General features: G+C 37.1%; 2 protein-coding genes across 8 annotated transcripts; both read left to right on the top strand.

Annotated features, from left to right (window-relative positions):
• Positions 1–8,319: 8,319 nt before the first annotated feature.
• Positions 8,320–57,321, top strand: TSGA10 (testis specific 10). Of its 4 annotated transcripts, none has more exons than XM_083362963.1 (20): positions 8,320–8,538; positions 12,423–12,539; positions 15,377–15,592; positions 16,614–16,679; positions 19,748–19,921; positions 20,652–20,807; positions 22,152–22,325; positions 22,450–22,527; positions 26,415–26,566; positions 27,014–27,129; positions 29,910–30,064; positions 34,010–34,065; positions 37,652–37,820; positions 39,948–40,046; positions 43,514–43,699; positions 44,777–44,986; positions 47,262–47,464; positions 47,919–48,023; positions 56,142–56,276; positions 57,030–57,321. In XM_083362963.1, the coding sequence occupies exons 1-20, from the start codon at positions 8,482–8,484 to the stop codon at positions 57,052–57,054; spliced, it is 2,649 nt and encodes an 882-aa protein (XP_083219089.1). In that variant the 5' UTR covers positions 8,320–8,481; the 3' UTR covers positions 57,055–57,321. The 4 variants fall into 4 exon arrangements, with proteins under 4 accessions (XP_083219089.1, XP_083219092.1, XP_083219091.1 ...); XM_083362964.1 differs by having other exon boundaries at positions 8,433–8,716; XM_083362966.1 differs by lacking the exon at positions 44,777–44,986.
• A 2,066-nt stretch (positions 57,322–59,387) lies between these two features.
• CRACDL (CRACD like) lies at positions 59,388–108,506 on the top strand. Of its 4 annotated transcripts, none has more exons than XM_083361540.1 (12): positions 59,388–59,460; positions 69,276–69,454; positions 82,088–82,169; positions 83,070–83,238; positions 89,646–89,781; positions 90,694–90,855; positions 91,792–91,860; positions 93,041–93,268; positions 96,482–98,048; positions 101,514–101,698; positions 105,465–105,612; positions 107,036–108,506. In XM_083361540.1, the coding sequence occupies exons 3-12, from the start codon at positions 82,103–82,105 to the stop codon at positions 107,173–107,175; spliced, it is 2,871 nt and encodes a 956-aa protein (XP_083217666.1). In that variant the 5' UTR covers positions 59,388–59,460; positions 69,276–69,454; positions 82,088–82,102; the 3' UTR covers positions 107,176–108,506. The 4 variants fall into 4 exon arrangements, with proteins under 4 accessions (XP_083217666.1, XP_083217667.1, XP_083217668.1 ...); XM_083361541.1 differs by having other exon boundaries at positions 96,479–98,048; positions 101,547–101,698; XM_083361542.1 differs by having other exon boundaries at positions 96,479–98,048; positions 105,526–105,612.
• Positions 108,507–109,329: the final 823 nt, after the last annotated feature.

Below are 109,329 nucleotides of genomic sequence, written 5' to 3'. Positions count from 1 at the left end.
TTTATCAGGGGACTTCCGCCGGGGGATAAAATTAGAAAGTAGAAATTTCCTCTTTCTCTCCATCCTAAAATGGTTTGAACTGGGGTTGTAATTGCAGAAACTTGCTTTCTCTTTTTAAATTGATTACAATACATACATTGCAAAAAAAAGTTTTATAAGTTTAAAAGTAATTTCTCATTTTAATTCTATTACAAAACAAGACACCAAGCTGGCAGGAATAGCCAACACCCCAGAAGATCCAGAAAGATCTCGCAGATTTGAACACTGGGTCCTATCTCAAAAAATAAAATTCAATGGAGAGAAAAGGATTTACACGTTGGCAAGAAAAAACAAATTTACAGATACAGAATAGGTGAAACCTAGCTCAATAGCACTAACTGTGAGAGGCATATTGGAGTCTAGTCTAGTGAAAAGAAGGACTAGGGGGTGACGTGATAGCAGTGTTCCAATATTTGAGGGGCTGCCACAAAAAGGAGGGGGTCAAACTATTCTCCAAAGCAGGGGTCCCCAACCCCCGTCTGTGGACCGGTACCAGGCTGCAGCATGCCAGCAACCAGTCCGCACAAACAAGCAAAGCCCCATCCACGGGATGCAGGCAGTACACAAAACCACATACTCTCCAGTCCATGGAAAAACCTCTCTCTACAGAACCAGTCCCTGGTGCCCAAAAGGTTGAGGATCTCTGCAGCAGAGCACCAGGAGGCAAGGCAATCGATACAAATCAAGCAAGAAAAGAACCAACCTAGAACTAAGGAGAAATTTCCTGACAGAACAATTAACCAGCGGAATGGCTTGCCATCAGAAGTTGTGGATGCTCCATCACTGGAGGTTTTTAAGGAAAGATTGGACAGTCATTTGTTTGAAATGGTAGGGTCTACTTGAGCAGGGGGTTGGACTAGAAGATCCCTTCCAACTCTTTTATTCTTAAGTTCTGTAAGTGCACAGTTTAAGGAATCTGCAATTATGGTGTAACACTTTCAACATAATGATAGGCATATGATAGGTATATTGAAGAAATAAAATATGAATAACCCCTCAAGATCTCGACGAGGAAAGAGCAATTAAGGAAATTATATTCTTAGATGACAGCCGTTTGTGGTACATTTTGCAAAATAATGTACAGATCTAGAATCATACAGTATATTCAGTCAGAGGTACTTCTAATGTTTGTGATATTGTAACACAGAATATGCTCAGGCAACGCCATGAAGAAATCCTATCCCATATAGAAAGCATTAGTTCCAATTATTCATAAATGGTAGATGTAAAGATTCTACTTTAACATACATTTAACAAAATCATTAAACATAACATGAATATTGAAACTAGTGAATTGCTACACTGGAATTGGCCTTGAACTTTATTTTGTTTTTTTTCCTAATTTACAGTTAGATTATTATAAAATTCATGTTTTGGCAGAACCATTTTAATAAATATCAGACATCAGTTACTGCCAAGCAATCACTTTTTTAACTATGGTCTGAGAACCCACAACATTGTTACAACAATCTTCTGAATTAATGCTTTCATTCCATCTAGTAGCTTTCTCCCTCTAGTTTGGAAAAAGTCAGTTATAGGCACAAGCTTGATTTCCTCTGTGTGTTGAAATAAATGTACTTGCATCATTCTTTATTATAGATACCAGACTGTTACTTTTACTGCAACACTTGCCGATTATATAATTTCAGTGAAACTGCTAAAATTGATCTAAATTATCCTGAAATACAAAGTCAATGAGGATGTTCTTCAGTAAGGCTGTTATATATACCCTATATAGGAAAAAATGTATATATCAGAATAATTAAAAAGTCTTTTCTTTTAAAATAAAAATAATTCTACTCCAATTATCATCCGGCATAATTTATTTTCTGAGAACATTTATGTATTATGATATATAAACTGTCTTTTTTACAACAGGCCGCACTACACCAATAGTAGAATTTTTTTCGTACTTGTTTACTGAGATTAGTGAACTGGAAAATGTTCCTGTGCTAACAATTATGGATTACCAATATCAGAACAAGTCTTGGGTTTGTATACCTGTCTTCCCTGACACAATCACAAAGAAATTGGAAGATTCTGGCTTCTGGTTTTGCGCAGTTGCTCAGCAGCCAAGGGGGGCACCATACCCTATGGCCGATTTCTGCCCGCTAGGGGACACTAAATGGGCCTGAAGTCCCCCATAGAAGCGATAAGGAGGGAAGTCCCGCCAAGTGCGGAGAGATGGCAGTCCAGGAAAAGCCCTCTAGAAACTAGCAGAAGAAAGGATAGCTTTTCTGAGTCTAGCTACAAGCAGCCAAAGCCAAAAGCACTATTTTAAGCTGACTGTAAACAACTTGCTTGGAACTAGGTAAGAACAGTGATTTTCTCTCTTCTACTTGATACGGTAATTGATTTCTTGGAAGAAAAAAAACAAACCCCAAGAAGCAAAAAGCATCCGAAAGTGAGAAGGAGGGGGATCTTTGCCTCACCCTCTGACAGATGGAAGCGACGAATTAAACCTTTAAGTGGGGACAGAAATATACTGAAATGAAATGAATATAAGACCTAAATCTGGATAAGTTTGAAATTGGTGGAATGTATTAAGATTTCTTTTGTAAATCATGAAAATAGAAAAAAATAATTGTTTATTTTGAAAACTGAAAAACAAACTAGTGCTGACATCTAGCAGTGGATGAAAATATAGTAGTTGCTTCAATACAAGAACTGGCAAAGCTCAGGAAAAGATAATTTGTTTTGGGGTGACCTTCAATGTCTTAATAACAGAAAATAGCTGTGACAAAAGAAAACACCTTGGACTACCTACAAAGAGAAGAACCATAAACTTTATTGGGGGAAAAAGACCTTTCTGGATTACAAATACTTATTCAATTGTGACTTTAAAGCTGTCTGCAGAGAAAGGAAAACTCTTGATTTTTGGCTATTATGGAAAACCAGAGATCTGCAGAAAGAATACACCAAGAAAAAACAAATACTTTCCAGGAGGAGATATGCTATGTTGCAACTAATTCAAACAACAATGATCTCAAACCACAAGGAAATTAAAAATAACTTTGAAAATATAAATGAATGCATCTCTGATTTAAGTTTACAACAAAAAACTCTCAGAAAATAAAAATAGAGAATGAGCAGATAAAACCGATAACTGATAACCAGAGAAGAGAGATTTAAAGATGGAACCTAACAACAGAAGGAAGTATGACTCAACCCAGGTGGAAATAAACTCACAGAAAATAATGGACATGGAAAAGACAACTTATCGTTTAAGATCACAAAATAAGTCTGAGGACAAGAAAAAAGATTTGACAAAATGGATTAGAGAGCTACCAGGAAAACTATGAGAACTTAAAAGAGACAAAAAATGATGAAGAGAAATTAAGAGAGAAAGAAAGGAAAAAATTTTCAATGAATATGAAGAGGTGAAACCTTCCTATAAAAACATCTCACCAGATTTGTCTTTTGTACCTACAGCAACATCCACAAGACTCTGGGAAGACTCTGATTCAGAGAAACATATTGTCAGGAAAGATGTCTGGCAAAATAAAAAGGTGAAAGTGAGAATGATGAAATTAGATGATGGAATCTATCAGAGGGAATATTTGAAAATTAAACATCTGTTTGAATATAGTTAAAGAAATAGAAAGATTTGGATATCAATGAATTTTACTTTAAGAGGTATGAGCCTCTCAAGTAATGTAGTATTTTTCCTTTCTTTTTTCCTTTGTGTTTGTTTTTTGACATGAGAAATATAATAATGTTGGAATGGTTTATATAAAGAAAATGTTTTAGATACTTAAGTGAAATTGATCTTGACAAAACTTCAAATGGATAAAAATGCATTGATTAGATCTAAAAGATTAGATAATTGGATTTATTTAAATGTAACAGTTAAAGATTAAATATATGGTTGAATATAGTTAAAAAGAAAAAAAATCTGGATATAAATGTACATTAGTCTAAGAGGGATATGTATTTTATTAGTCTAAGAGGGATATGTATTTTAAGTAGCATACTATCTTATTTCTTATTTTCCTTTTTTATTTTTTTTATTTTTTTAAGATACGAGAAATGTAAAAGTGTTGGGATGGCCTGTATGAGGAAAAAGACAAAGACTTAACCGTAATGAAAATTTTAACTAGTAAGAAAGTTTTGAATATTGTGGGAAAAACAAATTTAAGTAAGAATTTTAAATAGGATCTTTGATAAAGCAATCAAGATGATCAGTTAGAAAAGAAGCGTTATATCAATGTGGTTATTATTTGCACAAATATTAGAAAAATGTCTATATTTGTTATTTATCCAAATAATAAGAATTGTATAAATTCAAGGACGGCAAAACAGAACAGTTTTGGAAAAAGAACATCAAGCAGAGCTATTAGGTGGACTATAGAATTATAGAAACTAATTGATATTGTTTTTTTAATATAAACCCAGACAACACGATGTTTACCAAATATTAAGGTGATTATGTAAAAAAATTAATAAACATATTTTTAAAAAAGAAATTGGAAGATTCTGCTTCAGAATAACTAAATCAATACATTATCAACAAACCAAAATGTCTAATTTCAACTTTGGTTATCTATAACTAAAGAAAATGAAAAAGTATAAGGTTGCACACATGGTAAATTTACTGATGCCTTTTATGTTTAAACATATGTACAGGTATAAATCAGCTGTATAAATCAGAAACATTGGCTTAAGGACAGAAGCAAACATTTGATGATCTGAATTACATAAACAAATGTTGCTAAATGTTGAGCAATGCACATAGCAAGCCGTTCAAGACATTCCACTCACTGAATTTTACCATGTAAAACAATGTATAACTTCATATAATTACAAATTTATCATATAAAATGTTTAATAATCTTTTAACAAACTTAATGTATAACTTAATATAGAATACAAATTAAGGAGTCTGAGTGTTTTTGTCAAGGCACATTGCTAACCATCAAAGGGCATTATTTGAATGGATTTCCTATGAACACTAAGATAAAGGTGAAATGACAGGGAAAATGCAAAAGTTACAAGTACAAAGTTAGTGTCTAACCTACACAAACATAAAATCTCAAGTTAGAGGCAATGAATATGCAATTAGACATGACTGGAAGCCATGTTATGATTACCAAATGGATATAATTTTGAATTTCCATCTCTATAGGAAACAAAATCAGAGATTGTTACATACAGGTGAAACTCGAAAAATTAGAATATCATGCAAGAGTTCATTTATTTCAGTAATGCAACTTAAAAGGGGAAACTAATATATGAGATAGTTCAAGCCGTGATTTGTCATAATTGTGATGATTATGGTGTACAGCTCATGAAAATCCCAAATCCACAATCTCAGAAAATTAGAATATTGTGAAAAGGTGCAATTTTCTAGGCTCAAAGTGTCCCACTCTAATCAGCTAATTAAGCCATAACACCTGCAAAGGGTTCCTGAGCCTTTAAATGGTCTCTCAGTCTGGTTCAGTAGGAATCACAATCATGGGGAAGACTGCTGACCTGACAGTTGTGCAGAAAACCATCACTGACACCCTCCATAAGGAGGAAAAGCCTGAAAAGGTAATTGCAAAAGAAGTTGGATGTTCCCAAAGTGCTGTATCAAAGTACATTAATAGAAAGTTATGTGGAAGGGGAAAGTATGGAAGAAAAAGGTGCACAAGCAGCAGGGATGACCGCAGCCTGGAGAGGACTGTCAGGAAAAGGCCATTCAAAAGTGTTGGGGACTTTCACAAGGAGTGGACTGAGGCTGGAGTCAGTGCATCAAGAGCCACCACACACAAAGGGATCCTGGACATGGACTTCAAATGTCGTATTCCTCTTGTCAAGCCGCTCCTGAAAAACAAACGTCAGAAGTGTCTTACCTGGACTAAAGAAAAACAGACCTGGTCTGCTGCTCAGTGATCCAAAGTCCTCTTTTCTGATGAGAACAACTTTTGCATCTCAATTGGAAACCAAGGACCCAGAGTCTGGAGGAAGAATGGAGAGGCAAACACTGCAAGATGCTTGAAGTCCAGTGTGAAGTTTCCACAGCCTGTGTTGATTTGGGGAGCCATGTCATCTGCTGGTGTTGGTCCACTGTGCTTCATTAAGTCCAGGGTCAACGCAGCAGTCTACCAGGAGATTTTGGAGCACTTCATGCTTCCTTCTGCAGACGAGCTTTATGGGGATGATTTCATTTTCCAGCAGGACATGGCACCTGCCCACATTGCCGAAAGCACCAAAACCTGGTCCAATGACCGTGGGATTACTGTGCTTGATTGGCCAGCAAACTCGCCTGACCTGAACCCCATAATCTATGGGGCATTGCCACGAGAAAGATGAGAGACATGAGACCGAACAATGCAGAAGAGCTAAAGGCCGCTATTGAAGCATCCTGGTCTTTCATAACACCTCAGCAGTGCCACAGGCTGATAGCTTCCATGCCACGCCGCATTGAGGCAGTAATTGCTGCAAAAGGGGCCCAAACCAAGTACTGATTACATATGCATGCTTATACTTTTCAGAGGTCCGATATTGTTCTATGTACACTCCTTGTTTTATTGATTGCATGTAATATTCTAATTTTCTGAGATTGTGAATTTGGGGTTTTCATGAGCTGTATGCCATAATCATCACAATTATGACAAATCACGGCTTGAACTATCTTGCTTTGCACGTAATGAGTCTATCTCATATATTAGTTTCCCCTTTTAAGTTGCATTAGCAGACATGTCAAACACAAGGCCCGGGGGCCGGATCCGGCCCGCAAAGTGGTTTCATGCGGCCCGTGAAGCCATCCTGGAAACACAGAGAACGGCCCCCACTGCCTTGGCCCTGACCCAGAGACCCTCCTTCTGCCAGAGACCCTCAGATCTGTCCCACTCCTGCCCAGGCCCCCATAGGCACCCTTGATGCGAACGATGTAGAGCTGGCCATGCCCACCCAGTAGGCCATACGCACTCTAGCCTCGCCCACCCAGTAGGCCACATCCACCCTGGCCATACCCACCCGGCCCCCTGAGGGCAACTGCAATGCTGATGCGGCCCTCAATGAAATTGAGTTTGACACCCCTGCATTACTGAAATAAATGAACTTTTGCATGATATTCTAATTTTTCGAGTTTCACCTGTAGATGGCATCTTCCTCTCTTTTCACTTATGAGTATTCTTAAAAAGTAGTAGTAGTAATAAGCATTCTAGAACTGCTAGCAAATTCTGCCCTCTTTCATTTCCATATTTTTTTGAATGGATTGATGCCAGTAGCATAGTCCCCAATGAGCTTAAGATTCTTCTAGGTTAGAAGAGCACCTTTGTATTGGCTGATTTGCTAAGCAATCTCCTGGTTACAAATTCTCTCTGCTAAAACTTACAGGGCCTAGCTCCTCCTTCAACCAACTGCTATGGGGGAGTCCTCTAATTCAAAGAAGCACTCCATATTTTTTAGCAAATGGAAGTAAATGTCTTTATTTGGACTATTCCCAAATGTTGCACATGAGCAACAAACGCTCAATATTACCAAGTCATTCCTTTTTCTAGGATGGGTACTTCTATTTCAACACCCTTTGGTTTTTAGACAGGTGTGTACCTATTTATTACCCCTAATCTTTTTTGTGTGTGTACTGTGCAAATTGTCTTTCGGCCACTTTCCTCCTTTCTCAGGCCAACCTACCTCACGTGGTGGTTGTCAGGGCTTTTTTTGTCATAGAACGCACAGAAGGGCGCCTTTTTTCAACGGAATTTGTGGAACTGAAAAAAGAACTAAAAGAACTGGCCCCTGTGATGCACATTGTTGTGTATATGATAATAATAACTGATCTCTGCCGCAGGACCTTCCATCCATCCAAGGCTCTTAACAGTTGACCAGGGAATGCGCATCCAATTGGGCGCTCAATGGAATTTTGGGAATAGACCGCCCGCCCGTTCCCGACGTTGTCGCGACGCGTTTAAAGCACGAGCGGCGGTTGAAGCGGCGGAAGCGCGCCGCGCGTGCGCCCATGAAACGGCGGGGTGGGGTCAAAAGCGGAGCATTACTCGGCCGGCTGAGTGTAACAGGTATCGGAAGGGCAAGGGGCGGGGGGGTTACCAGGAGACGCCGAGGAGCCGAGAGGAGACATTATTGTGGCAAACCGGTAGGGGGCAGCGCGTCCAGGGAAGCAGGTGGCATCCCTAGGAGAAGCCCCGTCGGGGCCGAGGCCACTAGTGCTTGTCTTCTGACCTATCCTCCTTTCTTCCAGCCTGCCTGCCTGCCTGGCGGAGGGGGAGGGGAGAGAGGAGGAACTGGCTGCACCTGCCAAACAGTTACGGGGCGGGCGGGCGCGGAGAATCGCCCCGTTGCCAGTCTGGTTGCTCATTGGCCTGTCTGGCTTGAGAGGGAAAAAGGAGGCGAGGTAGCGGGTAAAACTGAGAAGCGAGTTGAGGAAACCGGGAAGGAGAGAAGGAATGAGAAAAGGCAGGCAGTACACTTTCTGGCGCTCACAATTTAGCTGCCGTCATGACTTCTAGGAAATTCCTTGGGCGCAGGAGGAAAAAACCAGAATTTCTTGCAAAGGTACAGAGAGTGTGTATAGGATAAGGAGGCACCCTTCTGGCATATGTACTTAGCAACTTTGGGGTTAATTCCACAGGATGAGGGAGTCAAGAGACGACTCTTCTGAAATGGGGGTTCAGGTAATTTTATGAAGGTTGAGGGGAGATGTGATCATTCCCAATTTCTGTTAACCCTCCAAGTGAGTACAAATAAACAAAGATTTATTGTCTTTAGAAGTTTATGTATGTGTAAGCTAGTTCTCAGAAGAAAATGTATAGATACAAACACATGGTATGAATATTACATAACTTAATTATCATATCTTTAGGAGAAAATGAAAGGCTGGAAATTCTTGTTTGAAACAAAATATTTCTCCCAATTTGGCCATGTTGCCCGCGTTCTTCCTTGTTGTTGTTTTTTGAAAAAAAAACCCTATCAACAGTCCATTGTTACAGTTCAGGTATAGATTTCTCCTTCTGTTGTGGTATGACCATTCTTTTTCCCACTTCCATGTTTGATAAATCCATGATAGATTCCAAATTCTAGTGATATAGCCAAGAACGTGCACTTTTAAAACACAGCGATTAATTAATCCTTGGCATATATGGGAAATATCTCAGCTTTTTGATATATACAGCCATCCATTTCACCATGGTGATTCTGAGCAGCTGACAACACAACAACAAAAGTAGAATACCAACTGGTCCATTTTTGGTCACTGTTAGATTAATCATTTAAAAGTATGTTTGTTAATATTTCTGAGAGTCCTCATAAGTAGTTAAACTGCGTTTCTTTATGTAGTTCATTTCTATTTATGTTTAAAAAAACCTTAGGAAGATAAGCTTACAGTTTTCCCATGTATCCAATTCACCTTTCCCCAATCCATTGAAGCAGCTGTCACTGTGATACTTCCATAACTATCTTGACTTTATTTAAAATTCTAGAAAGTAGGGAAGGCTGTGGGGCAGAATTGTTGGCTCATGCAACTGAATAACCAAAATATGCAAATTAGTCTTTAGTGGTTGACTGGATTGTTCTGCTGTTTGGTAATTTAATTCCATGGAAATTCATTTTAAATAAGCACAGAAGGGTTTGGATTGCATTTGAAATACTGTCACAGGTTCTTTTATCAAAACCCAAAGTCAGTGGGGTCCCAAAACTAATACAAGCACTCTTGGCTTTTAGGTAACACATACACAATCACACACTGGGTAGTACTCATAGTTTATTCTTACATACTTCCCCAGGTCTACTATTACTCTTTCTACTAGTATAGTCTACTAGTATAGCCTACTACAATTTGTGAGCCCTACTGCTAAAGAATGATAGTTCTGCCTATTAGCCCTAGACTGCTATCAGTGGCTTTAATTCCACTAAGTGACAGAAACCACCTCCCATCTCTCTCTCAGAACAACTCCCATGCACCCACTGCACTCTGCTGCTTTTCTGCTTGTTGCTGGGAAGCTGGGTGGCTACAGAAAGTTCTTAAAGGGCCAGGGCACCATCAGCCCAGCTGCTAGCTAATTTTCAAGCAGCCTGCCCTCTCACAAATAACTTGATATTTCTCTTTAAATATAAAATTTGCTATTATTGATAATGAATATTTTATACTTTGATTTTTTTTATATTTGTATTGAGTTTTTAATTCACATTTAATAGTTCTGTTGAAAGAAAAGTCTTCATCATGGTTCAGTCCAAGCCGGGGATAAACAACATGGCGACTGCTTTAGAAAGAAGGTTGCAGTTTATTGAAGATGAGAGCCAGACAGAAAGATGGCTCTGGCAGAAAAGAGAGTGAGCACATGTAGGGAGTGGGTTTTTATACCCTCTAGAGCCTTTTGTTTGGAGTTGTTTCCTGTTCCTGTGGCATGAACTTTGACCTGAGTCTGAGTGTGCTCTTTTGGTATCTGTGGGTTAATCCTATTATGTCCTGTCTTGGGTGGGGTATGTACATTTTAGGTCTTTGTCTTCTTAATCTTCTAGCTGGGGGCATCCAACCTTCCTGGATTATTTATATCTGCATTTGTACAGAGCTAGTTTCTGCTTGGGGGAGGGAGACTTGGGGCTATTAAGAAAACTGGGTGTGCTTTTCTGCCTCTTTAAGATCCTTTTAGAAAATATATTTTTCTGTCTTTTTAATATTTCCTTCTCTGGTGGGCTGACTTCCCACAGTTCCATTATTTGATCACTTTTAAAGAAGTATCACAGAATAATTATCCTCTTATTCAATGCAATATTAAGTGCACATATTGGAATAAATACGAGTCAAATAAATGTTCATACTTCATATTGGCATTTATGCTAAACCCATTCTGAATAACTTTGGATACTTACTGCTTTTCTAGTTTCATTTGGTTCCTCTGATTAATGCATGTGACTAGTTTTGTGAACCCACCAAAGCCTAATTTGCAGCTCAACTGCTCATTATTTGCAACATTTATCCATTGGTAAAGTTTCAGATGGGTATATAACAAAGTGTCCAAGCTTTGTTTGATTGTTATCAAACCTGTGGCTATTATCCAAGATATTTTTCTGTTAATTGACTAGCTGACACTTCCTGAAAAGTATCATGATGATGTATACTATAATTACTATCTTTGTTTCCCTGATGTTAATTAATTGTTATTTGTATATCTATTATATCTTTAAATTTGATGATAAATTCTCCATCTTTATTTAAATTTTTCCATTTGATTTCAGTAAAATGTTATGCCCATTCCTGCAATAGTAGATCTTGGTTACAGTTACTCATGCTTCACTCACCTCCAGACTGGACTACTGCAATGCACTCCTCATGGGGCTGCCCTTGAAGAATATCCCAAAGCTTGAGCTGCTACAGAATGCAGCAATGTGGGCAGTTATGTGCACTCCTAAAACAGTGCATGTTATACAGTGGTGGGATTCAGCCGGTTTGCACCAGTTTGGCAGAACCGGTAGCTAATTTTTTGTTGCCCAGGTCCAGAATGGACTTCTGGAAGTGGCACCCACACAGAGAACCGGTTGTTCACATATTTGAATCCCACCACTGATGTTATATCTCTACTATGAGAGCTGTATTGGTTGCTAGTGTATTTATTTATTATTTTTATATGCTGCCCATCTCTGAAAAGTGGGCAGCATATATATTAAATAAAGTTTGTTTTTGAGTCCAATTCAAGGTGCTGGTTTTAAACTTTAAAGCCCTTCATGGGATGTGACCAGGCTATCTGAGGGAACATTTCTACTCAGTTACATCAGCCGCCCCATTAGATCTGGCAGAGAATGCATTCTATGGGTATCATCACCTTCAGACTTACATTTGGTGAGTCCCAGAAGATGTACCTTCTCGGCCATGGTGCCCACCTTTTGGAATGTTGTTCTTTTCGAAATTGGATTTTTCTTATTATTTTTTAACTTGCCTCATTTATGTAATGCTTTCTGACTTAAACTAGTAACATTTTGTCTGACTTAAACCAGTAACATTTTCTCAAGATTCCAGATATGTTCCCAAACTTAAAAGGTTTCTCATGATCTATGTCAGTTGTACACAGTATTGTTTCTCCTAGATAATGCTGAACTACATTTCTACAATTCAATAATGCGCCACTACCTTAGACAAAACCAAGTTGAAAAAAAGCTAATCACTGATACTGAATTACTAATTAAAATTTTGACAGACTGCTCCGTTTGAATCCTCCCTTCAGTTTGGTACAGAATAAGTAGTACTTAGGCATGGTTTTTCCAAGAATTTCTGAATCCATTTTAATATAGTCCCTATTGAACCCTGTCAATTTTATTTTCAAGTAAAGTTGAATAAATTAGGCTAAATGTATTTTCATCGCAGTAACAGACAGCTTGCATTTTTTAGTTAAATGTAGCAATAAATACCACAAATTTTGACTGAAGTTATTTTTAATTGTTTATAGAGAACCACAAGAGAAGAGCTTGCATTAAGAGATCCATTTACTGAAAGTGACAGAACTTCAAAATCTGAAGACAGCCTTAGAAGCAAAGACAAAATAATCCAGGAGCTGCTCTTGGAGGTGTTGTCATAAATTTATACTATTTTGTAACAACCATATATATATGGAATAAACTTCCACTGACATCACTTAATTAGATTGCTATAATGTGAGAAAATGCTTTTTTTGTATTCTCCATAGAGACAAAGAGACAAGATCATGGCCTAGGATCAGTGATGACATTTTATCATTATGACTTAGTACCTTTTATACTAATGGTCTCTTACTGTGTGTCACCAGAAGAGTAAGATCACTTACTTATGGACACTATAGAGAGAAGCTAACCACCTAGATGTATCAAGACTGTTTAGCTCTTGTCAGTCTGAATTCAGACCTCATGGCAAAACAAGGTTGATGGTTTATTTAGAAACAGATAAAGATTGTGCTTGTCACTAAGGAAGTAAGTGTCAAACTTGATGTAGGTTGTTGATTTCAAGGTTTCCTATATGCATATGTATAATAGCTACAACAGGGATTTATATTAATATTAGATGATATATCATTTATTGTGTTTGAGTGTTCTTAAGCCTAACAGTATTAGTGGCAGAGAATTAACTCTCCTAATGTGATCTCCTCACTGGAAGACCACGGATAATTTTCAGATATCCTGAAGTTACTAGATGGTTTAGTACAGGGGTGTCAAACTCAATTTCATTGAGGGCCGCATCAGCATTGCGGTTGCCCTCAGGGGGCCAAGTGGGTGTGGCCTGGGTGGGCATGGCCTACTGGGTGGGCGTGGCTAAAGTGCATATGGCCTACTGGGTGGGCGTGGCCAGCTCTACATCATTCGCATCAAGGGTGCCTATGGGGGCCTGGCCAGGAGTGGGACAGATCTGAGGGTCTCTGGCAGAAGGAGGGTCTCTGGGCCGGGGCCAAGGCAGTGGGGGCCGTTCCCTCACTGTTTCCAGGATGGCTTCGCGGGCCGCATGAAACCACTTCGCGGGCCGGATCTGGCCCCCGGGCCTTGTGTTTGACATGTCTGGTTTAGTATGTCATCTGAACTGTAGCCTATGTTCAACTATTTTAATTCTGGAAAGAAGATATCAAATTTGGTATAGATTTAGTAGGACAGAATTTGAAAACTATATTCTCATTTAGATGCCACATTTATAACTAGGATTACCATGCATCTTATAGCATAACCGAACTTAATGATAATAAAACACAGTTTTGAAGTCCTTGGAGAAAAATCAGTGTAAATAAAATGGTTTTCTTGGAGAAAATTTGGTAGAATTTAAATACTTCCTGTTCATTATGTAGGATAAATTTCCATGTTCCTTTACTTTGTGCTAATTAAATTAGATGACCCTGCTTTTTAACATAGTATAGAGATCAAATGTAGCTTAAATCTACAATCATCATCATCCCAGTGTTTTTCCCACAGGTGCAGGATCCACTAGCTTGAACCTTCAGTATCTCTCCAAAGTAGGTTTTCTAAACAGTTTAGTGTATAATGTTGGCAAGAATTTATTACTTAGAGAAATTATTCAAATCTTAACACTAAACCTATTTTCGTTGCTTTTAGTCTGTTAGACTTTGTTGCTTCATAAATGACAGATGACCTACATTATCCCAAAACAAAAACTTTCTACTGCTGAGATCTCCGAGATACCCAAAAGAGGTTCAGAATGTGTCAAAATCAATGATATTGGGTCTTAATTTATAGGATTAAAACCATTCTATCACTAGACATTTGTGAATTATATTCATATTATAAATAATTATCTTTTTTCAGAACAAAGTGGAGAGCACTTTATGGAGATCAGATAGTTTAATCTAAATTTTGATTCCAGAATACAAACAGAAGTAAACTGTGTTCCTTAAAGTGTATCTTTGAACACTTCCATTAATTTACCTATTAACCTAAATGTAATAAATTGCTGTTTAACTTCAGAAAATATAATTCTGACCATAGGCCAATTATAAAAACTCCTTTTTTACTTAGGGCTATATGTGGCAGCTATGCCATAAATCAATATTGTGAAGCTTTTGCCACATTGTGAAGGTTTTCCCATATTAGACTTAACTATGATTTAACTCAAATTGCAAAAACATAGCTATTAGTGATACTAGTGCTATGTAGATTTGTTTTTAAATGCCCCTGTTTTTCTATTCAACCTATCTCATCCCATCTCTGACTTCCTGAACTAAGAACTCGCTTAGTAAATTCTACAGGGAACAAAATTAGAGAATGTAAATTAGCCTAGGCTATTTCATGTACCAGTAGAAAATGGCATGATTTTATTTTCTAGTCTATGTATACAGCATGAACTGAACTCTTCACACTTTATCATCTTCCAGTTTTTGGCTTTAAGTAAGTACTTTGTTCTTTCTCTCATCTCCCGAGAGTGAATAAAAACTACAAGCTGCAGTAAGTCTGTAGTTCCTGCAAAAAGTACCGTATTAGGTTGCAAAATTGCAGTATAATTCCCTCAGTGTAGCTTTAATTGAAAATGTACATGCAGAAAAAAATATGTTGATGTTCAGGCAGCATTCCCTTATATCAGCAACTTGGTTATTTTCCAAATAGTGACATATTTTTTCTTCTTTGTATTTGGAGAGGCTGGAGAGAGTTTTGTTTTAGCAAGAGGGTAAGCTAGTAGCCGAATTATATTTTGTATTCTCTGTGGTTGGTTGGTTAGAGGGAACACTGGTTTGTCCACAGCTTTCCTTGCCTGTTTTCAAAGTTTTGTGTTCAGCAGCAATTAGAATAATCTCATAGCTGATGGCTGACCTAAAATGCTTTATAGAGATCAGTAAGTGGAAATAATGACATGTGCAAGGCCTTACTTCATACAATATATTAATAAATTTGTTTCTGTGATAAAAGAAATATAAAAATTTGTTTGTCTCACCAGATTGAACAACTAAAAACAAAAAATCTTGATTTGGAGAAGCATGTTAGAAAAATACTTAATAGTAAGGAGAAAGTAACAACCCAAGTGGACAATTTGACCAGTGAGAATGAATACCTTTGTAAAGAACTTGCTCATGTAGATAAGATAGCTGAACAACTGGAAAAAGAAAAAGAGTTTGTACTTGATAGTGCTGGCCAGGAACTTTCAGAAGCCAAGGTATTTGATTTATTACATGAAATGTTTTAGATATGCAGTGTAATTACAGTATAACACATGTTGCATTGTTGGTTTTGGGTAATCTTCGGCGTATATCCCTTTATTCAGTGACCATTCAAAGTTATGTCAGTGTTGAAAAAGTCATGTTACAACTGGTTCTCAAGATTCCAGTTGTAGAAATGTTCCTGCATTCACATGATCACGAGCCAGGCACGCCCAGTTCACAATTACAGTGTTGCAACAAGCCACATCACTTGATCCCCATTTGCAGCTTCCCTGCCAGCTTTCCACAAGCCATCAAAGAAGGTTGCAAATTGCTTCATTAAGTTGTTCCCACTACATTTTCTCCTGGGGAGCTCTATACAGATCACAATATCCCAGAAATTTCATATTCCATTTCACTGCCTTTCCAAACACACCCCACTGCCCCACCTGCATTTCATGACTCATATCTGTGCCCCTCACCACCTGCCATCACTACACTTGCCTACACCCCTTGCTGGCCCTGCCATGGCCTCTGCTAACCTACCCAGAACCTGCTCCGCCAACCTACTTGTGGACCCCACCAATCCACCCACATTCAGTATTGCTTGTCTGTGGTATCCCTTACTCCCACCATACTCCTTACCTGATTCCCACTTTTCCTGGGTTACAACAGCAACTGGGATTGCCATTGCTAAGTAATGTGATTGCATGATGTACGTTATTACTACCTTAATTAGTGATGTCAATCCTGGTCGTACGTGCTCTCAAAAACAGTATCTGTATTGTTTTTATTACATTGTAAGATTATTGTATCCATGATTTAAGATATGGATGCATAGTTTTATATAGAGTGATTGCTTTTCAATGAAAGATATGTAAATATGTGATTTCTGCATGGATGAGGGAAGTGAGCCCATTATTTCTATCTTTGCTACATATCTGGTATTTCACTATAGCCCATATTGCTATTTCAGCTTATGGATTAATTGCAATACATTATTGTCATGTAAATAGTTAAATATTTTTTTCTTTCTAGTCTCAGATTAAATGCCAACAAAATACTATTAAAAAATTGGAACATACGGTCAGCATTCTTAAATCTGTAAGTTTTACATATCTTTCTTTTCTAATAAATATTATGTTACTTGTGTTTTAAAACTGATACTTATTTTACTTGACATTTAAATTATTTTATTAAAAAGTTTACGATACTATAAACCTATAAATATTAGACTCATAACCCAAACTCCACAATAACTAATTAAAGAGAATTAAATTACCTCACCAGCATATAGATGAAAACTATAAGTGTAATAGAATAGTAGAAATGCGAAAAGATCAGGTAAAAATACAATAAAAACATTAGAGTACTGAATAAAATAAAAATTGGGGCAAAGAGCTAAAACCAGGATGGTCAGTCTTTTTTTTTTTTTTTGTGTGTGTGTATATATATATATATATATATATATATATATATATATATATATATATGTGTGTGTGTGTGTGTGTGTGTGTGTGTGTGTGTGTGTGTGTGTGTTTTCTGAGGTTTTCGCGGGTGTTCGTATGTGGATCTTTGGTTATTCGGGGTTTTTCCCGCGTAGAACTAAAGGTGTAGGCGCAACGTTTCGACGGAATCCCATCCGTCATCATCAGGCTGGTGGCTTTAGCTTCCTTCTTCTGGGAGAAGCATGTGGCTGTTTGTTCCTCTTTTTTAAACTGCCAGAGGGGGTGTGTTCTGTGGGTGGAGGTGTGCTCTGATTGGGTGGGGGAGTAAGTGTGTTCTGATTGGGTGGGAGTGTGTTTTGAATGGTGGGTGTGTTCTGATTGGGTGGGGGTGTGTTTTGAGTGGATGGGCTGGTCTCAGCTGCCAGCCTTAGACCTGAGCTGGTGAGTTGTGCTGCTTTTGTTCGGCTTCGTGTTTGTGGTGGTGCCATGTTTTTATAGTGGGTGTCAGTTTGCTTATTGTGTGGTTTGGAGGGGTTTAAAGTGGCTGATGTTGTAGCCACCAAGAATGATAGACCCAAACTCATGGTAACACCACATGACATCACCACCACACAACCATTCAAAAAGCAAATCCGAACCCACAATGATAACGAGGCACAACCACAAAACAGAAACCTAAACCGCAATCACATCATCACCCAGCACAAATAAATTCAGTAGCCAAAACACTAATAACAAGAACCAGATGCCTTGCAGATGAAACACATATACAAACAGAACTACACACCCTGACAGACATATTGACAGCAAACAAGTTCCAAAAAAACAAAATCACCAATATGATTCAGCAGGGGACTCCGAAACAGAAAAACATCCAAGAAGAAGAACAGAACAACGGACGAGCCATCTTGCCCTACATAAAAGGAACAACCGACAAAATCAGTAAAGTACTACGCAAACATAACATCAAAACCGCATTTAACACTGACAGAAAGATATCAACCATCCTGAGAAATCCCAAAGACAAAATAGAACTGGAAAACCAGGGCATATACCAAATCCCATGCGCCTCCTGTCCAGCAACATACATCGGACAGACTAACAGAAGAATAGAGGTGCGTGTAGAAGAACATAAGAACTCAGTACAGAAGAAAGATCACACATCTTCACTAGTACAACATATAAACACTACGGGACACAACATCAATTTTGAAGGTACAAAAACAATCGCCAAAATAGAACATCTCAATAGCAGAATAATCAGAGAAGCCATTGAAATAGAAAAACACCCAGACAGTATGAACAAGCGAGACGACACCTCCCGCCTACATGCCATTTGGAAACCAGCATTGATAGAGAAACGAATTTCAGCAAACAAGGATTTAAAAAACCAACAAACAACCCTAAATGCCACCACCCCCAGCAAGACTCATCCACACCCAGAACAAAAACTCTCCCACACAGAAGACAGAACAAGTCAAGCAAAAGTGCCATCACCCAAGCAGAAGAACGCACACACGAACCTGACTGACCCATACCAGAGATACATGGCAGGTCCTCGAACTCGGAGCCAAACCAAAGCTCTGGGGGCCACTACACAGCCCGCTCCTCAGGACACCAAATCACAACACTCAGGATATTACAACACAACAAAAAACCCCACCCATTCAGAACACACCCCACCCAATCAGAAGACAGCCACGCCTCCAACCAATCAGAAGACAACCACGCATCCACCCAATCAGAAGACAGCCACGCCTCCACTCAATCAGAAGACAACCACGCCTCCACCCAGTCGGAGGACACCCCCCACCCAATCAGAAAGCAGCCACGCCTCCACCCAGTCAGAACACAGCCCCACCGGCAGTTGGAAGGAAAGGAATAGCCAGACCACGCTTTGCTCCTGGAAGCAGCAGGAGGAACACTCCGGCCTGATGATGACGGATGGGATTTCGTCGAAACGTCGCCACAACTTTCTGAAGATGAAAGGAACGCGGGAAGAAACCCGAGACACTCTCTCTCTCTCTCTCTCTCTCTCTCTCTCTCTCTCTCTATATATATATATATATATATATATATATATATATATATATATATATATATATATATATATATTTATATATATATACATATATATATATATACATATACATATACATATACATATACATATACATATACATATACATATACATATACATATACATATACATATATATATATATATATATATATATATATATATATATATATATATATTGCTGGAAAAACATGAAAGAATGAGATATGAAAGTAACACAGCATGAGCAAAATACTGGATGATATACATGTTAAGTAGTTTATATAGGTAATAATGTCTCTTCAGAACTTTCAATTTTATGACCATCATGGCTTTTTAGTAAATTTTCCTAGGAAACGAGTAGAGTAGAGTACAATAGAATAGAATAGAATAGAAACTTCATTCTTCAATAAAATAAATAAATTTAGTCGATTCTGTTAAATTTTTAGTTTAAATATTAACATTCATTGTTTCACTATTCAGTGAAATTCATTTTGTTTTCTCTTGTCAGCCTTTCCTTAACAAATTCATACAACTAATAATTTTAAAAAATAGGACAACTTTGGATTAAAAGTAAACAAAATATTTAGATTCTTATGCAGAGAATTTCTGTAAACCTTTAAACATGGAATTTAGTAATTGTGTTTTTCACATGCACATAAAAGGCAGCCTTGGATGTTGAAAAGTCAGACAAAAAGCTCAACAATTTTATAAAAACAATAGAAGAACAGAAAGATTATTATAAATCTGAAGCAGAAAAGTTGAAGAAGATGTATCGAAGTACAAGTCCTAAGCGCACCCCTTCTTGTTCTATTTCAAAGGTTTCCTCCCCAATTCAGGTATATATTTTTATTTTCTAAAATACAGAAAGTATGCATTTAATTTTTATTGCTTAATTATATTGAAGTCATAAGATTTTAAAAAACAGACCTTATTCTCCAATGAATTTATATAATAATGTAAAGTCTTCCAAGCTTGCCTGATTTTTGGCAAACTGAAGGATATATCCATAAAGTTTTCCTGGCAACACTATTGACATGGTTTGTTAATAATGCCTTCTTCTGAGGCATAATTTTTAAATTTACTTCAATTTGTTTTATAACTATGGAATTCTCTGATGGCATAGCCAGATCAGACACTGCTTGCCTTCCAGTTTCCATCCCAATATATACAAAATTTAGCTATCCTACTTACCTAAGTAATAAGAACTTACCTACTCTCTTTAATCATAATTGCCTATATTGCAAGGATAGATTGATAATAGTTTAGCAAGAGAATTATTGTGCTATTGGCAACTGGAAGAAATACACAACATTTGCTCATTTTTCCTTTATGATAAGTAAGAGCTATATATATTTCAAATCATCCATTTAAAACATACTTACGGTAACATAATAACTATGAAACTAATAAAAATGTTCAAATAGTTTGAAATTTGGAATATTGCAAACTAAACTTATGTACAGTTCTCCCTTCCAAAAAAGAAAGAATTTCAAAATGTGAATATAGAATCTTATAATAAATTTAAAATATTTGGCAATGGGCATTTTATCTCCATTAAACATTTAGGGAAGTCACTGTGATAAAGAATATCTGCAAATTTTGATAGAACGTGATGAGTTTAAGACAATGCTAGAAAAATATCAACGTCACATAACAGAACTCCAGGGGAATATCAAAGTTCTCATGGCAGAAAGAGACAAAGCTGTTTGTCTTTATGATCAGGTAATTTTTGGATAAAGCATTTTGATAAAAACAATTTTTGATATATTACAAAGGATTATATAAATTTGAATATATTATAATATAAAATGTCTGCTAAGTATTTAGGATAATCTAAAATAGCCTTATAGGTATTGCCTTCCCCTAAGATAGATAGTATTATAAGTTGGAATTGTCAATAACACTCCCCTACGTTTTGCAGTCCCTGTCTGAAGATATCTCTGTAGCTTTATATTTTAACCAACTTGTTAAACTGTTTTGCTCTTCTGGTCTTTTGATAGTTTGATTTTTTTTTGTACAAAGGAAACAAGTTTTGTAAATTATGTTGTTTCTTTTGGATCTTTTCCTCCATATTTGTCTTATATGAGGATGTATAATACTTCGTGCATTGCTGATAAGGAAATGATTCATAAATTAGGAAAGTAAAAGATGCAGTGAGTGATAAATTCACAGAAGTTATCTTTCTCCTGTGGTCTTATGTAGAAATGCTAATGAGATAAAAATAATATATAAAATATCCCTTGTTTTTATGATAATGGGTTTATTTTATTTAGCAACTTTTTCCACAGTAGCTAGTCAGATTATTTTTTGACAAGACTGTTATTAATACGGTAAGTTAGAAGGGAAAGATCTCCATGAATTTTTATTTATCAACAAGTTATATTAGACTGCCTTTGAATAGAGATGTCATTATTTATTGTAACTGTCATTGATGGACCTATGTTATACCATCATTTATCCTTTGGATTTTGAGTATGAGGAATAAAGCCATTTAGAATTGCTATAAGCAGTTCCTATGCCAAAAGAAAGATAGAGGAATAACTTGCAATATGTACACAGATAGGTAGATGTGTTAAGACTAATGCTTCTTTCCCTGATTTTAGGAAAACCAATTTATATCTTTCTTGTAGCAAACAATAGACCATGCAGTCCCATAGTCTTTAGCTCCTGTAGTTATATTTTATTAAACTTACATTTTTATCTCATATTATAGGTACATATTTTGAATTTATGTGATTTCCTAATGTATATTATACCCAATAAGCAGATTCCCTAAGTTATAAATCCTGGAAGGGAACAGATAATGCTGAAGAACAGAGCTATGGGTACATCTTTCCCTGCATCTCTTAAGCTTGCTAGTCGTTATGGCAGAAGTGGATCTATTACTGTTATTGAAGAAAAAAAAATAATTATCTCTTCAGTCAAATTATGTACAAGTTATGGGGAAGAGTTTTAGTTTTCAGGTCAACCACCAAATGTCTAGGATCAGATCTGTTAATAAGTTAAATATTCAGTATATACTTAGCACAAATAGATACATGCCTAAATATTAATTTTAAACACCAGGCACAGGAGGAAGTAAATCAACAAAGAAAAGAACTTATGAAAATCCCCAAAGCTTCTACAACTGCAGTGACTGTTCAGGCTGTATTGAGACGTGTGGAAACAGAAAGGGATGCAGCCATTTCTGACTTTCGAAGGATGGCCGCTGAACGTGATAGCTTGAGAGAGAGGTTAAAGGTTTGACTTTTTATCCAAGCTCATTTAAGTAGTATATGCATGTTATACCATATTCCCAAAGATTTAATCTACTAAATTAAAGTTTAGGACACTGAAAAATAATTTAATGATTTTTGTTTCATAGATTGCACAAGACACTGCATTGAACGAAAAGGCTCACCTGGAACAGAGAATTGAGGAGCTGGAATTAAATATTCAAAGTGTAAGAAAAATGTTCTTGAAATATATTGATAAATGTTGGCATCAGTAGCTAAAATGTATGAATATAACAACTTGGTAAGATATATTGAAATACCTTTTTGTAGAACTTCATTAATTATGATAAGCAAGGCAAGAGTTTTAAGCCAGTTTGGTCTAATGTTTCAGACACTGGATTAGAAGTGTGTGTGTTGGGGGGGAGGTAGTTCAGATATTGGAAAAGAACCTCTTGGTCTTGGCAGTATATTGATTATATATTTATTCCTAATTCTGCAGCTCACACTATTGAGCATCCTATCAGAAAGGCAATTCCTTTAAGTGAAATTCTGAAGTTCAACAAACCTTCCAGTTTTGTGCCGTAGCACACAGCCAAGGGATTGTGGGGCTCTGCATCCCATGCCAGGGGACTCTAAATGGGTCTAAAGTCGCCCTGGAGAGGTGACAAAGAAGGAGGCCTCCCCCCATGGATCACGGAAAGACAGCAATCAATCCATTTGATCTGGGGGAAGCCCTCCAACCCGACAGGAGAAAGGCTAGCTTCATACTGGTAACTAGCCTAAGCTACCAGCAGGCAAAGTCCAAAAGAATTAACTAGAACAATCGTGAACAGCGTGCTTGGAATTGGGTGAGAATATCAATCTTCTCTCTTCTATTTTGTTACTGATTTCCTGGAAAAGATCCCCAATAAGTAAAAAAAATCCTCCAAAAGTGAGAAGGAAGGGGATCACACTCCCATCCTTCCATAGATGGAAGTGGCGACTGAATTTTTATGGGGGAGAGAAATATATTGAAATGAACTTAATAATACTACAGTCTGGATAAATCTGAAAATTATGAAAACTGTTAAGACTTTACATCTGAAAGAGTATTGATGAAATTACAAGAAAATAACTTTTTGCTTTAAAAAGAATGCCTACTGACATCTAGTGGAGGATTAGAACATAGAACAATAGCTGAATTGACTCAGAAATTGGCAAAAAGCCAAGAAATAACAACTTGTTCCTTTGAACCTCAGTGACTTCTCACCAAATAGGAACAGAGGAAAGAATATATACTGGGCTGTCTACTACAGAATGAAAACTATATTTGTTTTAAAAACTGCTGACCTTCTGGGACTATAAATATTTACTAAGCTGTGATTTCTAAGCTTAAGAATTGTTTGCAGAGAAAGAAAAACCTTGACTTTTGGCTAATATTTTAGGGGGGAATTTACTGGAAAGCTCCTAGGTGGTGAAACATTCTGGACTCTAAATTTGACTGGCTGATAATTGTAAGATCCCTGAATAGAAGAACTATTATAAAATGCTGCTTTTAATGGTGCTTTGGTAATTGGAAACGCATTGGATTATAAAGATAAGAACTATATAAGATTTGGTTGTCTGGACTTTAAGATTGGCTGGTTTGACAAGGCTAATTACAGAGACTATCTGGAGGGGGGAGACAAAATGGATGTTACATGCCTATCAAAAAGTGGCAGGAAACCACACCTAATATCTCCTTCTGAAGGCCCTAGCCTGGAACATCAAAGTTCTGCAGGAGCAATACTTAAAGACAAGGCAAATATTTTCCAGGAGGAAATGCATGCAATGCTGAGACAGATTCAAATGACAATGGTTTCAAATCATGATGAGATTAAAAACAACTTTGACAACATAAAAGAACACATCTTTAACTTAAACTTACAATTAAAAAACTGAGAAAACAATGACAAAGAATGAACAAACAAACCAGATAACAGAGACCCAAAGAAGGAAGCTACAAATGAAGAGAACTATACAAACAAAAGAAGACTTGCAAGATTTTCCCACAACAATGGAAATGGAAAAGATATCTTATTTTTCAGAACTTCAAAATAAACTTGAAGATAGGAAAGAAGATCTAACAAAATGGATTATAGAGCAGCCAGGAGAATTATTAGAGTTTGGGAGACAAAAATCCACATTCTACCTAACTTGTCTTTTCTATCCCCAACAACATTCACAAATATACAGGAAAAATCTCCTGGCAACCTGAATACACTGACTTGGAAAACTACTTTGCAAAAGAAGAAGGCTAGAGTTAGATTCAAGAGATTTGATTCGACCTACTAGATGGTGTACTATATGATTAAACACTTGTTTGAATATGGTTAAAAGAATAGATAAATCATGGGTATAAAGAGGCTCTACAGTAAGAGAGATAAGATATATAATTAGTATATAATATATGAAATATAAAAATATTGGGAAGATGTATGTGAATGAAAAGTTTGGATATTTAAAGGTAATTAACATTGAGAAAATTATGACTGATAAGAATGATTTGAATATAGAGAGGAAACTAAGCTTAAATAACAATCGTGAACAGAGGATATATAGTGACTTAATAAGATGACTTTTATGAATATAATTGAAATATAAACCAATCAGAAAAGGTGTTATATGCTGATGTTACTGTTATTTGTACAAACACAAGAAAAATATTTATATTCAATCTTGTATATATTGAAAATATTAAATATATTTGCTTAATGTTGATAAAAGGAGAATACTATTGGAAGAAGAGAAAATTAAAGTAATATATCATTAATAGATTGATTATGGAATTATAGAAATTAATTATTAATTGTTTTTAAGTATATGAACCCAGACAACACACTGTTTACTAAGCACTAAAGATTGTTATTGTAAAAAATCTATTATATATAATTCACATTGTTCTGTTCTCTGTCGTATTGCCCTTCTCTTTGGGGTGCAGCTTTGATTTCACCTTGCAATTTTGTTTGTAAAAAACTATAGGTGTGGAGTAGTTTTCTCTCCTGCATGTCCTTTATCAGCAGCTATTATTAGTGGAGATAAGCTGGTGTTTTTAACAAGCAGCTATTGACCATCAAGGAAGTCTTTCAGAATTGGGACCTTTTCCTCAGCTTCCATCCTGTGTCCTGAAATCTTTGCCTCCACTCTAGTGAAACATTGGGAGCTGTGTTCAGCAAAACAGCTAACATATTCTTATTTGCAGGCATAGATTATCTTAGTAAATCTATTGCCATTACACACACACGCACGCCCCCTTTTTTTCTGGGAGCAGACAGAATTGTGCTGGAATGACTGAATTGAGGAAAGAAATCCTGCAACTCTTGTCATGGGACCAGCCCAAAAGTCCTCATTCTCTTTTCTGTAGCTTATATATTGCTAATCAAAGCCTCGTCCCTCCACATAAGGGCCTTGGAATAGTTTGTTTGGACTTTACAATGATCTGTCATGTATGAAGAGCCTGCATACTATCAGCCCATTTCCTTCCTTGTCATGGGTTCCTTTCTGAGTATGCCTGTATGTGATTTCAATAGGTTTTACAAAATGATAGCTTGGATAATCATTTGAGTTCTGATAGAAATCCACAATTCATAGCAGATCTTTGGAGTGCTCTTTTTAAACTCTTGGATGTGAAATTCCATCTCTCTAGATACCATCATCTACAACTGATGGAGAAACTGAGGAACAAATGCCAGAACAATACCCTCTGACAGCAGAATACTTGGCCAAATATTCTACCATGGTAGCCTATAGTAATTTAATACAAGGAGCTTTTTCTAAAATAAATATTAGTCCCCTATGTTTATCATAAAAGCATATTCCAATTTTGATGGGAAGACTGCTTTTAGAGGAAATTTACTTTGTTATTCTAGAACAGATATGTCAAACTAGTGACGTCGCACAACGTATCGGAGCTTTTTTCCCATTGCCGGCAATGGGGTGGGCGTGGTTTCCCGGTGATGCATCCAGCCCGCGGGCCGGCAGTTTGACACCCCTGCTCTAGAAAAAGACTTTTTCTTCTATAGAAAATTAGGAATGCCAAATTTGAAGTAATCAGATGAAAGTGAAATAACTGTACTTCTTAATGATTCTTTATCAGCTTGACAATGAACGATTAGAACAATTATCGAAGATAGCACTGTTGAAGGATGCTATTGAGTCTGTAGAAAGGGAGATGAAAATATTGGCAAGAAGGGCAGCAGATTCTGAAAGTGAACTTAATAGACAGAAAGCAACTAATACTTCACTAAGGTAAAGAAAATAGATTGAAACAATCATGTATGTATGTTATTCATTTAATGCAAGGCCTAGATGCAAACAGTTCTTTGTTTAAAAAATTGTCTGATCTAAAAATGTGAAAATATATGTATTTGTTAATTACGTGAGCTCATTTCATACTGTAGTTCTAAATATAGGTGCCTAACTTGAATATTAGACTTCCTTTTTTAGACATTTTGTGGCAATATACACTATCAATTTATAGCACCATCCAGTCGCCACTCTGGTAGCAAAAAGCCTGAATCTATTACTGATACTTTACAACAGCAATGTCCCTAATTATACTGTAAACCACTAAAGTATATTATGTCTGAAACTATTTATTCTGTTGTAAGTGATGATATAGTCATTATCACTAGGTTATTTTTATGGGTACTGCTTATTTGGGTGCAAAAATTAATTTAAATGTCTTATTTTCAGCATACTGAATGAAAAGATAGAACATAACTTTACAGAAGCAGAACGACAACTTTCAAAGAAAAAACATGAATTACAACTTACTCAAGAAAAAATTATGTGTTTGGATGAAAAAATTGGTATGTTTAAATAACATCTAGGCCATGGTGAAAGACTGATGGGAGGTAGAGGTGCCAGATGGAGCTGGCCTTGAATTTAGTTGTGTTGGGCAACTGTCAGCCAATTTCCAATTCTTCTTGGAGATGTTTGATGGCATTGGTTGTTATTATTACTGTTATTAAATGTTGGATTTTATTTATATAGTTTGTTGAGATTTATCATTTTGTTGTAGATGTTATATACTACTTTTTGTTAACTGCTTAGATTTTATTGATGAAAGCACCAGAAAAGTATACATAATTTGCTATTAACATATGTACAATTCAGAAGACTGAACTAATAACGTGCTGATGCTCTTTCCTCATGTCATCTCAAGTCATGTAAAAATGAAATATACTATTTTATTAAAATAATATTAAATACTTGTTTTTTTTCAAATTTCTTTTAATTTGTTTTATAATTTTCCTAGGGCAAAAGGAGACACTTTTCAATAGAACTACTTTTTACAGTAAAAGTGCTGTGATTTTTATTATTTATTTATCTTCCCACATTTTATTCAAAAGTGGTTGCCAAAGCAACATATTTATAATATGTCTTTATTAAAATGTGTTTTCTCACTTAACATTAGTTATTCAAGAACTTCTAAGAATAATGAACAGGTAGGTAGGAATGCAGATATAATTAGTGATGGTGAAATTGCTGACTACAAAAGCAAATTTCAATTGATTTAGATTTAGTCTTATGGTATTTAAAATATAGTTCACAGAATCTCTAGTTAGAATTCTCAGAATGAGAAAGCTGCTTAGGAATTCTGGGATTGTAATGTTATTGAAACTCAAGGATCTAAGTTGAGGAAGGTTGTTTTACTTTTTAACTCTTGATTTTGGAGAAGTTGTATATTGTATGTTTACACTGAATGATCCTCACAGTAGATTCTAAGAAGTGTGTGTATTTGAATAGTAATTTTCATGTAATTTTTATAAAAATATATTTCTTTAATAGTTCTTTCTATGCAGTAATAGCAATATCAATAATTTGCATTTATTTAAGTAGGATATTCCAAGTGTTTTAAACTGCTAGACTAACTTTTTCCATGATTGTTCTGATCTTTGTTGAGCAAAGTCATCTTCTGAGACATTGTCGTCTTTTCTCTGGTTTAGATTTCTGTTCTTCTCTCATTAAACAGCTCTGAAATAATCCTCCAGTCTATTCACTGGTGCCTGGTAGTTTATGAATAATTACCTACAGATTTTCTAGCAGATCCTGCCGAAATCCAGCTCTTGCTGTTTGGACTGCTGGTATTGAAATTCAGCAGCAGCTGTAGTTTGATTAAAATGTGGGTTTTTGTAAAGAAGAAATTGACAATCTCTTACTTTGCTGAAGAAAAGGAAGTATTGTCATCACTATGGCAATAAATTCATGCTTTCTATCATCTTGTTTTGCCATTTGACTAATAATGTCTGTGAGTCTGCTGCCAGTATAGTTCATCTAATGTAGCCTACCAGAAAGCTCTACCAAACTGGCAAACAAGAGTGGTCTCTGCGAGATCCATGCTGGACCATATGTACTTTATAAGTTCTTAAACATTAAGGATATTCAATGTATGTTTCTACCAAATTGTTTTAACTTAGTAACATGTTAATGGCCAATTAGTGACTTAATAGCATCATCCAGTGATATTACAAAGTTTGTCATCATTGGAGACAATCTAGCACAAGAATGGTTAAATAAATCTAGATGATGCTATGAAATGCTAATGGGAACTGACCAGTCTCTGTCAGTTGTTCTTTCTGGATTTGAACATGTAAACAAAATGTTTATTTGCTGCAAGGTGGCTAGTGGGAAAGAATTCACAGGCCTTTTGAGAGCAAATTTACTTGAGAGAAAATCAGAAATATATAGCAGCAGGCAGCTCCTTAGAAAGCCTGAACTTGAACTATATAGATGATAATCAGCATTCTGAATTAGGCTAGAGAACATACTGAATGATGTTTTGGAAACTTCAATGTTTCAGAAACCTCATTTTCCAAATCATGCACGAAATCGGGTCTCCTGCCATTCTCGAGCTGAAGTCTCATTCTTGCAAGACCTGGGGAAAAGAAAAGGTTTCTAAAAAATTGTTAAAATAGGATACCATCTTGCAGAAGTAACATGAGGCCAGCTTGTAAAAGGAGTGTGACATTGCTTGGGGAAAGAACCACGAAGCCAGCTTAAGGAAGGTGTGGCACATGTAGCTGATGGGATACTCAGCTTGAGAACAGCAAGAGTGGCAAAGGCCAGGGGTGTGAGGCTTGAGGCAGCACTTCTCAGTGGCAAAGGCAAGGGCTGAAGTAGAGGTCTGAGGTTAGTGGCAGCTGGCTGAAACTGCTGAAGGTCCCAGGCCTCTACTTCAGCTCCAGCCCCAGTGCTGCCACAGTCTAATGCCACTCTGCAGGGTATCCAAATGGGCATAGAGTTATGCATAGATTGGTAGAGGAGATTGATTGGGAGGGGGGTTTTGTATTGTTCCTGCAGTCATAAATACGAGTGGGCTGCCAAGTGCCTGAATTTTGATTGTGTGATGATGGGGGTGCTGCATTGCTTGTAACTTTGAGCATAGGTTGAAACTCCATTTTTTCCATACAGTTGTAATTTTGAACAGTTGCTGAATGAATGGTCATAAGTTGAGGACAGCCAGTACCACCGAACCATAGCTTCCAAACAAAAAGTTTGGTTTCACACAGAACATTCCTAGGGCAATGGGAAATGTCAAAAAATTCAAAATGGCAACCATTTGATTGAATTCTTTTATTGTGTGCAGAACAACTTTCAAAAGAAAGCCTGGAGCAACAAGGACATATTTGTACTCTTAATGATACAATAACTGAGTTGGAGGCAGAAAAGGATTCTTTACAAGATCTTCTAGAAGATAAAAGAGAAAAAATTCTTACATTTGAAGAAAGCTTGGCCATTAAAGTAAGTTTAAATATGTGAATGCCTCTGTAGTTTTGATTAATACTGCTTTTGTATGTTCGTAGTTTTGTGAATTATTGAGGGAACTTTATTTTTAGAAAAATGTTTTTCAAAGCATACAGGTGAAACTCGAAAAATTAGAATATCATGCAAAAGTTGATTTATTTCAGTAATGCAACTTAAAAGGGGAAACTAATATATGAGATAGACTCATTACATGCAAAGCAAGATAGTTCAAGCCGTGATTTGTCATAACTGTGATGATTATGGCGTACAGCTCATGAAAACCCCAAATCCACAATCTCAGAAAATTAGAATATTACATGCAATCAATAAAACAAGGAGTGTACATAGAACAATATCGGACCTCTGAAAAGTATAAGCATGCATATGTACTCGGTTTGGGCCCCTTTTGTAGCAATTGCTTCCTCAATGCGGTGTGTCATGGGAGCTATCAGCCTGTGGCACTGCTGAGGTGTTATGGAAGACCAGGATGCTTCAATAGCGGCCTTCAGCTCTTCTGCATTGTTCGGTCTCATGTCTCTCTTTCTCTTGGCAATGCCCCATAGATTGTCTATGGGGTTCAGGTCAGGCGAGTTTGCTGGCCAATCAAGCACAGTAATCCCACGATCATTGAACCAGGTTTTGGTGCTTTTGGCAGTGTGGGTAGGTGCCAAGTCCTGCTGGAAAATGAAGTCAGCATCCCCATAAAGCCCGTCTGCGGAAGGAAGCATGAAGTGCTCCAAAATCTCCTGGTAGACGGCTGCATTGACCCTGGACTTAATAAAGCACAGTGGACCAACACCAGCAGATGACATGGCTCACCAAATCAACACAGACTGTGGAAACCTCACACTGGACTTCAAGCATCTTGCAGTGTTTGCCTCTCCATTCTTCCTCCAAACTCTGGGTCCTCCAAATGAGATGCAAAAGTTGCTCTCATCAGAAAAGAGGACTTTGGACCACTGAGCAACAGACCAGGTCTGTGTTTCTTTAGTCCAGGTAAGACGCTTCTGAAGCGGCTTGACAAGAGGAATCCTCTCAAGGCTGTGGTCATCCCTGCTGCTTGTGCAACTTTTTCTTCCACACTTTCCCCTTCCACATAACTTTGTATTAATGTGCTTTGATACAGCACTTGGGGAACATCCAATTTCTTTTGCAATTACCTTTTGAGGCTTTCCCTCCTTATGGAGGGTGTCAATGATGGTTTTCTGCACAACTGTCAGGTCAGCAGTCTTCCGCATGATTGTGATTCCTACTGAACCAGACTGAGAGACCATTTAAAGGTTCAAAAACCCTTTGCAGGTGTTATGGCTTAATTAGCTGATTAGAGTGGGACACTTTGAGCCTAGAATATTGCACCTTTTCACAATATTCTAATTTTCTGAGATTGTGGATTTGGGGTTTTCATGAGCTGTACGCCATAATCATCACAATTATGACAAATCACGGCTTGAACTATCTTGCTTTGCATGTAATGAGTCTATCTCATATATTAGTTTCCCCTTTTAAGTTGCATTACTGAAATAAATGAACTTTTGCACGATATTCTAATTTTTCGAGTTTCACCTGTATATTATCAATAGGTCAATCAAAACAAAACATATAACTCATTTTTTAAACTGTGAGCATTATGTGAACACAGTGATAACGGAAATTGGAACAATTATATTTCAATACGTTGATTTAATATGCATGTTTATGAATTCACATTCTGATTATTGCTGACCTTTAGGATTGTTCAAAAATATATATTTATATGTAAATTATATACACATTTAAAAATTCTCTTAGATTCCAGAAACATTATTATTATTTAGGATGTATTAAAACAGTATAACCTTTCTTAAAACAGCCTTTTTTCTCATTTTTTAAAAATGGCCATTCTTGTGGGCTGTTTTTATGCAACACATATAATATTTGTACTCAGTAAATGTAAAATGAAACTAGTTAGTCATTGTACTATTGGAAAACATTTATCCAAAATATGAAGATTAGTTATAATCTCTGTAGTTGAGAATACTTAAAATCTTTATATAGTACAATTTCAGGATTACAAATTATTCTAAATTTAGGTGTTCTCAGTGACTGCACCAAACAGAACACGGGTTTTGTTCCAGTTATCTGCTGTTTAACAGAAACAAAACCAGAATGTTTTGGCTGTTTAAGGTTTCAGATGAAACAAAATCTGGAGAGATTTTGCAGAGCAAATAGGGCAAGGCCGATGTCATTTCCCTCCCTGTTTTTCTACACATGACCTCTATATTGTCCCTGCACTTCTTAACAAGCAGTAGTTCTCTCTCTCATTCAACAAACATTGATGACCCAGTACTGATACCCAATCTTTCCAGGACTTTTATTCTAGTCACTCTCAGTTGTTATTGATGTCCTGTTCCGTATATCCCACTGATCCACTTGCCCCTTCAATATTCATGGTACATACCTTTTCTTCATCACCTACATCCCTTTAGCTGATACCTTTATACGTTGTCACCTCTCCTGAACTTACATTCATCCAAATCAATTCTATCAGAACAACTGTGTTTCAGTTTGTATCTGAAACATAGCAACACTATTTTACTCTATATATGAGTCAAAAAACCTGAAACACTTGTGCCTCACTTTTGGCATGGAGCATCAGAATCAGCTATTCTGTGGAATGTTCATTTTTGTAATTTTTGTTTAATCAGGAAAATATATTGCTAATTATATGAATTTGGCAAAGTGTAAAGGTATATTGGAATGACCTTAGAAGACAATGGGAAAAGCCACAACCAAGAGAATGGCCAGATAAAAGGCAGCTTAGCTGGCAGAAGGAATATGAACATATGTCTCAGAAGGCTCCCTTCCTAATTTCTTGGGTTTCTAAGGTGAAAGAGGAAAAATGTGCTTTCAGACTTGCAAGTTTCTCTTAATATAATGTTCTAATAAGTATAATTAGCTCATGTGGGTATGCTTCCTGTCTGGATGTTTCTAACTTCAGTATTTTTTTAAAAAAGTACTAAAATTGTTAATATCCGTTAATTTAGCAATATCCAAAATATTTAGGTTTAACAATATCTATGTATTAATTTGTACTATTTAATTGTACTTATGGTATATGTTGTATTTCTACAAAATAATAATAACTGATAATTTCTGCATAAATGACTCCCAAATAACTTTGCTTATGATTTTAATGTTGGTGCTTGAAGTACATATTAGGCTTATCTCATGTGCATATTAAGTTAGACTGTATCTCATCAATAATTATTGGGAATTGTTCTTTGAACCAATTAGATAAACATTGTTCCTTGTGTGAGTCCTTATATGAGTTCTTCCTTGATCCAAACCAATATGCTTTATGGCAATAATCTAACTTAGAATGACTTCAGGTATCAGTCTGCAGTGGTAAAAAATTTTAAAGAACAGGAGAATTGAATTAGAATTTTTTTTCTGTTCAACTTGAACTATTATAAATAGGGGGCTTCAGTATCAAATAAGAGATCCAAGGTTTTGATTTGTTGGGACTACATCAAAAGATGAAAAATTAAAAACTTCTCTGTGATAAGATGTCGATCCAGATTTCCCCTTTCTACATTATTTTTTAAAAGCCTGGATGTGGCAGCTAACTATATGATAAATGTCATGTTTTGCTGGATTGTAAATGACAGTGCTTCTTAAATCTGGTTCAGTTTGAAATAATTTTTTTCCTTTTCTTTTCAAATCAGCTACATATTCCAATTTTTGTCAAACCAATATAGAGAAAAAGCAATAGTTATTATTGGCAGTAAGATATTATTAAGTCCATAATTGTGGAAAAATATGTACTGTGTAAATTTACATGTTATTGCACTCTTAATCTGATAACTTTTATGAAAAAAATGTTTTAATTAAAAGAAACATCTAAGTTTTTGTCTGTTTCATCTCTTTTTACTAACTAAAGAGAAATTTTAATTTATTTTCAAGGAGAAGACAATTTCAGATCTGAAGGGTATTCTTTCTGACATGGAACATTCATCAAAGTAAGATTCAGAATTCTAAATTTAGATTTTTCCACTTCAATATTTGCATTAGCTCAATATATAATGCTAGAATTACTATTTAATAACTTCATTTATTCTGTATTTGTCATCTGTTAATATTTTTTTGATTCCTCAGTATAGAGAGGGATTTGAAGTATCATAATTTTAAAACCCCTTCATGGATTACTGCCTTGTCGTGGCGAAGGGGCTTGCGTAATTCAATGAAGCTATGAGCTATGCCGTGCAGGGCCACCCAAGACGGACAGGTCATAGCAGAGAGTTCTGACAAAATGTGATCCACTGGAGAAGGAAATGGCAACCCACTCCAGTATCTTTGCCATGAAAACCCTATGGACAGTACCAAAAGGCAAAATGATATGACGCTGGAAGATGAGCCCCTCAGGTCGGAAGGCGTCCAATATGCTACTGGGGAAGAGCAGAGGGCTAGTACTAGTAGCGCCAGAAAGAATGAAGTGACTGGGCCAAAGCCGAAAGGACGCTCAGCTGTGGATATGTCTGGTGGTGAAAGGAAAGTCCAATGCTGTAAAGATTTTTTCTCCATAGGAACCTGGAATGTAAGATCCATGAATCAAGGAAAGCTGGACGTGGTCAAACAAGAGATGACAAGACTAAACATTGACATCTTAGGTATCAGCGAACTAAAATGGACAGGAATGGGTGAATTTAATTCAGATGACCATCAGGTATACTACTGCGGGCAAGAATCCCTCAGAAGAAATGGAGTAGCCTTCATAGTCAATAAAAAAATAGGAAAAGCAATACTGGGATACAACCCTCAAAATGACAGAATGATCTCAGTTCAAATCCAAGGCAAACCATTCAATATCACAGTAGTCCAAGTCTATGCCCCAACCACCGGTGCTGAAGAGGATGAAATTGACCGGTTCTATGAAGCCCTACAGCCCTATAGAACTAACACCCAGAAATGATGTCCTTATCATCATGGGGGATTGGAATGCTAAAGTAGGAAGCCAAAAGATAACTGGAATAACAGGCAAGTTTGGCCTTGGAGTACAAAATGAAGCAGGGCACAGGCTGATAGAATTTTGTCAAGAGAATACGATGGTCATAGCAAACACTCTTTTCCAACAACCCAAGAGACGGCTTTACACATGGACATCACCAGATGGTCAACACAGAAATCAGATTGACTATATGCTCTGCAGCCAAAGATGGAGAAGCTCTATACAGTCAGTAAAAACAAGACCAGGAGCTGACTGTGGCTCAGACCATGAGCTTCTTGTTGCAAAGTTTAGGCTTAAATTAAAGAAAGTAGGGAAAAGCGCTAGGCCAGTCAGGTATGAATTAAATCATATCCCTGTTGAATATACAGTAGAGGTGACAAATAGATTTAAGGAATTAGATCTGATAGACAGAGTGCCTGAAGAACTATGGAAAGAGGTTCGCAACATTGTACAAGAGGTAGCAACTAAAACCATCCCAAAGAAAAAGAAATGCAAGAAAGCAAAATGGCTGTCTGAGGAAGCTTTGCAAATGGCTGAGAAAAGGAGGGAAGCGAAAGGAAAGGGAGAAAAAGAAAGATATGCCCAATTAAATGCAGAATTCCAAAGAATAGCTAGAAGAGATAAGAATGCCTTCTTAAATGAACAATGCAAAGAAATAGAAGAAAACAATAGAATAGGGAGGACCAGAGATCTTTTCAAGAAAATTGGAGAGATGAAAGGAACGTTTCATGCAAAAATGGGCATGATAAAGGACCAAAATGGCAGGGACCTAACAGAGGCAGAAGAGATTAAGAAGAGGTGGCAAAATTACACAGAAGAACTATACAAGAATGAGCTTAACGTCCCTGATAATCACAATGAGGTGGTCACTGACCTCGAGCCAGACATCCTAGAATGTGAAGTGAAATGGGCCTTAGAAAAGCTGAGCAACAACAAAGCTAGTGGAGGTGACAGTATTCCAGCTGAGCTATTCAAAATCTTAAAAGACGATGCAGTAAAAGTGCTACACTCAATTTGCCAGCAAATTTGGAAAACTCAACAGTGGCCACAGGATTGGAAAAGATCAGTTTACATTCCAATTCCAAAGAAAGGCAGTGCCAAAGAATGTTCAAACTATCGCACCATTGCACTCATTTCTCATGCTAGTAAAGTTATGCTTAAAATCCTACAAGCTAGACTCCAGCAGTATGTGGATCGAGAACTACCAGAAGTACAGGCAGGATTTCGAAGAGGCAGAGGAACCAGAGATCAAATTGCCAACATACGCTGGATCATGGAGAAAGCTAGAGAGTTCCAGAAAAACATCTACTTCTGCTTCATTGACTATGCTAAAGCCTTTGATTGTGTGGATCATAACAAACTCTGGCAAGTCCTTAAAGAGATGGGCATACCAGACCACCTTATTTGTCTCTTGAGAAATCTATATGCGGGCCAAGAAGCAACAGTGAGAACTGGACACGGAACCACTGATTGGTTCAAAATTGGGAAAGGAGTCCGGCAAGGCTGTATACTGTCGCCTTGCCTATTTAACTTATATGCAGAGCACATCATGAGAAAGGCATGGCTAGATGAATCAAAAGTTGGAATTAAGATTGCCGGGAGAAACATCAACAACCTAAGATATGCAGATGATACCACTCTAATGGCAGAAAGTGAAGAAGAACTAAAGAGCCTCTTGTTGCGGGTGAAGAAGGAGAGTGCAAAACGTGGGTTGAAACTAAACATTAAGAAAACCAAGATCATGGCATCTGGCCCTCTCAATTCCTGGCAAATAGATGGGGAAGAAATGGAGGTAGTGACAGATTTTATTTTCCTGGGCTCCAAGATCACTGCAGATGGGGACTGTAGCCAAGAAATTAAAAGACGCTTGCTCCTTGGGAGGAAAGCCATGGCAAATCTAGACAGCACACTAAAAAGCAGAGACATCACCCTGTCAACAAAAGTGCGGATAGTCAAGGCTATGGTCTTCCCAGTTGCAATGTATGGCAGTGAAAGTTGGACCATAAGAAAGGCTGAGCGCCAAAGAATTGAGGCCTTTGAACTATGGTGCTGGAGAAGACTCCTGCGAGTCCCTTGGACTGCAAGGCGATCAAACCGGTCAGTCCTAGAGGAGATCAACCCTGACTGCTCTTTAGAAGGCCAGATCCTGAAGCTAAAACTCAAATACTTTGGCCACCTAATGAGAAGGAAGGACTCCCTGGAGAAGAGCCTAATGCTGGGAAAGATTGAGGGCAATAAGAAGGGGACGACAGAGAATGAGGTGGTTGGATGGAGTGACTGAAGCAGTAGGCGTGAGCTTAGATGGACTCCAGAAGATGGTAGAGGACAGGAAGGCCTGGAGGAACATTGTCCATAGGGTCGCGATGGGTCGGACATGACTTCGCAACTAACAACAACAACAAATTTTAAAAACTGTAAATAGAAGCCAGTTTTAAACAATTGTTTAAATTAGAGTCTTTCTATTATGGAAGAAGTGTGACATTGTATTCACAGTTGTTATATTCTTATCCACATGGAATTGGCATTATGAAGAGATTTTAAGTCTGTCCTTTTTATTAATATTTTGTGTGAAAATTTTGTGGTTTTTTATTGTTACATAGGCATTCTACTGAAGCATTATGCAAGTATGAACAAGATATTGGCAGACTACACCAAATGTTAGATGATGCTAATAGTGAGCTTAATCAGACTGGCAGAGAGAAAGATATGTTAACTAGGGAAAATACAAAACTAAAGGAACAACTTTGTGCCTTTAAGCAAGAAAATCAGGTAAAAGATCTATTTGTTTATTTGTGTCAGAAGCATCACAATTAAAGTAAGGCATACTATACAACATAAAATGTAAGACATAAAATACAATATTAAAATATATACAAGTTAAACAAAACATGGCCAGAAGCAATATTAATTGTGTTCTGTCTCATTGCCATGAGGTCCTCAAGTGAGATTGATCAGGACAAAAAGGATAGATATGCTTATATGTTGTTATTTGCATGTCACCACAATCACAAAGGGCAGAAGCCATCAGATAGCCCCATTTGTTCAGAGTATCTCTGGATCTTATTGTACCCATGCACAATCTATTCAGTGATTTCCATATTTCCCAGCTTTCATCTGACCCAGATGCCATCTCCTCCATTAGTTCCATCCAGTGTTGATTCTTTGTAGCTTTCCATAGGTCCATTTTGCTTTTAAACTTTTCAGTCTTTTATATAAAATATTAACAGTATATGCTTGCTTTTCCATTACACTCTCTGCCCCATCATCTCTCTCTTTCCATTCAAACCCTATTCAAATCCTACGTTTGTAAATTTACCTTTGTGTAAATCTTTAACTTTGATATTTCTATCAAAGCTATCTATAATTTACTGGTCTTTTATTAGCAGAGTAACAGTTACAATTTTGAAAATCAGTAGTTGGATATATAAACATTAAGAACTTTCTAGCAAACTTTTTTCTGTCTAAATGATTGAAGTATAAATGCATAATTGTACAGATATATTTATGTGAATGAATTCTATCTAAGTTGTTAAACATTTATACATTTAATGACCATTCATAGATACAACAGCCTAGGAAAGTAAAGTACTTCTGGCTGTTGTAAGATATTGACCTCTCCCTCAGTTATGTGATCATAATCTGGGTGCTTAGCAATCTGTTCCCACTTATGACAGTTGTCAAACACCTCATGATCATTTGATCATCACTTGCAATCTTTTCTGCAGAAAAAAGTCAGTAGTAAATCCAGCAGGGAAGTTTGCAAGCTGTTTCCACTATTAAGAGGACTCCCTTTCATCTTGGAACTGGCTGAAAAGACTGCCTGCTGAGTTCTTTTGGTGGGATGGAAAACTGAGCTTTGATCTAAAGATCTGAACTCTATTCCTGCCGTTTATTGAATGTGTCCCTTCCACATATCGAGGACAGCTGACAGATCTTAAATCCTGATTATTTTTTTCAACCAGCCCCTACAGGCAAAAGGGAGCAAGGTTGTTTCTAGTTTTCATTTTAGTTAAGGCATTATTTTGTCAGTATTTCTTTTGGCTTTAATAAGGACATTACAGAGTAATCCTTTACTTCATAGAGTTTCAAAGAATTTTGTATTTTGCCATGAATCAACTTGTGCATTTAAGGAAAAAAAACCAATAATCAGAATGGTTGTTTATGAGCTATACACAGACAAGAAAGGTCTTAGCAGCGTTCTCATAGTGGAATGCACATTGGATTATCTGTTCATTTGTACGGGTTGTCTTCAACTTACAACACTTCATTTGGTGGCCATTCAAAGTTACAACGGCATTGAAAATGTGACTTATGATCATTTTTCAAACAACCATTGCAGCATCCCCATGTAATAAAAATTTGGATGCTTGGCTGCTGACTCATATTATGATGGTTGCAGTGTCCCAGGGTTATGTGATCAGCTTTTGCAACCTTCTCCCAAGCAAAATCAATGGGAAAGCTAGATTCACTTAACAGCCGTGGTATTAATTTAACAAGTGCAGTGGTTCACTTAACAACTGTGGCAAGAAAAGTCATAACAAATTCACTTAACAAATGTTTCACTTAGCACCAGAAATAATTGTGGTTGTAAGTCAAGAACTATCTGTATATGTCTTAGAAAAGTTTCTGCTACTGCAGCCTTCTGTAGGCCCCTCATCTAGGTTGAGGGCTGTGTCCACTATAGCTTTCTCTTATATAAGTCAGACAGCAGCCTAGCTTGATCCTCAACTTTTCTTGAATAAAGAATAACACTACTGAAATACATTTTCTCAATTTTAAAGTAATTCATCTTTTTATATGTAACAATATAACTTATTAATGCTTTTAAATATCAAATCATATTAAACACATGAATAAATTAAACATATGAAATAATGCTTCATATTTGTTTGACAGCTTCTATTTGATAAACTCAATAAATATCAGAATGACCTTGAGGATATGAAGTTGAAAACTGAAGATCTGCAAAGACTGAAGAACTTGCTGAACTCTAAAGTAAATATATACTTTGAAAAGATACAACTATAAAAAGGCTTCTTAGTACAAGGATTCCTGCCACAATATGTGTCTCTTTCTTTGAATGGCCAATGCTTAGAATGGGCATGGGTAATTTGACACCCATCCCCTTTTTTAACTCCAAGACATGCCCAATTGTTGGTAATTATCAAATTATTGATAATTGACTGGACTGAAGAATTTCCTATCAGTTTGAGATGAAAGAACACATGAAAGCCATCCATGTTTCCCTTAAAATGCTAATATAAAGAACAAAATTTTAAAGAGAGATTTGTCAAATGAGAAGGAGCTGTTTTATTCTTCCTCAGTTTCATTCTCACTTGCAGGTGATTTTTCTCTAACTTTTCCTTAAAATATATTACTGGGAAATGACTACTGAAAAACTTTCAAGGAAAAGCTGGCAAGTGCAGGAGGAAATTATAACTGTCTTTTCCTTTTGGCTAAATCTTTCTTTTCTAGAAAACTATATATGAAAATTGCATGTTGTCCAGATCCAGTTTCTTAACTGTAAATACACAGTGGCACAATCTGGACTGAGACGACTGTCCATATAAAAAGGGAAAGCTAATACCACCTCCTATATATACAGGTAATCCTTGAGTTATGAGCGTTCACTTAACGCTCGTTTGAAATTATGCAATAAGCGCCACCTAGTGCTTATGAGCAAGACCCGAAGTTACAAATATTGCAGCACCATGGCAGTCATTTGCCCTTATGAGTGACCGCAGAGGCTCTGCAACATTCACTCTGATTATTTCTTCCCACCCTACCCCGGGTCTCTCTAGGCACTAGGCCTTCAATACTCACCCTGTGAAGTTTGAGATCCTTTGCTTTCTTGGCTGCTCCAGGCCTTTGTTCTCTGCAACAGAGAACTGAAGCCGGGGGTGGTGGTGCTTTTGCGTGCCTCTGGAGGCTGGATCAGGATGTCAGAGGCCTTTTCCAGACCATTGCTGCCCGGACCCGGGGCCAAGGGACGCTTCTGTGGCCTCCAGTGGCCCAATCTGGGAGCCGGAGGCCTTCTCCAGGCCACTGCAGCCACTATCTGAGGCCAGGGAATGCTTCTGTGGCCCTCCAGTGGCCCATTTCCAGGCAACAGCGGCCTAGAGAAGGCCTCTGGCGCCCAGATGGGCCTTCGGAGGTGCACGGAAGCATCCCCTAGCCTCAGATCCGGGCGGAGTGGGAACCACGTCAGAGAGAAGACACATCTTTTCATGGTGAGTCCAGTGCAGCAGGAAGGGAGGGGGAAGCATGAAGTATCTTAGTGGGTCGGGGAAGCATAGGTCTTATCTGATAAATAATTGATCACAATAAGATAAATATTGATTCCATTTTAAAGATCTACCCTGGTAGAGAGCACAATATCTATTTGTCATTGCTTTTATTTGACATATCTTTCTAGATTACTCACTTGTTGCTATTATTTGTAGTATCTGTTCTACCTATGCTTGAAGTTTAAACCCAAATGTTTGTGCTTGTCATAGCTATTTGTACTACAGTTACTATATTTTATGAAATTTTATTTTTAAAGTTTTATTAATAATAACAGCCCAAAAAGGTTTTGATTTGATGCGATTACAGTACAACATTTTTTAAATCCAGTTTTCAAGGCCTATAGAAGGGATACTCTCTTCTTTTATGACATAAACCAAGAATATAAATATATGCATATGCACGTACACATACTCATACAAATACACATACTGGATGTGTACATATGTGTGTGTATATGAATAGAATTTGCAGTGTTCAGATATTAAAAGAATACAATGATTTGTTTGTATAGAAAATCAAATTTGTTATATTAAAAACCAGGGATATAAGTTATCTCAAAGATATAATCCAGTTGTGAAAATAAATTGAAAGTACCTGTAATATTGCCTTTAACATTGTTTATTTTTTACCAATGATATCCATTCAAAATAGGTACAGAACTGAACATTTAAGACATGCAAATGAAAAACAGAAAATAACGTGTTGACAAGAGGCCAGTTACCTGAGTCTGACCCATTTCAGAAAATCTTAATTAACAGCAAAATTTTAGCAACTAATATAAAACTGTTGTTTATATTTTGCCAACAAAAAGTACCTTAATTCTTGTAGCTTCCTAATAATGACCTAGTTGATAGCTTTTTAAATATTCAGTGTTTATTACTGCCAGGGGTTCTATCCTGACTGGCTCAAGGTTGACTCAGCCTTCCATTCTTCTGAGAGGTCAGTAAAATGATGACCCAGATTATTGGGGGCAATATGTAAACCACTTAGAGAGTGCTATGGAGCACTGTGAAGCGATATATAAGTCTACATGCTGTTGTTATTATTGTATGATTAAAAGTTCTGTCTGAATGCAAAAGGTAATTCTGTCAGGCTTTAAAAAATATTTAAAGTCTGTCCATTGAATTTCTGTGATTGTGCTCAGACAATGCATTAGCTTTGACACTGCTGAAATATTGATCCATGATGCTTTAATTGATCCCAATTGGTTATGTGATTACTTAAAATGTTTAAATTTATACTACATATTTTCATGATCAACATTTGCATATGATAAATTGGATCCAGTATTGAGAAAGGAGAAAGCTATTTATCCAAAGATTGATTCCCTCTCCGCTTTCTCTCTGAGCAGTGTGAACTATAGTGCAGGAAAATTGCCTTTGAAAAGAGAGTGCTAGTATGGTATAGGGTCAAAGTATTAAACAAACACTGAGAAGACTCAGGTTCAAGACTATTGCCAACCATGGAAGCTTGCTTGGTGACTTGGAGCCACTCAGTCTCTCAGACTAACCTACTCTCTCTTCTTTGTACTGGAGAAAATTGGAGGACAAAATGCTGTATATGCCACCTTAAACTCCAGGAAGTAAGATAAATAAATAAAAAAACATTTTTATCAGTCACTTTTATTATAAATAGCATGTAACTATGTGATGCATTCAGTTTGCAGGAACCTTTAATCTAAAGCATTTTTAAAAGACATCAGGATTTTGTACATAATAGCAAGCCTACAGATGCACCATTAAATGTTAGTCCTCAACTTATGTCCACAATTGACCTCAGGCTGTATGTTGCTAAGTGAGAAATTTGTTAAGTGAGTTTTGTCCCATTTTATGACTTTTCTTGCCACATTTGTTAAGTGAATCACTGCAATTGTTAAATTAATAACACGGTTGTTAAGTGAATCTGGCTTCTCCATTGACTTTGCTTGTCAGAAGGTTGCAAAAGGTGGTCATCTGACCCTAGGACACAGCAACCGTCATAAATATGAACCAGTTGTCAAGCATCCGAATGTAAATCACATGACCATGGGGAGGCTACAATGGTCATGTCACTTTTTTCAGTGCCATTGTAACTTCAAATGGTCATTAGACGTACTGTTGTAAGTTGAGGACTACCTTTAATAGTTTCAGATAGTAAACTAAGTCTCAAAAATAAAATCAAAATTTGTATTTTAGGAGAAAGAAAACGAAGATCTTATGGAAAACCTCCACATGGTCCGTGACCAGGCAGACAGATGGGAATCAAAGTTGCATCAAATGGAAAAAGATTATAACTCCATCCAGAGGGAACTTCTCAGTGTAGAATCTGAGAACCATAGACTGAAAGAGCAAACAGAATCGCATGAAATAGCAATTGGACAAGTAGGTTTTAAAAGCTTCCTCTTATAATCTGTCTCTGTCTCTGTTTCTCTAGCTCTCTCTCTCATTTTCTTTCAATGGCTAGTTAGTTGTACAGCTCTTAGATTTTTAAAGATGGTCTATGTAACACTTATTCTTTACCTCCCACATGAGTAAAGGGTTAAAGGAATGTTTTCTGATGCTTTGCATTTATGATCAGATTACAGCAGGGACTTTCAAAATGGATGTTTAAGGGAAAGGTATTGACCATTTGCTGTACTTGATTTTAAAACATTCTGGTATTTCTTAAGAAAGTTTAGGATTGGATTATAGGAGTGGAAAGGCATTAATGTTTATCTCTGGTAATTATGTATCACAAGCTTTCAACAGAGCCTGAATCCATCTTTTTAGATAGTAGATACGAGATATTGTAAAGTATTGTCTATGTCTAGTCCGGCTGTTTGAAAATAGTATGCATGTCTTTGTTCATTGAATAATCTTCTTTTTGACTCCAAAACTGAATTTACATTCCCAAAGTAAGATTTTTTAAAATAATTCTTTCTGTATTAATTCTTAGCTTCTATAAAATAAACAATTGTGCTTTATTTTGAATAACATATATCATTTCCATTTAGTTGCTGCATTATGACACAAATTCTTCAGGATTCACATGGTTTTCTATTTTATCAAGAGTTTTGTTTGTAGATGTAACAGTTGCACTGATATTTATACCACATGATACTTTCAATGTGCAATGAACTTCACATGGAATTCTGGATTGGTCTACTAGTGCTATAAAGTCTCTTAACACTCTCTCTCTCTCTCTCTCTCTCTCTCTCTCTCTCTCTCTCTCTCTCGTGTGTGTGTGTGTGTGTGTGTGCGTGTGTGTGTGTGTATGTATACATTTTGGTATAAAATGTTTAGTTTTGTTGATGTATTTTTAGATTCTGCTTTTATTTTTATTGACTGTAGAACATTTCAAAATTAACATAAAACAGAAGCATTTATTTAGATAAACATGCTTATCATTAAGAATTTTTTTCTTGAAGATACTCTTGCTGGTTTATTTATAATATAAATAACTTTTATTTTTTGGGGCAGCATTTAGCATCTGAAAAAGCCTGTAAGTCACAGATTTCTACTTTAGGTAAGTCTCTGGTGAAAATGGAGGAGAAACTTGAGAAAGTCCACCTGGAAAAGGTTTCTATACTCTCAGATTTGACTTCTGCTCGGGAACTGTGCATTAAACTGGACACTAGCAATGAGTTATTAAGTCGGCAACTAAAGAACACAACAAAAGAAGTAGAAAGAGTAGGTATAATATAATTTCGGCTTGATTTATAGAGAGCAAACGTTAAAGCTGAAAACTCATACACATTTTCCTAATGCTTGCATTTAATTCTTCCTGTTCATGGAAAATTCTTTACATGTCAGAATTTTCTCAGAGTCACCTGGACTGGAAATTCTCTATCACAAGAAGTATATTCTCATATCCCTGATTCATAGAATCTGTTAAGGTTAAAGTGGTAACACAAGATTTCTGTAAAATACCATACCTTCAAATGAGAGGGGTGTGTGTATGTATGAGTGAGTGTGTCAATTTTGCTTTGTGGTCCAAGGATTCAGTAGAACACAGCCATATGATTCCAGGAAAATGTACAATTATATCATGCATTTGTTTACATGTATTTCATTCCCACTCTTACATATTCTGAAGCACCTTTTAATCTTAAAATCTGAACTTTGCAGAGCCTTATTTGTTATTTCCTAAATCATAGGCAACATATCTTTTCAGCTACTAGAAAAGAACAACAGCTGTTGCTCTCCTGTCAGTGCTTGGGAGCACACATCTACTTGACCAATGTAGTCTTCTGTTCTAATATCTCTATTTGGGAGCTTGTTTAATTTTTAAACATCAAAGCAGAAGAAAACATTGCCAAATACTACTGTTTTTCATGAACTCTGGTGCCATGATTATTCTGTAGCAAATAATACATTGTATACCATATGGTCTGGATATACATAAAGCTGCTAAGAAAAGGTAAGTACTATCTGTGCTTATCTGAGAAACTGAATCTTGGATGTGGATTTAGCATATTTGTAGACATAGGGATCTCTGCGGGTATAATTCAAAAAAAGCCAAAAAGGCATGTGTGACTGTATGATTGAAGTCCCAACTCTAGAACCTTGTTAATGCTATCTCATTCTACATTGATTCTTGAGAGATACTTAATTTAAACTTGTCTTTTTTCTTTAAAACAATCAAATATTGCCAATCATAATTGAGTTGATGTATATGAATCCATCATTCATTCTTTTAGGCTCTGGGGAACATGAGTGAGAAAATTTGGGGAATGAATGATAATTTTTTAACCATCAAATCATTTTTATTTCTTTGTGCTAAATATTTTTCATATTTTTTCAAAACTCCTGATATATTTTTTAAATACTTGAGCTGAATAAAAGTTATGACTGGTTCATTTCAAAAAGAGAAATACCTGCAAATAAACTTTAGATTAAGCCAAGGCAGGCAATTGTTTTTGTGTACAGTAGGTCGTGGTTAATTTTAAAGGTTTAAGAAGCTCAGAGCACTTCAAGCATGATAATAATGCAATCCTGAAGTCAAATCTGTTGCCATTAAATCTTCTGTGTGAAATTTGGCCTGTCTGTCACTTTGTGCATCTGAGAAAGTGAGTGGTAGATAATGATAGTCTGAAAAAGTACTACCAGTCTTCTGATTTTGACAGCCACTTTAGAAGTTGATATTAAAATCTGGGGGCTATTAAAATGGTTGTGGTATCTCCATGTGGTTCATAGGTAATCCATCTTGATTTAAATATTCTAAATTTATTTACTGGGTTCTGATATATTTTGTATGGGATGGAATGCCCTACAGTATAAGATTCCTCACTAAGGACTAGGATATTGTCCAGCATATAAAAGGAAATTATAGATTATATTCTGCTTGCATAATTTAGTGTGTATGTACACTGGAACTCTGGAGCTTCAGATCATGTCTTATAATAGTATCAAATTGGGAAAAGGCTTAAATCAAAACTTTAAAAGCCTTAACTTTTAAACCATATATCTCCATGTCACGATTTGTGAGGGTTAGTGTACAGTGTCATTGGTTTACAATAGTTGGAAAGGAAACCACTTCCAAACTGGCAAGGCAAATAACTTATCTAAGAACAACCAGAAAACTCCACTTTCAGGGTTCAGTGATGTTACAGTATTATATTTTGTGATGAAATGTCTGCAAGAAAACCACCAAACTCAAAGAATACCAAGAATCCAATAATTGGTTTAGTTTTGGATTAACATCATAAGTAAAACCCATTTATTTTTGCACATTAAGAAAGATTACTATACTATCTTCAGAGAATACCACTGTAAGTTCTAGCAGAGAGAGGGTTACAGTTTTTACATTAAGAAAGAAAAGCTGAAAAGATTGATATCCATAGGTACTGGGGGGTAGGGGGAGGAGAAAGCATGGTATTTTCTTTGCAATTTACAACGTAATCTATCAATTTCTAATATAGTACATATTAAAGAAAATAAGAATGTTCATTATTTTGGCTTTCAGCTTCAGAATGAATGGGAATCATCTCACTCAGAAATAGAACTTCTGAGAAAGCAACTCAACAATGAAAGAATCTCAATTAAAAACTTGGAAACTTTGTTAGCATCCAATCGAGAAAAAGAGTATCAGTCTCAGATGATAAGTCAAGAGAAGGATTCTGAAATACATCTTCTTAAAGAACAACTTACTATGGCTGAAAGCAAAATGTGAGTAACCAGTAGAAATAACACTTAATTATCACAAGAATTGCTGTTATACTTTTTGTTATTTTCATTTTTACCTTCTTTAGGAGACCCTTTATTAGAGTGGAAGATAGTTTATTTAAAAGTTATTTGAAACTAGGGAAACTAAATATTAGGCAAAACAGCATCTATCTCATGGGAATAAAATAGATATTAGAATTTTTAAAACAATTTGTACCTTACTATGAAAACAATTTTGTTCAGTAAAGTTAGAAAATTTTAATATGGGTATTTAATGCCTTTAGACACAGCAAAAATATGAAATTGTTTCTGTTTTCCTTCTGGAAGCTTATCCAACTATTTTTTTTTGTATCAAATATATTGGAAGCTGTTCTTGAAAAACTAATCCTATTCTTTATTTTGTTATATTTGATTAGTTACATCCTTTCAGTTTAAGTGACAACTTTGTCCTTTATAGCGCTATCCAGAGTCGAGATTTTTCACAGATCAAAAACACAATTACTCAACTGGAATCTGAGTTAGATATCACCAAAAGACAGTTGGGCACAGAACGCTTTGAAAGGCAAGTGTGTGACCACATTTTTAATCATTTACATCTGTTATTCCCAGTTTAATAATATACATTTTAACTAATTTAGAAAAATCCAGGGCTAAAGTCATTAAATAATGCTACTAATTTATATCCACTAGAACTAAGACTAAAATTCAGCATTGGAGCATGCTTGTTAGAGAACAAGTACTATTTTTTACAATTTGTATTATTTCATGACTTAGTTGGGAATAGACTTCCATTTGATTGTACCCCACAGATATAAATCAGATTATTTATCAGTTTGAAATAAGTCGGATTTTATTTTATAACTAGCAAGTACTACATTTAAACCTTGTGGGTATTTATAGGTTGTTTTTAATAGAAAAGAGCAAGTATATTTGTAGATTACAGATTTTTTTCATAAAAACCTGAAAATATTGCAGACTTCAAAGAATGATGGCTGAATCATTCCATTGCATATTTCATATTTCATTACAAAATCCAATTATTTATAAAAAGTAACTAAAATGCACCATTCCTAATCTTCCTTCAGTAAGTAATCTGATGAGCGGAATAGCCCAGAATTAACTACCGTATATCTTCAGTTATTGCCCCAATACTTCCAGACTTCAAGGAAATTCAATAAAATTGATCACTTTAACTTGCCTCAAAACGTACCATCCAGGAAAATATTCTAAACACTGCAGATTTAGGGAAATTACTATTTCTGACTAATAGAGCTACTAAAAACACTTTCAAGAGTATATTCAAATAAAAGTCCAAACTTTTATTTGAATTGGTCTGGAAGTATAAAAGTGCTGACTGTGGGTCCATCTTTAGGTATATTTATTATATTTGTGTGATCTCTACTATCTAAAATAGCTTAACTCTCTAACCCACTGTATAATTTCTAAAACAGAATTATGAACCACAAACATAGGACAAGGTATTGAAATAAAGGGTAGAGAGGGGTAATTTGGTTAAATCACTTTTTCTCTTATGCAAATTGTGGAGAAAAATTATTTATTCTGTTGTTATTGGTATGGGGATGAGTTGAGCAAATGCCTACTGCTAGTAAGCAGATTGTCAGGCCTAGCTGACAAAACAATCTAGTCAAAATTCAGTTCTTTATTTGTTAACACTTTATAGACAGAATCTTGCCAAACTAAATCTACACTATCCTAATCTAATGGAAATGCATATACTCTGGAAGTGGATATCCTAAATCTCTTTTCACAATCCAGCTCTGGATTGCATGGTGTCTTGTCTCACACACACACACCCCTGCCCCCAACTTGGAACGTGCTACCTCCTTTCTGGGAACCTATTGCTTTACTGTAGTCCATCATTCTACGCCTTCATAAACACATTCTATCTCTAGATCCATTTTAGGCAGACTAAAAGCATAGACCTATTTGTACATACTGTGTGTGTGTGTGTGTGTGTGTGTGCTGTTGTTTTGAAAAAAGACAAACTACAATCACCTTTTGTTATTTACATATTCTAAATTTAAATTGCTATATTATATTACTGCTTTGTTTTGCTCTTTTAATAGATATACTGTATATCTAATTTATGCTTATTTATTAAAATTATACAATTAGACAGTTTCATCCTACAGGTAATTCTTGATTTACAGCCATTCATTCAAGTGATTGTTAGAAAGTATGATGATGCTGAATGAAGAGAGTTATGACCCCTGATGCAGTACTGCTGTGTCATGTTATCAGTATTTGGACATTTGATAACCTGCTTGCCCTTACAGTTGACCACAGGGCATTGCAATTACCCACTTGCCCATCTCTCCCCCATCTCAGCCCCTCACCTGGCCCACCAGCACTCACAAAACTGCTTTGGCTTTGGAGGCCTTGGCCTGCTTCCTGCCAGTTCTTCCCATGCTATCATGCCAGGGTCCATTTACCTCTGCATTATTCCGAAGCTGCTGATAGACACATCCCACTAATTAGGCTGTCCCACTGCCATCCTCCAAGAGGCTTCATTTTGTGATGGTTCAGAAGGTTTTCTCCAAATCACATGGAGAAGGGGCCTTGCAAAGTATGAGAAGAATGATTGCATTCACTAGCTTTCTAGCCTTCCTACCACAATCTTTCTGAAGGATAGCCACATTTGCTAGCTTTCTGGCTAAAAAGCCAGCAAACATCCTTCTGAAGGCTAATCTTACTTGCTAGCGTTCTCATTCTAAAGGTTAGTTGTGTTTGTTAGTTTTCTAGCCTTCATGAACCATTGCAAGAATAGGGGCCATTTGTAGGATGGTGTGAGTTGGCCTCAATAAGTAGGCCACACCTTGTATTGATTGGACACATCTGGCAGCAGCTACAGAGGTAGGTATTCCTGGATATAGTGCAACAGAGAGAGGGCTTGGCCCACCTGGGTGTGGTGTGGTGGGGAGAAAGCTTGGACTGCAGGTCCCAGGCAGGTTTCTGCACACCAGTAGGCACAGGGCCTCCCAGGGACTTTTCCACCCCCTGTGGCACTCTGCACTTCAGTTAATGACTCTCACAACTGCTTAACTACCACAATAGGGAGAGCCAGGATTATAGTTATTAAGTGAAACAGTCATGTGGGCATCTTGCTCAATGACTACTTTGCTCAGTGACCCAAATTTATTTATTGGGACCAGGTAATTTATTGGGACTTATCACAAAGTTTTATAGGCAGGTTTTCTTTGAATGAAACATAATTGTCCTTAAATGCACTTCCTTCCATGTAAAACTCCCATGATTTAATTTTTAAATACTTTGGGGAGTTTTAAGAATACAGGTAAAACTCAAAAAATTAGAATATCGTGCAAAAGTTCATTTATTTTAGTAATGCAACTTAAAAGGGGGAACTAATATATGAGATAGACTCATTACATGCAAAGCAAGATAGTTCAAGCCGTGATTTGTCATACTTGTGATGATTATGGCGTACAGCTCATGAAAACCCCAAATCCACAATTTCAGAAAATTAGAATATTACATGCAATCAATAAAACAAGGAGTGTACATAGAACAATATCGGACCTCTGAAAAGTATAAGCATGCATATGTACTGAGTACTTGGTTTGGGCCCCTTTTGCAGCAATTACTGCCTCAATGTGGCGTGGCATGGAAGCTATCAGCCTGTGGCACTGCTGAGGTGTTATGGAAGACCAGGATGCTTCAATAGCAGCCTTCAGCTCTTCTGCATTGTTCGGTCTCATGTCTCTCATCTTTCTCTTGGCAATGCCCCATAGATTGTCTATGGGGTTCAGGTCAGGCCAGTTTGCTGGCCAATCAAGCACAGTAATCCCACGGTCATTGAACCAGGTTTTGGTGCTTTTGGCAGTGTGGGTAGGTGCCACGTCCTGCTGGAAAATGAAGTCAGCATCCCCATAAGCTTGTCTGTGGAAGGAAGCATGAAGTGCTCCAGAATCTCCTGGTAGACGGCTGTGTTGACCCTGGACTTAATGAAGCACAGTGGACCAACACCAGCAGATGACATGGCTCCCCAAATCAACACAGGCTGCGGAAACCTCATACTGGACTTCATGCATCTTGCAGTGTGTGCCTCTCCATTCTTCCTCCAGACTCTGGGTCCTTGGTTTCCAAATGAGATGCAAAAGTTGCTCTCATCAGAAAAGAGGACTTTGGACCACTGAGCAACAGACCAGGTCTGTTTTTCTTTAGCCCAGGTAAGACGCTTCTGACGTTATTTGTTGTTCAGGAGCGGCTTGACAAGAGGAATACAACATTTGAAGCCCATGTCCAGGATCCGTCTGTGTGTGGTGGCTCTTGATGCACTGACTCCAGCCTCACTCCACTCCTTGTGAAAGTCCCCAACACTTTTGAATGGCCTTTTCCTGACAATCCTCTCCAGGCTGCGGTCATCCCTGCTGCTTGTGCACCTTTTTCTTCCACACTTTCCCCTTCCACATAACTTTCTATTAATGTGCTTTGATACAGCACTTTGGGAACATCCAACTTCTTTTGCAATTACCTTTTGAGGCTTTCCCTCCTTATGGAGGGTGTCAATGATGGTTTTCTGCACAACTGTCAGGTCAGCAGTCTTCCCCATGATTGTGATTCCTACTGAACCAGAATGAGAGACCATTTAAAGACTCAGGAACCCTTTGCAGGTGTTACGGCTTAATTAGCTGATTTGAGTGGGACAGTTTGAGCCTAGAATATTGCACCTTTTCACAATATTCTAATTTTCTGAGATTGTGGATTTGGGGTTTTCATGAGCTGTACGCCATAATCATCACAATTACGACAAATCACGGCTTGAACTATCTTGCTTTGCATGTAATGAGTCTATCCCATATATTAGTTTCCCCTTTTAAGTTGCATTACTGAAATAAATGAACTTTTGCACGATATTCTAATTTTTCAAGTTTTACCTGTAGGTGATGCAGGAAGCCACTGGAAGGAAAACAGACCCTATTTCAAATGTTTATAGTTCAAACCAAATTCAAAATCATACTGCCAAAATTCAGTGACAAATAACTGAATGCTGGTGGTATGATTTCAAGTTATTTCTTGAGGAGGATTTAGAAAAATTGGGATGATAAGCTTCCAGAAGGCAGTTCCCTTCTTTGCTTCAGATTGAAAGAGAAGAACCTTTAAAATCTATGTTATCAAGTGTTGGTGATTTTGCCACTGAATTTAGTGGCATAGTCTCATGTTGTTGGAACAGATGCTTTGCTGAGAGCTGCATATGATCTGTAGAACATGGATTATTTACCCCAGCCAATACTGAATAAAGATATGAAGCTGTGTACTACATTAAATTTAGCAGTGAGAGAATGGCAGTTTTCTTACTTTGCAATCCATCATTAAATCCTGACTTATTTTGTCTCTTGAAAAAAATAAATGTATCTCTAGATCTGGGCAGAGAGGTCTAGAATCACCTAAATACAATTCCAGTGGGCCAAAGAGGTGAATGTTACCTAATAGAGTAATGAAACAGGAGTTAATGAAAAACATAACTATATGACGTAGATGTATTTCAAAGCTGAGCTTGAGTTTAAACACAGAATGATCAAGAAAAATGTTACCATTGACTGACTCCAGAACAGGTAACTTTAGGCTAGATAATTGACTTAAAATAACAGTTTCCTTTATTCTTAATCTCAAACTCAGATTTTCCAGTGGTATTTACCCTGGCTCTGAATAAAATCCAAATGAAATTTCTTTTCCACCCCATCATTCTGTGTTGGAACGAGAGAGATCAGGTTTTTACCTCCTGTGTGACATCCTTTCAAGTATTTGAAGAGTGTGTTTATATTACCCAGTCATCTTTTCTCATATCCAACTCCTTCAATATTTCTTTGTATTACTGATTTTTTTGTCCTCTGATCATTGTTGTCCTTCTAACTCAATCCATTTTTATTATTTTTTTTGAAGTATACTGTTCAGAAATCATCTTGTGGCAAGATGGGCAACAAATACATTTAATAAATAAATAAATAAAATAGATACTTGAGGTGATGGTCTAACCAGAACAAATGCAGCAATTACTATCTGTAAATTTGGAAATTATATATCTGTTGATGCAGCCTAGAATTCCATGTGCTGTCTTTGCAGCTAACATACTGCTACTTCATTCAGTTTGCAATCAACCACAGATAATCCCCACTTACCAAATATTCATTCAGCAATTGTTCAAAGTTATGATGGTCCTGAAAAAGGAGACTTATGAGAGGTCTTCAGAGTTGAAGCTATTGCAGTGCCCATTGTTCACATGATCACAGTTTAGGCATTTAGACCACTCGGAGGCTCCAACTGGTACAGAATGCAGCCGCGAGATTTGTGTTGGGAGTCTCCCGATACTCCCATGTTACACCTCTGCTCTGCGAGCTGCATTGGCTCCCAGTTGTCTTCCGGGTGAGGTTCAAGGTGCTGGTATTGACCTACAAAGCCCTACATGGCATGGGTCCGGAATACCTTGGGGAGCACCTGCGGCCGGCATCAACTTCCCTCCGCCCAATACGCTCCCACAGAGAGGGTCTCCTCAGGGTGCCTCCGGTCAAAGAATGCCGACTGGTGGCCCCCAGGGGGAGGGCGTTCTCTGTGGGCGCGCCGGATTTATCGAACCATCTTCCGGTTGAGCTCCGGATGGCGCCCGACCTTCACTCCTTCCGGCGTGATCTAAAGACGTATCTTTTTGAACAAGCTGGCCTAGCCTGATGGGAGGGGGTTGGGTTTTTATTACTTTTAAATGCGTTTTAATCTATCTAAGAGTTCTGGGCACTTGTTTAATCTTTTTTTAAATTTTTGTATTCTGTTTTTTAACATGTATTGCCCTGTTCACCGCCCTGAGTCCTTCGGGAGAAGGGCGGTATACAAATATAATTAATTAATTAATTAATTAATTAATTAATTTGGCAACCTGCTCACATTTACAATGGCTGCAGTGTCCCATAGTCATGTGATTACCATTTGCAACCTTCTACAGGCAGCTTCTGACAAGCAAAATAATTGGGGAAGCCAGTAGGAAATTGCAGGTTGTGATCTTATGACATTGAACTTAACAACTCACAATGATTCACTTAATGACTGTAGCCAGAACTGATGTCATAATTTTGTGTAGTCATATATTTTACTACGTGCTGTGTAGCAATGGAGTTGCTAATCCCATTTATGGTTGGTAAGTGAGGTCTACCTGTATTATTCTAAGACTATCTGTGTGATTGCTATGAGCAAGCGAAGTACTCCCTATCCCATTTCTTTCCTTTGTATTTTAGGTTCCTAAGTTCACCCCCTCCTCAAGAAGCTATTGCTAGACCTCACTGTTCAGGGCTTGGTGCTTTTTCATTTCCGATTTAGCATCTTCATAAAGCCAGGTCAGCAGTTTTGGATGAGGTATTATCAGTATGCTGATTATACCCAGCATTTACATATCCCTTTAGGTCATCTGAAAGATGTGGTGGAGTTATGTTCCAGTTCTGGAGGCTGTGGGTGCCTGGACAGGATGCAACAGGCTTCAAAACAACCCTAGCAAGATTAAATGGCTATGGGATTTGGAGGTTTTGAGCCTGTTGCTTGGTTATATTGTATTGGATTGTGGCTTTGTGATTTTTCCCCTGGCTAGTATGGGTTTTATATATTTTTCTGTATGTTCTTATTTTTAATATTGTGAGCTGCTCAAAGCCAGGCCTCCAAGATGGGTGGCCATATAAATCCACTAAATAAATAAATTATGATCTTTTACTTTCCTGATATCAGTTCTGTTTTGGGGGGCTACCACTCTGTAGTCTTCCTTTGTGATCTGGTTCTGTTTTCATTTCTTGCATGTATCTTTTTTATTTCAGTACTTTGTTAAGCTTTTTTTTTAGTCACATTGATTTTTTTTTTTACTTACCTTTTATCTCCTTATTGAAACTGCTTCCAAATGTTCTTTTAACATAGCCTTGTTTCTAATTGTATTTTCAATATAATCTTCCTTAAGAACTTTTGAGCTTCTTTTTCCATTAGCTTCTCCCACCATTGCATGTATTTATCCTTGTACTGAGTAGACTGAAATAAAAGGAGATAAAATCACTGTCAAAAGTGAGACCAAAGTAGAGGAAAGGATGTTTGGCAATAGGCTGTGTTCACCATATAAATGGGCCGGAGACCTGAAGAGACAATAGTTGTAAAAAGGGAAAATAAGATTTTAGCAGTCTCTTTATATGTAAGTGTAAAAATAATAATAAACTTGCTGCTGGGGAGACTAGCAAAAATATTGTATTACTTTCTTCTGGTCTTTGTATGTAACCAGTAAGACAAACACTATACTAATTAGAAGGAAACAATTTAAATAACTCTAGTCGAAATTCCATAGAAAGCTGGAACTTTGGTCTACATTTGAAATAGTCACTGATAGAATTCCAAGTCACTGATAGAATTCCATCTAGTCCAATTCTCTCTGAACTCAAATGTCTGATATTTTGTTTTAAATATTTTTATTGAATCAGTTACTCTTTGACCTTTATGTGTTGTCCTTACTTCAATATCTAGGCACTTACTGTCCAAAATTAGGAAAAAAATTATTTGTGTCCCTTTTAAAAATCAAAAGTTAAAAATATCCCTCTGAGATTTTTAAGAGACACTAGCTGCTGGACTTAGGAAAGTTATGTGCATTAAGTACTCTTATTTAAATATTTTTTTGAAAAAAAATTAGGGAACGTGCAGTCCAAGAACTTCGCCGGCAGAGTCGTACAGCTTCATACCATTTAACTTCTACAATAAGATCAATATCACCTGAACGTTCCCGGCACTGGTCTCCTGAGAGGTCTCTGGATAGATCTTTGGATGGGTAAGAAAATGTCTGTTAAAAATATATCTCCTTTCTCTCACTGTTATTCAGGTAAAGACCTGCTCTTTATCATGTTACAAAGGCATCCTTAAATTAGAAATTTTCTGTTGCTGTTCCACAAAATTGTGCCCAAAATAGCTCATGAAATATCAAGTGTCAAGAACTAAGAGAATTATAATTTTAATTTGTTTTCTTGTGTTCTGAACTGTTTCAGCACATATTTTGGTTAGGTTAACATATCAGTGTCAACCATGGAAAAGCGGGGGGTTGGGGGCTTGGAGCGTTTTCAGACTGACAAAAGTACTGTCCTGCACCAAGCCCCCACCTTTTTGTATGTTAATCATGATGTCAGATATTATGTTGCAATGCTGATTTCATCATTCTAATGCAAGCAGAAGGTTCCTGAAGATGCCGTTGATGTAAACTCATTCAATGATATTTAGATCTCCTCATATCATTCTGTATCTTTTGTTTCCTTTCCTTTTCCTTACCACAAAATTATTGCTTTTGTAAGAGCTTATTTTGGGAGGGACTATCGATTATAGAACTGTATAGATTAAACATGCTTTTGAGATAAGCAATAAAATTTGGCATGTTTTTCCACAGAGACCATAAGTATTACCCAAAACACAATTTGTTGATACCTTTATAATTCAAGAATGAAAAAAGAGATTTATGTTATGTATGTTTGTCTGTGAAAGGATTGGACAATCACCACTGGATAAAATACAAAATTTCTTTCTTCTTTCATAGGGATTCTATTTCAAAGGACTTCTAATTGAAGAAGATATGGAAAAAATTAACATCCGTTATAGAAATACCAATACATGCCAAACCAAACTCAAGATTTATTAAAACAGTTGCTTTAATCCAATTGGTAAAGGATAATGTTCAGAGTGCTTATTAACTGAAGAAGCCTTTTATTTGGGGCATTACAATAAAAGCAATTATTGTTTTATAAAATAATTTTTATTATTAAAAAGATGTTCTGAAATGAAAATTGAACTACACACCATCAAATATATTAAATGAAAAATTTAAACAGCTTCTTATTCTTCATTTATTTGTTGTATCTCAGTTGCACATTTGCTAAATTATTTAACATTTCGAGAAATTGATAGACAAAATCAGTTTTACACAATCATTCAATTCTTGAATTATTTTTTTAAAAAGCTGATGACAAAGTCAGTGGTTTCTATCCCAATTTCTCCTTCTGAGAATGAATAAAGCACAAAGAGTGTGCTGATCTCTGGATACCCACACTGACTCGACTACTCCTGGAGTTTAGGGTATCCAAGGAATAGAGTTTGATAGGCTGTGATGGACGAGAGGGTTGGCAAAACTCATACATATATTTTGGGTAAAGCAAATCCAGTACATCTTCCTCCTATTTTTCCCACAACAATTTTGGACTGAGAGAGACTGACTGGCCCATAGTCACCCAGCTGGCTTTCATGGCTAAGGCAGGACTTGAACTCAGTCTCCCGCTTTTTAGCCTGATGCCTTAACCACTATGTATTTCTATCATAGTGCCATCATTTTCCTATCATTTTCAATAGAATTTCCAAGATTCATTAAAACTTTAGTTTTATTTGCATTGGGGAGATCCACATTACTCATACTTTGACTTATTGAAATCAGTAAAAAATAAGAAATGTCTTAACAAATCATAACTTGAACATGTCCATTGTAAGATGTAGCTACAAAAAATGCCCTAAACTGCATTAACAAAAGTATAATGTAAGATAAGGAAAAGTAATTGTTTATTCTATATTGTTCAGACTACATCTAAAATATTATAAAACTTAGGCAGAACGATTGGCAGCATTAAATATTTAGTCTGGGAACAAGTGTTTTGAGACACATGACAGCTATGAATCTCAGGCGCTATCATATAGAAGACTGGCTTGTTCCAGGAGACAGGACAAGAAAGAATAGGTTTACACTTTACATTACAAGATTATTTATGGTTGGGTATCAAGAAGAATTTTCTCATGATTGTTCAACAATGAAAGATACTCCTCTGGGAGAAAAAGAATTTAGTTGCCATGGAAAAATTAGATGTCTAGCATTAATTTCCTTTAATTTCACAAAACTGGTGAAATTTGGTTAGTTTAACTGATTAGTAAGTTGACATCTTGGGAGTTATCTTTTTAAACAAACAGAATTTTCCTAGAATCAGTAATGGTCTGTGATTTTCGTAGAATAATTCCAGGTTTGCATACCAATATCCTCTAGTTTTATATGACTAATAAGATTTAAATTGGACTAGCCATTTAAATTGGCACTCCTGGCCGTTTTCTAAAACAATCTTGTTATGACTGTTGAATATGATTATTTTGGCTGATTAGGAAGCTGGAGTTAGAGGCTTGAAATACAGCTTTTCCTCTGGAAATGGGTTTCCATGGAAATTTTGTCACTTACTGCATTTATGCCTTCCAACGGGCCTTTGATTTTATTAATACAGCTGGGAAGATGGTGTTCTGGACTATTTTACCCTATGGTTTATTAGAGGAATTAAGGGGTTAGTAAAATTATTCTAAAACCCTACTGTTATTAACCGTTCTCATTTATCTAGAATACACTCCAGTTCTACCTGCATCAATATCACTGCAAACGTGCCCATTATGGCCAGGTTTTCCCCAACCTTCAAAGAATCCTATTCTTTCGCTTAACTGCCAATGAGCCTCACTGAATGTGAGCGGTATATCCGAAGGCTTGTGCCGTGCAGTAATTTACTTTGTGACCGACGACATTAAACTTCGGTGCAGGAAGCGAAACCGGGGGGGGGGCGCATTTTTACAATTCTTTTCCGTAATCAATCCTCGTTTCTTCGGAGACAAACCCTGAGGAATTGAGCAGAGTTTTCTTAGATAATAAGCCAATACAGGACTGCAATGTCAGGCGGACGCTTTCTGGCCAATGCTTTGGCGAGGAAGGTGGCACGAACGGTCTCAGGAGGGAGAGCACCGATTCGAGCGAGTCTCCAGCTCAGGTTCCCTCTGCTCAAGCTGGGAATGCCAATGGGTTGCTTCGTGAATGACCTATGTTCCCTCCTCTCGTCTCCCCTGGCAGCGCCCGGAGTTGCGCTCCGCCTCTTACTTCTCGCTCTCGTCGGTCAAGGTGCCTAGTGGGCCTCTCTTCCGCGCTGGCAATCTCTTGCCTCCACGAGGCCGACGGAAAGGTGAGTGCCGCCGCGGCTGTCGAGCGGCAAGGCTGCCGAAGTTTAGCCAGGGGAAGCGGCCCTCCGGGTTGGGGCGCACCTGGCGGGAATATAGCTTCCCGTCAGAGCGCGCACAGCCAGCAGGCCAGCCTCGCCACCCGGCTGCGCCTTCAAAGCTCTTTGGTTTCCTTGTGCGCCGCCTAATCCGCTGCTTGTTTGCCCTGAAGGAAGTCCCAGGAGGTAAAAAAGTAAGACTTCTGCTGGTGCGTGCAGACTCGCTTGTTGGCAGCGATAAGTAGGAAGCTGTTTCCTCGAGCAAAGGACATTTTGTGGAACAATTACCTGAGAGTGCCCGCTTAATTTCCAGAAGATTAGTGTGGATTCATGAGTTTCAGCCTAACCGAGCAGAATGTCTATGGAGATTCTCAGTCATCCAGGTCATGGTTGTCTCAAAGGTGTTTTTCCCCCCAGAAGGAACTGGACTTTCTTTAAAAGTTCAGTTGCCTCTTGAAAAAGCACCTTTGGAACAACCATGACCTGGATGACTGAGAATCTCCATAGGCTGAAACAACCAAGCAGAATAATAACAGAAAAGAAATCTTGGTTTATTATTTGAACTCCTGGTTCAGGCAGTCTTCAAGAAACTATGGATGGGGTAGTTTTCTTAATGTAAGTGGGAGTTAATCGAGTACTAGCACTGAGATACTTTCTTGTTTTTAGAACCCAAAGCTAGGGCTGTTCCTCAAAGCACAAAGTGTTGTCCGCCCTCCTTGAACCAGCAAAAATGACGGCTGGCCCTGTTGCAGATCCCTAATATGCCATAGGAAATGTGGAACCAGTTCTTTATTGTGTGCAAATTTGCTAAGAGAAAGGATTGGTGGATCAAGTTGGCTTTGCTTCTCTCCCTCCTACCAGATGTCACCAGCCAATGAGAAGACATTCATTCACCCGTTATTCTTCTTAAGGTGGATGAGGGCTGAGTAGGAAGTAGGTTTTAATGGAGATCCCACTGTATTAATCTGCCCCACCATCCATGACTGTCACTAGTTAGGCTGATCCTTCTTTCAAAGTCAGATCTCTGGGCCAGGCATTATCCTGGACATCCTGTAAGTGAGAAGCCAGTTTGAAAGATCTAGATCTTCCTATTCTCCAAACCAGAATGGGCATAGAGGACAGTGCTCAGGGGCAGGAGAGTGTTGTGCCAGCTTGTAGTGGCTAGCAGATCTCTTGCAGCCCCTGATAATTTCTACTATTTGACATTATTTCATAATCCATTTTAAAGCCATTGTGATGGAAACTGGAACAGATAGTCCTCAATTTACGTTCAGTCACTGTGATGCATTTTAAAACCATTGTGGTGGAAATTGGTACAGGCAGTCCATGATTTACAATAGATCACCTAATAGACTCCCCAAAGTTATGTACCCCCAATACTTAAGGCCCATTTTTGAAGTTCTGATGGGTGCACCCTCCCACTCTGCAAATAATGCGACCACATTTTTGGCAATTAGCATCTGGCCCACATGTGCAGCCATTTGCAGCATCCCACAGTCACATGACTGTGATTTATGATGTTTTTGCTGGCTGAAATCCAGTTTTCAGCAAAAATACCTCAAAGCAAACAATGGGTTTGCTTAGTGACTGCAGGGGTCACTTTACAATTGCAGCATTTGTTTAACAATTGCTGCAAAAAAAGGTCATAAAATCGGGTTGGTCATATGACAGTCTTCATTACAACTATCACAACTTACTATTATAATTGGCAGACTCCATTAGGGTCACAAATTGAATACTACCTGTATCATGTTAAGATATAAAAAAGTAAATGCTGCATTCCTTCAAATAAACCTCACTTCTCGAATACTTATTGGGCATGTATTTCCTTGGGAATAGTACAGGAAGTATTTGCCATTGCTACCTTCCATGATGTTTTTCTTTCACGTTCCAATCAAACCTGCAACTTGAGCTATACATCTGCAGACATACAATGGCTATCTTCATTTTTTTATTCATTTCAATATGTGTCCAAATCTTGAAGGTATTTTTCTCAAGACATGTTAGTTACATGATCTGAAGAGATCTATAATTTAGAATTGTCAATTAACTGACATTTTGCAAAGCCAGCTAGAGATGATACAGATCGGTCACATTTTTTAGGATACAAACTGATATAAAGAGGGCCAAATGGAATAACAATCTTAATTCTCCACAAAGATACAAAAAGTACAGACTGGTGTGTCCACATATATCTTGCCAGTGTCTCTGGCAAAGCCTCCAGAAAAGGATGGGATCAAATACAGGCAGTCTGACTTATGACCATTCAGTGACCATTCAAAATTTTGATGGTGTTGAAAAAACAGATTTAAAACTTCAGCCTGAAGTTACAGCCCCATGTGGCCATGTGATCAGAATCATGTAATTTGTAGGAATGGCACAAGCAGTTTGGAGGATGAAACATTCAAAGGATTGTGTGAATGGGATGCCAGCTTGGAGAATGGTGCAAAGCGGCCTCTGAAAAAAGGCCTGCTATTTGCTATGCTGTTGGGCCAGGATGGGCTTGCTAAAGGTTCTAGGGGCACTGTGTCTCTGTGCCACACTGCCCCCCCCCACAACTCACACATGTGCTGCAAAGCAGTCATGTGACATTTTGCTTAACAATCACTTTGCTGAACAAACAAGATTATGGTCCCAATTGTGGTTGTGAGTGCAGGATCACCTGTATATAAAATTTATTTTAGCATTTAATGGGCGTTTTGAAGGCTATATGGTGCCCCCCCCAACTTTTCTGGCATCAAGCACAGGTTTTAGAAGAAAAATTGTCTTCCACAGTGGTGAGGGGAGGGGGATGGTTCATGTGCAACCTAGATCCTGTACATGCACAGATGAAGCTTTGCTCACTCGCACTGCTTATGTGGTCTGGTTCCTAACAGGCCATGAATCGGTACTGGTCTGTGGCCTGAGAATTGGGGGTCCCTATTGTAAGGGACAAATAAATGTCTTGAGACTTGCGAGTCATTAAACATTGCAGCCCTTAACAACAAAAACATGAACTTTAACATGAACCTTGATCTTACTCACTTCAGATTGCAGCATGCTATACAAAACCTGCTATGACCCTCAGATCAAAGGAAGATAGTAACCTAAGCTAGGCAATGAAGTCTTCTGAAAGGACTTAGTTTTTAAATAATTATGTGCCATCAAGTCAGTACTGACTCTTAGTTACCACACAGATATTCTCCATGATGATGAACTGTCCCTTATCTGGCCTTTCAGATCTTCCAACAGTGAGATGGGCAGTTATTCAAATTTGATTAATAAATAAGTAACTAATTAGTGTACTGTAACTGCTGTTGGTTGTCTTCTTCTCTTTCCTTTTACCTTTTCCAGCATTAGAGCTTTCTCCAGGGAACTAGATCTTCACCTAATGTGTCCAAAGTAGGATACTTAATTATTGAGTTCTATTTATTTACTCGGAGAATAAATTGAAATGGAGCAAGTTTAGTGATTTGTTTCAAACTAGAGGTAGTTCTCAGCTTATGACTGGTTGTTTAACAACTGTTCAAAGTTATGATGGCTTGGAAAGGGTGTTTTATCGTCTATAAAGCACTTTCAATCATCCTAACATGTCGTATTGCCCATCCCCAGTTACATCATTGTGATCTGGGTGCTTGGCAACCTGTTTGCACTTACAACTGCAAGCAGCACACAATCATGTGATTGCCATTTGCACGCTTCTCTGCTGGCTTCCCTAAAAAGTCAGTGGAGAAGCTGGCATGGAAGTTGCAAGCTGCTGTTACCTGACAAAAGATTTCCCATCCCTTCCACATATAGGTGGCTACAGAAATGAAGCTTGGATCTTCCTTTCTGCAGCCCAGCACAGGAGTTCCTCTCCCCTCCATATGTGGAAGAGAACAAGTGTGCTGGCTGGAGAAACAAAGCAGGGATTGTGAAGAAGGGAGAGGAGCCCCTGCTCTGGACTGGAGAAACAATGTGGGGATCCTGAAGGTTCAAGTTTCCTCCAATTACATTTGCAATTGGGAGAGTCAGGATTGCTTTCACTGAGCGAAGCGGTCATGTGAGTATCTTGCTTAATGACTCCTTTGATCAATGACCAAAATTCCAGTCCCAGTTGTGGTGGTATGTGTTACTCATAAGTGAAAACATTTCAGAAAGACTTTAACAATCATATTTCCCTCTTTTTGCAGAAAACAAGATTTTTATAAGTTATTGCAAGCTTTTTAGATAACAAGTAGGTTTTTTATTTTAAAAGGTAGCAATCTTGAAAAGTTACCAACAAAGCCACAGTTTAATAGTAGTCCAAAATAAACATCCACATCCAGCTTACAAAACTATTAAAAGTATGTTAATTATTTTATATATACCAGTATTACAGCTTCTTAGTTAGGCTTGATGAATATTGGGTTGAGATAAGACGAGAATGTTGTTGAAGATAAGTGGTTATAATGTTTGAAATATGGCCAGCATTTGCATTTTCAGAACTGAATGGTCAGCGATTGATTCTTTATTCAAATTACTAGTTATCTTATTTGGATATCAATAAGTGACAGACTAACATTAAGCTAATGATCTTATAATATGTAACTTAATTACTGAGTCTTCCTACCACTTCCATTTGTCGCTTTTCTTCTCTTTGTCCCTGATGAGGAATACAAGTAGTCCTTAATTTACAAAAATTCATTTCATGGCCTTTTAAAGTTATAATGGTACTGAAAAAAGTGACTTATGACTGTTTTTCACATTTACACTTGTTGCATTATCCCCATGGTCATGTGATCAAAATTTGGATGCTTAGCAGCTGACTCATGTTTATCACGGTTGCAATGTCACAGGCTATGTTATCATCTTTTGCAACCTTCTGATGAGCAAAGTCAATGGGAAAGCAGACTCACTTAACAACCATGTTACTAACTTAACAAATATAATAAATGAAATAATAAATGAAATGAAATGCAGTGATTCACTTAACAATTGTGGCAAGAAAGGTTGTAAAATGGGACAAAACTCACTTAACAACTGTCTTGCTTAGCAACAGAAATTTTGGGCTCAGTTGTGATCGGTAGTTTGAGGACTACTTGTAGTAGGGAATTCAAAAGTCTTTCTCCCAGGTTGGCTGGTTTAATCAATGTAACCTAGGTACAGATTTTCTTCCTCATATGCCATGCCTCATGTGCCATTTCAGAATGTATTTCATTTGGTCTTGAATAATTGTGGTTGTACAACATACTAACCCATAGTTAACTGAATCATAGTTTATTCAGTTAACTCTGTTTATAAGTTCATGTGATAAATTACCCCAATGCTGGCCAAATTTCAGAATTTATTGATCTCAGTCAACCTAAAGAGGGTTAGTGAGCCTAAGTAAAACATTTTTTTCTTATTTCTGATTATACATTAAAGGTAAAGCTAAAGGTTCCCCCGCACATGTGTGCTAGTCGTTTCCGACTCTAGGGGCCGGTGCTCATCTCCGTTTCAAAGCCGAAGAGCCAGCGCTCGTCTGAGGACGTCTCCGCGGTCATGTGGCTGGCATGACTAGACGCCAAAGGCGCATGGAGCGCTTTTACCTTCCCACTGTAGTGGTCCCTATTTTTCTACTTGCATTTTTGCGTGCTTTCGAACTGCTAGGTTGGCAGAAGCTGGGACGAGTAATAGGCGCTCACTCTGCTACGCGGCACTTGGGATTCAACCCGCCAAACTGCCGACCTTCTGATCTTGGACATGTCTCACTGAGCAAAGTTTTGTTTTAATCATGGGTTTTTTTTCAGTGAGCTGGAGTCAGAGCAGGTTCATATGACATGTTAAGCTGTAAATATAGCTGGATTGGTTAAATATTGTGTGTGAATTTGTGGGAGATTTGTATTAATGGCATTCAAGCTATCAAGAAGCATTGCTTCTTCTCAGGGTCCCAATTAATAATTTATTGTTCTGAGCTAGTTGTGTTATATAAATTATGGTTCCTTTCCCTCTAAAGCAGGAGTGAGGAACTATGACCCCATAATGGCTCAGGAATTCTGGGAGTTGAATTCCACAGATCATAACAGGGCCATAGTTCCCCACCCCTGCTCTAAAGAATAGTAAGATGGAAAAACAGGTCTAGAGCTATGATAGATTGTATAATTATAATTTTAGCAGGAGAAACACATTCTATTACATTTTACTTTACTTTCTCTATCAGTTTTCAGTGCTTGTCTTATGGCAATGGAAAGGCTATTCTTTCTTTATAGGCTGTAAAAAGAATGGAGTAGAGTAAAAATGGTAGTGTTGCTTGGTTACATTTTATCACTTGGGAATCAGTGCTCCACATGGCTCAGTTTGCATTAGATTCCAAAGGGATTTCTCAAGTAATTTATTAGTGAAATATGCTCAGGTGGAAATAATATTTGTCAGACTTTAATTATTATACAAGTGTTCTTCCCAATTCATATTAATAATTGAAATAATTACTTTTTTAAAAAAGATATAAATGTATGGGTTCAGTATGAGTTGTTAACATATTTTAAAAGTTTCATTATTGTTTGTTTAGGATTCAGAGATGGATGTTTTAATGATGCATGTTTCTACAGAAGAGACAGGACTAATTTATTACTTTGGAAGTTTGTGGAACTTTACATTATAACACAATATTCATTTTAAAATGTTTGAATTGATGTAACTGTAGTGATCCTAGCAAATACATTTTACAGGGTCATTCTAAATGCTTGGACCAGCAGAAGATTTACCATATTCTGACAGTATTCCATATATTGTAGGTAAAAAAATTCGGAAAGAATTTTTGTGTGTCTCTCAGTTTTTACCTCTGTAATAAGGGGGCTAGAATTTATTTATTTGGTTTATGTGACACTCCATTTCTGAATACTCTAGCAGTTTACATAACAACATAAAATTCAATTTATACTATAAAAATCATAGTATAAATGTAACAGCAAGAAAGCTGATTAAGTCCCAATGCCTTTTTGTACATTGACATTTTTTGCAGTTCTTTGATAATATAATAGAGAAAGAGAGAGAGTGGTCCTAGAGACTGGGGAACCATCATTTAGAAGGCTCAAGCAAGGGTCCCTGCAGATCACATTCCTTTAGATTTGTAACTCTGAGCAAGAGAGCAGTTTCAACATAGAAAAGATGGTCTGGGAAATATCCAGTCACTCATTTATATAGTAACAACCCAGAGTTCTCACTCAAGGTTCAATTGATCAAACTTAAATTATCCTACTTTGTATACCTTATGTGGAGGCCTGGCATCTCAAAGGAAGGTTCTAATGCTGGTTAAGGTGGAAAGAAAGAGAAGAAGATGACCAGCAGCAAGATGGATAGACTCAGTTATGATGGCAGGGAGTGCACCATTGGAAGACCAGATCAGAGACAGTTTATTTTAAATTCACCACAATTTAAAATAAACCCTGAGGTGAATCAAGAATCACAGGCAGAAATAACAGGAAGTTGGCATTCAGATAGAAGGTGGCTAAAATTCATATGCAGTTGGATAGATGTTTTAGAGCAGAATAGCTGAAACTGACTAGTATTTGTAGTTGAAACTGGTAAATGCAGGGAAACTAGCAAAAAAGCAGCAAAAGTGTAGTTTATCATTCTCCATTTTCTGGAAAGTACACATGGAAAAATGAGGCTGCTGTATCAAAAGATAAATAGCCTCATGGATGTAATTTCAAAATATAGTAGATACAAATTTATTCAAATACACCATTTCTTGAAATACCGCTGGTTTGCTTTCCATTCCTCTATCTTCTTGAAAGCCTGGGAATAAATTAATTTCCCTTCAGGATAGTATTAATGGAGAGGACAAATGTAGGAGAGACATGACTACAGTCAAGGCTATCTAGTGACCAGAGGAATACCTTCCCAACTCTGCTCACATCTACAATAGGTCAACGTGTCTTATCTCCAAGATAATGAATTGACAAAGGCTTACAAAGGTAGGAGAGAAGTGGAATGTCAGTACTGCTATCATACACTTGAGCTTCGTATCTGCTAGCTGCCAGTTTGCTATGAACTATGGGGAGAAGGAGCTGGTTGGGAAAGGGGGGAAGTTAACTACTCATCATACCTTCCAGAGACACCAACTTAAGGTCAAAATGCTGGGAATGAAATGGAATGGCTCACCAACCAGCCTCCTGTTGAGATAGTTCCCAAAACAATTTATTCAAATATAATTGGACAATAAGGGACCAGCAAGGAGGAGGAACTGGGGAGGAACTGGACACAGAAAGTTAACTGGGAAAATCTGTCATGCAAACTTCAGTTTTGGCTTTGCTGTGCTGTAATCCACTTGGCCTTTAGTAAACTAAACCTTTCACACGGAATGGAGTTAAGAGTCATTCTTAATTAAAGGACCAAGGGGCATGACTGACATAGTGTTGGTTTCAAGGAGAAAATAATCCTTAGTCCAATACCCTTACTGATGACTCAAGGCTGTTGGATGCTTGAGCTAAGGATTGGATGAAGTTAGTGTTGTGCAATTAGGGGGAGTGTTAAGAGTGTCAGAGCAAATAGAGGTAGGACCACAGAACAATACATATGGGGAAAGGGAATTCTCTTTATAGAGCAGCCCTCAACCCAAAGCAGTTATTGATCACATAATTTTTTTGGGGGGAGGGGAAGTACTTTGCTTCTATCAGAAGCACAACTATAAAGCAAAATGGCATTCTTGTAGTCTTTGAAAACAATATATTTTCTCTAGGGGTGTATAATTGAATATTAACTATCTTTTTCCACAAACTATCTTAACAATTTCACTTTTGAGATTTCTATATATTGTGTAAAGTTATATATCCAATTCTAAGGAACTGTGGAGACCATAGCTTCCTGGGCAACATCAAATTCTAGTAAGAATTCAGGTCAGGGACTCCTTCCTTGTTTCCTAGCAACTTGGGATAGTGGGGCTTTTTCTGTTTGAATGAAATCATTCAGCAACAGAGACCAGGATCATTTGCACGGCCCAAGGCGATATTTTGCATACACTTGGGAAGAAGCTCTGTAACATAACACATTCCTGCCTGTTTATAAGAGGAAGGCTCTGCCGTTTAAATCACATTGAACCAACATTACTTCAGCCTCCTTTAATGTGAAGAATAGGATTAGGATTCCACTTTTATTACTGCTTTGTTGGTTGTCAAGGTGAGGCATTTATCTTCCAACCATGTACTTTCCTAGTTACTGGATTTGGTAAATCAAAACTGTATTCAGGTAAAGACTTCCACATCCTATTGATCTAATTGAAGCAAAGATTTCCAAAGATTTCTTGGTTACTAATGCAAACAAAATAGAAGAGAGCAAGCATTTTTCTATTGTAGTTAATTTAATTAGGAATACTGCCAAATGTTGCTTATTGTTTCCATTTTTATAGTATAGGAAACAGCCTTTACATTTTTATGATTAATCAGGTTTGATGTAATTAAAAAAACTTTGTTGGAGTGATAGTATAGTATATGTATATGACCCTCAAGAAAATTGATACATTGTTGACTATGATAATATTGTAAATAAACTGCATACATTTTTAATGTTTTAAAATGAGTTCTCTAGAAATGCAGCTTTTCAATGTTATTTTGCTTATTTAATTTATAAGTATGCAAAGCAGACTATGAATTTTAAATTTAAATTTCTAAAACTTCTTTGTGTTTACTGCTTTTGTTTATGATCAACATTTTGTGAATTATGTATTAGAATCTTCGTTTAATTTATTTAAATAAATGAATCCTTATTCAGATAATGAAATCAAATCATACTTTGGCTAGATTCCCAGATCACATTATACTGTAATTTTGTTTGTTTAATTTTGTCTTTGCATGATACTGAAACAGGATATTCAAGGATACCATAGAACAGATGACCATGACTTCTCCCTTTTTCTGTGGATTGCTTTTGTGGACCTTAAATTCAGTGTGGTTCCTTGATCACAAATAAATAATCTTCATATACTCAATTTTGCAAGACTAAAAACCTAGCCTAATATTGCAGAAACTGTGCTAGATCACTCAAGGTCAGTAATATCTCTTTGTACTACTTCTTGCCATATTGGTACTATGTTTAGGCAATTGCTTTTTCTTTTCTCTTAATTGTGACAAGCCAATATGGACAATAGGTAATCATATCTTTACCACTTTTACTGAAGCCAGTGTAAACTATCCCTGCCAATAATAATAATAACAATATTTCTAAATTAACACAGTTGTAGGGGTCTTAATTACTCATATATGAAGTCACTACACTGTTAGCTCTTGCCCTCCTTTTCAGCAGTTATATGGACAAGATATTATGTTTACCCGGATTACAACATGATAGATTCATATAAAAATGAATTTAGTTATCTGTGCATACATTGCTATTAAGTTAATTAAAAATTATTGGTAATCTCTCCTAAAATAACTAAACTCATGACCTAACTATGGCTTACCAGATACTCTCCTACATTCTTTATTAGATTTATTAGATTTACTCTGAGATGCAGAACTAGAAATCTAAAGTTGAAAAAGCTCCATATGTTTCTGCTTAGAGGATAAGTATGAATATGTAAGGCATTTAAATTCTTCCTTCAAATTCCTGCGATCTTCAAATTCTGCTTCTAGGCTCAGGGAATGTGTCCGCTGAGCACGAGGCCGCTAGTGTGGCTTGCTAGCCAGCCTAGAGGGGGGGGGAAATGCTTCTTCCCTCCGGCATGTGCTGCCGACCCCTCGTTGACTTCAGCTCTTAATTGGCGAAGCAGGATCCCACCCTCGTCGCCACTGTTAAGTAGTGGGCTCTTTGGTGCAGGAAGGAAGACACGAGGCTGAGTACAGGATAACACATACTTTATTCTTGCTAGAACTGTACTGAAACTTGGGCTGCAACCAGCCACAATATATAGTCTAGCCCCTAGGCGGCAGCCAATGGGTTTGAACCCACTCTTGCCGCCTGGGGCTAGCCAATTGCAGGACCAGAGACAGCCAGTCTGGGTTACTGGAGAGCCGTTGGCTGCTCCAGCAACGCACATGGTGTATCACCACAAGCCCAGTACATAACAAGTGACATATGACCATTTTTCACACTTACAACCACTGCAGTGTCCCCATGATCACATGATCAAAATTCGGATGCTGGGCAACTGGTTCATGATAGTTGCAATGTCCTGGGGTCATGTGATCACCTTTTGTTACCTTCTGACAAACAAAGTCAATGGGGAAGCCAGGTTCACTTAACCACCATGTTACTAACTTAACAACTGCAGTAATTCACTTAACAACTGTGACAAGAAAGGTCAAAAAATGAGGCAAAATTCACTTAACCATTTTGCTTAGCAATGGAAATTTGGGACTCAATTGTGGTCGTAAATCAAGGGCTACCTGTATTAGGTGAATAATAAAATAATAAAAAAGGATTGGTTGGAAACAAAAACTCTTATATCATAAATGAATGCTAGAGCAAATGTTTCATTTAGCAACAGAATTTTTTGGCTTGATTGTGGTCGTTGAGGACTACCAGCATTCTAAATGGCATTGGAGCCTCTTTCTCTGTTGTTATTGGCCTCATTTGCCACTCTTTACCGGTTTTCTTATTTGTTCGTGGTTGGGTTTTTTCTGTATTGTATTGTATTTTAGTCTTTGGGTTATACTGTGAAGAGCCCTGCATCATTTGGAGTTGGGGGCAATTAATTTCCAAAGTAACTGTTTCTGCAGTCAAGATATAATAGTGATAGTTAGATCATTTTGGATATGCTATCTGAATTGATTGGTGCTTATTGATTTTTTATTTATTTGTAATAAACAAATTTATTGAAATAAACATTGTCAAAGCAAAAAATTTTATATTGGTATCCCCTCAAAATAGCAAGATTACAAAACCTAATCAATTTCTATAAGTTCAAAGTTTATACTGTACCACATTTTATCACATGATATCTCTTAAGCTGTACCAAACAAAGCAACTGGGGTGTTCTCCTTATCCTCTGTAATATATTTGTGTACAACTCTGCATCATTGTCTTTCCCTTGTAACTTGCCATGGTAATTGTAATTTGATGATAATATTGAATAATATTTTTGGAATTCCATTATATTTAGTATCTGGAAGGGAAAATGATAATATTTTTAAGTTGGATATTGTTAATCATCAAAATAATAAAACTTGGACAACAGTGTACTGTATTTTCATAAGTAAAGACATAAAAATCACATGTGTGTGTCAGACTTGCCACAGACTTAAACCTTCTAAGAAGAAAACAATCCTTGACTCCATTTGCTGAGTAAGGTATATTTTTATTAGAGGTCAAGTGTATTGCAGTAATGCATAGCCAGAACTGAGATTCACACACCAAAATCCCTCCATTATACTTTCCTCTTCTTTCCCTTCCTCAATTGTCTTTCATTTCCTACCCCAAGATAACCAATTAAAGTCTTGCAACTGTTTTCCTAATGGTCAGTTCAACATGATCTGGTATGCTGCTCCCTCCTTCTTCCAGCTGGGTGACCTTGAAGCAGCTTCTTGAGAAGGCACAGCATCTACTTTCAATTTCCCAAGCATCCCCACTTCTTCATAGTTCATAGCAGACTGTCACCACATAACAGCGAATCACAAGCAAGCATAAGGTGGCAGCTGACAGTGTGTCCATATAATCCCTTACCTTGCTTGGCTATTAAAATGTCAGATGCTTGTTAATGGACAAGAAGCCCAAGTGGAATTCAAGTATGGTGACATATCAGCCTGGGTACAAGGCTGTTTTCATTCACCAGGGGAAGAATTGGTTATTTGGAATTTGGAATGAGCATTTGGGGATGTTTGAAAAGGGCACTAATATTCCAGATGATAGTATGTTAGTTCTGAAGATATTGATATACTACATTAATCTTCCACAGACAGAAGAAATTTGCTAGCACTATCCATGCTTGTCTCTCATCTGCTAATCCTATATCTCTGGAGATAAAAAGTCTGTTATGAAGGGTTGATTATAAAGCTCAAAAATGCATTGATAATAATTAGCTTCTGTTTCTGAAAATGGTGGTTTTTGTTGATTAATTTTTATTGGTATCAGACAGTTGGGTATATTGTAATCTCTTTGAAACAAAAATGAGCTTAAGTCTCATTGGTGCCCAATGTGTGGAAGTCTCAATGGACTTAGATATGCCTGAATATTTTATTAATTGTTCTATCATAGATATTCTATTCTATCAAGATAGAGAAGTAAGAAATAAGAAATTGGTTTTATTATTTTAAGTTCATGTACTCTCTCTTGCTCTCTTTAAATTCATTCTGTAAAATATTTTAATTAAAATATTTAAATATTTTACAGAATTTAAACAAGAAAAAAGAAATGACATGAGAAAAGAATGAAAGAGCAGAATGCAAATAGGTGGAAATAAGATTTTAAAATTTGATAAATAAATTAAATAAATAAATAAACAAGGAGCCTTACATGTCATAAAATTACAATTTCATTATGTATATGTAAGTATTTATAAAATTTAAAAAGTACATCTCTTTTTGAACAAAAAAAATAAAATCCTTAATAAATTTAAAATAAAGATTTCAGTGTTTTCAAATTTCATACAAAATGGACTATGGTATCTTTTAAGAGGTCATCAAAGGGGCACTTTTCATCTTAGATGATTATGTAGTATTGTTTCTGAGGAATTCAATTAACAATAATCATTAGGTATAAGTAAGTATACTTCCTGTGCATTATTTTTAATTTTTTTAATTGAAAATGAGATTTTTTTTTAAAAAAATCACAGATTGAATTATTTATTAATTGAAAACTTTTATATAGCTGCCCATCTTATAACCAACTTTAGATAGCTCCCAATTAGAAATTAAACAACATACAAAACCCTATTAAAATTATAAAACTAAACGTATTAAAATATTGAAAACAACAAAAACCTGGTGCCAAGTCAAACTTCAGATGTACAGCTGAGCTATCTAATCTTAGCTGAGGGCTTGGGGGGAAAGCCAGGTCCTCAGTGCTTTATGAAGTTAGGAAGGTACAGGCCTCCTGAACTTCATGGGGCAGAATGTTACGGAGATTCTTCATCATCCAGGTCATGGTTGCTTCTTGGATGAGAAGCAAAACATTTTCAAGGGAAAAAAAACCCAAGAAAGTTCAATTGCCTTTTGAAAAGCACCTTTGGGATATTAATGGGGCAGGGGCTGCCACAGAAAAGGTGTATTTCCTAGCTCCTATCTTATGGCAATATTTAGGGGAAGGGATGAGGAGCATGCTCATCATATCTGACCTGGGAAGATGGATAGATGTCCTTAGGGAAGGATCGTCCCACAAATAATCTAGCTCTGTGCCATATAGGGCTTTAAAGGTAAGGAGCATCACCTTGAATTGCACCCAGAAACAAAGAGGAAGTCAGTGCAGCTTGCACAACAAAGATGTTACTTAGACAAACCTAGGAGCCCTCATCACTATGCATGATGTTGCATTATGGACAAGTTGAAATTTCCAGGTGGTCTTCAAGATTATAAGTATATGGATATTTTAGCATTATGTTCCATGTTAAACTCCAGTTTTTTTCAGCTTTGTGTTAGATCCTTGGGGATTATGTCAGATGAGGAAATGTGTTTATCACATAGTGGTTATTATTAAAGTCAAATAAGCTTGGCTGCCTAGAATTATTACAGCAAGTTGAGATTGTTTTTATTTCATAGATAATGTCTCCAAGGGAAGTTAGTGATTTTTGCTGTTGAAAGTCTGAGGACAGGGAGACTTTGCCTGCCATGTATCTTCTCTTCAAAGGACATCTAAGCCCTTTAATATTCCAATTTCAATTGGCAATTAAAGATGACCTAAATGTGAAGCACACCGAGGTACACCCAATATTTCCATAGATAAAATAATAATAATAATATAGAATAACTTTTTCAAAAAGCAACTTCACTGAAAAACATTAAAGAAAAAAAGAAAAAGAAATAAAAGGCATTTGGTTAAAGTAATAAATAGTAAAATAATAAAAACCTTGAAAAATAAACAATAAAAATATTCAATAAAAGAGAGAGAAGCAAAAAAAATCACCCCCAGAAGTTTAAGGGGAAGTTTAATTTTTTTTGTCATGCATCATTAAAAAGCTTTTGTTTGCAAAGCTTTCAAACTGTGGCAGCAGCTCTGGAAAAATCATTATTTCCTTGCTGTTCTAATAAAGCCGCTACTTGCTAAATAAATGTAGGATATGGTTCTGTTTGCAGATCTTTAAGGTCTGCTGAGAATGCTGGACATTGTGTATCTGCTTTGAGAGTCAGTTCAGAGTTGTATTCTCTTCTTTCTCCTTGGCCATGTCGCCTGTTGCTAGATTGGTTAAAGTGAAGGCTCATTACTAGCACTGTCAAGATAAATTACAAGTTAGACTTTTGAAATGTATTGTCCAAGATATAGGACCCCAGAATCTGCCATAAAATTAGAAACAGATGTCTAGGAGGGAGATGAGGAGGTGAAACCCAAGTTTATTATTTTTAGAAATAACTCACCTTCCTCCTCCTATTTTTCCAACAGTAACAACTCTGTAAAGTGGGTTGGGCTGAGAAAGAGTGACTGGCCCAAAGTCACCCAGCTGGCTTTCATGGCTATGACGGGACTTGAACTCACAGTCTCCCATTTTGTAGCCTGGTGCCTTTACTAGACCAAAGTGGCTCTAATTATTTTTTTAAAATTGTAATATTTGAGGCTATGCTATTCCTTGTCTTTCTACCACACCCCAGAGCCTGTATAAAGAAGAACTGTTCTTCTTTAAACAATTATTTAAGTATTCATACTGTAGGTATTGGAGAATAGTATATTCTTAGCTCCTTGTTTAAACTTTAAAGAGAAATTAATATTAAAACTATAGCTTTAGTAAATGAACATGCTGTAGATGATAACATAAAAATTTCATCATCCAGACTAAAACAGTCAGTGTGTTAAAATATGAATTCTCTACCACCCATCTAATTTTTCAAACTCTTCCAGGGAACATTATATCCAAAGCATCTTTCCCCTGTTTATCCTTAATTCCTTCTAACCCTAAACTCAGTCAGATAAATAAAGTAGCTGAACTCTTCATAGAAAGGAGCTGTTCCTCCAATTGAAGAATATCGGCAGGAGAAAGATGCAAGGAGAACAATACTGTAATCTGTCTGCAGCAGGACCAGAAAAAAAATACCAATGGGAATATGAACTGATGTGGAACAGAATTTAACTTTTACATTTTACAAAATGACATAATGTATTCTGTCCCCTCTCCCTGAAGTATATATACATAATAACTGCAACACTTATTTCATTTAAAATGTTACAAAATTGAAGGCAGAAAACCAGAATCAATGAAAACTACATAAAATATCCTGAGAAAATGTATTTGTAATTCGTAAATGTATTTGTAATTCTGGACTTGCGTCATAGTGATGTAGCCGAGGGATTGCGGAGCTCCGCATCCCATGACTGGTTTCATCCTAAAATGGGTCTTAAGTCGCCCCAGAGAGGCAATGAAGAAAAAGCCCCCCCCCCCGCTGATCACGGAACGACAGCAGTTGATTGTTTGATCTGGGAGAAGCCCTCCAACCCAGCAGGACTAGCCCAAGCTACCGGCAGCTGAAGTACAAAAGCACTAACCAAAACAACTGTGAACAGCATGTTTGGAACTGGGTGAGAATATCGATCTTCTTTCTCCTATTTTGTAACTGATTTCCAGGAAAAGATCCCCAAGAAGCAAAAAATTCTCCAAAAGTGAGGAGGGGATCACATCCCCACCCTTTCATAGATGGAAGCAGCAAATTAATGTTTATGGGGGACAGAAATATATTGAAATGAAGTTAATAATACTACAGTATGGTTAAATCTAAAAATTATGAATACTGTTAAGATTTCACATCTGAAAGAGTATTGATGAAATTGTTGTTGTTAGTTGTGAAGTCGTGTTCGAACCATCGCGACCCCATGGACAACGTTCCTTCAGGCCTTCCTGTCCTCTACCATCTTCTGGAGTCCCTTTAAGCTCACGCCTACTGCTTCAGTGACTCCATCCAGCCACCTCATTCTCTGTCATCCCCTTCTTCTCTTGCCCTCAACCTTTCCCAGCATTAGGCTCTTCTCCAGTGAGTCCTTCCTTCTCATTAGGTGGCCAAAGTATTTGAGTTTCAACTTACGGATCTGGCCTCCTAAAGAGCAGTCAAGGTTGATCTCTTCTAGGACTGACAATTCCAAAGAAAGGCAGTGCCAAAGAATGTTCCAACTATCGCACCATTGCACTCATTTCACATGCTAGTAAAGTTATGCTTAAAATCCTACAAGCTAGACTCCAGCAGTATGTGGATCAAGAACTACCAGAAGTACAGGCAGGATTTCGAAGAGGCAGAGGAACTAGAGATCAAATTGCCAACATACGCTGGATCATGGAGAAAGCTAGAGAGTTCCAGAAAAAATCTACTTCTGCTTCATTGACTATGCTAAAGCATTTGATTGTGTGGATCACAACAAATTGTGGCAAGTTCTTAAAGGGATGGGAGTACCAGACCATCTTATTTGTCTCTTGAGAAACCTATATGTGAGTCAAGAAGCAACAGTGAGAACTGGACACAGAACCACTGTATACTGTCGCCCTGCCTGTTTAACTTATATGCAGAGCACATCATGAGAAAGGCAGGGCTAGATGAATCAAAAGTTGAAATCAAGATTGCCAGGAGAAATATCAACAACCTAAGATATGCATATGATACCACTCTAATGGCAGAAAGTGAAGAAGAACTAAAGAGCCTCTTGTTGCTGGTAAAGAAGGAGAGTGCAAAAGTTCTCTTGAAACTTAACATTAAGAAAGCCAAGATTGTGGCATCCAGCCCTCTCAATTCCTGGCAAATAGATGGCAAAGAAATGGAGGTAATGACAGATTTCATTTTCCTGGGCTCCAAGATCACTGCAGACAGGGACTGCAGCCAAGAAATTAAAAGATGCTTGCTCCTGGGGAGGAAAGCCATGGCAAATCTAGACAGCACACTAAAAAGCAGACATCACCCTCCCAGAAGATGGTAGAGGACAGGAAGGCCTGGAGGAACTTTTTCCATGGGGTCGCGATGGTTTGGACACGACTTCGCAACTAACAACAACAATGATGAGATTAAAAACAATTTTAATGACATAAAATGAGCACATCTCCAACTTAAACTTACAATTAAAAAACTCTCAGAAAACAACAATAAAGAATGAACAAACAAATCAGATAAAAGAACATAAACCAGAGGAATGTGAGCCAAATGGGGAAGCTACAAATGAAGAGAACCAAAGCTAATACAAACAAAAGAAAATCTGCAAGATTTTGTCACAACAATGAAAATGGAAAAGATATTTTATCTTTCAGGACTTCAAAACAAACTTAAGGATAAGAAAGAAAATGTAACAAAATGGATTATAGGGCTGCCAGGAGAATCATTAGAATTTGGAAGACAAAAAATTCTACTTAACTTGTCTTTCCTATTCCCAACAATATTCACAAATGTAGATATAATTTACTTGCTGTAGATATAATTTACTTGGACTTCCGTAAGGCATTTGATACAGTAGATCACAACCTACTACTTGATAAGATAGAAAAATGTGTGTTAGATAGCATCACCACCAGATGGATTCGTAGCTGGCTGACAGGCCATACTCAGCGTGTGGTCCTCAATGGAACTGCATCTACATGAAAGGAAGTGTGTAGTGGGGTGCCCCAGGGCTCTGTTCTGGGCCCAGTGCTCTTCAATATCCTCATTAATGATTTGGATGAGGGGATAGATGGGGAACTCATCAAATTTGCAGACGACACCAAGCTGGCAGGAATAGCCAATACTCCAGAAGAAAAATACAAGAGGATCTGGACAGACTCGAACACTGGGCGCTATCTAACAAAATGAAATTCAATGGTGAAAAAAGTAAGGTTCTACATTTAGGCAGGAAAAATCAAATGCACAGGTATAGTATAGGTGGTACCTTGCTCAATAGTAGTAACTGTGAGAGGGACCTCGGAGTCCTAGTAGACAATCACTTCAGTATGAGCCAGCAGTGTGCTGCAGCTGCCAAAAAAGCCAACACAGTGCTAGGCTGCATTAACAGAGGGATAGAATCAAGATCAAGTGAAGTACTAATACCACTTTACAATGCTTTGGTAAGGCCACACCTGGAATACTGCATCCAGTTTTGGTCACCACGATGTAAATAGAGGAAGAATCCCCTGGCAAGTGGAACATACTAATATGGACAGCTACATGGCAAAAGAAGAAGTCTAGAGTTAGATTCAAGAGACTCAGTTCAACTTACCAGGTGGAGTACTATATGATTAAACACTTATTTGAATATGGTTAAAAGAATAGATAAATTTTGAATATAAAAGGGCCTGACAGTAAGAGGGATAAGATATATAAGTAGTATAGTATTTGTTATAATATATGAGATGTAAAAATAATGGGATGGTATATGTGAATGAAAAGTTGAGAAAATTATGACTGATAAGAATGGTCTGAATACTGAGGGGAAATTAAGCTTAAATAAGAATCTTGAAAACAGGAATTAATAAGATGACTTTTACAAATACAATTGAAACAGAACAGAAAAGATGTTATATGTGGGCTTCTGGTTCCAAATTTTCAGTGCAGCCAGATGCATGAGGGAATTGCTCCTCGTGTTGCCTGGATTTCTTCATCGGGGAGCCCCTGTAAAGGGGTCAAAAGTCACCCTGGAGGGGCGATGAGTGGGTGAGAGGTCTCTCCAGTCAGCGGTAGAAGGCAGGTGGCCCTCCCGTCAGCTTGGAGCTACTCTCTGAACTGAAGAAGAAAGGGTCAGCCACTCCCATGGACCATCATTTAGCCATTTCCTGCTGAAGCCAAAAGCACAACAAAGCACTTGAAAACTGGGTGAGAATTGCCTTCTTGTTTTCCTAATTGTCTACTTTCCCTGTCAAAAGCTTCTTGAATTTGCTTCCCCCTGCGAGGAGAGAGGGAAGGGATTTTTCCCCCACCCTCCTTAAGAGTGGCCTTTCTCTACATTGGGAGAAAAAAGAAAAAGCCTTTTACTAAATTGTACTGATTTATTGGACTTACTGCCTTTCTACATTTGGCCCAAAGTTCCTATATTTACAGAAATAGACTATTCTACCTGTTAGTCTAAAAAAAGGGGACAAAAAGCAATAAATAAAAAGATACTGTCTGAAAACGATTTAAAGTACTCTGGGGATATCTAGTGAATACTATTGGCACACAAGCTTGCTTACATTTTGGACTGACCTTGGCATTAAGATAAAAACCTGAAACAGTTGGAGATGAATTTGGCTTAGACTTGTGGAGGTGGACTCTTATTGATTTTTGTTTGAAAAATAGCCTCCACCAAGTACTATTTATAGTTATTACAAAATGGAGAAGGATCAGCCACAAACCTTGCTTGATTATAACCTCCTACTTGAAACAATCTACAAAGTCACTGAGATGTCTATCTCCAGATTTAATAATTTACATGCTAACCTTAAGTCACAAATTGAAACCCAGACTGCAACTAAAGTATTTATACTTCAGAATATAACAAAATTGGAAAATATTACTATTGAGACAGAGGAATATAAGCAACAACTATCCAAAGAACTGACAACTCTACAAGTACAAGGAACTATCGCTATGGCAAATAACCTTAAGCGCCAACAACAAACTATGGGAAAACTTAATATTCAACGTTTGACTCCATTAAAAAAGCCTATAACATTAGAAGTATACTATGTGCAAGATAGTGATGCTAACATAGAGGACGTGGAAGATCAACAGTTTCCTGAAAGCCTGGATAGCCAAGCTTTAATTACAAAATTGGATAAGACTCTTTACTTAAAACAGATGAACCCAGATGGAAGAGGAATCCAGACCGAACTGAAGATAAAGTTTTTAGAGCAAATACAAAGACTAGAACTAACAGGGCAACAACATAATTATTACAAATGGTTTGGTTTTTGTGAATCACTGATGGCTAGATGGCTTCCTTTGATTCAAACAATATGTATTGGAGCGAAGGGAGACCTATCTGGCAATTCAAAGGCCTTGGTTTGGAAACCTGATTGGCAAAAAAAGAAAAGCCCGAGTTAGATTTAAAAAGTGAGTTCTTAGAACCATTAAAGTTTATCCTTTTAGTAATCAGTGATCTGTCAGGATCTAAAATAGAAAATGTTTATGAGATAGAACTAGAATGTGTTTATGTATCTATTAGGCATATTTTAGACATTATAATTTGTGCACATACATAATGGAAATTTGGTTTATAGATCCCACTTTTGATGTTAAAAGACATTTGATTATTCTATTTAAGAATTAAGAATTAGCTAAAATTTAAACTGGATGTTATTGTTATTTGTATAAACACAAGAAAAATGTTTATATCAAACCTTGTATGTATCAAAAGTATTAAGAATTATATTCGCTTAATGTTGACAAAGTAGAATACTACTGGAAGAAGAGAAGATCAAAGAAATATATCATTAATATATTGATTATGGAATTTTAGAAATTATTTTTTAAAAATATATGAACTCAGACAACATGCTGTTTACTAAGCAATAAAGATTGCTATTGTAAAAAATCAATAAAATATATTTTAAAAATGTATCTGTAATTTGGGCAGGAATGATCAAAGACATTTGGAAGATTTTCAGACTTCCCCAAAATCTTGCAATAACCCCTAATAAAATGGTCAATAAATTTACAGATAGCCCACAAAACTAAAAAAAAGACACAACCGAACTTCAAAATTCTGACCACTACCCCCAGTCATGTGATCACATTTTGGTGCTCACCAACTAGACTGCATTTGTGGCCATTTGAAGCATCCCACAGTCACATGACTGTTTCACAACATTTTTTTTCTAGAAATTGGCATTTACTTCTGGTTTTAAGCAAAAAAATCCCAGGGTTTGCTTAATAAATGTGGATTTGCTTGATGACCATGGTGATTTGCTTAACAACTGCTGCAAAACATGTTGTAAAATTGGGTTGGTCACATACCAGAGTCACTCTATCAGGGAGCTTGGTGACATATAAATTTAATAAATAAATATGACCTTCTTAATGATCAGCACAATATATGGCCATAATTTCAGCTCAAATATGGTCGTAAGTCAAGTCCCAAAGGTGCTTTTCTTTCTTTTCAAAAGGCAACTGGACTTTATTTGGAAAAAAAAAAGTTTAGTTGCCTTTTGGGGAGAAAAAAGCATGATCCAGATGACTGAGGATCTCCTTAGTCATAAATCAAGGACTACCTGTAATTAAATTTTAGGAAGGGCACTGAGAGGTAGCAAATAAACAAAGCAAGCAGTTTCTAAATCATTTTTGAGCAATGATATATTTCAGGGATTAACTAACTGTTAAAATATTCAGCTATGAAAACAGATAGTGTCAATTACTCTAACTAAGCAATATTGTATTAAAATACCACCATATTGATGCATTTATAATAATCTTGCCACCCAGTTTTTTCAAAACTGAGTAAGAGGATTATTCCAATTAAAAAATCCTTTTTAAAAATATGACCAGGATTTGGTCATTGAATGGGACACCCTAACTAGGGTTCGTAGCTGATCAAGTGAGTGTGGTCAAGAGTAAGAAATTGTCAAAAAAACAACAACCATGCATTTAACTTTCAAATGTTACTTTTTATTTTTCTATGATAGAGACTACTACAATATATGAATTTCACAAGGTCAATGGATATCAAGTTTCAAGAAGCAGAAGGATTTGGGGAAGAGGTTTCAGGTAAATGTCTCTTTTTAGTTATATGTTTGAGAAAATGCTGATAACTACTAACAATTCTTTTTGCTGTGCAGAATAGGAACTCTGTTTGTTTTAGGTCAATTATCCAATTTAATCTTCATGCACTATAGTCAGTTAAAATGTATATAACTAATCAACCTGTCTATTTTATGATTTGTATCTGAATGGAAATTATTCCAAAGAAGAAGCTATGTGTTGTTGTATGTTCACATTTGCGAGTAACATTACCTTATTTTTTAAAGATCAAGATGGTATCTCCTGACTTGTAAGTATTTAGAAACACCATTTTACTTGGTGACCAAATAATGAAAGGCATATTTAAAAACAAACATATTTAAACATTGTTTTATTAGTTGGTGGTACAATTCTATGGTACAATTCTGTTCTGTTGAAAAAGAACTGCACTGAATTCACTGATTCTTATCTATAGGAAAGTGTAACTATGTTATGTGGAAGAAATATAACACCTTAAAGAAAAATATTCATATGCTTATAGTCCTCTATAGTTAAAAATATGCTCATTCTGAAGCTTACATTTTATTATGAGTAAATTGAGACATTCTCTAAACTTGGAATGGACATTTAGCAATTTCAAGTTAGGTTAGATTAATTATTCCTGTATGTATAATTTAAAGCCAGAATTATATTTGTAACTTAGATGATCAATTTTGGGGAAAAACAGTTAGTTTTCTTTTAGTATCATTAATTTCTGGTTCCTGTTTTCATATCTCTTTCAATGAAAGCTGCAGTCAATTTTAGGAATAAAAATTGAGGAATTGCCCAGGTTGGAAAACGATTCTCATATCATTTTGTTCTGACCTTGTGTCTCTTTGAAAACACTGAATAAAAGTAATTATTTCTCATTAATACCTATTCACCTAGGAAAGAAGAAGTCAAAGTTTAAATCTATTAAAAAGTTCTTTGGGAAAAGAAAAAGGAAAGAAACATTAGCATCTTCAGGAAGTAGTAATATCAACACATGTCAGTCTGCAATTGATATCTCAGCTATACCATCTAGGCATGTAGATTATGATTCTGAAGATGATCTGAAGTAAGTCACATGCTTGCCTTTTCCTTCTTTCCAAAGCAAGTTGTTGTTATTGACTGAAAAGCAGTGTTATTTCTAAAGGGTTATCCTCCATGTGTACAAATGTTTCATTTGTTGAATATCTAGGACACTTCTCTGAAGCTGTTAAAAAGACATAATTAGAAGAATGTTCTGATATCCATCCATTCTGGAGAACAGCAAGCATTGTAAGAAATAGACATTCTTAGTGATAGTCCCAATGAGAGGGTGGCGTATAAATTTAATAAATAAATATTGTGAATATTCTTGCCAGTGAAGTACATTAGGCACTATTATGTCGTGGGCTCTGATGAGCAGGAATGAGAACACGCAGAGGAGTACAGATGAACACATACTTTATTTAAACAGAAACTGTACTGAGGGATTGGATTCGCCCTGCCTCAATATATAGCCAGGCCCTATGGTATTAACCAATCGGATTGAAGCTATACTTGCCGTCCAAAGTTGACCAATAGCAGGACTGGCGCTGTCCTATCTGAGATGCTGGAGAACCAACGGAAGAGCATGTGGTAATATTCCAAAAGCCCAGTACATAACAACCCTCCCTCCTAAGATCAGACTATAATACCCTTGACAATTGTCAAGGCCCAAAATGAATAATATTAAACAATACTAAATGTGATGATTTGTAAGCTAAGGTAATTAGAAGTCCTTACGCGACCTTCTCAGACGTGTCTTGTAGAGTGGACTACAAAGATATTAAAGAACGATGTAACAATGCGATATACTACAAAGAGATAAAACGTCTCAATGAGCATGCCATACAGCAGTTAAATGTGCCCCCAATTTCTGTAGATAGTAGCAGATTGTCATACAGTTACACATCACTTTATTTTACAACATAGTCTTTAAGATATGCTGGAGGTTTATGTGGTCTGGATGATCACCTAGGGGTTCCAGTCACTTTGGGGTCTACCATCTTACCCAGTGGGCTGGGTAGACCCATGTCCCCCTGAGCTCCTGTGTCTAGGGGAGTTGCATTGCTCTGGCTGGCCTCTTCTGGTGGGCCCACCCCAGAGTCTGACTGTTTAGTAGAGTGTGCACAACAGTCACTGAAATTCGGCTGGTTTGCCTGGTCAGGGGTTCCATGTTGCACTTCTGAGCTGCCATGCTCCTCTTCTGGATCAAGTTCCACTGAGGAAGGAAAACCCTGGTGATACTGGTGTGAGCTGGCCTGGAATCTTTTTCTAAGTTGGTCAATATGCCTTCTGACCAGTTGCCCTCCCTCCAACCCCACTTTGTAAGATAGGGGTCCGGATTCTTTGACCACCTGACCAGGAACCCACAAGTTTCCAGGCCCATAGTTCCTGGCCCACACCCAATCACCTGTTTGCAGCCCCCTCGGGGGTTTAGGTTTAGAGGCTTCGAATGCCACTCTGTCTGGATACAACCTGTCCAGTTTAGTAATCAATCGTCGTCCCCGTTGAAGCTTAGCAGGACTTTTTCCTGTAGCTGTGCAGGGTGTAGTGTGTTGACAGAGCAAGAAATCTGCCAGTCTATGATGCCAGTCACCTGTGATGATGCGCTTGAGCGCCTCCTTCGTTGTCCTCACTATGCGTTCGGCTTGTCCATTCGTAGAGGGGTGAAATGGTGCAGACATAGCATGTCTGATGAGGTTAGCTCTGAGAAAAGCCTGAAACTCAGCAGCAGTGAATTGAGCTCCATTATCAGAAGCCAAGGCAACCCATGTGTTGCAAAGAGTTTTCTCAGCACCTGGATGGTCCTAGCAGTAGTCATATTAGGGACTGGAACTACTTCCAGCCATTTTGAGTGGCTATCCACTACTACCATAAAAAGCTGTCCTTGAAAAGGCCCAGCGTAGTCAATATGAACCCTGGACCAGGGGGTATGTGTTTCCTCCCACCTATGAACTGGGGCCTGAGGCATTTCAGACCTAGACCTCTGACAGGTATAGCAACCATGAACTTGATCCTCTACAGCCTTATCCAGGCCAGGCCACCGCAGGTAGCTCCTAGCCAACGCTTTCATCCATACAATGTCTGGATGGCCTTCATGTAAGGAATGTAAGACTCTGTCCCTCAAAGTTGTGGGAATAATAACTCTGTTGCCCCATAATATGCAACCCTTATGTGCAGACAATTCATGTCTCCTGACAAAATAACTTTGGAACTCAGGGCCTGGATGTTTTTCCGACCAGCCCATGTGTACCCATGATAATACTCTGCTCAGAAGTTTATCTGTAGCAGTCTCAGCAGCAATATCCCCAGCACAGAGGGGAAACTCAGGTAAATCCTGAATAGACAATATTTTAGCAGCGGGGGCTGGATCAGGATCCATTAGTGGCAGTGGTAACAGGTGTGGGCAATATAAAAATCACACCTGAAAGCAGATAAAAAGGAGAGAAGTTCATTTAGTCTTTGCATTGTGTGTCTGTGTGTGCCATGCTAAGCATGGACAACAGAAAGAGAAGAAGAGAACTGTCTGAGGACTTGAGAACCAAAATTGTGGACAAATATCAACAATCTCAAGGTTACAAGTCCATCTCCAGAGATCTAGATTTGCTTTTGTCCACAGTGCGCAACATTATCAAGAAGTTTGCAACCCATGGCACTGTAGTGAAACTCCCTGGTCGTGGACAGAAGAGAAAAATTGATGAAAGGTTGCAACGCAGGATAGTCCGGATGGTGGATAAGCAGCCCCAAACAAGTTCCAAAGGAATGCAAGCTGTCCTGCAGGCTCAGGGAGCATCAGTGTCAGCGCGAACTATCCGTCAACATTTAAATGAAATGAAATGCTATGGCAGGAGACCCAGGAGGACCCCACTGCTGATACAGACATAAAAAAGCAAGATTACAGTTTGCCAAAATGTACTTGAGTAAGCCAAAATCCTTCTGGGAAAACGTCTTGTGGACAGATGAGACCAAGATAGAGCTTTTTGGTAAAGCACATCATTCTACTGTTTACCGAAAATGAAATGAGGCCTACAAAGAAAAGAACACAGTACCTACAGTGAAATATAGTGGAGGTTCAATGATGTTTTGGGGTTGTTTTGCTGCCTCTGGCACTGGGTGCCTTGAATGTGTGCAAGGCATCATGAAATCTGAGGATTACCAAAGGATTTTGGGTCGCACTGTAGAGCCCAGTGTCAGAAAGCTGGGTTTGCATCCGAGATCTTGGGTCTTCCAGCAGGACAATGACCCCAAACATACGTCAAAAAGCACCCAGAAATGGATGGCAAGAAAGTGCTGGAGAGTTCTGAAGTGGCCAGCAATTGAGTCCAGATCTGAATCCCATTGAATACCTGTGGAGAGATCTTAAAATTGCTGTTGGGAAAAGGTGCCCTTCCAATAAGAGAGAACTGGAGCAGTTTGCAAAGGAAGAGTGGTCCAAAATTCCGGGTGAGAGGTGTAAGAAGCTTATTGATGGTTATAGGAAGTGACTGATTTCAGTTATTTTTTCCAAAGGGTGTGCAACCAAATATTAAGTTAAGGGTGCCAATAATTTTGTCCGGCCCACTTTTGGAGTTTTGTTTGACATTATGTCCAATTTGCATTTTTTCCTCCCTTTTTTTGTTGTGTTCCAATACACACAAAGGGAATAAACCTGTGTATAGCAAAACATGTGTTCCTGCAATACTTTTCTGTGAGAAATACCTGATTTTCTGGAAAAATTTCTGGGGTGCCAACAATTTCGGCCATGATTGTAATCGTGAAATTTTTTGACTCCAGCCACAATAGCTAAGGCTTCTTTATCGATCTGTGCATAATTATGCTCAGCAGCAGATAAGTTTCTAGAATAGAATGCAATAGGAACTTGATCCCCATTCTTCTCAATGTGGCTTAAGACTGCCCCCACCCCGTAGGTAGATGTATCACATGCAAAGCAAACAGGTTTAGACTCAATGTAATGAGTGACAGTGGACTTATCTGAAAGGAGGGCCTTTAGATTCTGGAAACTTTTTTCATGTAATTCAGTCCACTTCCAAGGGGCTTTTTTATCAAGTAACCTGTGGAGGGGCTCAGCTATTGCAGCCTTATGAGGTAGAAATGTGTGATAAAAATTCAGGAGGCCCAAAAATGCTTGCAGTTCTGCCTTTGATTGTGACCTAGGAGCCATTTTGATGGCCTTAACTTTTGACTCAGCGGGGTGAATTCCACTAGCATCAATACGGAAATCTAAGAATTCCATTGAAGAAACCCCAATACTACATTTGTTTTTCTTTAACTTGAGGCCCGCATCGTGTAGCCTTTGTAACACAGCCCTGAGCCTGTTGGCCAATATTTCTGGGGATTCCCCGGCAATGAGAACATCATCAAAACAAGGACAGGCACCCTGAATTCCTTTAAGTGTACAACTATTTGTGATCCCAGGAAAAGATGCAGTTTCTTTAAGGAAGCACCAAAAGGTGAAAGGTGTGTACCCATGTCTTACGTCAAAGCACCTTTTCAATTTTGGATCTGAAGTGCAGCATAGGCCTATTGTGTGTATGTGTGTTATATAGTATTTTCATTACTATTTTAGAATATTTTCAAACTATGTGGTGATTTTCATTTGTTGTAAGCTATACTGGGAAAAGTAAACTTTATGAAGTCAAAAAAATAAGTAAATGTCCCAGAATGTCGTCTTATAAGGCTAATGAATGTTTTGCTCAATATTGCCATTAGAAGGTGCTATTGTACAAAATCATAATGATTTTATCTCCTATTAGTACTACTATTAAAATAACTTCAAAGCCAATGTACAGAAAGGCTAATGTAAAAATGTATCCTCATACAGTATAAAAAGAGCTATGGAAATGATAGTTCAATAAATATGGAAAGTGTAATGTACTGGGCTTTGTCTTGCTTAGAAATATCACGTGGGGTTAATTGCTGGAAGGTTGCTCAAGCAGGGAAGCTGGCTAATGGCTCCCAGCTCCTCAGACAACCCGTCTCCAGTGCTGCCATTGGCTGCTTCTAGGGTGGCAATAGGTTGCTTTAAACCTATTGGCCGCCACCTAGAGGCCAGGGTATAAATTGCCGCATTTGCAGCCCTGTTCCTCAGTTCAGTTCCTGCAACCAAATAAACAATGATGTTTGCTGAACTCACTTGCCTCGTCTCGTCAATCAAGCAACGAACCCAGTATCTAACAGAAAGCATATTTAGGAAGGATAATATTACTTTGTTACTTTTACCGAATATATTTGTAGCAGATGCTAGGAAACCCTCATAGTTCTTATTTATCAGTTTCTCTTTTTGTGTTCTTTGCTATAGCACATTTATTTAATGAAGAAATATTTAATTTTAAGTCTTAATATTTGGAAGGATAATATAAGTTAACATCAACCGGCAAAGACATAGAAATTTATGAAACTTACCTTAAGTAACCTTGCAATAAATACAAGGAGCACCCTGCTTTTTGCCCCTAATTTTTTTCTTTCGAAAGGGCTTTGGGCTATTCTGATGCCTATGTATTATATTTGTAGGAAAATTATATTTTCTTTGTTAGGACAAAATTATCTCCTGTAACAAATATAGCAAGCCACAAAAGGACACTTATAGCATAATGATTATCTATATTAAAAACTGTTTTTAAACAACAACATTATCTAAGTAATCATAAAGTAGAGATTCTCAGAAACTGTGGGAGAGAATCATAAGTTTGTAACTAGTGTAGAATAATTGATGGTGATAAACTTTTATATAAAGTTTGATAAACAGGAATGCTCCTTTGGTTCTCATTAGAGTCTTGGTTGGTGTAGAAAGTAAGGAAGATGACCTTGATAGTGATATGCAAGAATTGTTAACTAGTTAAAAGGAGCTGAAGCATTTTTAAAATTCAGAATTAGTTAATATTCAGAAGCAATTCTGACAGACACCTTCCTAATTCATTAAACTAGGAGTAAATACAGAACAGATTTGTAAGATTTTGCTTTCATAGCCTATCTCAATAAAATTAGTTTTGGCATTTGCATGGAGTTGATTTTTGGTCTAATCTACCTAGTGGGGCTGACAACTTCAGCTTGGAGCTGACTGGTCTAAAGTTACCTGAAGAATTGTTGACATGATTTGGAAATGTTCTCTAGAATCCTTTTCAGTTCTGCAAACATATTGGTCATCTCTTATGACTGAATCCCAAATTATTCATCAACCATATATTGGTTATATCCTTCTGACTAAATTATGGGTTATACTTTGTTCTACCTAGAGAATCTAGATCTCTGGTGGACCTGGTATTCAAAAATGATTTCTGTATCTAAAATTATGAAGATCAAAATACATCATATACTGTTATAGAACATCTTTCTTCAGCCATTCCTTCCTTCATTATATTCCTACTCAAATTTGCATTTTAAATAGACTTCATTACTTGAAAAGAAAGACCAGGTTTAAATATGTGTTGTTTTAATTAGGTTTCCATATTCTCCTAGGATGCACAGAACTATTATGGGAAACAGAGCTTTGTCACATGACAGCATTTTCATTTCTGAGACTCCACAAGAACCACCTACACCAGTTCGAGTATTTTCTCAGGAAAATGTTTCTGATCGAATTAGGACTTTGCAGGTAATTCTGTTGAAATAATTGATTTCCATTATTTCCAGATTTTTTTCATTTCTGGTATGATTGCAGATTTGAATATGATTTTGGTATAGACAGTAAGATATTCAACAGATGAATGAACAGAAATATTTCCAATAGGATTTATTTAAATGAATGAATGAACCTTTATTGTCAAAGTACAACCATGTATACATTGAGATTGGCTGAGCCTCCCTTTGTGCCCCCACCACCCAACTTACAGTGACACAAACCCTCCATCTTATTACACCATGTGAACTAATTGCACAACACACTGGCCTCACAAGTCAATTATGCATAAAGTTTATAAAAATTATTTCCCGTTCAAAAGCCTAACAGCCCATGGATAAAATTAATGATGTGGAGAATTTAGTCATCTAAGGAACTTGAATATCAGGGTGATTATATGATGGTTATACTGTAGCACATGATCTACACTGCAAGCCAAAAGGTACGTTTTGGGCAGTGCAGTAAGGATGTGCTCATTCACTGCATAGTTTTGGAACAAACATCCTGTCCTTCTTTGTTAGTAATTGAACAGAATATTATTGCTTGTTCATCTTCCTGCTACTAAACTCTCTTGTTCTAAGCCTTGGGTCTCAAGGGCAAGATCAACATTGTTTAGTTTATTATTTACAACATCATAATTTAGTAGTACCGGTATGTAAGCATTGTATAAAATCACATTCTCCTTGTATATAGTCAAATAAGGTAAAGGGCAAGAGGCAGAATAAAATGACATCATCCACATGCATCTTTCTGCACGGCACAAAAAGAATGTGTACTTGTGATTTTAGGAACAGCAGGTGATTACATCATTTTTTTTCATCTACGAAAGCAAATCTGTTCTTTTAATAGTATAATAAATATATTAAAACTCAATATTTGGTATTGTAGATGAAACTCCAGCAAAACTGGAAGATGGGCCTCTCTTATCCGTTTGGAACTCCTTCCAAAAAACAAGAGGATGCTGGAATGAGTTCAGAAGATGATGGTTTACCCAGGAGTCCACCAGAAACATATTTGCTACAAGAAATTCTAAATCCCAATACATCAAAAGTAGGATAAATTGGAGAAAACATTTTATAATTATTGATTGTATTTGTCATCTGAATTCATATTGCACTTTGTAGTAATACTAAATGACAGAAGTTTATAATAAAAATATTCATTTTTTTGGTATGTTATGGATAAGATCCTGTTTTACTAACAGAAAGATGTTTTGAAAAATGCATAAACACAAAAATAACTGTAAGAAATGGAATATCCTAGAATCATGTCAAATGATAGAGGGAATATTTATTGTAGTAGATTTCTTGGAGATCTATTTGATTCCTTCAGGACTGTGATACTATTCTGAAAGAACAGCTTCAAAAGTTTTTAAAAATGAAGTAGAAACAAAAAGACAGCTAATCTGAAAGCCTTTCCAACTTTCACTTAATCACAGCACAAACATGTCTTGACAACATCTTTTTTTTCCTGTAGTTTTTCTCATAATGTTACCTTTACTTCATTTCTAGTACATGAGTGAGATAGACATTACGTTTTTTGAGCTATACCAATGTTAAAGTAGTGCTTTCTCCCTTCTTTTGATATATTAACAGGAGAGGGATTGGTTCAAGACTGAGTGGAGAACACTTAATTCATCAGTCATAAAAATCCCTTACTCTGATATCTTTTTTTAAAGAAAGCTGTGTAAATACTAGAAAATATGGTCAGCTTTCTTCTAAAAACAGTTTCCACTGTCATATTTACATATTTCTCCTAATTTTTAGAGCTCTATAGAAATATTCTTGTTGCCTATGTGGTGTTTGTATAATATTGTGTTTATATAGCACAGCATGCTGGCTGGGCAATTCTGGGAGTTGAAGTTCACATAACTTAAAGTTGCCAAGTTTGAAAAAAATACTGGCATAGTAGAGACTATAGCATTTGTTTATATTTCATTTCATATTGTCAACTGATACTGAAACTTTTCCTCATTCCATCCCACAGTTTTCAGACTCTCACAAGCATCATAGCTCTTTGAGTTTAGCTGGAACAGGCAGTGAAGAAGAAGAACAGGTAATTTAAATGTATCTATACTTCACAGCAATGCTGTAATATCTCATGGGATGCCTCAGAAAGGTTGCAGGGACAGGTTGCAATAGTTTTGTTAACAGTGATTAATGAAGCATATCATTAAAGGATATCATTAGCTGCATTACACCTATTGTCATCTATTTTTCTTTCAAACATGGCTAAGGAAGAAATGAGCTGGAAACAAATGCAGGCATATTTTATTTGCTAAGATGGCAGTCACCCAAACAGAAAGAGTTTTTAAACTATTTCCCTCAGATTGTTTTTAAAAGTTAATTTTGTACAGGTCCAATGATTATCTCCAGGGTCTCTTGAGTAGCCCTATTATTCTTCTCTTATTGATTGGCCACATTCCCCCCTTAACAATTGAAATTGCAACTACTTGGCTGATGAAGGCTATTGACTATTCTCTTATGCACGCACGCACACACACACACACACACACATATATATATTTCTCTGTGTATATTTTGGAACATTTCCTGGAAAAAGTCCATATCCCATAGAAATTAGAAAGTTGCTTATTGCATATTTGTGCAACCTGATTTCCCCAGGTGACCTTAGATCTTTCTTTGCAGCATAAACAGGGCAGACCTGTGACCTTCTACATATTGTTAACTACAATTCTCAGAAGCTGCAACTAACATAATTGAACACAGGGATTGCCGTTTGCATCATCTGTGGGACCATGGGCTTCCCCATATTATTCTATTTAAAAAGTATTCTGATTTAGGATTAAACATCTATCATAACCAAAATTTTTATGCCTGTCTTTCTAATGCAGTATTATAACTCTTACTTTTTAATGTACAATACGACTATTTGTTGTTTTGCTGTAGCAAAAATTGAAATGTAATAATCTGTGTCAGCAAATTGCAAAGTGCTTGCTATTCCCAAGTTAGGGGCCTGTTTTTTTTTTGTTTTCCTTTTTTTGTTATAGTTGTGACTCCCCCATAGTTTAAATAAATAAATAAAATAGGAAAATTAAATTCTACTTACAGAAAAAATATAAACAGATATAAACAAACTATGGATAATTTGTTAATTCTAGTGATGACAAAATAAGTCTGCAACTTCATTTAGGAATTTCTTGGTTTTATTTTGTTTTCTTTTAAAATTCTTATTGATTTGCTTTGATGCTATTCCCCTTCTCCCTTTGCTTTAGGTCACAAAAAGTCCTTCAAGAGTCTGTTCTAGAGAAAGTCAGCTGTTCTCCCATCATCCAAAAGCTACAATTATAACTCAACAAACATTTGATAGCAGCTGTTTGCCTGCCGCTGATTTTGATATTCTTCCGGAATTATCCTCTTGCTTGGACAATTCTGCTGCTAAGCACAAGCTTTCAATAAAACCACGGAACCAGAGATCTAGTAAAATAAGAAGACTACCTTTGGTAATTGATGAGAGAGAGGGAGAGGGAGGGAGGGAGGGAGAGAGAGTGAGAGAGTGAGAGAGAGAGAGAGAGAGAGAGAGAGAGAGAGAGAGAGAGAGAGAGAGAGAGAGAGAGAGAAGCATTTGAAAGAGGAATATTTGAAAGAAGAAATATTTGTGAATTAATGCCCTGCAGTGCAGCGGCATTACATTTTTGTGCCCTGAGGCACTGCAGTGGCCCATTTTTGTGCCCCAAGGTGCAGCAATGGCCTGCTTTTGCACCCCACAGCCATGGCACTAGCACAAGTGAGGGGGTATGCCCTAACCCTAACCCACTACTGGGCCGTGGCCCACAGGTTGGTGACCTCTGCACTATGCTAATGCATTTTGTGATAAATGCCTTTCTAATGCTTTGCACAGTCCTATTGAATAGGTGCACCCTGAAATACAGGTAGTCCTCAACTTACAATCTCGTATTTAGTGACCATTCGAAGTTACAATGGTACTGAAAAAAATGATTTATGAATATTTTTCACACTTACCACCGTTGCATCATCTCCATGGTCACATAATCAAAATTTGGATGGTTGGCAACTGGCTCATACTTATGATAGTTGTAGTGTCATATGGTCAACTTTTGCAGCCTTCTGACAAAGTCATTGGGGAAGCCAGAATCACTTAACAATCATGTTACTAACTTAACAACTGCAATGATTTACTTAACAAGTGTGGTAAGGTAAAACAAGGCAAAATTCACAACTGTTTCACTTAGCAATATATATTTTGGGCTCAATTGTTGAAGACATAAGTTGAAGACTGCCTGTATTACTAGTTATGTGAGTATTTTCTGTCATATGGTGATTAAGTGAGTGGAAGGAAACACTTGAATAGAAATCCATTGAATAAAAGGATTTATACTCTTAGGACCCTAAAAAGTTGCTTTATACGGATTCATATTTCCTGTCCCTGTAAGCCTAATATTGTAGTTACAAGCTTGCTTCACACCTCATGCTAAGCTACAGCTTGAATAAACCACTGTAGTTGGGTGTACACAGCATGCTTATAATACCGTGTTTCCCCGAAAGTAAACCCTACTCAAAAAGTAAGCCGCAGCTGATTTTTTTGAGGGGTGGGCCTAATATAAGCCCCAAAAGTAAGTCCTAGTGCGGAGTGGGGTGAGTCAGCCCAGATCTTCCCTGTGGCTGCCGGAGCGCCCCCCCTGCTGCCAGCCTTCCAGGGCCCTTCACCAGTGGCTACCGGTCACCCCGCCTCTCTGTCCCACCATCTGCTTGCCTGCGGCTGCAACAAACCAAACCAGCAGCACGGGCAGCCACTTGGCAGCTGCACCGCTCCCAATGTGGCTGAGAAATGTCCCAGCAGCAGTAGGGCCAGCAGGCAGGGTGGGTGGAGGCTGGGGCTCACCGAGGGTTTGATTCATTCAGGCTGCAGGCAAGCAGAGAGTGGGATGGAGAGGGCACGACCGGCAGTAGCCAGTTCTACCAGTGGCCACTGGCAAAGGGCCCTGGCAGGCTGGCAGTGTGTGTGTGTGGGGGTGCTCTGGAGGTCACAGGGAAGATCTGGGCCAACTCACCCAGCGCCAGGCTTGGCACCCTTTCTGCCGCACCCACTATGGCCATACCAGTACTGTACCTGGTCTGCCGCCGCATTGCTTCTCCATCCCATTAACAGGCCCCACCCCACTCCTGTGTGCTCGTGGCCTACTGGTGCTGGTACTAGCAAAAAGTAAGCCCTCCCCGAAAGTAAGACCTTCTGCTTATTTCAGAGCCCAATGGTCTTACTTTCGGGGAAAGACAGTAGTCCAAGACTATATTACAATTATTTACACAGAAAATGAAAATGTATAGATAGTAGGTAGATACAAGAATTATAAGGACATGTTTAGAAGTAACACTGAATTCTAATTTATGTGAAGACAAAAAGATATATTGTGGTATACTATTTAGCCCTCCACTGCAGTTCATTAAACCATACGTGTTTTCCTAGCATCATGTAGCAAGTGCAGAGGATGGCTGTATGATCATAGGAAAGGCATGAGCGCTTCAAGGAACTGCAGATAACTATTACATTTGCCTCATCATATATTTCAAAGATACGTTCTTGCCTTTAAATTCAAAATATTGCACACTTCCAATAAAAAATCTAGTGTAAAAAATAAAGTTAGCCACATTTGTAGGCTGAAATTATGCAGTTTTTTAAAAAGCACTATGAAGAATGAAGAAGTTTTGAAATAATCAGTTCTTACATAAAAACAATTCCATTGATTTGGTATTTAGTAGGACCATTCCATGCAAATCATACAAAGAATATGGAAGTAGCTTCTGAAGCAGCTACTGTACAAAGATGTGGTTGTGAGTCCTTGGTACTCTCTGAGCTTGCTCGGTTGCTTGTAGATATTTCATTACCCACCTAGGTAGTGCTAGAACACTCACTCTCACTGATGATGTTATCTAGTCAAGTAATGAAACATTTGCAAGCAAACAACCAAGCTCAGAGATCACCAAGGACTCTCCAATTAAACCCTGAACTACAAATATTCTCTTATGTTTAAAGATGCAGCTGTTTTAAAGGTTCAGAGGTACTTCCAAATCTCCTTTTTTACAGTCCTACTATTTAGTTGTTAAAGATTGAAAGAGAGTAAGAGACTGACAGTATTTCTCTTCCATTTATTGTATAATGATTCCTAATTAGTAATGAAAAAATTATATATTCCAGGTAGATACAAGAAAAAAATGAATGTATAACTTTTTTAGAGATAACCAATGGAGAGTTGTTTCCTGGATAGTAGGATGGCTTTTCTGAATTATAACAATTTCCAAATGATGACTGTCTTAATCTTTGCAATCAGAACAACAAAATTTGTACATCTTAATGATTACTGAATTTATTAGCACACGAACTCATGGTTCATTTGAACAGTGAAATGCAATGGGAACTGGTTCAAAGGGAAATGTAATTGAAATCACAGGGAAATAGTGACCACTCTTATATATGTGCCTTGTGAATTTCATCACATGTACCACTACCTCTTGAAAATCTTTCATACTGTTGAAGTGAGTAAAATCACAAAATTCCACAATAAACTCTTTTAATTTAGGTTGCTAAAAGTTTTTATTGTCAATGATACTTCCATCTTAGGAGTAACTAATCTTTTTTTAAAAAAAGTACTGCTGTGATGTAGAGAAAAGGTGCAAGCTCTTTTTGTTTCTTACAGAAGAAATTATCTGAATCTCAGAAAGACATGGTCTGCACTCTTGAGGAAGATGAAAATGTTGGGAAAGAAGTGCTGGTTGAAGAGTCCTACAAAGGTGTGACTTCCAGTCCACAGGAACTGACTGACAATACAGCTTTGTCCAATATGGTTTCCTCCGAGCTTCAATCTAATTTGAGTCACCCAGATGAAAAGACTTACACATCACACTCCACTTCTCTGATGGACTCACATTGCTATGAGAACTCTTCAGAGGGCAGCGAATCTGTCCAGGGATTAGTATACACTGTAAGGCAATCTTCAGCTTCTGACCCCAAAGAAAATATTGCTTCACAGTATGACAAAGACCACTGTGAAACTTTAGAGATATCTCCTAAGAATTTAAGTAATGTGCCCTTAAGTGTTTTAAACCAAGAAAATAAACAGATTTCTTGTATTCTATCCAAAAATGACATGAGACCTGCTAAAAATATCCCTGCCCAAAAATATGTGATTGCTGAATCAGATGTATCAGTTAAAAAATCATTGAAAGATGCTAAGGAACCTTTGGAAAGTGTTTCTAATAAGGAAGCTACACAGAGAACATCTTTATTGGCCAATTCTATCATTTCTTTATCCACAAATCCTTCCCAGCTTCCTAATTTACTCCATTCAGAGAACAGTAGTATTTCTCTGGCTTCATGCAGAAACTCTTCACTGGAAGAGAGGCCTTCTTTGAGTCAAGGCAAAATGAAAGCAACTCAAGAGAAACTGGAATCTAATGATGAAGACTCTCTCCCACCTATATCTGATGGTATATTGGGTGGGAAAGCAGAGAAAGAAACCAATGACCTTTGTGGATTGAGAAAGTTTTCAGTGTCATCAGCGCGGTGGAGATCTAGATCTAACAGCCTGGACACGGATGCTTCAGAGCGTGAGAAGCCTCTTGCCATGCAGGTAAATTTTTCCACAAATTGTGAAAAGACAAAGAAGGATGTTGAGATGAATTCTTCACAAGAGAAAAAAAGATGCATTAATAAACAGAAATCTTCATTGGAGTTAGAATCTGATATTACTGGTAGAGCATTAGACTCAAAGACTTTTGCCTCACAGCCTTTGGATTCAAAACCAGTATTGAGCAACTCTTTTGGTAATCTTCTGCAGCTGTCAAGTCCAAGCCATTCAAGCTCTGAGGGGCAAAATCCCTTCCAAGTCAAACTTAGGTCCACATCTTTATTACTGAAATACAGAGACATTGGACAGGAATCAAAGGAACGTAAAGGAGATAATGCTGAACTTAATTTAGTAAAAGGGGAAGTGACTTTATCTTCACTGAAAGTTGAAAAAGGAGAAATCAGGAAGACAATGGATGAAAATGTTACTGATTTGTCCAATGAAAGTTTCAAAACTAAATTAAAATCCTCTGAACAGGGTAGCATAAAACCTCCACTGCCAAGAAAACCTGTTTTACAACACTCCAGTATTACTAGCCTTAACACAAGCACAGAAAAGCAGGAAAAGATAACCAAATATCCAGAATTTAAAACAGAAAGCAGAAATATGGAAAAGAAACAAAATCCCTCCGAAGTGCCTGGTAAGACTTTGACATATTTATATATTTGTGTGTATCACTTATTCAGCAAACCATGGTTTAGTGCAATAAATGAAGTCACAGAGTCACTAGATTTTACGTAAATGATATTAAAGATAGAAAAGTCTCCCTTACTTTTTCCCTTATTCTGGGCATTTAGATCATATTTTCAAGATTTTTTTTAAAAAAGAAAACTATTAAAATCTGCTTTCCTGTATCCTGAAAGTTTGCTACCACTTATGTTCTTCTTGTTTTAACCCATCCTTGGGATTCTGCAGAATCTTTTCTGAGGATACTGATTTTAAGTAAATTAAATTATTGGAAGTACTGTTTTTCAGTACCGTATATCTCTTCATCATTTTGCACATTTTTAACTGTACATACTTCCTAATTTGGAAAATTCCTAGGAGACATTATTTCTTGTATAGGTTCCATGAGGATTTAACTGAAATTTGGGAAGCAGGTGGAAAAGGCATCAAAATTATGGACAAAACTAAAGTATATACTGAGAGTGCACATATAGCTACACATATTACTATGTTATAACCAAAGAGTTATACAGTACTCCATTATTTCTATTTCATCCTATTTGGGAATATGACTAATATTCTAGACAGTTCAACACACTATTTGTTTAGAATTAACCATGACTTATAACTGTAACTAGTTAGGAGGGAAACAAACCAACACTCATATTTTCAAATAACTGGAATTAAAATATAGATGGAACTGGCCAAGTTTGTTAGCCAAGTCTGCTACCTGAAAGCAAATGTATATCAGTATGTATCAAGCAAAAATATATTGGCTGTTACCAGATATGTTCATGGGTTTTACTCAAGGACACTTTTGGTAAAGTGTCCAGAAGTGCTTTGCGTATGTATGTCTTGGTGAAATATCTAGTTGCCTCAATTACAATATTCTGTTCCAGTAAAAAAGTTATAATAGGTATGTGGGGGGGTGTTTGGTGGGAGGGGGAGCAAAAAGCAACATCACAATGATTTTTAATTGTATCTGGAGAAATTTAGGATAAAAAATAAGGAGTAAAACATCTGTTAAAAGAAGCACAAAGATAGCCATGTAAAATAAAAGGAAGAAGGAAAATGTTTTGAAATTGAGTCTTGGCCATCAAAATTTATTGCAGTGGCAGGATAATGAAAATAAGTAGGGGAAAAAACAAGGGTCATTGTACACTTCATTGGCTGAATAACAAAGTGGCATTTGGGGAAGATGTCAATGTGAGAAGAAGTAAAAAAAAGTATTGCTTTGTTTGTTTCCTTGGCTATCTGTGGTATTCCCAGGAAACTTACTAATACTGAAGTTCAAAAGTGTCGGTACTTTCTGTCTTATTCCTTCCAAGTTGAACTTTTGTTTCCATAAAGTGTCACAGGAAAACATTTGTCTGCCCAGTTTTGATTTTGTGGTTATAATCAGATCATGGCATTTGAATATTTTTGTCAGGACCCACCCCAAACCACGTCTTAGGAAGACAAAACTCTTGGAGCCAATTCTAGTCCAAAAAGAAATCTTTACTATGACATGCTTGGCTGTGGGAATGCAAGACGGGATCTAATATTGTTCTACAAATTGAAACCTTTTAAAGAGTTCCCTGTTCAACCCCCCTTCCCTAACCCCATTTGGTCAGCCCCTCATCATTTACCTCGTGTCATCCCTTTCGTGGCAAAAGGAACTTTGGGATTTTATGGTTATTGCTCTTTTCCTTCAAAGGAGACACAAGCCAGATACCTCCTATCCTAGCCCCCCCTTTTGTTCCCCCAGTTCAAAAGGCTTCTCTGAATCTTTGAAATGCCTAAGGCAGGCTGAATCCACATTCCTTCCTTCCTCCTCGGGAGATGGCAGAATCCATGGGATAATTTTTTAAACATACATTTATGAATATGATATAAATGGATTCTGACAATTTTTTTCTAAGGTTTTCATTTCTAACCAATTGAGTGGTAGTTGTGGTTTATTTTTGATTGATTTTGATTGGTATATTTTAGTTCATTATTAATGATCAATTCTAACAGGCAAGCCTATAGCTGTTTTCATTATTTTCGTCACTTTCATATTTTCCATTTTTCCACTATGGTCCTTGAGTTTTATAACTAGAGCTTGCAGAACATTTGCATTTTCACGTATTACAATAGTGTCATTAGTGCGGGTTATTGATGTTTCTTCCATTAGTTTTAAAACCATTTTCTTCCAATCCAACCTCCTGCAAAATATATTTAGGATATAGTTAAATAAATAAAGAAGAGAGTACACAGCCTTGCCTCACTCCTTTGTTGAACTGGAACCAATCTATTTCTCATATTCCATTCAAATTGTGGCTTTCTAGCTAGTGTATACGTTTTGCAAAAAAACAATGAGATGTTCTGGGATTCCTATTTCTCTAAATGCATATCACAGCTTAATAAGATGTCTTGTGTTGGATATTTTTGGTTTGCAGTATTGTTGATTCTAGGGATCTTTGTCTTTCTAATCCCATCAGCTCAAATCTTCCTGGGTCCAATCTTTCTGACAAGATTATCACATCTGCATTTCTGCAGATTTTGTTTCTGTTTGGGGCAGAGAGACATGGGGGGGTTCTGCCTTTCTGGTAATTTCCACAAATAGATAAGAGCTCAGGAATTCTTGATCCATGATTTATGGAATAAGGACTGTTCTTTTATCCCATTATCCCATAATCCAGTCCCATCCAGTTGCTTTAACTCTAGTTTCTAGTATCAATGTGAATTATCTCCTTTACTATAGTCTGTGTTAATTTATTAAAATCTCAATAACTGACCTGAAAGGAAGTCCAGATCAGAGGTGCAAATATACATAATGACATTTCCTGGAAGGGGTAAGTTATGAACTTCTGTTGTTCTTGCTTCTTTTACTTCTTCTGGCTCTGAATAACTGCAGCTGTAGAAGAACAGCAATTATTTTCACTATATCAGCAGTGTCTACTTTTACATTATAAGGTTTGACATTATCAACATCATCATTGTCATCTCAGTATATATGACTGTCCATCTCAAGTTCATGACTCTGGGCAGCTAACAATAATTAAAATCATATAAAAATAAAAACAAACAACATATAATTTGCAACTAGGGAGAAAACATATTCACCCATAAGAAATCAATATGACTAGAGCATGGGTTCAGCTATGCCTTCAGATTCCCAGACACTGTGACAGAACCATGTCTTTAGGACCATGCAAAAGGACAACAGGGTCCGGATGCTCTAATTTTGGGGGGTGAGTATGTGAAATGATACACCTACATCAGCTCTGGATTTCTTAGCTTGGCATGTATGTGATGTTTGATGTATGTGAATATTTCTCTTTAGAAATACTGCTAGACATTTGTAAGGTTTACAAGACAAGGTTTGCTCTTTTTTTTAACTTTGTGCCTTGGGAAGATGGTTCTAAAAGGCAAGGAGAACCCATTATAATAATCTTCCTAAATCTTATCTCAACAGAGACAAGTGTGTCTCCTCTTGTGACTGTTACAGATTATGGAAGAACAACTGAAATGCCAGCTTGGATTAGCATAGCAAAGCAAAAGCAAAGGATTGTTGAACAAGATCTTAGCAAAGAAGAGAAGCCAGAGGAACCGGATAAAGCAGATGCAGAAAAACAAATAAAAGAGAAGAAAACAATGGAAGTATGTAATTTACCATTGATTGATTGGTGTGTGTCATCTCACTGGCAGTTCTTTCAGTTTTGTTGATCAGTCCTCTAAGCCTTGATACTCTTTAATCCAATCAGCTAAACCTGTTCTGCTTCAGAGAATTCAGCCAGTAATGACAGGTGTCTTATCATCTCCGTCATGAAACTGTGATTATATGTTATGTTATGAGGAAATTATGGGGAAATGGTGTATCAATTTATATTCCTTACAGCAGCGGCCCCCAAACTTTTGGGCACCAGGGACCAGTCCCATTGGGAGATGTTTTTCCACAGACTGGAGGGGGCATGGTGGACCAGGGTTGGGGACACCTGCCTTACAGTTTGGTCAGGTTGGTTAGGAATTTGAATTTCCTTATAAGCCAAACTCTTTAGTTATAATAGTTTAATATAACTCTTTAGTTATAATAGTTTAATATAAACCATTCCTGCACTTATTCCAGATAAATGCAGTATATCCCAGGTACATGCAGGAAAACAAACCTTTATGACATCATACAAAGCTGATGCTGAGTGAGAATCCTCCTTTTGATGGCCTGCTACTTTCTATTCCAGTTGAATATGTATTCCAACCTATCCCAAACCTTGAATTTTTCCAAATGTGTCTGCCTTATTGTGATTAGGGATAAGCCAGTCTGTCTTTCACTTGAGACACTTTTAGATATATTGCCACTCCTTCTGTATCAGTGTAGCTTTGTGAATATTAAAATGATCTTTATTAGATATTTTATTTCTTTCATTGTCTATGGAGATTCTCAGTCATCCATGTCATGGTTGTCCCAAAGGTGCTTGTTCAAGAGGCAACTGAACTTTCTTGTTTTTTCTTTGAAAAAACCTGAAGAAGCTTCTTGGATGAGAAGGGAAATGTCTTCAAAGAAAAAACAAGAAAATCCAGTTGCCTCTTGAAAAAGCACCTTTGGGACAACTTCTTTCATTCTGCAAGTGTGTATCTGTTGAACACTTAAATAAACATTCAAATTAGGCACCAATGTTAAGTTGGAATCTCAAGTGTGTCACTTCTGAATGTTGCTATTATAACCAAGACAGCATAAGCTGAACATTTTAGAATGAGTTGTTTATACTGATAATTGTCAGTATAAAATTGCTCAATTGTACATGCATATGTATGTCATTGTGGAAAAAATGCCCACTTTAAATCAGGAATCAAAGCCATGTAAATCATGCCACCTTTGCAGTCAGAATGTAAAATCTCATAATGTATAAGATATCCTCACTATGATCTGCCCTTTAAATTCCAAATTCCCACAAAGGCTCCAATTCCTTTCTTTATTAATACTAGCACTTTCTAACAAAAATAGTGTCCCTTTTTGTAGTGTTTCCTTGGGCAACTCACTCTCTCTGAGCCTTACTCACCTCCCAGGGTTGTTGTGGGGAAAATAGGAGGAGGAAGATATGTTGGATGTTTTCTGCCTTGAGTTATTTGTAAAAATAATAAATATAAATATACTGATTTATTTTCTGACCTCTCTTTTGGGATCAACCCAACCATTATTTTATTGTTTTCCCATTGTTCTAAATCCATTTGCTTTTTCTTCAGATATTTTTGTAATTCAATCCTTGATCATTCTCTCTATATCAGGGATCCCCAACCCCAGTCAGTGGAATGGGACCGGTCCGCAGCATGCCAGCAACCGGTCCATGCAAACAAGCAAAGCTCCATCCATGGGTGCAGGCAGCACACAAAACCACACCCCCTCCAGTCCGTGGAAAAACCTCTCCCCAGAACCAGTCCCTGGTGCCCAAAAGGCTGGGGACCTCTGCTCTATATGATTAAAATACGTCTTTCATACTTAGTGACTCTAACTTCTATTCAAATTCATTAATCATTCATTCATGATCCTCTTCTTGCTTTACCATACAGACAAAAGTATACTAAATTAGTGTTTTTTTTTCTTTTTAGATGTCCAAAAATCTTAAAAAGTGTTAAAATAATAAACAGCATTGACAACTTTTGATAGTATGCACTGAAAGTATATTTACTCCCTCAAATGCTGTTTTGCATCTATACTTTACAATTAACTCTTAGCAGGAACCTCTTTTAGTGCATGTATAAGTATGTGTATGTATGGGTGTATTTCATTTACATATAAACTATTCAACAATGCCAAATAGGTTGAGAATTTTGTCCTCCCAAACTCTAAATAAATCATTTAAGTACACAAAGTACTTACATACTGTATTTGAAATGAACAACTTGTATCCTTTGCTACAAATTATACTCCTTAGGCTATTAAACACTGCATTTCATGACCACAATTTCTCCATCCTAGCATGAATAGTACAACTTCTTCTTTTTTGCATTATTCTTCTATACTTGTTTAGTCTATACAATTTATGTGGCTGCCCATCTTGAGTAAAACCAAAACCAACAGCAATGCAAAATAATGATAAAATCTACATTACATCAATATACACAGTAAGGCACCAAGGTCCAAAATAAGTCCTTTTCCTCTTACAGATCAGTAACAAGAAGTTAGCCAACAGATTTACCTAAGAACCAGTCTTCAAGGTTTGAGGGAAAAGCTAGATCTTTTGCATAAAACTTTGCAAAGGGAGGGGATATTGTTCCCAAGGATAGATGCTACAAAACAGAAGACACATTTCCTGAGTTCTGCAAGGACTACTTAATATAGTTATTTTCCACATAACTATTAGAGAGGGGCTGTTTTTACCCTCTTTCTCTCACACAAATGATGTGAACTGAGTTGCCTCTTATTCTTCTGCAATGTGCTCCCTCCATCCTAGAAATCCAGACTACATTCCATCACTTATTATAATAGTTCAAATGTGGGATCACTAAGGCATGATCTAGAAATTGGCATCCAAAGTGCATTTCTGAAAAGGCCTCTGGGCCATGGCAGGGCCTGTGAGTCCAAGAAATCCCCAAATTGTGTACCAACACTGTGTGGGGGGATGTAACTCTATTTAAAGTTAGATATTAAAAAATGAGGGCAGGGATGTAGCCAGGTGGGCTTATTAAGGTTGACCCAAACAGCCTCCAAACACTGAAAAATATATTGACAGAATCATTTAGGTACTTGGATAACTGGATATCATCAGTGTCCTCACTTATGTTGTTGGATGACCTTACCCAGTGGCTTCATAAAGATGTTTAATATGGATGGGGGAAAAGTAGACCCCTGAAGCATTCCACACAGCAGGGATCCAGAACTAGACCCTCTACTGTAGCCAACTGGAATTGGCCCTGGAGAAAGGAGAAGAACCACTGTAACAGTACACCTCCCACTCCCAATCCTCAGAGCTGTACTATGTTGATGGTATCAAAAGCTGCTGAGAGATAAAGGAGAGCTGCAATGGATGTATAACTCCCACCCCAGTCCCACCAAAGTTTATCAGTGCATATTCATTGTCATCTCAGTAATATAATTAGGTCTGAAACTTGACTGAAAAGGCTCCAAATCATAAATTTGGAAAGGAATAAGCAACTCCTTTTACCTGATCTAGCAGGGTTATAATAGCTGTTGATAAATCTGTCTTCCATGAATTAAATTCCAATTATCAAGTCTTATGGTAATAAATTCCACAGGTCCATTACATGTGGAGAGTGCAGCAACTGTAATAGGTAACAAGATAATTTCAAATATGAGCAGGAGACCCACCTCTGTTGTTTACCTATGTGTTGTTTGTTAACTACACTCATATTCTCTTTCCAAATTAATTATTTAAAACTTTACTAATTGTCTCTTTGTACTTGTATTTAGGAAATGGTAAGGCAACAGTCAGATTTGCCTCAGGACATAGTGTCACCTTCCCTATTCACAGCTTCTGTTGGAGAAACAAAGAAAGAGACAAAGCTGGAAATGCAAGACTCTTCACTAAGAAATAGCTTGTCATCCTATCAGAGCCCTGGTATGAAAAAAGTAGTCAAAATACTGGGCTACTATTATTCCACAGTATGCAGGGACTTGTACTAAGCCATAATAGGATTGGGCTTTGGCTTGGCAAGCAGTATCAATTTGACCAATTGTGGGTAATTAAAAAACTGTGGTTAAACAAAACATGCCTTTACACAATATGTAGACCCATTAACTATTACTATAGTACTTTTTATTTGCTATTTATAGTAATATTATTTTGTGCCTAAGTCACATGCTATTAAGATTTTGTTCATATACATGTTTCAAATATATAGTCAAAAGTATAAAAGTGCTTTCTGTAAATGTATATGCAGTTCTATATGGAATCTTGTGTAATCCAGATGAGCTGAAGATCTAGTGTTCACTTGCTGAAGGAGTAGAAGAATCTAGGTTTTGTTTCTGTGGCCTATGTAGAAGATTCTTTTTATACAGATTTATTCTCTTTATTAAAGGGACGTGGTGGCTCAGTGGGTTAGGACGCTGAGCTTGTCGATCAGAAGGTCGGCATTTTGGCGGGTTGAATCCCGAGTGCCACATAACAGAGTGAGCGCCTGTTACTCGTCCCAGCTTCTGCCAACCTAGCAGTTCAAAAGCACGTAAAAATGAAAGTAGAAAAATAGGGACCACTACGGTGGGAAGGTAACAGCGTTCCGTGCGCCTTTGGCATCTAGTCATGCCGGCCACATGACCACGGAGACGTCCTGGGACAAGCGCTGGCTCTTCGGCTTTGAAACGGAGATGAGCACCGGCCCCTAGAGTTGGAAACGAGTAGCACGCATGAGCAGGGGAAGCTTTACCTTTACCTTTATTCTCTTTATTATGTTTAGAAAACATTAATTCTCTAAAAATACTGCATGGGATGAACCTGACATTTAGTGCTAGAATACTTTTGTAGACAATATAAAAATTGTATTCATAGTTTATTTTCACATATCAAATTCTTGCCCAGCCTTGCCTAATAGAATCTCAGAGGATTAGCCGATACTACAGAACATTGAGTTTCCAGAAAAAGGATTCTCAGACTAGGATCTGTAGATCCCTGATGGTCCACAAGGTCTTTCAGATAGTCTGCTACATCTCCCTACATTCATTAGCCAGAGTGAGTTTGCTCCCTCAGCTCCTGCTTTTCCTGTATGATCAACCACCAGCTGGCCAACCTTTTGGAGATTTTAGTACTCAGATACCTATTGAAGAACTTTTGTGACCAATACACCTGTGACAAAAGTTACGCTACAGGATGAAGTATGAAAAAACAATTTTCAATACATACTTAGTTTGGAATTAATACTTTGGTAAAAATAGTAAATGGGTTCTGTTTAAATCGGTGATCCACATATTTTCAGATATTTATTTGACATTTCACAATTGCAGGTTTGAGAAATACTGTAATAGAAACTTTTTCCCCCCATATGCAGCTCAGCCATCATTGCCAACTGAAAGAGGAGATGTAAAGCCACTTAGGAAGACTGGTCATTCTCCAGATCAACCCTCATGGATGGAACTTGCCAAAAAGAAATCCCAAGCATGGAGTGACAAGCCACAGAGGATAAAATAGATTAAATAATTTTGCGCTGTTTTATGCAACCACATCAGCACCCATCAGTGGATCAATTGTTTTAGTAAAACAAATGTGCTGATTTTTCAAACTAAATTGATTGAATTGATAAGGATAATAAACCTATGGGACACCAAAGAGGCTACAATGCAAGAGTTTCAGAAATGTTATCACATTTGTACAGTACTATAGGACAATTCTTGAAAATGACTGCAAGCAATTTAGCTTTGGCAAGAAATTATTGAGATGAAAAATATTGCTTACTGTGTTTCCTTTCATTTTTTCACCCATAAAATGTTATGCCATGAATATTAGGTAATTATTGCTTTAATACAGCAAGAATAATAGTCCAATCAAAATGTCTTTCTGAGATATACAATTACAGCAGACTAGAACAAGAATATTTTTTCAGGCATACAGGAAAAATATTTTAATGTGATTAAGTAAATGAATGAAAATGAAATAAAAAATCAGGTTTTAATAATTGCTTTTTAAGATGGAGTTGGAAATTAGCTAAGATACCTGTGGTTTAGATCCCTACCTTTTAATATAATATAAGATGAAAACATATTAAAACAAGAGATTGTGTAAAGGTGCTGATTAAGGCATCCTTGAGAGAGGTTTCTGCTTTGGCCATCAGCTTTGAAGGTAGCAGAGCTATACCTTTTCCTGAGGAAACCATCATCTGAATTAGCAATATTAGATTATTATTTTCCTGTTTTCAATTTTCTCTTTTTAGGGCAGGTTCTTAAGAAGGTGGTGGACCCTATGGGAAACTGTAGAAGAAATGGCTTATCTGAGTCTTTTTTTCAGTTGGATTTCAAACCTGGGTATGTTCTGAAAGTACATTGATACTTTCTTGTGGGAATGAAATAAGGGTAAATCTCTCTGTAGCTTCTGACACCATAAATCATGGCATTGTTATGGACCACTACCTGGAGTTTGAAGTGGGAGGCACTATTTTATATAAATCAACTAATCTTTGCTGATATTGTAGAAATGCTATTGAATGAAAATTATAGAGTTGGGCTATTGTTTGACTCTTCTTGCCTTTCAGGCAATTTAAGGTACTATATATTGAGGTATCCGTGCATTGTGAAAAGTTCTAGATCACTTTTGGACTGAAAGCTTTATTATGTATTATGTTAACCATTCCCATTTTTTGCATTGCATACAATAATGTTATCTTTCTTATTCTAGCTTTCATCCCCATAACATGATAATTTCCCATGTTAAAGTTCTTTGTGACTTACTTCCCAGTAGTTGCATTTGGAATTATACCTTATATTTTTAACATCTATATTTGTTTTAATATTGTGTAGAGAACTGTAATAAATTTGTAAATCCAAAATACCTTGTGTGAACAAAGTTGATTGTTGTCTTGTTTCAAGTTTCAAACTCACAATACAATTACTAGGTGAGAATAGTAATTTACTCATGGCTGAATAGATAACTGAGAGACAAAGAAAGGAATGTAAATCAAAACAGAGTCTCTGGGAAAGAAAGCTTGCCAGGGTAATTTTGCTTTCAGCAGGAACAATCAGAAGAAAAGTCAAAATACAGTGAAATTTTCATTTCTACTGTGAATCATGATTGACTGAAGACATCTTTGTGAATGATCAGTAATGAGAACTGCTTTGTAGAATGAAAGATGGGGAGTAGAAAGTCTCCAGATGTCCTGTCCCATGCAGAGAAGGTTGCTAGATTCCACATGAAACAGGCAGAATAAACTCAACGGATGAGCCATACAAATTACTTTTATTCAGGCATCCTCAAGACATTAACTCACAGTAATTGCAGAAGTTCCTCTGAAATGTAGATTGTAATCTGGACCCATCTCATAGGTAAAAGAATAATGGATTTCCCCATTCTATGTAAATGTTACATGCTGCTACGGAGCTCCTAGCCTAGCCTTCATGCAGAGAGATAATAAAACCCTGGCACATAACAGGATGTCCAGTAATAAAGACACAAGACCCTCCCAGTGGCCAATTAGAACACAGATATAACCATGTAACAACTAAACTACATTTCCCAGAAGTCCATCTCGTAAGGAGACGGCTTTTAACCCTTAAAATGCTACTTGCTCTAACACAGTTCTTAATTCCTAAGCTAGCTATATAATGGACCAGATGACTATATACTGGTCCAGCA

The sequence above is a fragment of the Vipera ursinii genome, assembly GCF_947247035.1.
Source record: "Vipera ursinii genome assembly, chromosome: 4".
Taxonomy (NCBI): domain Eukaryota; kingdom Metazoa; phylum Chordata; class Lepidosauria; order Squamata; family Viperidae; genus Vipera; species Vipera ursinii.
The sequence above is the reverse complement of the archived record's forward strand: the minus strand, read 5'-3'. Positions and strand labels throughout refer to the sequence as shown.

Bases quoted from the DNA above. Each gene is read 5' to 3' on its own strand.
- TSGA10 (XM_083362963.1), top strand. From the start codon at position 8,482: ATGACTTCTAGGAAATTCCTTGGGCGCAGGAGGAAAAAACCAGAATTT. The intron at 20,808-22,151 runs GTAATTTTTGGA...TTTAAACACCAG, and splicing joins CTGTTTGTCTTTATGATCAG to GCACAGGAGGAAGTAAATCA. The intron at 47,465-47,918 runs GTGAGTAACCAG...TGTCCTTTATAG, and splicing joins ACTATGGCTGAAAGCAAAAT to CGCTATCCAGAGTCGAGATT.
- CRACDL (XM_083361539.1), top strand. From the start codon at position 82,103: ATGAATTTCACAAGGTCAATGGATATCAAGTTTCAAGAAGCAGAAGGA. The intron at 82,170-83,069 runs GTAAATGTCTCT...CTATTCACCTAG, and splicing joins ATTTGGGGAAGAGGTTTCAG to GAAAGAAGAAGTCAAAGTTT. The intron at 98,049-101,513 runs GTAAGACTTTGA...TTATCTCAACAG, and splicing joins AAATCCCTCCGAAGTGCCTG to AGACAAGTGTGTCTCCTCTT.